Source organism: Diadema setosum, chromosome 22 (genome assembly GCF_964275005.1).
Source record: "Diadema setosum chromosome 22, eeDiaSeto1, whole genome shotgun sequence".
Lineage (NCBI taxonomy): Eukaryota > Metazoa > Echinodermata > Echinoidea > Diadematoida > Diadematidae > Diadema > Diadema setosum.
The window spans coordinates 12,860,444-13,004,622 of NC_092706.1; the positions used below are offsets into that span (position 1 = coordinate 12,860,444).

The 144,179-nt window shown below is 38.3% G+C and overlaps 3 protein-coding genes across 3 annotated transcripts; 1 reads left to right on the forward strand and 2 right to left on the reverse strand.

Moving 5' to 3' along the window:
- Positions 1–2,755: 2,755 nt before the first annotated feature.
- Positions 2,756–29,583, forward strand: LOC140245468 (endoplasmic reticulum resident protein 44-like). Its single transcript, XM_072325042.1, has 10 exons — positions 2,756–2,854; positions 6,719–6,834; positions 16,089–16,204; positions 17,893–18,077; positions 20,449–20,564; positions 21,250–21,307; positions 23,665–23,781; positions 25,232–25,343; positions 26,015–26,156; positions 26,668–29,583. The coding sequence occupies exons 1-10, from the start codon at positions 2,804–2,806 to the stop codon at positions 26,879–26,881; spliced, it is 1,227 nt and encodes a 408-aa protein (XP_072181143.1). The 5' UTR covers positions 2,756–2,803; the 3' UTR covers positions 26,882–29,583.
- Positions 29,584–33,652: 4,069 nt separating this feature from the next.
- Positions 33,653–76,102, reverse strand: LOC140245146 (band 3 anion transport protein-like). Its single transcript, XM_072324745.1, has 24 exons — positions 75,987–76,102; positions 65,328–65,437; positions 64,227–64,362; positions 60,866–61,077; positions 56,679–56,785; positions 54,956–55,158; positions 54,331–54,491; positions 53,636–53,816; positions 53,039–53,174; positions 49,970–50,053; positions 48,666–48,753; positions 47,823–48,230; positions 46,452–46,677; positions 45,761–45,967; positions 44,922–45,070; positions 44,231–44,425; positions 43,521–43,665; positions 42,646–42,785; positions 42,056–42,145; positions 41,282–41,448; positions 40,724–40,977; positions 39,981–40,150; positions 39,416–39,586; positions 33,653–37,444 (listed from the first exon to the last, which is right to left on the reverse strand). The coding sequence occupies exons 2-24, from the start codon at positions 65,352–65,354 to the stop codon at positions 37,373–37,375; spliced, it is 3,729 nt and encodes a 1,242-aa protein (XP_072180846.1). The 5' UTR covers positions 65,355–65,437; positions 75,987–76,102; the 3' UTR covers positions 33,653–37,372.
- Positions 76,103–91,499: 15,397 nt separating this feature from the next.
- LOC140245147 (band 3 anion transport protein-like) lies at positions 91,500–116,055 on the reverse strand. Its single transcript, XM_072324746.1, has 17 exons — positions 116,010–116,055; positions 113,232–113,314; positions 107,663–107,861; positions 106,843–106,981; positions 104,958–105,135; positions 103,879–104,231; positions 100,969–101,261; positions 100,316–100,528; positions 99,699–99,847; positions 98,869–99,063; positions 97,998–98,441; positions 96,855–96,944; positions 96,156–96,322; positions 95,034–95,287; positions 94,303–94,472; positions 93,332–93,502; positions 91,500–92,624 (listed from the first exon to the last, which is right to left on the reverse strand). Exons 1-17 carry the CDS (start codon positions 116,053–116,055, stop codon positions 92,544–92,546), a joined length of 3,225 nt encoding a protein of 1,074 aa, XP_072180847.1. The 3' UTR covers positions 91,500–92,543.
- Positions 116,056–144,179: the final 28,124 nt, after the last annotated feature.

Genomic DNA, 144,179 nt, shown 5'->3' on the forward strand with positions numbered 1-144,179 from the left:
TTCATTGCAATTGTTGTATGGCAAAATACCAAATAGCAAAAGACTTGGAGAACGTTTTTTCAATGCACTGTACTTATACAATAACATCAAGTTTATTTGATAAGATCGATGATATAGCAATTAAGATAGGAAATAGCAAAATATACCACCAATGATTTGAATGTGCATGCGATTATGACATTGCAATGGGAAGACAACGAAGAGCTTTATACCTGATGTTATTAGCATTAAAACTAATGTAATTACACAGTCCAATGGGAATGATAATGATGTCATTACATCCATATCCCGCTTGATGTGCATAATAAACCACATCTTTACTGAGCCTTCTTGTATGTTAATGATTATCATCATACTTTAATGAAAGCTGCTATAATGCGTTAATAATGATTATCGATTTTCCGATGTGGCTTAAAGTCTAAAGAATTATGATTGGTTGCACTTAATGTCAAGCCGGTGCATCAAAGACGTCGCTGTCAATTTCGACGACAAATCTTTTCTTTTTGAAGAGAGTGTTCAGAAAACAGTGTTTTTCAACTGATCTGTTAATTTTCTTCAACGTATGATATTAATAATCAACTGATATCAATGTTTCAGCCTCGGGTGGTTAGTGAATCACATGGATGGTCTTATAAAAACATATACACAATCTTGACCCGGAATCTCGATTGTTTAGGTTTGTGCAGGCGATGGGGAAATATACGCTTTGATTATCGTGCATCAATAGTTGGATACGTATTAGAAACTGTTCTTTGCGAATATGGCTCTTTGACATTATTACACAGGGAGAGCATAATGAAATAAAATAAACAAAGTAACAACAAAAAAAGAAGGAGAATGATGAAACGAAATGAAATGTAAACGATCGATAACAGTGAAGAAATGAAAGGAACAGAATGAAACAGAATGACAAAGGAAAGGAATCAATTAGAGTCTGATGAAAGAAAAAAAAATGGAGAAATGGATGACAAAAAAGTAAAGAAATAGTTACGAAGACATGACTCACAAAACAGAGAGAAGCATAATTATACCGCTATGTGTTGCTGTTTCTCTGTAGTGACGGTAACCTGGCAGTCGTCTATAGATGGCGCTGTTTCAACTCTTCACTGCAAAATAGTTAGGTCAAGCCGTTACTAGTCATACTATACTGCAGTAGTTCATGAAGAGTTTGTATTTACATTCGTGCGGGATTGTGCCAAAGCCTTACGACTCTTACGGCGATTTCAAACTGAAATTCGTGTTCATGTTCAGAATTTGGTGTTACCCCGAGCCCCCTTCCCCTCGCAAAAAAAGGGAACAGAAACATTATGTGAAATGTCGAAATAAGAAGATTGCAAAATCTTTCTATTTTTGCGATTGAGTTGAATGAAACTCACTATTTTGTTTATTATATTTTGATTTCATTAGAGTGTATAACTTAAACTGTCAGTGTTCTTTTTCTTTGTCCTTTTTAGCACTATTGCAGTAAAAAAAAAAAATCAAAAGGAAACTTGAGAGGACATTCATATGGCAAACAGATGAATAATGACCTGCTGTCAGAATGACCGATATGGCCTTCAAGTTGTTTTGATTTAGTATCAACAATAACGAAAGCAAAATTTGTCATGTGAAAAAGGTATATCATCATCATCTAATGAACACAGGAACTGTTATTCCTATCAAGGCATTGTTAAAAACGATATGAGCTTCATAGGATAGTCCCTTTGCCTAATAACAATTATTTTCACCGTTTTTAAAAGCTCCTCAACGTTGTCCCGTTTCGATTTCCTGAAAACAGGTTTGGGATAATTTTAAAATGAGCATTAACTGAGAATCTTTTTCATTTATGAGTGGGGCTTTAAATTAGATTCTCCATGGGAACAAGCCATCACTAGAAACAGTAGGAAAATGCAGCACTAAAAAGTCCATGTAGTAACTGAGTGTTTTATCCTGAAGTGAACATTGCCAATCATTAATGAGGCACTACGTCTTGTTTGCATTTTCAAACTTTGTATAATTGATAATTATTCTAAAATATTGAAGCTAAGCTGACTTTGAGTTCGAGTTTGATTCATAATCAATAACACAAGATGTCGGGCCAAAATAGTGCTTTCAGCATGAAATAACACTGCAGAAATGGTAAGTTGGCTTCGAGAATAAGTTCTACTCTCAAACAGTTTTACCAATAATAACAAACAAGGAGGGGGGGGGGGGGTCAGAGCAGTGCCTGGAATTAATTAATGTATGTAAATTTTCATGAATAATTATTCATTTTCATTAGGCATGTTAAGTGGCCCGTCTGATCATGGAAGTTTGCTTTTTGTGACATTTCCCTCAATAAGTTTTCTTTTTTTAATCTCTTTTGATTACAAAAGAAAGTACAGTTATATTCAACAATGTCGTGATAAATTATATTAAACGATGTGTATTTGTTTTGGCAAGATGTGCTGAAATAATGAAGTACTAAAGAACTGATAAGAATACTTTGCATTTATGTATTTGAATTTATCATTGTATACTTTGTTAATGTTTTATGCACTCATTACATGTATTTTGCTCTCTATGACTACTGTGATGTACACTTGTTTTATTTTAACTTATTGTATCATGAAAAAGATGCAGAAATAAATGAACCAAACTGAAAAAGAGCTAACAACTAGACAGTAAGGGACATAGAAAATGCGTGATATGAGTAGAATCGATCAAATTCAATTGATCGATAGGTGAAGTAGTGATATCGATATTAATGATAACCTTTGAACTTCAGCATCAACTAACGTGGCCGTCGTTGGTTTGCCGCTCAGGTCGGACCTCAGTGACGAGTATGTCAGGGCTGAAAATGAACCAATATTTCCTTTCTTCGGTCGTACTTTTGGTAAGTATCATTGTATTCCGAAATATTGGTTGTAGAGTGACAAGATGACATTGATTGATTTGTGTGATGCTGGTATTTAGGTTCGGTATTCGTATGTGAAATTGAGCCTACGTTGTTTGCTTCAAGACGGTAGCGGTATAGCAGAGTGGAGTGGAAATCCTCCCCGTTGCTGTGGGGCACAGGGTAGCTCGAGTACGGCGTCGTCTGTGCATGATGCGTGAAGAACCAGTGGCAAAAGGGAACCGGGCCGAGCGAGCTGTGATAGAGATTGCGTGTACAGGACTTGTACCACTGCCAGTGCAGTGTATGCCTACTAAAATACCATCATGACTATGATAGTGTTAAGTTTAGGAGGAGCGTGTGTTGATTGATGTGTAATCGGCAATCAATCTTATGCAAATACCATTTCCCTAGTGACAGCGTCTAAACTGTAGTAGTGTGAGCACTGTGACTGTAGTGTAAGGTTGTGTGACATTGGTCTCACATTCAAAAAGACCATGCCCCATGGCATGACTGCCAGTGCAAGTTGAACAACTCAGTTCGGGAAACCCACTCACAAGGGGGGCCCCTCCTTGTAAGTAACCCGTCCCCCTTATAAGTAACCCCGTCCCCCTTATAAGTAACCCCCGGGGCACCCCTTATAAGGAGTCTCCACGCTTTTTTGCAATGCAACGCGAAAATGAAAGGACTGCGGCAATTCGCTTGATTATGTCCATAAAGCTTCACAAGTTTCCTAGTTACGAAATTTGAGCAAAATCGGTTTGAGGCATCATATCTAAAATCATGGATTTAAATGCGATGTCAAACGACCCATGCGAATGCTGAAATGCGAGCGATTACTGGCGCGAGTGTCGCCAGGCGCGGCGGCGCGGCAATGCTTGAGTGCAGACGTGGCGACTGAGTACGGAGGTCAGTCGCCACGTCTGCACTCAAACATTGCCGCGCCGCCGCGCCTGGCGACACTCAAGCCAGTAATCGCTCGCATTTCAGCATTCGCATGGGTCGTTTGACATCGCATTTAAATCCATGATTTTAGATATGATGCCTCAAACCGATTTTGCTCAAATTTCGTGAGTAACTAGGAAACTTGTGAAGCTTTATGGACATAATCAAGCGAATTGTCGCAGTCCTTTCATTTTCGCGTTGCATTGCAAAAAAGCGTGGAGACTCCTTATAAGGGGTGCCCCGGGGGTTACTTATAAGGGGGACGGGGTTACTTATAAGGGGGACGGGTTACTTATTAGGAGGGGCCCCCCTTGTGAGTGGGTTTCCCGAACTGAACTTCTCCTCAAAGTCAAGGAGTTATGAATGATGATACAACCCCTTGGCCTCATCTCACTGACAATGTCTTCTAACGTTAACCGCACTTCCCTGTCAAAGATGAAAGATCTAGTAGTAGTACTATCATCTATGATCTAGATCTAGGTCCTACCATTAGTTATTGCATTAACGCAAGCCATTACTATACACTGATAGGGCCTACTAAAAAAGTCTGTCTTCGAGTTTTGTGTTGTTGCTTTTCACATATAATACATGAGCTAGGTTTTATCATTGACAGTGGTTGGATCATGCCAACAAAATTATAACACAGACTAACGTTAGAGACTAATATTAAGGGAGGGAGTTGTTGGCCACTTAGTGCTTTTTTTTTTAAATTGTGGTAAGAAATAGATAATGGAACCAAAGTGACAAAAATACAAATTGTGGGAGTATTTGATACTTTAACATTGATAAACTGATGATACCAAGGTATCATCAAGCTACAATAGACACATTCAAATTTGCAACTTTCCCAAGGTCAATTCGACTATGGAATAATTTACCAGGATCTGTGGTACTTACTCCAAACCCAGCCATGTTCAGAGAGGCTGCACTGCCCGTCATCAACAAGATGCAACCTCCTGCTGGGTCCCACATGCTGTAGAAAGGGACCAATGTTTTTACTTGCACAGACACTCTCACTTTTATTGTACATAAGAGAGACACACACAACCTTGTCACTTTGGCACCTCCATTGGCACATGACACGATTTGCATCCCGGTATAGCTTCCTTGGAGCTGTGAATGGGATTACTGCAACAAGTAAAAAGACATTACCATGGCAACAGGAATAAATGCAACAAGTTCCCTTAGAGGCCCCTTAGGGCTTTGTGTGTGTATTTAAAAAATACAAAGCGCTTATAAATGATGCAATAAAGATTGCATACTGATATTGTTGGTATTTACACATTTTGTGTGCTCATGCATTTTGTTAAAATACACACACACACACACAAAATAGGCTATTTTGCAATTGTATAGATGCACTGCACATACTGCACTATTGACGGTGGAGGGAAATTGATCTCACACACTGCCACTTGACCGGTAAGCCGAAACCTAGAACAGAGTGAGCTTGACCTGATCAACTGAACTGAGCTCATAGACTCTTTCATGGACTCCTACTATAGTATGGAGAAGACGTGGCGCAGATGATCAGAATGATTGAAAAGTGCCAATAAACACCACCAACAACAACAGAGGGAGTTTTTGGGCACTCAGTATGGGTAGCATTGCCTCATATTGACCGATTCTGTGACGCGCTATGTGTATTTTTGGCATGGGCAGCGCCATTACGCGGTGTCTCAGCCGACCCCCCCTTCCCACTCCCCACCCCTCTCCCTACATTAGCATGCGCGCAGAATGAAAAACTGATGCATGGTTGCTTTAGCCAATGGGCGTCTCGTACTGAGTGCGCGAATGCTTGCTTAATGCGCGAACCTTTGTTACAAGTGCGCGATAAACGTGTTGCCCTGGGGGTGGGGGAGAGCAGGGGGGGTCGGCTGAGACACCGCAATTTGAGCTCATGGCTGCGCCCAGTGCCATAAAATGTCTGCTGCCCTCAACGAACCCGAATCGGTCAATAGTCATGTGACCATGGTATGGCCATGTTTTTCTCTCAATTTGTTATAAAAGGTTACCGTATATTAATAATCAATCAATGATCCTCTCTTCCTATTAATTCATCAAAGAATTTCAAATTCTTTTTTTTAATCAAAATCTTTCGTTGAATTTTTTTTTTCAATCTTCTCTTTTTTTCTTCTAACATCTAGTCTAATGCAACATGTATTTTTACAGTGGTAGTCACTTTATTTTTAGCCTTTCTTTCTAACATTCTTCTTTGGCAATCATTTTTAATCAACTGTCATCCTATTCTTAAAATATAAGATGGGTTGATAGATAATTGAAAATTAAGCCAATTATGGTTAGTGATGCATAATCCTTATACTGGGACATGATTATTTAGAAAGAAGACAAAATGTCAAAATATTGTACAGCTCTAGGCATTTGGAACTCCCCTGCACTGAGCACTCACCATCATAGATATGGGTACGGTATGAGGGTTTTCACAACAAGGAATGAGTACCGCCTTTTGTAGTATAGGCCTAGTCTGTGTCTTTATATAGCACGCCACTTTTATCTGCCCTACAAGCGTAACTGATTATTTGTCAGATGCACTTTACGCACTTGAATCTGAAATGTTTTGGTTTTGCCTCTTGAGTCTTTATTTCTAACAACTGTTCTCTATTCTCCAATTTGTAAAACTAACTGGGATGTATCCTTTTGTATCTGGAATAGAAATTGATACATCTTCTTACAATGTCAGAAAGAATGAAAAAAGTATGGCACTTCGAGAAGAAAGTGTATTAAAAAAATCACACATGGTTTTGAATGATTAATTATACTGTGGGATAAACAAAGGTAGAGCTTTGAGAACTTGTTAGAAACGAAACAAGAAGGGGAGTATGCAAAGATAGAATTACTCCTATTCGAGGCTTCTATTTATGTATGAATTTTTTTTCCCTTTCTTCATGGTATGTGCAGCTTTCCTGTGTTGGCTGTTATACCAACCAGTCAGCAACTGTGGAGCTGGAAGAGTCAAATATCGATGCCATCCTCCAGCACAATGAAGTCGTGTTGGTCAACTTCTATGCAAATTGGTGAGTGTGCTGTCTCTATATTTCATCCCATGGTGAAGGAAGATTTGATTTAGTGCAATAAATGTTGAAGTGTATGATCTTTGATTTGAATGAATGAAATACAAGATCTCAAACATCTTCTTCTGGTTTTCTGCATACTTCAGTTTTAGAATAGTTAAACATACAATGGTGCTGTGATGTACATGGTGCAGTATGATGGCATTATGATTTTTTTTTTTGTTTTTTTTTTTATTTCCTAAGTACCATGGACTGGTTGTACATATAATGTACAACTGTATATACACGTACAATTGTAAGTGGTCTTTTCCAAGGACAGTAGTACACACATTATTTTTTTTTCTTTCTTCTTCTTCTTCTTCTTCTTCTTCTTCTGGGACTTTGCCCTTGAGTCACAAAATAGACTGCAAATACAGTACATACGTTATGGCTCTTCACATATTGTCAGTCGTCACAATATTTGAAAAGAAGCTACAGCATCAAGGAAAATTATCAAGGATTTGAAAATTTGATATAGAAATACTAGCCCTTAGTACAAACCAGAATTTAGCATCATGCTTTGATGCTTTCAACCTCAGAATGAATATTTGTAGAATGTATGCTTTCATCATGGTCTCTTCCTTCACATCAGTGAAGGATGTACCGATATAATTTGATTTTCCTGTTGGCTTTCTAGTATGAGTTGCTTCCTCATACAATATAATCCTTTGATCTCTGTATTTTTGCAAACTATGGACTGTTCGTGTTTTTCCAACTAATTTGCATTGAAGATTCTTTCTACAGTATGTATGCTGAATTTAAAATTGAAATCACAAGCTAGTATTAAAGCAATATTTTGTGCCAGACTTTCATAAAAAGTTCTGAAATACAATGTGAAAATTATAATGCTTAAGTTTTGCATTGGGATATTTTATATAAGCTGTGCCGAAAAGTGACATGAAGAAGTAATATTAAGGGAATTGCAGTATGAAAATTTAATCAAGTGATAAATATGATTACGATCAAATGTTGTTTTTTTAATCATGACTTTATTCAAGTTCAAGACAATGTGACTAGAACATAACAAAAACCAGGTCCACCATTTCATGCAAACGAATGGCAGGTTAAAACATGTACATGAGTTACAAACTAAGCGAGAGTTACCTTACTACAACACATAATACACAAAAGTCATATCATACAGACAAACTTTCAGATATTTCTGTATAATATGACTGCAATACAGTATAGCAACAAAATATTCCTCTTGCATATTATCACAGTAATAATTTGTGATATGAATAAGAAATGGAAAAATGAAAGTGTTTAAAAGCAGACTCATCCAAGAGGGATAAGTTTTTACTGGAAATACTGTGAAAGGAAGAAGGCAGATTCAGCTAAAATTTGAGCAGCTTCGACAAATGGTGAGAAACCTCCCAATAACTTGGATTGCAGAGTGATAAAAGTCACCTAAGATGGCTTTTACCTTGAAAGAGCCTGTGCTCATAGTTGTATGGCTATACATGCCTTCTGTCTTAAATTCTACTGTGAAGTTTTATAATTTTTGTGAAAACATCATTGATTTGTACAATCTACAAGATCTGTGTACAAGAAAGGTGCACTTTGTACACAAATTGTACCCAAGAAAGTCCAGCAACAAGTATGCAAATTCTGTATCCTTCCAACATGAGGAAGTCGATGTCACTCTTTCAAATTCCTGGAATTTCAGGCCATGTAATCATGTGGTTGTGTGTGATACAGGGACACATGTGACATGGTGTGTGATGACTGCCATACTGTAATCTTCTTGAAAGCATCTTCTTTCAAGTGCAGCAGATTCTGCTTTAAATGTTGTCACTCTGTGAATTAAAGCCACTGCCTTCCAGATATTACACCTCCCCATGGAGTTTGCACGTGGCGTGTCCAGTTCCCATGAGCAGTGGGTTAACTCTGATTGCAGCATGCTTAAAACCCACTTTACTGGCTTTGCCTGGGGCTACTGGGATTCCCTGTTGGGCTAATAAAGTAAATGGGCACTTGCCCTCTAAAAGCATAGGGCTCTTGCCTGGATACTGATTTTCACAAGTGGAAGAAACAGCGGTTTGTGATGGCGTAGATTCTGCAGATTTCATCCTGCACAAGCTCTCTCCCTTGAAGTATAATTCCTCCTGCATATCGAAGAAGCATAGAGGTATAGGAAAGTAATTTCTTCATTTTTGTCCTATACCCCCTCTCCATGATGATGCTATTAGATAATAGCTCCTCTCTTGTAAATATAATACAACATTTGTTATGACGATGAGATGTTTCATGCAATGATGGGTAATAATAAAGTATTTAAAATCTTGATAGAAGAAGGCTGCTGTTCCCATGCGCACAGAATGGCAGAAATTTGCAGCGATGGCAATAACATGCTTGAGTGCACTCAGATGCCAGTTAGCCGTAACGGTGGCTACAATCATCGTACAGCTCTATGACATTCATATTACAAAACCTGTGTATTGGATTCGCACTAGAGCATGAGGTTTCAACTTTCACCATGTAGATAACAGTAGGGGGTAGGTACAGCAGTAATTACAGGTTAAACCCCCCCCCCCCCCAAAAAAAAAAAAAAAGAAAAAAGAAAAAAAAAAGAAAAAAAAAAAGAAATCATAGCATTTGATCAATCACATTCAGTGTGTTTTCAAAATGATACCTTGCTTGTTCATACAGTGTACAGTGTACATGACATCCCTATCACCTTTTGAATAAATACATAGGTCTGTATGGCGTTAGAATATTTCATGTATACAATTAAAAACAAACATGTTACTGTCAGAAAATATTATACTACTTCCTGTTAAAGGTAGGGAATCCCATTTGCATGCCTTAAATGAAGAGTTGTATAAATACAGTGGTATGTTGAAGAGAGTATCGTTTTAGAAACTCCCATAAAGTATTGAAAGTGGAAGGTAACATTTAGTACATTTTTATTGACCATTAGATTTTGAATTGAAATTTTTTTCGGGGCTCACCGTAAATTCCAGTACATTGCTAGGCTACCTTTGCAGACCCATGCACTGCATGTGTGTCCATCATGTATATTTTGTGAAGAAAGTTCATCAAAACTTACATACATTTCTATATACATTCTTGCCACACCCTCTTTTATGCTATTACATTAGCTCTTATCCTTTTAGATTTGTGTTTATAGATAAAAAAAAATACAGAAGACTGCAACAAAAAGGCTTAAGTGTGGCTGACACACAGAACTACTGAGTAGTTGAGTTTTGTGCATACATTCAAATTGTAGATAACTGCTGACTTCCAAATTTCTCACCAGTGGCCTAAACAAGTCCCCTGAGGTTCATATTTAATGTTTTGCTGCATTTTGGGAGGTCTGTAAAAGGTATCCCCTACCTTTAAGACCCAAGCATTTAATTGCTATTTTGATTTTTGCTTCTCCAGAAAGTTGTACTTCTTTATTTGTTTAATTTCAGTTTAGGTCTTAATGATGAAATACAGGCTGTATTGTCATAGTGCATTATCTGTGTGCATACAGAGTAATTCCATGATTGAAGACTTAATATTTTCCCTCTCTGTATAGATGTTGAATCAATGGAATTAGATACTGTAATGCATGGTAATGCCATCTGTATTGTTATTTTTTTTTTTATTGTTTGTTCAAGTATTTACCTTGTAGCATTGAGCTACGACACTATAGTGCAACACTTTCCAGATTTTGAGTGCCCTCAATAAACATGTTTTTGTGGACTACCTGTTCCCCGGGGTTTGCCCAACATAGCAACAACTAATACATGCAAACTGGATTCAAAGTACTGAAATTCATTGATAGTATACAGGTAGATGGCACTATGTGCTACAGGGTCCTTTAGGAAAACTATCGATAGATATTCAGAATACATTTGTAAATAATTCAGCTACCTATTGTCCACGATGACAAAGCCATTTCTGTGTGGACTTACAACTGAACCAGCTGTTACCATGCCACCTCATTGTCCTTTCATCACCCCATTGCAGTGGTACAACTGTACAAATGTAGGCACTTTAGAGTGACAGCATGATGTCCTATACTCAGCTAAGACCTTTCTTATGCTATTCCAACCCCTCTTCAATAGCACATGCTATTAAACATTGTTTTTCCAAAAATAAAAAATGTATTTGTAGTAGTATTGATATCAAAGTTACATCATTTTGTATCACAGCACATTTCCATTTCCTTGTTCCCTTCTATAACATGGTAGTTCTTCTGGTATCCATACTGTAGTACCAGGAGACACAGGGGAATTGCATTTGTGAAGTGTTTGTTATAATGACTAATAAACAGAGATTACCGTTTCATATTACAGTTAACCAAACCAATTCTCACCTGGGACTTGCATTTTGCTGTGTAACTTTGATATGAAGTACTTACAGACTTTGATACCCAGTGACAATAACGACAATAAAGAGTATGCGCGGCATGAAAGGGGCATTTGATCAATCGTGTCTGTAGTGATGCCGTATACTGTGAGTAATTACAGAGAAAGAGACATAATATGTAGTGTGACAATGTATTTGATTGCTAATTAGATAAACAAAGGAAGGAGGAACATTTGGATATGTGTGCCATTCCAGATGAACAATATCAAATTATGTGTGTCCCATTTGTGTCAAAGGTTCATTGATGATTTATTCATTTTTATTTATTTTTTATGGTCCACAATCCATCAAACCGCAAAGTAAATGCACAATAGTTAACCATGTCAGTGGACATTGTACTGTAGGACAGTGTCTATCACTGTGCAACTTGCAGCGACTTGTTATTACACTTTATCTGGAAATATAATGTACAGGGGCCGCGGAAGCGGGGGGGGGGGGGGGGGGGCTGGGGGGGCTGCAGCCCCCCCCACACTTTTGGCTCTTAAAAAAATTTAAAAAAAAGAAATAAAAAAAAAAAAATCGTAAAAAAAAATCACAACACCCATGAATTTCAATTTCCAAAGATTCCGCCTTAAGATTCTTCTCAGCGGGGGGTCTTGACCTTGACACCCCCCTCCCCCCGGTCTCACAGCCCCCCCAAACTGAAAAACGTTCCGCGGCCCCTGATGTACACTTGTAATGTTTGCACGGCATGAAAATAAAAAGTGGATATTGCACTGTCGTCAATGACAATTGTAGTCAATGCTGATGGTCGTTTGAGCTTTTTCCTAATTAAATGTATTAAAAGCACAGAATACTAAACCGAGGTCCTTGTACAAAAAAAGAAGCAGCTGGCACCATGTGCATTAGTTGATTAATGGGAGAGACTGCAACAGAGCATGCAGTTTTCACGGCCAGATGTAAGGCTCACAGGCATGTGTTTGATTTAGGATGGGAACAAACAAAAAGTCTTGGAAAAGGCATGAAAGATACAATATGTTTCAGGTTTACTTTTCAAAAACTCAACTTGTTTTTCTTCAATCATGTCAGTTTTTTTTCTTCTGATCATACTCGGAAAATAAGATCTACCCAGTCTCCCTGTCTCTCAAAAGTATACATACTGTAGATTTGCCAGATCATTAAGCAGGTGATTATGCCTGCATTGATCAGGCAGAACTATGTATCTTTTAAACAACTGTAAAGTATCTCTAAATATGTAATAACAAATTTGTATTTTGAGTTTCATAACACTGAATGATAAAATATCAGCATTTAACTTTAAACATGAATATCTCAAAATATGAGGGACATAGTTTTGCCAGATCACGACTGTTCTGCCGAAGGCTCCATGAAAACTTATATGCAGAATACAATATCTCTCCATGCATCCACAAGAGTGTATTATAGAATCCTCCCTGGTTTGGGTAACTTATTTTTGCCCATTTTTAGGTGCATGCAACATTCAGGTATCTCCCTGACTGCTCATTTGGGGCCTGCCTGGTGGTTGTTGACATTTACTCTGTACATAATTATATTGAAATGTTGGCAGCCTTGGAACAAGGATCCATTTCCATATGAAACAAAAGCCCAACTTTAGTGCTTCAGAATAGTTCTAAAATGTGAATTAGGGATAGTAACAACTAATGTAAAAATTTGAATCAGTATAGTTGATGTTATTGTTTGATATAATGCAAAATATGAACAATAGTTACAATAAACATGTTTATGGACTAGATTGTCTGCAGTTATGGTTTTTTGAGAAAAATAGTGATATCTCCTTATATTTTAGGCTTTAAGAAAATTTTAGAAAATATTTTTAAAAAATCAACAAAAATTCACTTTTCTAGCATTAAGAAAGATCACTTGACTAACCGCTTTCAGAAAGCAGGGGGAATAATTGCTGCCTTTAACACATGTCAGTATCAAGTTGATGGAATTTGTAATTTTCATGAAAAATGAATTTTTTTGGAATTTTCTTTATATTTTCTTTATATTGTTGTCCACTCATACACCCTGTAGTACGTCATAACCTCTAGTAGTCTCCTCATCCAGCTGTTCCAACACCAAAATGTTACAAATTCATAACTTTTGTATCGATGTCCAATTTTCTTCAAACTTTCACTGATGTGTTCTACTAATGATGCTGCTTTCACGCAATCCACATTGCTCTTTGGGTTTGCCTTCCCTTTAAAGGTATTAGCCCACATTTGTAAACCTGCAGCAATTGGTCTCATAGTTAGCATGGAGTTTGGGTATGATTGCAGCAACACCTGTGCAAGATTTCGTTCCAATTAGTCCATTACTTTCATAAAAATAAATGAAAATGCACCGTATGCATGCGTATAACGCTCGCTAGCTCCGGTCCACGTACGTACTATACATGCATGCGATACATGTGTAAGTTACATGTACGTAGCTAGCCCGCGCTCGTAATTCGATTTTGGGTCGGGTTGACCCGGTTTGAAAATTGATTTTAAAACAATGATTTTCTCTCTTTTATCGAATGGTATAGACAAAGAGCAACAGGTGAGGTATGTTACTGTTATAACTTGTACTTGAAGTCATATTGGACCTGTTTTATGCAGTTTTGATTTTCATGGGTTTGCAAATGTGGGCTAGTACCTTTAAAGTACATGACTTTTCCTGTGAGAAGACATTTGTTGTTAACAAAACAAAACACTGACATGTTTTTGTGTCTTTGATATTTAGATTCTGGTGAGGTCTAATAATTTACAAGACATAAGACACACATTGAAATGTGTACATTTGTACATGTACAGCTATAAGGTGAATATGGTCAGTGTAGTGGTGAATATGGTCAGTGGAGTGGTAAAGATGACTGTTGGGCAGTGATCCTCTACTAGACCTTTGTAATATTGTATCAATAACTTTGTGTCAGAAAAGTTGTCTGTATGAAAGTCATGATGTGATAGCTTTATTAAAAAAAAAAAAAAAAAAAAAAAAATCAGCGAAACCTGCTTCGCTGTCACGTAGGTGCTGAAAGCAGGGGGCTTTTCTTCTGAAAGAAATGATCCCCAGAGTTTGGAAAGAGGAGTTGTAAGGTCATGAAAGAGACCTTTTTTTATTTGGGAAAAATATAGGAAAAGTACATTGTATGTGAGAACGATTTCTGACTCACATACCTTGTGATTCTCCAGACTAGAGAACATGAAGCGTATTACTTTAATATTGGGAATTAAACTTCAGTGTCAAGTATTTCGGCGCATCCCATAGTAATCTTATGGGGTTTTTTTTTCAATGTTGGGGGAAATGCAGTCTGGGTGGAATTGAGAAAGTAATGTCTGACTTTGTTATCGAGGGCTTTCAGTACAAAGGGCTTTACAGTATAAAGCCAGTGTGTTGGGCTCTTGAAGAGATTGAGGGCTTGAGTGAATCTGGCTGAATGTTGAAGGTTAGCAATAAACCTTCTGCTTTGAATTCTTATCCTACAAGTATCGTACATTTGTAGGTGTTCAAAGGCATTACCCCCCCCCCCCCACACATCCAAAAAAAGTTCAAGGTCATTTCTCTCCCCTCCCCTCTTCATCCTCTTTTTGTATTTCTACTGCTTTTTTTTCTCTCTCTGTCTCCCTTGCTTGTGTGTCTGTTAAACTTAGTCATAATCTCAGATTCATTCCTCATTCTGTTTTCTATGTTTTCTTGATGCTATAAACTGTGCCACACTATGCATATCCTTCGAGTGGGATGATTTTGCCCTTTTGTAGATTTAGTTTACTTTTGATATGATCTAGAGACATTCTCCAAACACTCAGCTATTCCTCTGTCTATCCTCCATCTATGCCTTTCTGTGTGTGTTTGTGTGTGTGTGTGTGTCTATCATGCACGTTCTCTCTATGTTTCTGAGTGTCTTTCTGTCTGTCTGTTGATTGCTTTCTAGATCCACTGACTCTTGTTTTCTTTGTTCTCTGTACAATTGTACAAAAGTCTTATCTGGGTCATGTCTGTAAAAGGAAATTTTGAAAATGTAGGTTACACACAGTGCAGTTGGAAATATATCTCATCCTCTCTATATCTGTATGATACAGTGCACATACAGCTGTATGTATAAATGTGTGTACAAGTATGTTTTATATGTTATATATATATATATATATATATATATATATATATATATATATATATATATATATATATATATATATGTATACATGGATATGAGTCACAGAAAGGATAACAGGAAATCCTTGCAAAAGAGTAACACATGATCACATGACAAGTTTTGCCCACTTAAGTATGAAGTATTAGACTCTGAAGCAAGTCCATTAAATTTGTATAGTGTCTAGTGATTAAAACTGCTTCAAAGCAGAATGAGATTTTTGTTCTTTGTTTAGAAAGTATCACTTTCAAATACATTGAAATTAAAATGGCAGAAAATCTGAAACAGCACTCGCAGTGAACTACTTACAGTTGTACATGTATGAGAGGAGGCTAGGGCCAAGTGGCTGAATATTTAATTGAGCAAAGGCTGTATAAGCTGGAAGATGTGACTGTAAGGTATTTGTGTTGGGAATTCTCTCTCACATGGACTACCTTGAAACATTTTCAAAAAAGTGAGATATCTTCCTTTGAAATGATTACACTTATAATTGGGGATCAAATTAAGCTGAATTACGGGTATTGAATTGACACGTACATACATGATGGGAATAAAATCCTGACAGCATTTTCAAGATTATGGAACAGAATGAAATGTTTAGATATATAATGTTTCTTTGTCTAGTTCATGTAATTACGTTGCCAGAGCAAAGAAGATTTTCCAGTGTGAAAGTTATGTGCGAGTGAAACCGTTTGTAATGAGTGAAGATAATGTTGTCACGTGTGATATTCAATCTTTCCCTCATTGATAAACTGTACAGGTGTAGATTCAGTCAGATGCTGAAGCCGATATTCGAGGATGCAGCCAAGGCGGCCAAGGTGGAGTTCCCGCAGCAAGGCAAGGTCGTCTTCGCCGCCCTTGACTGCGACAAGAACCGTAAGAGATCCTCAAAGATTCATTTAATTTAGCCCACTTTTGTCACATCCTTGTACTGGTGCTTGAATGTGATTGTTTTTTTTTTTTTTACACTGTCCAAGCAAGACCTGGGATAGTGAATTATAGACAGAAAGAGTTAATAAAAACATAGGCTTTCATCAGATGTTGAAAAAAAAAATCAAACTTAGAGTTTAACTCCTTCATTTACACTGCTTCCAGTTGATACCAATACCATGCCATTGATATTGTCAGCTTGTGGTTTTGAGTGGTATCTTGCAATACCCATTTTATGCATGAAAAGAAGAGCAAGGGAAATATTTAATAAAAGGAATAAAATGTTACATCAGACTGTGTTTTACATTCTGCACCAACTTAAAAGGTACAATAAGAGGAAATTAAAGGGATGCATAAAAATAATTTCGATATTGGTCATATTTGTACCCTCTGAATCCTGAACTTATCAGTGGGTAAATACATTGTACATGTATGCACAGGGCAGCATATTGTCAAATTTGTGTGTGGTGTAAGTCAGACTGTGGCGTAACATCGGTTTTGTCTATCTGGCAGACCTTTGTCGACAAACAGATTTTTTTTTGGCAGCTGCTCTGATCTGCAATTTTTCTGTGCCAAGAGATGAAATAATAAGCATTTTTAAAGGAGCTTGTCACCCCTATATTTGCTCTCTCATGCTCTGTAAGCCTAACTGTTGCTTTAGATAATGCACATGTGGGACGAGAGCCCCTTTAATACTGACTTGAAAGTAAAAGTTGTCGTTCTCGACTCTGCATCTGAATCCCAGGTACAGAAATTATTTGTGTTCATCCTGTTATACTTTTGCGGAATTGCAGTGTGAAAATCTACATGTATCTTTCTTCCTATGATGTGTGTCAATAATTGTTTCTGAGTAGTGCTACAAGATGAACTTCGATTACAACTTGCAATGTGGGTCTTACATTTTCACTCAAATGTCAATTTGAATGGCAATGAACTAATGTTCTTGACTGTATACATTGTATATCAGATACTTCAAGAGTATATCTGTAAACAATAGATAAGTGTTTCTCAGTAACTGATGGTTTCTTTGGCCACAATTTAATGTTAGCCACAATTTGATGATTTCATTAAAATTTTGACTTTTTCAGAAAGCAAGTAAGGCATTTCTCAGCAGAGACAGTGTCTAGAAAATCTTTTTAAGTCCTCATTAGCAAAGTTTTATGGGGGAAGGGCTTTTCTCATGTAGTACCAATACTCTGAAATTCTCTACTAGACCCAGTGAGAAGTTGAATGCTTATGGACAATTTCAAACAGAAACTCAAAACTGAACATGATGGCATATATGTTCACTAAATTTGAACTCATCTATATAAATAAGTCAGATATGTTGACAACTTTTAACTGTTCCTTGTATGCAAGTAAAATATTTATATTTTATTGTGATTTTAATCTATATTTTGTGTTATGGTGCAATTTATTTTGTAAAGTACTTGAAGTTCTTTTTAAGTCTGAAATGCACTCTATCAAAACTTACTATAATCATTTTCATCATTATTAGCAAAAGGCCTCCCTTTAGAACTGACTTGATACTCGATTTTTTATAAATATTTTAAGCCATGGATGAAAACTAAATTATTTCATACAGACAATGATTTGATTATTTTACGTCTTTGCTCTATAAATCTGTCATGCAGCTACTCTTGCCAAGCGGTACCACATATCCAAGTATCCGACGCTAAAGCTCTTTCGGGGCGGCCGCCTCGCCAAGCGCGAGTACCGCTCCCAGCGACAGAAGGACGCTTTCCTCACCTTCGTCCGCGAGCAGCTGAAGGACCCCATTGTGAGGTTGGGGAAGCCGGAGGAAGTCTCCGGACTGGACGTGAGTGGCGGGGGGCGGGACCTCATGCTGTCATGGTGTGGGGCAGTGCCGAGGGTCATCTTTGTTTGTCACAGAGATGGATGTCGTGGATTAGACTGTTGGTCCTTACAAGGAATAAACTTTATTAAAAGTTGAGGAAAGCTTGGTCCAGAAACATGGCTCTGGAATATCAACTGGTACAGTTGTAGTAAAATGTTGTACTCTAAAAGTTGAAATTTTCACATTAGTAATTTTTTTTCACTCAGTTGGGTGAAATGAATTTTGCATGTTTTTAATTTCATGGAATCAAAAAGATAACATGTTATTACAAATTACACTCAAAACATGCATCTGCTTTTATTTTCATGCTAGTTTCATTTTGTGCAAAATGCACAACAATTTAGACACTTCAATTTGTGCAGTATTAATCTGAATCCCTAGAAATCACATCATTGGTTTGAGTAGCGTACAAACCACATATGATACTAGATAAAAATAATGAGTTTTCACACTCATTTCATGAAGTACCATCTCAATGCTGCCTTTACATATTGCTAAATTTTGAGAACAAACTTTTTGTCTTCCTGCTAAATTGATAATTTCTGACCAGTCACACAACAACATAATATACCATGTAGTTGCTGAATACTAGATTTTATGATTTTGTTAGATTGGATTGGTTTAGATATAAACTACCTCTGTGAATTTGGTCCTGTAGGTTAACTGCAACCAACAAAATCATACGCTCTATAAGAATAAAAAAAAGAAGAAGAAAGATTGAGAGTTGTTGTTCATGATGTCATTTTGCTTTGAAAGTAAATGTAAAGGTAGTTCAGATACAATGTCAAATGTATCACACTTTTGATTATTGGATAACTTTGAAAAATGTCTCCTTTTTTTTTTCATCCAAATCATCTTTATTTTTCAGTGTTCTTGGTGGTAATGTGTCTGAGTTTATTGGGGTAGCACGGCAATGATTCAAGTTCTGAGACACTTTTTACCACTTGTATAGAGACATACATCAAATTTCATTTATTTCATTTCCTCCATTGAAAGTGCAATTACATTGTAACATTTAAGAAAAAAAAAAGAAAATAAAGGAAATACATCTCCCTTGGTTACATGCCCAAACCGCTACTACTTTGCTTGTCTTTGTTCTGCCATGGACCTACTAACAAATGGACTTTCAATGAAACCTACCACTTTGAAGTACGAGATCCGCCGCCACCTGACTATGTGCATCTCAATGAGTATATACAGGTGTCTCAAAAATGATGATTGCATAATCATGCATCGTCACTGACAAAAGAATTGTTTCCCTAATTCTGGTATTTTTTGGCTGATGCGCCTTTTCAGACTGAAACGTCTTTGAATAAACAACAGTGATGAGAAGCAGCAAACCTCAGAACATGGCTGATCTCGTTTCATTGGATTGAAAATTACCGATTCGCTCGTTCGCGCTCACATATATGACTTTGCCTGATAGTAAGACAGATATATCCTCTTCCCTTGTTATCTGTTTTTACTCTGGAAAAATGTGCGGAAAAGGTGGAAAATGAGATAACAAATCATGATCAATTAGCTAAAACTTGGCTATCTCTTCAAAAGTACCTGCATTTAGCTAATAAAAATGTCTGAAGGGTGATATACCAATACATACCACAACTGCACATGCATTTTCCTTGATTTAAGTCAGTTGTTATCTTCTGCGCATTTAGTTTATAGATTTTTTTCAAAGCTGCGTTGTGTTTTGCCCCGGCTTGTCGGCGGCGGAGTTGATGAATGTCCATGTGTAGTAGGTCCATGGTTCTGCTCCCATCGATAGAGTCCCATGTCTGCTCTTAGCCTCCTTTTGTCTCCCAGTCTTACCTCTTATAAGTCGTATCCCTTTTGCAAACGACACAAAATTTTGCATGGTTGAAGAAGCATAACTCCCAACATTGTGTATCTAATCTTATGGTAATACATCTCAGAGTTTTTTTTTTTAATGTTTTTTTTAAAGAAGCTAAAAACTAACCCTATGTCACTCAAGAGTACATTCCCCTTTTTTATCCAGAGTAATGATTGGAATTTATCAGGTCTGAATAAATTCACAGGAAATCTATGGTATTGTTTCCCCTTCCATCATAAAGAATTTTCCAGTTTTATCATTCCGAGGACAGGTCTCAATTACCTGCCTTTACAATAATATACTCTGCCAGCTTATGAAAGGAATCTTATTTTCAGGGTGGCAAAAGGTAGACATAAACTTTAAGAACATTGATCCACTCATTCTAATGTTTGCCACTCCACCTTTGACTTGTGCCAAAATATTGTGATAATTCGGTGTCTAATTATAATTTTTGCATCCTTTGCTTTCTCGCTCGCTCGCTCACTCTCTCTACCTTTGCAGGAAACCAAGAGAAAACTTATTGGGTACTTCAGGACTGATGATGCAGGGGAATATGACACCTTCAGGAGAGTGGCCAGTGTACTGCGCGACGATTGCTCCTTCTTCGCCGGCGTAGGGTAGGTTTTGGCTCTCCCATCTAAAATCCTTGTTTAGACAAGTTTGAGCTATGTTTGTGCAAGATTTTTAGATTTCCGACATGTCTATCAACAGGACATTGTTAGACGTGCAGGTCATGCTGCCAACAATAGAAACCTATTATGACTCTTCATAAATTGATTTTGGCATAAAACCTTATTGATATGGAAATGAAACACCAGGAAGATAAATATGGAACAACCCCCCTCATGACATCATACTGAGATTTCTCAATTTGAAAAGAGAAGAAACCTAGATAGCTACATGTATCTATTTGTATTTGTAAGATCTGTATTTGAAAGATCTGAGCAGGATGTATATGCATTTCTAGACTATGATTTTGTATTTTTCTAATATTTCTCGAGTGCAGTTTCCGTACTCCATAGGGAAATCCTGGATAGTTTCCATGTTGCCTCATTTACTACATGATAAAACAAAAGAATATACCTTTATTTCTCATCTTAACCCGTTGAGGATGGTTTGATTTTGCTACAACACACATTACCCATAGACACCTGCCCAAGTATACTTTGGACTCGTCCTCTATGGGTTAAAATCATCACCCCCCCCCCCCCATATGCATAAGATAGGAAAGATGAAAAAGTTTTAATGCTTTTTCTCTACTTTCAGTGCAAAATAAGTTTTAATTGTTCTTTCATTACACAGTGATGCCTTCAGTAAAGAGCTGGCTCCGGGCCCCAGCATTATGTACCGCCCTCCAAGGGTAAGTAGATCATCTGTTGCGCCTCTTTCCATTCTGCGCCCATATTTGGTAGGAGAAAAGGAGAATGTGAATGGGGGAGAAGTAGGATGACATTGAGGCACAGAAGAAGAAGAAGAAGGTGGGGAAGGAGGAGGAGACATGATGATGATGAAGATGATGATGAAGATGATGATGATGATGATGACGGTGATGACGATGGTGATGATGACAATGATGACGATGATGACGATGGTGATGATGATGATGACGGTGGTGATGATGATGATGTTGATGATGATGATGATAATGATATGATGATGATGATGAAGGGAGGAAGGGAGGAGGAAGAGGAGAAGCAGCAGAAAAAAGGAGAAGGAGAGGGGTATTAGAAGAAGGAGGAAAAGAAGAATAGGAAGAAGACTTAGAAGGAGATTGAGGAGAAGAAAGAGAAGGAGGAAGAAACACAAGAAGAAGAAGGTGGAGAAATAGAAAACGAAGATTAAGAGGAAGACGAGAAAGAAGAAGAATTGAATAGCTCTCATTTTGTTCTTGTTTCTTGTATTCCTGTACGATAAAAAAAAAAATGTGAAGTCAAGCTATGATTGCTGTTGCATTCCTGTTACCTCTACTAATCAGAGTCAGAGGATGAGAAGTAGAAGGAAAAGAAGATATAATTTTGTTTTTATAGCCCTTGCAGTGGGGTGGGGAGGCCTGTATTCTTTTATGAAGAATTCATGTTAAGTTGTAAGGATATCTTATAATCATCATCATGATTTTTTTTTTTAATGCCTCCGCCATGAAGTGGTGCCGGAGGCATTATGTTTTCGGGTTGTCCGTCCGTCCGTCCGTCCGTCCGTCGTAGCGTCCGTACGTCCGTCCATCCGTACGTCCGTACGCTTTTGTTTACGCGATAATTTGAGTAATATTTACTGGAATTTTACCAAACTTGGTCCAAGTATGAAGTATGATGGGGCAATTATTTGATTAGATTTTGGGTGAAATCGGCCAAAGGTCAAGGTCAAATCATGAAATTGTATCCGTTTACGCGATAATTCAAGACTGGATGGAGCAAATTTCACCAAACTTTTTTGGAGGATGATGTATGATGGGACAATTACTTGATTAGTTTTTCAGTGAAATCGGACAGAGGTCAAAGGTCAAATCCTAAAATTTATCTGTTTACGTGATAATGCAAAACTGGATGAAGCAGCTTTCACCAAACTTGGTCCAAGGATGATGTATGATGGGACAATTAGTTGAGTAGATTTTAGTGACATTGGCAAGAGGTCAAAGGTCAAAAGGTCAAGGTCAAATGCTACAAATGTTGCAATTTCCCCCATATCTATGCAATGCCGGAAGGTATTTCTTGAAACTTGGTGTGGACATGTACTATTGCGTAAAGATTCTCCAGAGAGAGTTTCATGTCATAAGGTCAAAGGTCAAAAGGTCAAGGGTTAGGTGAAAATGTTGCAATATCACTTTTCTCGCAAATGGTTCAATGTATCTTCGTGGAACTTGGTACATACCCATGTACTGTCTGGCAGGGATTATCTAGGGAATTTAGGGGTCATGGGTCAATAGTCAAGGGTCAAAGTTCAAGGTCAACTCCTCAAAATTTTACTATTTCCCTCATATACTAGTATATCGTCGCTGGGGTGACAAAACCTCGTATCTCAAAATTGTCAAATGTTCAGGAGAGCGAAAAAACAGGGCGGCCAAAGCACTATAGTGAATGGGAAAGCCTTCTCTTTGACATGTCATGGTGGCTTCATTTTTGGAGTAAGACAGTTAGGATTTGGCCAAGACATCACTTGACCCATTATTTGACCATTAAGCTAAAAAAAAATTTTTTTGACATTTTTGAGATACGAGGTCTTGTCACCCCAGCGACGATATGTAATGCTTGCATTATTAGTTTCAAAACTTAATACATGCATTACCTAATGGAGATTCTCCAGGAAATTTCCAGCCAGAAGGTCAAAGGTTAAGGGTCAAAGGCCAGGTTTCAATGCCCCCCCCCAAGGAAAAAAAAAAAATCTATTTTGTACCAATACACTCTTTCTTCATACCTTGGAAATTACTCAATGCATAAACTTCCACAAAATTCCCCAAATATGTGTACCTGCACTCTTAGAAAATTAAGCAAACCCAGTTCAAGACATTTCTGACAAACCTGTCATTTCAATATTTTGCCAGTAATGTGAAGCTGTCATGGATCACACATTGTGAAGACATTGTACTATACGCCTATTGGGAGAATCATGCATTATGGCGGAGGCATCAGTCGCCATAGCGACATTTCTAGTTAAGTCCTGTACATTGTATGCCAAAAATTGCATTTGTTTTAATTTATCCTATCTACTTACTTTTTTCTGAAGTCTCGGGATCAAGATATGCTGTACCTAGGATCGCTCACAAACCCAGAGTTGCTACAGGCCTGGTCAAATGACAAGTGTGTTCCCCTTGTTCGAGAAATCACTTTTGAAAATGGAGAGGTGAGTTTCATCCGGATTTCTATTCTCTCTCTCTCTCTCTCTCTTATTTCCTTCGCTTTTGCTTTTTCTTCCCTTTTTTTTTTTTGATACAGAGAGACATTCCTTTGTGTTGTCTTATACGTCAACAAACGTTCTTTTTGTTTTCATTTAGGAGGTACATCAGGAATTATACAAAAGTTTATGTTTTTAGCTCACCTGAGCCAAAGGCTCAAGTGAGCTATTGCGATCGCCCTTCGTCCGGCGTCCATCGTGCGTCGTGCGTCGTCCGTCGTGCGCAAACTTTTTACATTTTCATCTTCTTCTTGAAAACCCCAAGACCGATTTTCATCAAACTTGGCAGGTAGCATCCCTAGGGGGTTAGGAGCTCAATTTGTTAAAATGGGCACCATGCCCCACCCAGGGGGCCCCCAGGGGGGCCCAAACCCCCCAAAATGAAGGAATCTGTAAAAATCTTCTTCTCTAGAACCAGAAGTGATAGAGCTAAGTTAATACTGTGAGTCAGTACATTGATGACTGTAGTTTCAAGTTTGTTCATGGCAGAATCAGAGGTGCCCCCCTTGGGACCCAGGGGAGGGGAGTGGGGAGGGGTCCTAATCGGGCCTAAATTGTACATTTTCATCTTCTTCTTGAGAACCCCATGACCCATTTTCACCAAACTTGGCAGGTAGCATCCTTAGGGGGTTAGGATCTCAATTTGTAAAAATGGGCACCATGCCCCACCCAGGGGGCCCCTGGGGGGGGGGGGGGCCAAACCCCCCAAAATGAAGGAATCTTTAAAAATCTTCTCTAGAATCAGAAGTTATAGAGCTAAGATAATACTATGAGTGAGTACATTAATGACTGTAGTTTCAAGTTTGTTCATAGCAGATCCAGGGGTGCCCCTCGGGGGGGGGGGGGGGGGGGGGGTGGGGGTGGGAAGGTCCAAATGGGGGCCTGAATTATACATTTTCATCTTCCTGAAAACATCATGATGGATTTTCGTCAAACTTGGCAGGTAGCATCCTTAGGGGGTCAGGATCTCAATTTATCAAAATGGGCACCATGCCCCACCCAGAGGGCCCCAGGGGGCCCCATACCCCCAAATTAAGGAATCTTCAAAAATTTGGGGCCCTTATTGTACATTTTCATCTTCTACTTGAGAATGCCTGGTCAAATTTTAGTAGAGCTGTGACTAATTTAGATTAGTGACTGCGTGAAAGGTGAACTTGCGATACTCAGGTGAGCACTAGACCCGCGGGTCTCTTGTTGTTCTTGTACTTTCCCACTATTCCCTCTCACCACATTTTCATTGAATGCTGATCTGTATCATTTTTCTGCAAATATGTTTGACTGCCTGCAGTGTTCTCATTTTGTATGTTTCTTCTTCTTTCATACAGCACTATCTCACTGTGAAGTGTTATCATAAAGTATGTGCTGCTGTTATTATTTTATTTTTCATATCTGTCAACAGGAATTAACAGAGGAGGGTCTGCCGTTTTTAATCCTCTTCCACAAGCCGGACGACACGGGAATAGTTCAGAAGTATACTGAGGTCATAATGAGGGAGTTGATTTCAGAAAGAGGTGAGTTGCTTCCTTTTTACCCTCATTCTGCCATAATGTGCCCACATGTGTGCTGCTTTGTTGATATTTTGTGTTACTGGTGTTGTGGTCATTGTTGCAGGTGAGCCGTGAAATCCTCAAATATATGTTGAATAACCTGAAAATTGCATTTTCATTCAACAATCTTACAACTGATTGACAAATTGCCCTTCATAGATGTAAATAAGCACCAATTGCTCAGTGTTTCAGTAGTAGCCATGACCAAAAAAAAATGAAAAAAAAAAATGGAAAAAACATGAAAAAAAACATGGAAAAAAAATCATGGGCATACATACTCGGGTTGGATTTGAGTATAATGAATTCAAGTATAATGGATTTGAGTATAATATTCTTCGTAGATTGGACGTGAGGACAATACATGTACTATCATCAATCTGTTAAAGAGTTTTCAAATTTGGCATACAAATGGTTGTAGAAATGAAGGTGTAATATAGCCATGTCTGATGTACACTTGTGTGGCAAATAGAAACTGCAAAGGGATTCCGATGTTCGCTCTTTTTATACCCTCTAGGGAACTTGACACTTTAACCCCACTTTACAAAGATTACGTGCATGCACACATATTTATAGGCAAGCTTTGCTCTCCCCAAACTGCACTTTAATACTGACATTCCTTTTGTGTCTTGCTGCAGGAAATGTGAACTTTCTGACTGCCGATGGAACGAAGTTCACTCATCCGTTACATCATTTGGGGAAAACCCCTGCCGACCTGCCTGTTATATCGATAGACAGCTTTAGACATATGTACCTCTTCCCCAATATTAATGAACTGACGTAAGTATCTTCAGTTTTTCGAGACGAATTACTTATGGTGTATTGCCACAAAAGAGAACTAGAAGTTGAAGGAAAAATGCTTTTTTTTTTTTTTTTAGTAGTGTTTGGTTAGGCACATCAGATGTGTTTTAGCCTGAAGTGCACATGTTGAATACTCAGTCTAAAGATTCAGAAATCAGATTGAAATTTCTCAGATATCAAGATCATGTACAAAGTTTTACTTGAGTGTATTGCTCTTTCAATTTTTAGTTAAGGGTATACCAGAGTATGTATAAAACCAAGAATAATAACCATGTTTACATCTTAAATGTAGTATATGCAGTTACTTTGCCAAATTTCAATGGATGAAATGTGATTTATAAGGACGCAAAATTTGTAAGAATTTGTAGTTTAGTTGCTTCATATGATCTTTTCATATATTATACTTTCTTTTCTTTTCTGCTTATCAAGATGAAACATTTCATTTAAATATTACTTGTTTCCCCTCCATTTCTTTCAAATCTTCCTTCAGCGTTCCCGGTAGATTGAGGCAGTTTGTTGCAGACCTCCATTCGGGCAAGCTGCATCGCGAGTTCCACCACGGGCCCGACCCCGTGCAGACCAACGCGGCCCCAGGCTCGCCCAAGTCCCAGCCCCAAGGGGGCAAGACGGACCCCCCGGAGAGCCAGTTTGTCAAACTGAAGCCCAGCGAAAACAGATACACGTTACTAAGGGATGAGCTTTGAGGAAAAGCCTTCCTCCCCTTTCCCCCCAAACAAAATCTAAGAAAAAAGAGAAATACCTGCCCTGATTTTTAACACTGGACCTCCTTTTTACTACGTCTTTGCATGAGATGAAAGAATGATTCAGTGAAAACGATGCTCGAGAACTTCATCCGTCTCTTTCGTTCAGAATGTCTCTTCCTCTGCTTCGTGCATACTGTCCACGTCTCTTCTCGTCTCTTCCTGTTCATTTGTGTCTCCTCCTGTCACATTGTCTCACAGCAAATGCTCATCGCTAGTCAGACTTTGTAGTGATTAGTCCTGCTGCGGGAAGTGAAACTGAATATGCTTCCAAGCGGAAACCGATTATCACCTCGTTTTATTTTTTCAGCTCGTCGACAATGTGTTATAACTATGCTTTCTCAACATTCGTTTTCACAATATTGTGCAGTTTGAAGCAAAAATGATGGAAGGTATAGAGTCATTGAATTATATTTCAAGAATGGAAGAGAGAATAATGATAACATTGCTCAAGCTCCCTTTTCTTTTAAACAGTTGATTAGGTAATTTGTAGTTGCTTTTGTCAAAGCACCTTTTTTTTTTGCCAAAGGGTAAAAAAATAAAGAAGTCGTAGTACTGCTTAGGTATCAACATACTTACAGGTACATGTTACTAATGTGTCGTGATTTTTGATACCTTACTTCTGATGCAACAAGAGTCTTTTCATCACACCCCTTAGAGTGACTGGAGATATCCTTTATGACATCTCTAGGTTTCTACCTCCCATTCAAAACATTTGGGGATCTACTTTAGACTGTTCGCACCAGCCCTACTTTTCAGGGTTCACTGAAAATGCGATTTGAGTTTTGTTTTTGTTTTATTTTCTCACTGAAGTGTGACAGCTGTTTATGCACTCTCTTATCCTACTACCCAGATATCTAAATGCTTTCGTAGTTGATTCGCCCAATGATGATTTTGCTTATGGAGTTCCTCTGAAAGTTCTTTAAAGAAATAGAAATTAAGAAGTTTGCCAGAATTATGCAGTTTCACATTTTTTGCGAGAACATGGGGTCAAAGTGAAAATCGTGTATGCAGAATTATTATTTATGCAGAGAATATTTTAGCAGCTATTGAGCTAATGTGACGACATCAATTTATTGGAAAGAAATGGTTTTATTGTATACAGAAATGATCTCATGTACTTAATAAAGCATCCATGGTTTTCTTCTGAAAGATTTCATGTCAGTCGGCAGAAGAATGTGGTAGATGAAAATCGATGATGTTATGTGATGAAGAGTAAGGATTGCTGGATAGGAAGCAACGGCCCTCAAGTTAAGAGGAGTGGTTTATGAATGATATTGATTGCTTGACCTGTGAAAGCTTAGGTTGAGATGACCTAGGTCGAGCTTGGTACCACCGACGCTGTCGATCTCGTTTGTGACACGACCATCTGAGCAGTGTCATGTTGGTTTGAGTCGCTGAAATCGCCCCATGACTGGAGTGAGGGGACCAAATTGTAAAGTATGAATGAAACGCTAGAAAGAGACAGATTTTCCTCTGCATGAAGCTGTTTGAAGTCCATATTCCATGACTTTTGATCTTTAAAAAAAAAAAGCACAATATCAGAATAATTACAAAACACAGATGCACATTCAAAATATAGTCAGCCTTGATGCACATTCAAAATATAGTCAGCCTTGCCTATTAAAGTCGAATCTATTTGGATTGAAGAAATAGCTTCCACATAGAGAAAATGTAACCTTTGTATGAGGGATGAAATCAATAGAATATAAGGAAAAGACAACTTGAAAAGACCTTCAGTTTAGGCAATTATTTGACTTTGTGCAAGGTCGACTTGAGCAATTTTGACTGTACATACAAACCTCCACATGAAACCTGTGCCCCTACATTGAAGTGTCTGCTGCATTAAATGTATCATGAATATTCATGTGCTCGACAAGAGTGTTGCTCGACAAGAGAACACTTGTTTAGATTATACTCAACATGTACAGTCAAACAAAATATGCTGCTTACTTTGTACTTTGTTTCTGAAAAAAAAAAGGAGAAGAAGAAAAGCAATCAATGCCAATGTATATCGAACTGGCACCTAAATTTTAGGATTTGAATGTTTTCTAAGCCACTGTCAGAATCGACATTTATTTGCTAAGAAATGAAGACTAATGTTGGAAAGTTAAAAAAAGAAAGAAAAACAATTCCTGAGGAAGCAAAATTTTGCAGAGCTTGAGTAAACCATCGTTTTGAGAAACAGATTGCAATTCACTCTTTTGACTTTGCAAATACATGTACTTTCAGTTATTGGACCATATGTTGGACGTTGGAAATTACTGATGCGATTTGGCTGGGAAACGACCAACATGGAGATGCTCTCGGCAATCTTGAATGGATTTCATGTTATGTCTTGTCAGAAAGCGAAAGTACTACCAGTAAATGAACAGCATAGTAGGCTCAGAATTGCTTGCACCCATCATGTTTGCTTTTTTTCCAATGTAAGATTAAAGAAAAATAAAAAAGAAATGGTGAAAGATATTCCACCCCCTTAATGTTGTTGTCCTAGTGGATTTGACTGTACTAGTGAGATATCCATTCACTTAATACTCTTTCCAAAGATTCTGACTGGGATGTGTTCAGAGGTTAAGTAAGTGTTGCTCTGATTTTGTAACAACTTTTTAAGAAAAATAACTTGCATATACATGTATAAAATAAAAAACAAGCAATGCCTAGGGGAACAGAATGGGATGGGGGAGGGTAAAGTTTTTCAGAAGCATCAAGGAAATGCTCCACTTGCTGTAGGGACAAACTTCCACCTATGTGATTTCAATGGCATTCTCGTGTGTAGGATTCAAAGTGTAATTCAACTGATTCTTAACACTGTGTGTGCTTTGAGTGTTGACTGGCACACAAGACCTGATAGTGTTGTGCACACTCTCCAAAGTCCATGACAGGGAAAGGGTTACTGTATACGCCAAATATTTCGTGAGGTTTTTATTTTCGCGAATTTTGCGAGTCAGGTGCTATTCGCGAAATTAAAGACACACAAAAATATTGGCTCTGATCCTCATGTGAATATGACGTACGCGTGTACATTTCTCCGTTCAGTACAGAACTTCACGATCGTGAATTTAACCACTCGCGAAGTCGTTGGGAATTCCCGATTCGCGAAAATCTAGACTCGCGAAATATATGCCGTATACTGTAATTGGTCAGTGCGATAGCAGGAAGTGTTCTTTATTTCATCTTTTCCTCTGTCCCTACAAATTTGAAGAAACTTGACAAGAAATTCTCCTATGCAGAATGAAGTGTTGCTGTGTTTTTCTTGGTATTTTTTTCCCCCATTTTCTTTGTTAAAGGGTCTCTTCAAAAGTCTTTCTATCTGCATGTAAAGCCCACTAATGCACTTCACTTGTCTCTCATATGAGCAATAAATGATTCTACACCATTCCCAAATGATATTGCAGTGTGATTGATGTAATCAACGCATCAGGAGTCCAGAAAGTTTTTAATGTAATATAAAGATTTTTGTAGCTCATGTGTAGGTAATATGATTATTTTGTAAATATTCGAAATTTATTTCGCTCATGCAGAGCTTGCAGAAATGGAGGTAGTACATAGTTGGTTTATATGTTTTCTTCCTTTGTAAAGGGGATATTGTCCAAGTGATGTGGGCAAACGCTTTTTGGGATATGTAGGTTGGTAAGTTCTTAGAAAGAGATGATAATGATGATGTCCTTAATCATAAGAGAATGTAACTAAGTGCATATGAAAATACAGCAAGGGCGCTGCAATAATGGCTTGTATGTTGATTCATTTTGATTCATTGTGAACGGAAATATGCAAGGACATTGTATTTGGATTTCATCCCTTAAATTAAGTGCGTTCTCTCCACAGCTAGTATTTGATGTAGCCAGGGTTGATCAGTGAGAATTTTATCACTTTCACTTTTGATAAGCCAGATATTTGAAATGTAGCAAACTGCAGTGCACTCTTCTGCTCATGACCTCTGGTACAGAAATGAGCAAGATCTGCTAGTATTGAGCAATAAGCGATCACCTAGGGCATCCAAAACCAATTGTAGGCCATCGGCTGTGTTTTATAATGGTTTTGACCAATAGGTACAGCCGCTGTGACTTTACTGAATGATGGCCACTTTATGGTGCGGTGTTCTCTCCACAGCTAGTATTTGATGTAGCCAGGGTTGATCAGTGAGAATTTTATCACTTTCACTTTTGATAAGCCAGATATTTGAAATGTAGCAAACTGCAGTGCTCTCTTCTGCTCATGACCTCTGGTACAGAAATGAGCAAGATCTGCTAGTATTGAGCAATTAACGATCACCTAGGGCATCCAAAATCAATTGTAGGCCATCGGCTGTGTTTTATAATGGTTTTGACCAGTAGGTACAGCCGCTGTGACTTTACTGAATGATGGCCACTTTATGGTGCAGTGGAACCTTGTTATAAAGGGATCGGATATAACAAAACTCTGCCATGAAAAGGTGATTTTGCAAGTCCCAACTCCTTATGTAGTGAAGGACCAGATAAAACAAGGTAACTGTCATGATTCTTAGATCCTTGCTATGAGGAGGTTCCCTGTATGTTATTCTAGTTTTGTGAGGTTCAAACATGCCATGACCTGAAATCACAATTAGCCTCTATCTTGTGATTTGCCAAGTGCATTTCTCTTTACTTTGCGTGATTGTTGAACTTGCAAATTGTTGGAATGTTATAATCGCATCAATATTTTGTATTTTTTTCAAAATCTTGCACTGCAGACAATTAAGTGCAGTGTCCTCTGTAGCTCCTTTGTCCCTGAAAGATGATTTCTGTAGGTGTGAGAACGGGGCTCTGTCCACCAATAGCTGCAGTGACCATTAGCTGCAGGAGTGTTCAGATAAGCATATTTATTGGTTTCTGTAAATGTAGTATTGTGCCAATTGAAGAAGTTTAGTTAAGAAATGATTAAAAGTTAAGGGAATACTGTATATGTCTGACACTTTGCAAGCATAATGTTTTGCAAATCGTGACACATACAAATTTTTGCAAGTGATCAGGCTACTCGCAATTCAAGAACCAGAGCGGTGAGATATATTGAGGGTTTCCAACATCGAAGGCGACACTGGTTACAAAGTCCTGCAGGATATGCCATCACGCGAAACAGAAACTTTCCACTTTTTATTTTTTGTGATGATGTCTCTGCTGATGATGATGGCTAATTTTAGGTGGAGACATGGCAAATGGTGTCTTGAAGAATTGCTCACGGCTTTAATAGTGAAACAATCATTAGTTTCTGTTATTGTTTGTGTGAGAAGCTTCTTGATTGGATCTCAATTTTATTTTGTTCTCTCCTTGATTTGCTGAAATTAAATCTTGACTCATGAATCAAACTCCTGTTTGTGTTTATCAATTTTTGTTCGTTTTGAGTATGCTGCTGCTATTAAGTGTTGTAATTTAGTGTGCAACTCTCCCTGTACTTTCACATCTACGTTGGTATGTTGTGCTTTTCTCAAACCTGCCATTGTCAAATTTTGGGAGCAGAAACTGCTTGGAAACAACCATTCAATTTTGACAAAATAGGAAAGGAGTTTAAAAACAAGTTTTCTTTTCTGCAGTTTAAAGCACCATGGAATACAGGTCTAGGTCAGTCAAGCTATCAAGATCAGTGGCCTGTTGCATAAAAGTTACTATTATGGTAACTTTGCCATCCAGTGGTAACTTCCATGGAATTCTTGATTTTGATTGGCTGTTGAGTATTGTTACCATGGTAGTTACCATTGGATGGCAAAGTTAACATAATTGTAACTTTTATGCAACGGGCCCCAGATCAATTTTTCTTCAGTTTTCTGATTTATTTGTAATTTTGTGAAAATGAGACAAGGAATGTGTGAAATATTGTTTTGCATTTTTCAGTGTAGTCTGCTACCACAAAACTTTGTCTGTGTACATTGGTCTTTGCCCCGGACAGGAATACTTAATTCAGACAACACCTGTACACATTGAAAGACCCTTCAGTTGCAGCCTAGTGTCAAATCTTTGTGAATGCAGCAATTAACAGGCTTTTCATCTGTTATATAGGATATAGGTTTGGTTGAGATGGGGGATTCAGTCCTTAACTTTTTGAGAGATAACTAGAAACCACTCATGAAAGAGTACACAATTCTAAAAGGAATTCAAAGTTTGATGAAAATCGGTTTTGAAATGGCCGAGATATCCAAAAACAAAGTAAAACAAAGTGGTCCTGATAAAAGATGGGTCTCAACTTTTATTAGGACCCGTTTGTCGTTGCATATCTCGACCATTTCAAAACCAATTTTCATCAAAAGTACATGCACAATGTACTTTGAATTTCTGTCAGAATGGTATGCTCTTTAATGCCATAAGAGGTTTCTCTTTATCTCGCAACAGAGTTAGAAACCTGAAGCCCTATCTTAATCAAAACTATAACATTACTTTACCTCATGAGCTAGGCCAAACTGTCCGATGCAGTCTATGGCAGTGCCTGATGTGTGTAACTGGCTAGCGCGCAACTGTAATCGACCTGAAGTACCATTAGAATTTCACTTAATTTTAAACATACAGATTGCTTTTATTGGGGCATTGTCGATATTGCCCCTCAGAATCTGGACTCCATGCTACGACCCTAGGAGCATGCTCTTTGGGCCACAGCTACATGTATGAAATTATACCAACCGGAAAAGCAGTCCACATCTGGATATCATTCATTCTTTACAAACTGCAGTACAAAAACAACATTGTGACAAGTCAACTAATTTTGCAGTCAGTTTTATTTTGTTGTAAGCAATTCGAAATTAAATCAAACAGAATGACAATGACAATTCATGATGAATGTAGTAAAACAGTCAAAAAACATTTCAATTCAGCAATATCTTTCTTCTTTTCAATGAAACAAATATAATTTAATACACAGCACAGATATAACTATACCTAACAGTTCCATACAAAAATACTTTATACTTTGATTCACAAAATATATTCACAAATACATAGACATATACTTCTAATAGAAAGTTGAACACTCTATAGAGAAAACATTACAAATTTTAAAAAGAGGCGACGAGCTGCAAAGTGATCATATAATAATCAATACAACATTAGAGGGCGCTATTTGCTGTCGTCCAAAAGGGTTGTAAGCCCCAAGAACTAAACATTCTGCACCCGCTTTCACTACACAGCTCGAAATACTGATTTGGATAATTGCGTTTAAAAAGGGCTCAAAGAAACAACAGAGTACAAGCGTCATATTCCAAAAACACAGATTTCTTTTTTCTTCTGTTCAGTACTTCTCTTTAAATCCTGTTGTTCACAATCTAAGGCTCCTCAAATGCAGCTTAAATTTGCATCAACTTTGAAAGGAAAGGCAAATTCTAATACTGGAGTTACCAAAAATTCTACTTCCATCAACATCAAACTTTAGATTTCAGTGTTTTCCCTCACACACCCAAGAGCTTACAAGTAAATGATACTGTCCAACAGGTCCAACAGCGTGGAGTAGCGATTTTGCTGATAAATCGTATGATGTCAGCAATAAAATATACAAACTATGTAGTTAAAAGAAAAAATACAATGTACATGGAGAAAACATAGTTACAAACAAGGCATACATATCTGTGAGTAATAACAGTGAGATGCAATCATTCACAACGTATGGAAGTAAATGCTTCCAAAGGGCATTACTGTAGAAAGACGGTGGTGCCAATCGTATTCTCAAAATGGCAGTCATTCTCATGCATAGTCACATTCCACTGCACACACAGCCATCAAAATGTTTCAAACTTTGTTCAGTCTTACCCCACAACCCATACAGCTGCTCATGCGATGGTGGTATAGAATACATATGGTCGTGTGCATCAACTTCTGACCATATTGTCTCTACATGACAAGTATTTTCAACTAGCTTAACATATTTGTAAGTGTCCTGTCCTGTATTTAAAAAAAAATAGTAACAGCGATTACAGAGAGCTTATCAGCAAATCCCATTTTACACAATCACTCCCCCATCCAAAAAAGAAAAAAAGGACTAATTTTCTAACAAACGGTCTTGAAACCTTGAGGGGGAGAGGATAACATATCAGGTGTTTTTATTGTACCCCAATTCCCTCTCTGCTAAATTTCAATAGACCTTTCAAGAACTGTTCCTACGGTGTCTGAATTAACTCCTCAAAGCCTCTGAAAACCTATCAGGTCCTCTTCCTAATGTACCCCAATTTGCTCCCTTGAGCTCCAGTACCCGTTTTCAGGGCCTGTTCCTAGCGTTCCCAAATTTACTCCTCAAAGCTCTAGTAAACCAATCGGGACCTGTTCTTACTATACCCTAATTCACTCCCTACGACCACAGTACTCCTTTCAACACCTGTTCTTACTGTACCCCTATTCACTCCCCAAAGCAAATTAGGGGCTTACACTTCCCAGGTCAACTAACTTGAAATGAGACCGATATCCTGTATGAACAAGTTACAAATGGTAATAATAGAGAAAATATATCATAGTCCAGGACTGTCCATTCCTGCAGAGAGTGGTTTCAATACGCACACTTTCATTCAATTTGAGTGTAATACTGTATTCCATCCTTTGAAAGCCTCACTATTGTGATGGGTCCATCACTTGAAACTGGTTACCTCGCATCGCAAAGAAGAAAAGAAACACTTAGTCAAATCATGTTCTCAGAACACAGCACCACAACAAGACACTGCCAAGCATCAAAATTTTCCTTTTTCTTACATTACAAAGTTTGTTTTTTAAAGAGCCCGGCAAATATTTCAAGGCAATATACGACATCGGCATGATAACGAGGCAAAGCAATCATATCTTACACAATTGTAGAGATCAAAAAGGATCGAGATGATATAATATATTGTACAGGCACCGAGTACATATAATCGTGCGAACCATCATTTCTAACATTAGCACTGTGGCAAATACAGTACAGTCCGGTACGCACCTTTTGAGCAGTAAATAGGCAAATTGTCTCAACATTTTCCTTCCTTCAATCAGATTTGGCACATCAATTGTGTTAAAATTGCGTAATGGCTTATATAAAATTCTGTCACTACCAGAGGACTTGGCAAAGTTTAAAAGCACCCTTTGAAATATTTCATTAAAAAACAACCCAACTCCTCCACATCTCCCAACAATTCTTTCTAATCTACTTTGTTTAATGACAAGCAACACATCCTACTTCAGCCGACTTCTGTGAATCATAGTTTTCATGTTTTTCTTGCTTCTTCAAAGTGAGGTGTCCAAGTGATTATCTCAGCAAAAAACAGTACTCTAGACGAGGAAGAGGTACAGATACAATACATTCAAATTTTTCGTTCATAAAATTCACTAACACTTAATAAAAGTTCATCTTATCCACATGCATTAGTTTTGGTCTTGCTACAAGTTACTGTGAGGGAGTACTTTCATGTTGAGGATCATTGGAAAAGCCATTCAAATAGTGATATGATACAATAATTTTTTTGTGCAATACGGTGGAAGAAAAGTAGAAAAGAGGATATCATTTTTTGAGTTCAAAGTCTCCCTGATAAACAAATAAATATCAAAAGGGATTTCTACCTTCAATAGCTGTTACAAAAAGAAAAATCCTGCTACAATGCAACCAATCAATTTATGAACAGAAAACAATGACCTTTTAGAATGATGCCATCTAAGAAAATTTTTTTTTTTTTTGGGGGGGGGGGGTGAGGTACAATTCTAAATGCAAGAAAGGTGATAAGTGCAAGGGTAAAATGGTAAAAATCTCAGAAAAGAAACCCCACTGTTTGTTTTTTCTTTCTTTGGACTCCTTGCATGAAAAAAAATAACAATGTTTGAATGCACACCGTATAAGTTCAGAGTTTGCACCTTGTTGAAAGTACTGAAAGGATAGCAGAATGCAAGAAGGAAAAGTACTTTTGTCAATAGGAATGGCTTTGTGGTGATTCTATGTCCCTTGCCTCCAACAGAATTATATTTCTTAAAGAGAAAGATTCCTATGTTGTCTCATTCTAAACTCATATTAAAGTAAGTTGCAGATTTACAGACTGGACAAGCATAGAGTGCTAAGAGCTGAAATTGATTCCTTAAGAAGTAGTTTGAGTTGAACATCCTTGGTATGAGATTCTTTGGTTCGAAATATTTCAGTAGAGTCGACAAAAGTTCCACGGTGGGAAGCACCTTGCAGGATGGCCTAAATGCCACCAATCCTTTCCATTAGTACCTTTACCCTTTCACGGAAATATCCAACAGGTAACACTGCACACAGTTCTACAAAACACAAGCTGACATCAACGCTCTGAATTAGTTGGCCAGCCTCTTGTTCTTTCAGTGTTTATAATGCACTCAAGTTCTCTCCATCCCTTTCCTTCTCAAAGTGGACATTAGTGGTCCATGACAGATGTTTGAGACAAGAGCCTTGCTTCACCAAAATGTTACATTCCTCTCTCTGACCATCCAACTGACCGATGACCTGTCCACCTGTCCGTCCATTAGTCCGTTTGTTCTACTGAGGCATGTGAACGGTCTGGTACTCATCGTCTTCATCCTCGCCTGCATCAACTTCATCACAGTCCAGCTGTTTGGAAAGAAAAAATAACAGAGCATATTAACTGATAATAGATTTGACTTGTTTCAGATGTTAATGATGTTCAAACAACTCTTCAATGATCATGCAAACAAATAGAACGCTTTCCTCTCAACACTGCAAATGTCTGAATCTCTTATTTCTGTCCTTCACTCTTGGTGCATTACAAGTTTTATTGAAACAAGTTTTGTGCAACATGGAGCAACTGCTCCATTCAGTGAATGGAGAAAGGATATCGAAACACTGTGAAAGTTAATGAAAAGTCCGACAATCCATTTGCAAAGTTATGAACTTGTGAAGTTTTGTTTAATTAAATGGGCTGTCCTCTCTGTAGATGCAAGGGCAGGGGGAACTGTGGCAAAGTGGATAAGACTCTTGACCTTTTGATTGGATGTTCCAAGTTCGAATCCAATCAAGTACCTATGTCCTTAGACAAGAGGTTTTAATTTACCATGTACCTCTCAACCCACGTGTACACATGGATACGTGGCAATGCTGGGTAATGATAATGGCAGGGCCCTCTGGTAGAACAGTGTTATAGCAGCACTGGATAAAGAAGACCAATCATCATCACCATCAACATTGCATCATACTCATCATCATCATCATCACATCACAATCATCATTACCAGGCGCGGTGGAGCACCCCAATTATCTCGCAGAAATCCATCGGCAGCCGAGCCTCATTTGCATAAAGTAAACAACATGTACTCGCGTAGTTGAGAAAAAGTAAACAACTTCTCAAGTTAATAACAATTTAAGGAAACCTATTTTCGGATTAAAATTGAGTTAGTTTGAATTTGAAAACATGTCCGAATATGCACATATAACATATTAAAGGATTTGACAATGATAAAATGTGAAATTTTAGCGAAAACCTGGCGAGCAAAATTACCAAAAATATGCCTCGAAAATCATCCTAAAATTCTCGAAGTGTGATTGTGGAACCAAAGCGCCATTCGAACAAAGTACACCGAAATTTATTTATCTGCTTGCATTTTAAATGTCATACCGTAATATTTCCGGCCATGGTTGTGTCGCAAAAAACCAGAAGGTGATGTCAAAAATGACACGAACGCAAAGCGTACAGGTCGGTCCCATGTATATATAATCGCGTGACTGTAGCGTTGCATGTCACAGCACACACAACGCTTCGCTGCATGCAGCGTGCGCGGCAGCAGCTCAGCAGTCACCGCCGCGCGACACTCAGCAAAATTGACTGCGTCACATGCAAACCAACAATGAGCACGAAATCCTGAGTCTCACGTACCACGCATGCCCAATATCACGGGAAAAGAAATCACGTCATTTTCAATTGTTTCGCTTACTACAATTTTCTATTCCAAACCCTGTAGAAACATGTTGATTTGTCAAAAAGTACAGGTGGAACCAAGCGAAAACTTTCACCATATATGGATTGAGGCCTGATAAACTTATTTTGCCAATTTCTGACACATTGGAGCCCGGCCATAGTCCAGTCGGAAAAAAACAGAGAGCATGTTTTGCGAGAGGTGATTTTCAAAACGCTTTAATATCTCAAGGTCTAGTGCAGCAAATTTCATAATTTTTTCATCAAAAGGAAGGTTTTTAAAAACTTAGATAGTGTGGGAAGTTTGAGTTTACTAGCAGCTCGCAAAGCGGCACAAGGAGAAGGTAAAGATTTGACTTTTTCATGCACACAGTTTCGGGCAGCCGTAGATGCCCGTTGGAAATTCAAATAGAACGGGGCGATAATGAGATGCAAATTGGGGTGCTCCACCGCGCCTGATTACCATCATCGCATCATCACCATCATCATCATCATCATCATCATCATCATCGTCATCATCATCATCATCGTCGTCATCATCGCATCATAACCATAATCATCATCATCATATCATCATCAAGATCACTATCATCAATATCAACACCATCATCATCAGATCATCATCATCATCATCATCATCATAGCAAACTCACCGCCTCCAGTTCCTGCTTGGTGAAGATGCGCTTGAGCTGCTGGCGGATTGGGACGAGGAGGATGAGGAAGAAGGAGAAGCATAGGGCAGCCGGCGTCAGCTTGATGATCCAGAGCACCCCGAGGCAGAGCAGCTGGATGACGGTGAAGACGTGCATCCTCCACGTACGCACCTATGGAATGAGCAAGTGGGTGGGGTCAGGCGGGGTTGACAGGGGAGGGGCGGAAGAACAGGACTCATTAACCAAGAAAATCCTGGTGATTAACTTTCTGTGTTATGGTGCTGCATCTTTTCATTATGATTAATATCATTCACTGGTAGAGGTTCATACAACAGAGTAAAAATTCTCTCTTCTCACTGACTCCTTTTGTTATTCATATAAAATTGTTAAGTTGCATGATTTTAAAAAGTTTACTTAATATCTTTAAATTTGGCAGCACATTAATGAAGACTAAGTTCTTGTTTTTTCCTCTCAAACTGGCAAACATAAATGGGACTTGCCTGCTAGCTACAGGCTGATAATTACAGGAATAAAGTGACAGGAGATGAATGGCCTTCGAATTTACCTCTCTGACGTAGCGGGAATCCGGGTGATGCTTGACTGGCATGAAAAGAAGACTGGTCCTCTCCACCATCTGGATTCCATTCAGCGAGCTGACCCCCATGTAGAGGAAGACTCCGAAGAGGACAGCTAGGGGGACTTGTCGGAGGAGGGGCGCCATGGCGATAGATGCACCTGTTTGGAAGGGGATGGGGGTGGGGGAGTGGGGTGTGCACAAGAGAAAAGAGATATTGGAGGGTTGACTTAGAAAATTGATAAGTGAATAGCCTTTGGCTCACTGCACAATTTGGCCCACTGCATTCACTACATTCAGATATAAACACACATAAATACACACTCATAGATAACGGTGCCTTCTTATTCAAGGCTTTGATCAGACAATTGGGATGCCGACTAATATATACTGCAACAGAAGACCTCAAGAGTAAATCAGCGTTAAATCTAAAGCCCTGCATCTCCTTTAGAACATTGTATGATCCCTGTAAGGAGACACAGACAAGCTTATGAGATGTATGAACACATATATTTAAACAAAAAATACCAGTTCAAAGGAGAACAATGACCCTCAAAGGCAGCTTGAAATGCTGGCGAAATACAAGACTTGAGAGATTTGGGCTTTGCTTATGAAGTATCCCTAATTCAACTCACACTTTGCCACCATACAAACACAAATACATTATGGTACGAGGACCATGCATCCTGTTGCCATGGAGATATTGCACCACCACTCTCATTGGTGTCACTTACCGATGACAATATGGATGAAGAGGCCAGTCAGTCTCTGCTCCAGGATCTTGATGAGGCGTGGCTTCTCTCCCGGGGCGTGGCTCTTGCTGAAGACCGACAGGGCCCCGATGTGGGTCACTGAGCGGACGGTGGCCGCCCAGACCAGCGGCAGTCCCATCAGACCGTTGAACACCGCCATGATGCCGAGGAGGAACATGTCCAGATGGTAGCCGGACCCCTTCTTGAGACGGTTATCCTTCTTGTTGATGATGAGGCTGCAGAATGACAGATAATTTGATAATTTGATTACTTCATAAACTTATAGCAAATAGGACGTTACTCTGTGGTAACATCAGCTATGATTTACACCCAACTTGTCAAATACTTTTTGTAAAATTTCAGTGATGAACAAAAACAAAAACCATAGAAACCATTGACAATTCACTGAAGACAATAATTTATCGGAGGCTGTTAACATTCACTGATTGCAGGATCCTCCTTGTTTGTGGAGGCTGTTCATTTCTTCTTCTTTTTTTCATATATATATATATTTTTTTTTAAATGTGGCCAAACACTCACCCTGTAATCAGAGTCTCCATGTACATCAGGATGAAGGCCAAAAGTGCCGGGATGGCAGCGGCAAACATCAGCCCAATGTGCAGTGGCTTCTCAATGCCAAGCGGGTTGACGAACCAGCCCCTCTTGCAGGCGTCCGAAGGCTTCAAGCCATCAGGCACGTCCAGTTTCTATAGCAACCGCATCATCGTGAAAGGACACATTAAGGCATCTCGACGAATAGAGGAGGGATGCTTTAAATCTCCACGTGTGGTACCCAACTGAAAACATACTATCTTTGTGATAATACATTACTTCTTTAATGAAAATTAGCTTTATATCTTGATGGTGTAGTATCTTTATAGCAAACAAAAAGTCTCCACGTATGTCTTTCTGATATCATCATGCCCTATAAACTGAATGAAATCCATTGAATCCCACAATTGTACACATCATGTGCTGCAATAAACACATACAAAATCAATTCTATTTCTTAATTTTCTTTAACGCACTTCTTTTGAAACTCTTCTCTACAATCATTTAACCACATATACTTTTCTGGATACAATAACCATTATATGCTTAGCACCAAAGCAGGCTGTAAAAACTAAGCCACTGGCCTAAGTAAAAATTCATGGAAAATTGCACTTTCAGCTCTCACAGTTTTCCACTACTGGCCTGCTTCATCCAAGATATCTTTGCAGTTACCCATTTATTGAGTAACATTCAAGAAAGGGCTAAACAAGATGGGGAAGAATGGACATAGGGGACCACCCCTTGTGAGAGAAAAAAACTCACCTGAGTGTAAACCGCTTTAATCAGGAAGTCCACGATCACAAAGACGAAGATGGAGATGGGGATTCCAAAGTCTCCGATCATCTTCCTTGCCTGAATGAATGATAAAACAGATAATGGTCAAATACAGTCTTGTGTGGCCATGACATCACTACTACCTCATCTCATTTGCATATTTTGATGCTGATAATATCACTGTTTCATACACACACTTGAATTCTGTATTTCCATAACTTTTCTTATCTTGGATCCAATTTTGGAGAAATATCTTCCATGCTGACTGTTTTATGTTAGTGGATTGAGCGTTAAAGGCCAATGAAAACAAAATATTGTACTTTTCTCCAGCAGTGGCGGCACCTAAACTTCAAAAGTTCAAAACGGATTGTCCGATTTTCCTCAAACTTTCACTGCCGTGTTCTACTAATATTGCTGCATTCAGTCAATCCATGTATAATATTTAGGTTTAATTCTCCTATAGCTCATAGAACCCAACAATCATGAATCAATGGGGCATACGGGGGGTATGTGTACATAGGGCAGACACAACAGTGCATAATAAGCAGACACCCCACGGAAGGGGGCGGGTCACTCACGCTCTTCCCGAGAAAGCGGCCCTGGCGGAACTTGCGGAGGAAGTAGGCGAGGAAGAACGTGCCGAGTGTCAGGATGGTGGACAGGAGGGCAGTGTTCGGCTGTCTCTCGACCATGACTTTTGCAGACGCGCAGACTCCCCCTGGAGGTCAAACCAAAGGGTGAGGCAAATTGTAAGATCTGTCGCAAAATTTGCAACTCGCCAAATGCTTACAAAAATGATCTAAAAACAAACTGGAAAAATCAGTATAATCCTTATAATTACACCAAAGACATTTGTGACAATTTTTTTTTCACCTGCATGTCTCTTCATATACATTTTCCTTTTTTTCACTTAAAAACATTCACAACATGCCTTCATAACTGTATCATTGTATTCATGACTGTAAACGAGTGCATCCAGAATCTTTTGTATTTCCGTATTCAAGATTGCCGTAATTTCCAGGAATTCTTCCAACAATTCCTCTACCAATACTTTAAAATAGAAAAAAAAAGCCATAATTCCTCCTTGGTTTTCAAGACTACACATTTCCAGGATTTAGCAGGATATGAAACAACTGTCCCTTGAAGGAAGAAGTCACTCAGGCACAGATACTGATTAGTACAGACACTCACTTTCTCTCTTCTTCCTTTTTTATTGTTTATGGAGAGGAGTTATGCTTTCTTTCACACACTTATTGGTTTTTTTAAGAGACAAGGAAACATTTGCATATCCATTTCAATAAAACTACTTCCTTGTAAATGGCTACTTAAGTTATTATTTTTGTTTGAAGTTTTTTATTTATTTTTCCTGCTTTTAGGGGATATCTGAAATAATGACAAGGTCTTCTCACACAGTATCACATCTTCAGTGAACACACACAAATGCTCCACATACCATCACTGCCATTCACTCCCAGGACCGTCATGAAGCTCGTTGAATTTTCCTCGTACGTCTCGGTCCACATGTCGGTGTAATTGCCCATGCTGTCGGTCATTGATATGGGGCAGTAGTCGGGGAGGAGGGGGTGCACCCTGAAGATCTGTTTGAATTGACCATAAAAATATGAATGAACGAATGAATATGTCAAATGGACAAATACATAAGTTACGTTCAGCGCCAAGTATCGCATGGTTGGTTTCGTAATGAAATCGACTGTGTGACACTTGGCGCCCCATAGAGCTTATCCTCGAGATTAAGGATCACCACCTGAACATAACTGATTTAAGATAGATGAATACATTCATAAATGAATAAGTTATCAATAAGTCATGACATACATCGCATGTTTGTATAACCAATGTGGATGCATTTCTTTAAACTGCTAAAGCTCAACTAGGCAACAATCCCCCTCCGCCCCCCCCCCCCCCCAAAAAGGGATCAATTTAATACATTTTACAGATGTTTCTTTTCATACAGTCTAGTCATGAAGTATTTCATTTACCTGCTCCCTCCTACCAAGTTCCATAGGCAGAAATTCACTGAGTTGTTGCTATGTAGGGCAAGCCTCCAGCAAACTTTGTGGTTGTTTAGGGCAACTTTTGTTTACAAAACATGAATAATATCTGAATACATTACAGAACTGGTCTATTAGATAGTTCACTCACCCTGTAGAGTTTGTTGAAGACTTCGTAGATGAAGATGAGACCAATGAGAAAGGCGAAGATCTCTTCGGTGAATCGCGTGAAGTACTGGACCAGGACACTGCCCTCAAATGCTACCATGACGACGATGATGACGAAGAGCCACATCCCGACCCAAACGCGGAATGGCAGATACTCGATGCCCTGCGCTACACAGAACTGAAATTGCAACGCACAAAAATATGTCTCAACAGTACATAACATATAATGGCATGATCTTTTATTCTCTAATGTCTGCACATGTATATTTTTGCCATACACAGGTGTAATGCTTTCATGTTTTGGTATTTCAATATTCCTCATTTCAGCTACTTTTCATATCCATGGTGCACTATTCTTACATTCATGTCTTGCATGATCTCTGTATATCTGTCTTACGTAATGTGTAATAATAGTCTGCAAAGCACATTGAAACTCTTCATAAACTAACAAGTGTGAAATGCGCTATAAAAAAAATAACTATCATTATTTGTATCCAGATGTGTCCTGGGTTACTACAACATGTTGAACTCATTCCTAATTTCTTTGTTGCCCTTTACACTTTGAATGTGCTGAAAATTCATGAAAGGTTGTACGAAGCAACAATTGTAAAACCCTCATTTGCAGTTGCGCCCCTGTCAGCAACTAGAAATTCCCAAGGCATGCTCTAGCTTACCGAGTAGAGATTCTCTTCGAAGACCAGAATGGGACCGGTCACTCCTATAATCGTCAGGGGCTGTCCAGAGAAGATGGCGAAGAAACAGCCGCAGATCGCCGTGGCGACGATGGTCTCGGACACGCCTATCCAGTTCTCTGTCTTGTCAGCTTTGGGGGGGGGGGGGAGAAGAATAGATAATGAATGTCATCTTTAGTCACTGTGGGGTCAAAATGAAATACGCAACATCTGAAAAGCAGCAGAAGACTTTGAGTTTGGCAAGAAAAACACAATGGAGATCAGACTTGTTACAATCGCTGTACTAGCTTACTTTAACAGAAATACTACATCATGCCCAATCTTTCACCTTCATTTCATTATCCTGGAGTCACTATCATACGTCCATTTATCGCCATGACGTTGAATGCTTACATCTTTTCTTACATCGTTCTTCAATTCTCTACATGATCTAGATCACAAACAATATGCAATTTCAATGGCGCAATATCTTCTCAGAAGTCATTAAATACAAACTCATGTCTTCTACATTCAAATGTCAGTCATGCTTTCATATTGATACTGTTGATTGCTCTTCAGACTTCCTCACTGAACTACATATTTGATATGCCGCAGATCTGTGGAGTTATATTTAATCTAACTTGGCTATATCTCAACGATGTTATACATTGAATTGTGAGATGACGAAGTCGCGCACAAGCTTGTGTTGTAACTAACAACAGACCTACATCTTTAACAAATTGCAATAACTCCCCCTATTAACATTTAACAACCCCCATCCATGACAATAACCCACCTACCCCCACCCCCACCCAACATCTCTACAGCTGTAGTGGTCTTACCCATGAGACCACCGAACGTGATGGCAGGTGAGAGGGCGGCAAAGTAGATGAAGAAGAAGGCAGCAATGCACTGGAAGTTCAGCCCGTCCTTGATGTCCGACCAGTAGTGGGGGTAGCGGCGGCAGATGTCGTTGATCAGACCGCCAAAGATCTTGCCCGTTCGCTTGAGAGGGTCGGGGTATCGCTTTGGCGGTCTCTTCTTCGAGGCTGGATTGAAAAAAAAAAAAAAATGTGCAAAAATTGGACGACTCATATATTGATTTACTGCAATCACTGATATAGAACGAACAAATAATGGCAGCAAACAGAGCAAACACAAACAAATTGGGCTGAGGAAACTGTTCATCACTACTGGTTCCAAAATCAAACATCAGTCAGGCATTTCAGTGACATCTTCCACCTTCAAATCCTGACGATGCAGTTGTCCATTTGAAACCACGGAAACATCTGCTAGTACTTACAACTTTACAATAGGTTTGGCTGACAAAGACCAAGGAAAAATCTGCTGGTACTTACAACTTTACAATAGGTTTGGCTGACAAAGACTGAAAAAACTAATCCGAAACCTAAATTTCCTAGAAATTCTGAAAGGAAAAAAAAAAAATTAAACTTGTATCTTTTAAATGATCCCTTGCATCTCCTTCAGATGGGGGATGGGGGCATCACCTCTTTTATCTTTTCCAAAACTTACTGGGATCGATGATCCTCAGATCGCCATCCATCTCCTCGGCTTCTTCCAGCAGCTGCTGCTCCGCTCGCATTTTCTTCATCTTCTCGTTCTGCATGCGCAGGACGGGCAGGAGCAGTTCGCGGTCCCAGTCGCCGGGCGGCAGCACGATGGTGTGGTCGATGAAGGTGTTCATGGCCGTCAGCAGGTCCCGCATCGTCTCCGCCGTGTACGCCGCTTGATGGAAGTGCTGCAGCGATAAATTCAAAGGAAAAAAAATCAAGAATGGACATGCAGAAAATATGATGATGCAGAGATGCCAACTTCTTGACACAGAAAAACAGATGGAATATCAAAAAAAAAAAAAAAATCATCAGATTTTTGAGAGGAAAATCAGATTTTCATGAAATCTTGACACCATCACTAGCCCGTTGGCTCTGGGCAAGTGAAATATAAGAAAAAAAAAGTTTCCCCAGTAAGGAGAGGCATGTAAAAATGTTGCCACTTCATCAACATTGATGAAAAAATTGTAAAGCATCCGTGCATTTCCCGCCCATTTAGGCTCATCATTCAACACTTTATAGGGGTTGCAGATACTTATAGTATATCTTTCTATATGATAACGCTGTCTTTGGCAGTTTTCTGTGGTAGATATAGGCTTCATTTTAAATTTTGCTTAAAAGATGAAAGTCATACTTTCAGGAGGCAATATCGTATTAACATAGTTCACACTGTTTATCACACTAAATTCTATAAAATTGTATTGGCTCGCATCTCTGGATGATGTCTTGGTAACTTCCAACAGTTCCTGGGTTCATGCACGAGGTTCTCAAAGGATATACAGTAAGTGTTGGAGTAATTGTACATTCACACCATGTTCCCAATGGCCACAACAGTCCCGCTTCAGGCCACCATGGACAAAATGGGATGGACGTGAAACAATTTGTGGGATGGGATGGGCAAACATACAGGCCCTGATTGCCGTGGATGCTGTGTCAGACTTTTAAACTGTCAAAAAAATTTGCCACGGCAGTCATGGTGCTGAGAAACCTAGTAGGCCACAACAAAACTTGGAGGTGGTCTGTAATGGGACACTGTATGTGTAGTCTAGCCTGACCAGACACCATGAGAACGACATCTGTTAACTACATGCTTACTGGAGGAAGGACTGGAATGTGCAAGACTAGAATGCGGAGGGATGGCTGAGGAGAATATCCCATCTACCCATGGCAAACTACGTTTCGGACAAACGAGGCTGCCATGGCTGCCAGAAACACAGATAAAATGTAGCATTAGCAGCCATTCATCTTTGGCGTTTTGAAGCTCAGAGATATATTTCTGAAAAAAGTACTGGGGAAAATCATCTAATGCCCCTTAGTGAGCAAAACTACTCACGTCGTTTGACATAAGGGTGGAGAAGGAGCGCCCGAGCTCGTGGTAGTTGATGTGCGATGATGTTGGCACCAGCATGACGAAGAGGAAGCGGACGGGGATGGGCACCTCGGAAAAGTTGTCCAGCACGGCCCCCTCAGCAAGACGCACGAAGGAGACGGCGGGGGTGTCCAGGAAGTCCACCTCGCCGACCAGGGCCGAGGTGACCTCGGCGTCGTCGGGGATCTTGCGCATGATGCCCTCGATGCGCTGGTGGTCCAGGCGGCGGGCCAGGCGGGTCAGCGACGACGAGGAGGGTGTGGACTTGAAGCCGGACGGCGTCGAGCCCTTGGTGTCGGTGGTGTTGGTGTTGCCGTTGGCTGGAGTTGAACCGTCGGTCACCAGCATCGGCAGTGTGACGTCAGACCCCTGCTGCTGTTTTAGCATGCAAACAAGAAATCATGGAATGAGAGGTGTGCTTAGAGTGTACAACAAAAGTTTTTAAAGCAAGTGGGAAGAAAAAAACAACATGAAAAAGATGCACAACTTACAGACTATGAGTAACCGACAGTTCTTTGGTTACGCAAAAAATTGCATATTTTGCGATGCTCAATCAAATTTGCAGAAAAAAAAAATTATTTAAACAAGCATTTTCTATTATTTTTCATAATGGAAAAACATAATTTATGTTGTAACAAAAAATGTAATAAAAAAAAAAATCTAGTTGCCAACTCTACCTCGTATTTGCACAGGAACACATGTAGATGTGACTCGTTAAGTACATATTGTGTGTGTTTTGTTATCAAATGGTGCTGGTTTGAGCCCAGCTGAGGAATGCTCTGTTAGAGTGTCATAATGACTGCTGACCTTTTGATGACTGTGGCCATGCCCTGTGAGGCTGATGGAGGACAAATTCTTCAGAATACCAGAGGGGTGATGATGGTGCTTCTCGTGCCTGTGAAGCGATGAAAGCATACAACAGTTTAATGGAAGAACTGGGAGAAAAAAAAAGAACTGATCATTTATCACTCTGCCCAATAAAAGCATCTGTTCATGCTATCATGCCCAGTCATGTAGATGAAACAAGTAGTATGTGATGTAATCTCAAATGTCACAACATGAGAGTAAAATACATCATAGGTTTGATATAACACCATGAACATTGTTGCTACAAAACAGGCTGTACAACTATTCATCAGCCATGTAACACATGACCCATGGATTTGATACAATACTAGGTAAGGCAAGATGATGTATATAACACAGCTGTATGACCACAGAAAAAATATTTTTGGTGAATTTTGAGAATATACACCATCGAGCAACAAAAACTGGGTTTTGTTATGATCACAAGCCAATCTCTGTGCCCAACATAAACGCTAGATGATCCACAAAAGTATTTTACATGCAAGAGGCATTGGCGCTCTTTTTTTTTTTTCAGGATTACATGAGCATGGTGGTGATGTAAAACAGGAAGGATATACGATGATAAAAACAAACTATGCCTACTGCAATATTCTGCACAATGTTTGTCTCAAATGCACTGTCCCGCTGGGATTTCATTTCAAATTTTAAATTTGAGAGTGAAAAGTGACTTCTGTTCTGACATAGTCACGCTGCCCTTTTCATTAAAAATTGTAATGAATCATTCGCATATGGGTTTTGATAGGTCTCATGCAAACAGAGAAAAAAAAAAACAATCACAAAATGAAGTTTCAGCTTACAATTTTCATTGATGAGCTGGGCTCCAAAAGAAATTGATAAAGAATTTGAATCATTAAAATGATGCCAATAACGGAATTAAGTGATGTTTTCATGTTCTTGTATCTTTCATTTTTTTTTCTTCTCAACTTTGATTCAGTAACCTTGCACAGGACAGGTGCTATCAATGACAAAATGTAACACTTAGACCCGTCAACACAGCACACACATATAATATGCAAGTGAATGAGGGTTAGTGCAGGGTTTGAGAAACGCATGGACATCCATTCACTCAGAAGGGGTGTTTGGGCTCTATGTCTCGTTTGTGCAGGAGTGCATCTTTGGAGGTAACCTTATTGTCACTCGTGGCAGAGGGGCATAAAATACAAGAGTGCAGGTGCCACGCCCTGGTTGCAAATGTTGTTAATATTAGTGTCATCCCTGGTAGTCGTTCCCATGGAAACGTGTACCTGTCTCCCTTCTTGTCGTCCACGGATCCGAGCGAGATGGTGGAGAAGTTGCGCAAAATGCCTCCAGAGTGTTCATTCACGTGTCTACATTCGGGGGGTGGGAGGTGGGGTGATGATAGCGTTACAAACTCTTCTTTTGCTTTTGTTTGCTACTGTGGATGACTTACGGAAAAGACACATGTTGATATGCCAGCAAAATGGACATTACTTCACTATTTTCTTTTTTAACAACACAAACTGCATCACACATAGCCACACATGAAAAGTATATAAATCCAGCTTTTGCACATTAAAGATATTTTTTTTTGCTGGGTACAAATACTGCACACAAGCTTACACTACAGCAGTTGAGATGGATGTGCACAAATGAGCGAAAACTTTTGACACTGCCATTCTTGGGAAGAAGAAAAACAAGAGACCCGCGGGTCTAGCGCTCACCTGAGTATCGCAAGTTCACCTTTCACGCAGTCACTAATCTAAATTATTCACAGCTCTACTAAAATTTGACCAGGCTTCTCAAGTAGAAGATGAAAATGTACAATAAGGGCCGAAATTTTTAAAGATTCCTTCATTTGGGGGGATTGGGGGCCCCCTGGGGCCCTCTGGGTGGGGCATGGTGCCCATTTTGATAAATTGAGATCCTGACCCCCTAGGGATGCTACCTGCCAAGTTTGACGAAAATCCATCATGAGGTTTTCAGGAAGAAGATGAAAATGTACAATTCAGGCCCCCATTTGGACCTTCCCAACCCCCCCCCCCCTGCCCCCAAGAGGGGCACCCCTGGATTTGCTATGAACAAACTTGAAACTACAGTCATTAATGTACTCACTCATAGTATTATCTTAGCTCTATCACTTCTGATTCTAGAGAAGATTTTTAAAGATTCCTTCATTTTGGGGGGTTTGGCCCCGCTGGGGCCCCTGGGTGGGGCATGGTGCCCATTTTAACAAATTGAGATCCTAACCCCCTAGGGATACTACCTGCCAAGTTTGGTGAAAATTGGTCACGGGGTTCTCAAGAAGAAGATGAAAATGTATAATTTAGGCCCCATTAGGACCCCTCCCCACCCCCCTCCCCTGGGTCCCAAGGGGGGCACCCCTGATTCTGCCATGAACAAACTTGAAACTACAGTCATCAATGTACTAACTCATAGTATTAACTTAGCTCTATCACTTCTGGTTCTAGAGAAGAAGATTTTTACAGATTCCTTAATTTTGGGGGGTTTGGGCCCCCCTGGGGGCCCCCTGGGTGGGGCATGGTGCCCATTTTAACAAATTGAGTTCCTAACCCCCTAGGGATGCTACCTGCCAAGTTTGATGAAAATCGGTCTTGGGGTTTTCAAGAAGAAGATAAAAATGTAAAAGTTTACGCACGACGGACGACGCACGACGGACGACGGACGACGCACGACGGACGACGCACGACGCACGACGGACGCCGGACGAAGGGCGATCGCAATAGCTCACTTGAGCCTTTGGCTCAGGTGAGCTAAAAATAGGTGTGTGCATATTTAAGCTGATCATTTCAATACTCAAGCAATGCATCACACATTTGCAAATATTCGCACATGATATATTCAGAGGTTCCCTTTATCATAATTTCTATGTTGTGAACTGTGACGAGGTAACATGGATGAAAAAAAAAAAAAAATTGCCACACTAATAGCAAGCGAAAAGGAGAATTGGCACTCTATATGAATAAGCTCAATTTGAATGACAAGCATCTGAGGTGCCTATGCTAAATAGAAAATTGGGGTGCCCGCTGCTTTTGTTTCCAGGGCAGTTTGCAGCTTCAATGCTCTAATATGAAGCTTTATCGTATTGTGCACATAAGCGGCATTTCAAAAGATCAAGGGTCTATTCTCTGGGACAAAGTGTGATTATGTAAAGTGGCAAGGGCACTCACATTATGATAATACATTCATGAGCTAATTTGCAAGAACAAAAATGACATGAACCTTTAATTTGCATGGGATGAATTTTCTTCGGGCCCATGTGCAACATGTCAAAAAGTTTAGTTCAAATTTATCTCACACCAGCACAATCATACAAGCCTGAATATGTGGAATGTACTTTTCATATAAACATAGATAAAAAAAAAAAAAAAAAATCTTTACATTTTGTCCTGTCTTTTATGATCCTAATGATGACTTAATCATCTTGTCATCCTAGAATGGTCAATGCTTTTAGAGTTTACAGTACTGTGAAGGATAAATAAGATATACACCACAAACACATTAAATATTTGAAGAGTTTGTTCGCAAAAACCGATAAGTCCATTTTTGAAGATTTTGAAGTACGGTCTCTGTCATAAAGTACAAAATAATACCTTTTAAATCATATATTGGTCACTACATATAAAGGTACATTTTTGAAGTTATGGTCAAAAGAAGCAAACATTTTCTTATTATTCTCTTTATTTTTCTTGACCTTTAATCACAAATATCTCCATTTGGCAAATATGGACTTATTGGTTTTTGCAAACAAACTCTTCATTTGTTCAATAACTCCTTCACGTATATATATGAATGCTGCAGAATAAAATGACTTGATTATGGATATAATATGCTCTTTGTGCACTGCACTTCACTCAGCTTTATTGTGAATATGTTGGTTCATGTGACTACAAAGTATCATGAATATACAATGCAGGTGAGATTTACTCATAATTTGCCTAAATGCAGATCCCAGGAATTGTACACACCCGTGAACATTTCACAGTGACATGCACAACGCAATCTAGTACATACAAAAATATGACATGAAATGTATTTTGTGAATTTGGCCACTCTTGAAAGTCTACATGACTGAATGTTTTACCTGGTTGAAACAGAATAAATAAATGTGATTTTCTGCAGGACATGACAGAGAGTCACTTCAAGCAATTCATTTGAGCAAGTCATTATGAATGTGCCACTACATAGTAATTCCAGGCAAGCACTATTTGATTTCCATTTGTCATCAATTTCCACACTTCCCAACATTATTTTGCACATGTGGGATTAAGGCGTACAGCCCTCCCACCCCACTATCCTCACACATGCATTCACTGCATGGGTCAATGTCTTACTTGTGCTTGAGGAGAAGTGCCCTCATGATGTCACCGCGGTGCTCCTCCCGAATCTGGTCAGCGATGATCATGTTGTCGACGACGCGGTGGAAAATGTTCGAAAGGTTTGACTCCTCCAAGTCAAAGATGGCAGTAGCTGAGGATCAGAAGTGAAAACTTTTAGAACACCGGCCAGCAAAGCAAATATAGAAGACTTTGCTGTTTATAGTCTCTTTGCTGATGTTCTGTGACAGACATCAATATCATCGGCCAGAACAATCAAGAATACAATCATCATCGTCATTATCACCACCACCATCATTATCACCACCACCACCATCAAGAACTTCACTATACTGGGAGTTCACTGTATTATCATCACAATCAAAATCATCATCATCATTATCATCATTATCACTATCATCATCATCACCACCATTGTCATCATCAGCTCTGTCAACATGCACCATGGTATCATCATCACCACCACCACCGCCGCCCTCACCACATCATCACCATTACCACCATCATCATCACCCTCATCATCCTCACCATCACCACCATCATCATCATCACTATCACAATCACCATCATCATCATCATATCTTTTCTCCTCACCATGCTCCAGGTACTGTCTGAGTTCCACCAGGCTGTGGAAGGAGAGGGAGGCGATGTGGGGCTTGCCCCACCTCTGGGCCCCCTCCTCGACGTCCTCCTCGTACTTGATCCAGCGAGCTTTCTCCTTCCATTCCATCTCATGTCCCTCCTCCTTGTACAACTCGTCCAGCTCCACAAAGACCTGCAGTCACATCCAGTATTCGAGCAAAAGTTTTTGAGCACTTTTCAAGCAAACATCCATGAAAAACGAAGCAAAGTTAAAGCCCAATTTTCATCTCCATCAATACTATATCATCCCTTTAAAGAAAAAAAAAAGTGGATTTGAGATAAAGTGTCAGACTTTACCGAGTGTATTTGCCAACTCTTTGTCTTTATTTTGTGTGTTTGTTGGCTGGTTTGTTTTGCGAGAGGGTCATTATATAGTTACTGTATACGCCATATATTTCGCGAGTCTAAATTTTTGCGAATCGGGAATTCCCGACAATTTCGCGAGTGGTTAAATTCGCGATCGTGGAGTCCTGAACTAAACTGAGAAGAGTACACGCGTACGTCACGGTCACATTGGGATCACAGTCTATATTTTCGTGTGTCTTTAATTTCGCGAATAGCACCAGACTCGCGAAATTTGCGAAAATAAAAACCTCACGAAATATTCGGCGTATACAGTATCTGGTTCAATTGGGAAGGCAGCTCACCTCATGGGGGCGATGGTCGTATTCCTTCTTATTTTTCTTCTTCTCCATCTGGCCAGCCGAGGAGCTGCCCCGCCCCCTTACGTGGACAAAGGAGCTCACACTGTGCCTGTGTGATGAGTGGTGGTGGCGCCCTCCGCCCGACATGTCTCCTAGGCGATGGACTGTCAATGGAAGCAAAACGACACATTTTCTTCAAATGCGGGGTATAGTTTGGAACATGTGCGTGACTACCAGCTGAAAATCATAGGAACATGTTGAATGTTTGATATTGGTTGCTTTGAATATGAATACGCAAGTTGGGTTGGGATGTGCTGATTTTTCAACTCCGTTGACCCCCTGTCAGCGTATTGAGAGTGCAGACAAAATTGCAGTCATATGCAGCGTTAGCATACAACGTAAAATGAGATAAATATCTCTACTGTATATGTCATATATTTCATGAGGTTTCATTGTCGTGAATTTTGCAAGTCAGGTGCTGTTCACAAATTTAGCAGCATGCAAAAAACATTAACTGACATAAACGCAACATGCACAGATTCATTTATCTATCTATCCATCAATCTATCTATCTATCTATCTATCTATCTATCTATCTATCTATCTATCAATCTCTCCTCTTCCTCACCTGCCATGGTCTCACGGATGGCAGGATTCATCTCCTCCTCCTCATCCGAGTCGCCTCCGATGCGGATAGAGATGTCCTGCATCTTGAGGTTGACATCGCTGCCCTGCCGGAGCCGCTCGGTGGGGTCAGAGGTCATCGAGCGCTTGTTCTTACTGTGGTGGTGGTGATGGTGGTGGTGGTGGCGGTGTTTATGGGATCCAGACCTGGGGGGGGGGGGGGGTGGCAGAAGTTTAAAAACAAATATGATAAATCAAAAGATACAAAAATAGTAACATTTAAAGTCATAACTCTGCAGTTTATCTAAGATGGTGGTGGTCGGGGTGTTTATGGGATTCAGACCTGGGGTGGGGATAGGTAGGGGAAGGGGCAGAAGTTAAAACAAATATGATTTGTCATAGATACAAAAATAGTAACATTTGAAGTCCTACGTATAACTCTGCAGTTATCTAAGATGGTGGTGGTGGGGGTGTTCATGGGATTCAGACCAGGGGTGGGGATAGGTAGGGGAAGGGGCAGAACTTAAAACAGATATGATTAGTCATAGATACAAAAATAGTAACATTTGAAGTCATAACTCTGCAGTTTATCTAAGATGGTGGTGGTGGGGGTGTTCATGGGATTCAGACCAGGGGAAGGGGCGGAAGTTAAAACAAATATGATTAATCAGTAGATACAAAAATAGTAACATTATAAGTCATTACTTTTTAGTGTATCTGATAAAAGACCATGTCGCTGACATGTTAAGCAAAAGCAACTTAATACATTTGTAAGATGGGACATTCAAACATACACAGTGCAATATCATACACGTACATCTGTACAAATTCATTAAACCCCCCTTTATTTACATTACTACAGTAACACAGCATTCAAAACCTTTCTTCTTTAAGGTAGGATTTGTTTATACATAAAAACTCATATATTGTTTATGCTCTTCCAGGATTTCAATACAGTTACAGACATTGTTGGTTCCAAAGGTGGAGCATGGATCTACATAGTAAAAATCATATCGCTAAATATGACTTGCAGTTAAATTTGGCAACAATCAAGCAGCAATTTTCATTGCTGCTCCCCAATGTTAACAAACTGTTGGCCAAAGTCGAGAAGGTGGTGTTAAAAAGCACCCTGCATGTTATATGTAACACCCCATCAAATGTGGGCCAATGTAATGCACAAACATTGCTCTGCTATGAATAGCTCAGCTTGCATTAAAAAAAAAAAATGGCCAAGCCCAGCAAATCTAAGAGACATGGTATCAAATTTGATGGTCTTAACATCTGAAGAACACAAATAACTGCTCAAAATGTTGATCAGTACATGGAGAGACTCAAAGCTCAAGGATGAATTTGAAGGCCCTACCAGCATTTTCTTAGAACCGGAAGAACCTAAGATCTGCACATTTTCCAAAGCCATTTAGTTTTCTGATGCCGTTTTCAATTCAGGTGATTAAATACTGGTATCGTAGAATTTGACCAATGGCTAAAATGCTACTGACATACGCAGTGTACAACAATGAAAAGTGCTGCATGCAAACACTCACACACACACACAAAATCCACACAAAAGTCAAATTAATTCAGAATTTTGTCTGAAGACCTTGAAAGAAATATACAAGGTCTAGGCACTATCCTTCAGTTTTTGTTTTCTGCTACTGTTTATAATGACAATTGGGCACGACTATTGCTCACTGATAAAAGCTGGTGCCATGGTAGTGACCCCTTACCTGTCTTTGGTCTTTGACCCTGCTTCGACGTCTCCGCCCTTGTCTTCCAGGATGCTGTCGGATCGGTTGGCACTGGTTTCCCCACCTTCCTCCTCCCCGATGGTGAACTACAGAGAGACGCGAGAGCGACAAAATTTAGTGAGCAGGTCAACGGAGCGTCCTTCCAGTCAGACACTTAAGTGAAAAGACACCATTGGTGTCTGTCCATGGGCCAGGAGACTGTCTTACAGAGCTCTAAGGTGGTGTTGAAGAAGAAGAAACAAGAACCTCTCCCTTGTACAGAGTACCCATGCAACATGCTGGAGAAATGTTATGCGCTCCATCACAGGTGTTGATAAATTGCTCAAACAAAAGACAGCACTTAGTAGCGCTCGCATAAATTTGCACAAATTGCACGGAGATTCCACTCCTTCTCTTAACTCCTCCCGCTGCTTTTACATTCCAGGCTTGTTACATAAGCAAATTTAAAGGGGTATTCCAGACAATTTTCATAATTTCACATCATGTAGTACATAAAATCGACAGCTCCATGTATAGATTCATGGAATTTATCGTGGTCCTTGAGCAGAGAAACCAATAAACTGGAAATCTTAAACAAATTACACTGAACAGTGTTGATGACATCAGAGCCTCACATATTTCAGAAATGTAGCAGTGTAATTCCATTACAATACCGCTTGCTCAACAAGTTCACCTGTGAAGAATCTATGCATGCTTTCTTTTGTTCTGCTTCCTTGAGCCTCAACTCATGCATTTTTATGGTGAGGCTGCCATGTCATCATCCTTGTTCATTGCAATTTGTTATATATTTTGAAAACATTCTCACTCACCATCCCAATCACTATACATTCTGAAATTCTGTACTTAGTTTAACTAATTTATAGTTGTTCAAATATAAAAGTCTGAAAATCATCTGGAGGTCCCATTTAAGTCACTTGAAATTCAAATTTACAAGCTCTACCCCCTTCCCTCTTTATTTGAATCATGGCCAGAACTACAGCACACCACCTGCTTAAACAAAAAAACTAAATGCCTCAACTGAAATGGGCTATGGAAAGAATGCTGCTGCCTATTCTAGAAACATTCTGACACTCCCTGTCTGATGGTAATGACTCTATTAATTTATTCTCCTTTTCTCAGTCACATCTCTCTGCATGATGCACAGCAAACTGCTTTAGTTGTGTTCAATGCATCCAATTCAGTCAAGGTGGTGTATCCATGCAACCAACTTTTACTTCATCATGGAAGAGAATTCTTATCTCTTTCATTACGTCATCACACTTTGGTTGCATAGAAGAAAACAACTTTTCACAAGCACATGCGGCACATAAATCAATCTGCATTCAAGTACAGTGATATTGTAACTTAACCCGTTGAGGACGGGCTGAGTTTGCTACAACACTCATTTCTCATAAACACTTGCCCGAGTATACTCGGGGGCTCGTCCTCAACAGCTTAATGGTACTTTAACTCTGTTTGTAGAATATTGACTTGATGTTCACAAACCTCCTTCATCTTCAAAAATCATGTTCAGCTTACACTGACAACTATGTGTATGTCTTACAGGTGGGATCGTTGGGAAGTAATTCAAATATTTAGTATTTTGCTAATTTCAAAACAGTATCTACATAAAAAAATTCAAGTAGCCTTTGCTTCTAGCCCTCAAAATATTTCTTTGAGGATAAATATTGGCAATCTAAAAAAGAAAAGGGGAATGTAGCGGAAAATGCATCATGCAGCAAATCCAATTTCAATCATGCTGTAAACATAGAATTTATCATAGTGGCTTTAATAGTCCCATGCCTTCATAAACTCGTGCCCTTAAAATCCCATGGGCACACACACTCACAGTACACAAGATATGGAAAACATGTAAGTATTATTTATGATCTTGATGTAGGCTGATCCTGAAGATAGAAACGTATGTTATTGCTATTTACTTTCCATGCCCACCACACATTTTTTTCCTGTCAATGCAACTGTATACAATTTATTACCAGCACAATTGCGATTGCTTACATACATGTGCAGCTTCTGAGTAACGAATGTCTTGTGACATCACTGTTAATTTTCAAGAAATCGTTCATTTAACTTCAATGATATAGAATTGAATCTCGAATTATTTTCCATGTTTTTTTTTATACTCTCCAAAATTCAATGAAAAAATATAAATGGTTTGTCTGATAGCATTATCCCATTTTTTTCTACTATTTAATGAACAAATTTTTATGGGCATAAACTTGGTAAACATATGATGCAGTATACCACATTATGGATAGATGTCTTTCAATTACTGAATTTGGTTTAAAATTTGACATTCACATAAAATATCACTAAACAAAAAACAAAAGCTACAAGTTCATTCAAACATGCAATCAAATGTGCAGAGAATATCTTAATAATAGTGCAATACAGCCTTGCATTTATCTCAAATTGGCAAAACAAAACTAGGATCCTTCTCCCAAATTGGCAACTCCCTGTCTCAGTGACACTCCAATGCATTTACGGTAGTGTACGCCTAATGCTGTGCTCTGTGCAAGTATGAAAACTTGAACCATGCAAAATTCTTTTCTTCTGCCCAAAATGGCAGAACTTAACCATCAATGTTTCATGAAATTGTGAGAAAACAACAGATCGTAGAAGGTCATGCATCATTTGAACATTCCAAACATGGCCCATGCTTCCACAGTATACAGTACCATCCGTGCATATCGTCTGCCCTGCCTAATGAGACGCCGCGATCTCTTTGAAAACCGAGAAGTGAATCATTCAAAAATCTCATTTAAGTTTGAAAACACACACACACAAACAGTTAACACATACACAAACACACTGAAAACAACCAAAACAAAAACAAAACAACCAAAACAAATTGATATGGAAATATGAACACATGAAAATATCTATCATCTGAATTATGGCTTGCTATACAAAGTCAAAGAATGGAAAACATCAGAACATTGTGCAATTAGCGTCATAAATTTCAAGAAACATAGCCACAAGATAATATCTGCAATACAGGTTTTTACTCTCTGTGAGAAAAACCAACATGGCAACCCATCAGGGCAACAACCCATGGTAACCATGGCAACCAAGAGGGATTATCAGAGAGAGTTGAGATGCACAGTGGATTTTATCTCCAACCATGTCTTTCCTTGGACTCCAATGTCACATCCCACATCCAAACCAAACTGAAGAATTCACAAAGGCAAAAATGTATCTAGGTGCACACATATATTTTCTGTTTTCTCTCAACTTCACATAATTCATTTGATTTACCCGAAACTCTCAGCTAACAGTCTTATCTCCTCCTTCTTGGAACACTTGTAGCAATTCTTTCTTTTTTTTTTTCTTACTACATCCAAATTGACTCTCATAATTTTCGTATTTCAATTTGGCTAGCATCTCAAAGTCTTTGTGACGTCTTTATCATAAAAACTCTGAAGCCAATACTATTCTATGCTAATGTCCAACCACAATTTTCATGAGTACATCCATCACCAAAAAATACAGAGCTACTAGTAATCTAATTTCAGTCCAGCACGACACCCTTTCCCATCCATGGCGCCTCTATTTCTCGGGCAACGACTGCAAACCTAACCACAATGTAACGTTATGATTCTCAAAAGAGTCCTTTACCACATAATTCATTCAAGCTGTAGCCCAACCTTTCACAGTTCAATGAACTGCACAACTGAACCCAGCATGGACCGTAGTATAAAAATACAATGACAATCACTTATATTAGCATGTTGAATATATAATTCCTTTTGTTGTATGAGCACATATGACAGAGTCCGAGCGAATATATGGATAACCTCTCTCATTGCAACTTGAGATGTAAAAAGGTCGCAACTGACATAAAATGGCTCAAGATTAGCAGTGGCCTGGTGGTCCAGTGCCACCAAAAATTGATGCCCAGCCACAAAACTTCCCAAAAGATTTTCTTTTGGTGGCCTGATCAAGCAATTATGATTCAGAATTGATTGATTGTAATCTTTCCTTTTAATTTGAGCCCCAACATTTTGTTTTTGGGGACGAAATCTTAGATTTTAAGATTTTACTGGCTTTAACTGTCCACCACAGAAAAAGAAAAGTAAGTGTCAAGTCCTGCACAGCCTGTAAACATGAAATTCCCTACAGTCCCGTGCTTTTATATTTGTGCAGTTTGTTGGGTCAATGCTCACCTTTGGCACACTCCTCTCTTTACCGTCCACTGCATCCGCTGCGCTCTCTTCTGCGATGCTCGTAATTAGCTCCTCCGTGGCCTCGGCGAAGCTCTTGTTGGAGTGCGACGTGCGGATCGTCTGCGGCTGTTCGAGGAGTTTCCCATGGCTCTTTGACTTTGGCGGAAGGGGCTCCAGCTGGTGCTGAACCTTGAACTCTGCGCTCCGATGACCTAGATTTTGGAGGAAAAACTCAGGTTCATTTCATATCCACTTCTTACTTTTCTAAACATTAAAGGTACCATTACCATTGGGGGCAGTGATTTAAAAACTTTTCAAGATATCACATTTGATACTATGTGTATGTCAGTTGTATCACAAAACATCGTACCATGTGAAAATTTCGCAATAAAGCCTAGAATTGAAAGGAGATGTCATTATTTTTCTCATTAGACTGTACCTGTAGACGGTTTAGTCTAGAAACATTTTTACTATAACTATTGTTCACATTTTTTATATAACTATATTTAACAATACTTAATATTGATTATACTTATTCAAATTTTTAAATTGGTTATTTCTATCCCTATACTCACATTTTAGAACCTTTTTGAAGCACTAAATCAGGGTTTCTGTTTCATCTGCAAATGGTAAATAATGCCTTTAACCCACTGAGACTACATTGTAGTTCCCCAGTACACTCGGACAGGTGTTCATGTAAAATGTGTTGATATAGCAAAATTTGCTTGCCCTCATTAGGTTAACATTATCAAGACTTCATGCTATATAATCTTTACCGTGATCCTGGACATAAATTGAGGTATCGGTATAAAAAAATTAAAAAAAATCTTCCGTAAGAGTATCCAGACCCCAACACTCACTAATGATGATGTTTTTGTCTATCCCCACCCAACATTGTTTGAATTGTTTATCTCTGAAGCTCCATGACACTCAGTTGACTACAAGTTCACTTAATGTTTATCTCAGACATGTGTGCCACTCAATATCCAGGATTACTTTGTTTTCCTCTATTAGCTCTGCGGAATCTTATCGCCAAGTACATGTCGCATGCGAACCTTGGCCAAGGCAAAACTTCTAGATTCAAATGCTGCTCCTACATGGATTGGGTTGACCACACACAGATAAAGGCAAAGTCTTGTTTTCTTTTACGATTAAAATGCTAAGTATGTGTGTGGGTATCAGGTTAGGTATGTAGGTTTCAAGGCTTCAAGAGAAGCCATTATAGAAAACTGCACTCGGGTGATAACAGTTACGTTCAGACGGGAGCCCTTAACCTCGAAGTTAGGAAACTTTGAGGTTAGAGCTTGTAGTTAGGGACCGTGAAGACGCACTCATAGTTAGCAAACCTCGAGGTTTGCTCGATGTTTCGAGCCACGAGAAATCTTATGGTTAGCGCTCTAACCACGAGCCGCGGGGGGTCCCCACTCGTAGTTAAGCACCGTGTGGACACAAAAAACAACAAACTCAAAGTTAAGAGTGACCTTGCCGTAAACTCCATCCCCCACAATTTCCCTCTGCTTCCGGGTCAACCTCCCAAACGTACACCACAAATACACTACACGTGAAAAACCTATGACGCATGACACAACAACATCATCTTTTCTTCCCATGCGCTTGATCTCTGAAACTGAACACGTCGAACTCGCTACTGTATTCTATATTCTTCTCCGACGCTAAAAAAATGTTTTCGACGAATATCTTCATAAAGGCATAAAGTCATCAGTGCAGTGCTATCTCTGCATACCATGACAGAGAAAAAGAGTACCTGTAAGCGAGTCCGACAGGGTTGGACTAAAGAATAAATAGACGCCTTGTTAGCAGTGTGGGTTTTGTGGTTTTAACATCGAGTGGGACCCACTCGTAGTTATGGGGGGCAGAGGCTTAACCTCGAGGTTTCGTAATGTCGAGGTTAAGTTTCGTCGTGTGGACACACGTCGTAGTTAGGGGGCAAGAGCTAAACCTCGAGGTTTCCTAACCTCGAGGTTAGGGCCTGCCATCTGAACGTAACTATTGTTAGGTTTTTTAAACGGGAAATCAAAACACAAAATGTTTTCTTCATGAGTCAGATGAGATGTATTGATTCTACAGAAATCTGCAAGGGGGAAAAAAGCAACAAAAGTATGGGGTACAAAGACTAATCACTCATCAGCTTGTCAATGAAATCTACATGTGAACAAAGTATGAAAGACATTAGGCTCTTGACAAGTGTTCTTGAATAGGTGCTGACATCAATTAAGCTAGTTGATTCTGTGATAACTTATCAGTGTTACTGAGCGCTGCACTGTAATTTCATATCCACGGTCAAAGTATTTCCTCTGCTACACACAGAACCACCAGCAACATCTTTAGAATATTTCTCTATCACACAAAATCAGCAGAAACCTCACAACATCCCGATACTGTATACATTTGTAAATTCAGTAGTAAGTGAATTTTGGGAAAATAACTTCAAAAGTTGACGCAGTGCCCACAGGATTACTGCATTTATTACACGTTACACAAAAATGAAAATTTTGTGGCAAAATATAAGCCAATGTGGGTTATCGTTAGTCTATAATAGACATTTGAACTTGAACAACTTTGAGCAGATGAACAAAATAAACTGAGATCGAATAGGGCTGAAATATCCCTTGGCTTTAATGATGCATGCTTTTAATTCAACAGATGGTCACAGCATCTGAGAAAATACTTCAAACAGCAAACTAATTTCATGGCAGCTGGGGGTTTTATACACCATGTACTTCCACAAAAGGTTGAAACTGGTCTGCATTATGATGGCACATTCACTCAATGCTACAGGAGTAGTGAAAGAGAAGAACATTACAAACACAGCATTTATACCTCTACAATATACATACCTTGGAATCAACTATTATATTTACTAATGTTACATTCAATGAGCATAAAATCTGCACACTTATTTTTGTGTTAGCTTCATGTTTCACAAATATTTCCACTTTTACAGTACTCTCTATAAAAGCTAAAGTGCAATTGGAGAGGCATTGAAATGTCATGATTCATACTATGACAATTAGGAGACTACTATAAAAGCGGATATTTTCACAGTCTGAGTAATTTTTTGTGCTCTGCCGGGTAAGATGAATTCACATTTTTTACTCTTTATAATCAAAACATTAAACAGTTTAACCATAAAACAAGCAAAACCATTCGCGTGCTTTTATCGAAGTGCTAGCTTCTCGTCATGCGGAAGGTGCAAAGATTTCCATACAACAAATTTTCCACTTTTGCAGTACTCTCTGAAGCGGAAGTGCACTCGAGCACTGAAACGTCACAATTCATTATAATGTGACGTTTACGTGACTATAAAAACGAAAACTGAGCAGGAGGATGAGGAGCTTACTTTGGTAGTCCTTCTCCCCGAAGTGGGGGAGGTGAGTCTCTGGCTCTCCATCCACGGGGCTGGAAGTCAGGGGGAGCTTTTCGGGAGGCTTGAGCAACTCCTCCACCTGAGACTCCAGGCTGGCGTCGCTCTTCTCCTGGTCAAACAAAGAGACAACAACAACAATGCACAAACACTGATTTACTTTTTTTTTTTTTTTGGTACAACACCTTGTTGGAGCTTCATTTCAATCCATTATTAGCATCACAAATTAGCACTATGCATTTGGTAAATTTTCATATTATTCATGGTCAATTTCACCTCTTTCATAAATATTTTCTTCGGCTTTGATTCCTCTGCATCCATTTGATTCCAGAATGTATTTATGGAAATTACTATGCACTGAAATATGTTGGTGTTTCTTTCTTTCAAAAACATTTTCCTTTTCATGTTGAACATCACAATGCAGATGGACAGACACTCTAATATTCAAACAGCGAGCAAGAATTCAAATCATCATCAACAGGACTGCTGTTCATTTGTTGTTTTGGTACTAGCATCCACTTTCCAGTGAGCTACAAACGATCAAATCTTTTACAAATAAATTGATCTTTCTTCTTCTTTTTTTTTACACTCTTGCATCTCAATTCAATTTCATTCATTATTGGCCACCTTATTCTGAAATCTGTTATCAACACCTTAGAGTGGAGACTTCACTGTAAACTTAATTCTTATAAAAGAAAACCAATTATATGATCATACGGGGGTAAAGAAAATTGATTTTGTCAATATGTAAGACAGATAGATGTTTCCTAGTTGGAAAAAATATCAAGTGTTAATATGATTGATTGCCTGCATGTTGACACACGGTCTCACACATGTGCAGAACGAGCCAACACATCAGAAATTGTCCAAACACAAAAGTGCACTCTTCGGGATGAAACAGCTCAAATTTGTAAATTGTATCATTTGTACTTGACATCCGATCAAAACTGATACAAGGGACAAAACATTTGTCTCTCAGTGTCATGGGATACCATAGAGAGCCGTAATGACAGTAAGGTATGCACAAACAGTGTGATATGTTTAATATCATGATTAAATATAACTACCGAGTTTTACCTTTGAATGGAGTTTGTTGCTGGACATTTTGACTCTTGTCCTTAAAACGTGCTCTGAAATCGCCTTCCTATATCAGGTTGTAACTCCCATGAATCAGATTAGCACGCGATCTGTGAACAGAAAGAATTACAAAGGAGGAAAAGAATGAATAGGAGATGGTCAAAGAATCAAAAATGTCAAAGAAACCGAAGTTATTTTAGTCTCATGACAAACTCATCAAATACGTTCCGAAAGTGATAGAAAGAGGATGAGAATAATAAGTGAAAAATGACAGATCCACAACCACGTTGCACAAGAATATTTAATATGAAATCAGTAGTGGGAACAAAAACATATTCTTGTTGGACATCTTTCATCGAGAACATTGCTGAAGATTGTGATTAAATCATAGAGTTATTATTCTTTTGCAAAATCTCCTTTATAACCCTAAGTTTAAAAAAAAAATACATGCATATTTAGGAAATGTGTACGTCATCACATATTCATCAGCAAACTAATTCTTCAGACTGAAAAAGACTTCTTCAAGGGTACAAATTCCATTAAGATCACGGTTGAAAAGTCTTTCGGACACTGACTGGTAATATTTGCAATGTAAATATCTTTTTATCACAAGCATACAGCCTGTATGAACAAATTTACATTGATATAATTTTTTTTTCTCTTTCACCCCTAACAGTTAACAGAAAATAAAAACATAAAAAATATAGCCAACTTTGTAGCTGGCTTTTTAGAGAAGAAAAGACTCCAGTTTCATGTGAGGAGATGAAACGACACACTTGAATAGTTTCAGTACTTGTCAATGAGCACAAAATTAAGTTTTTATGGCTGCAGTTTTATGGCATTGAGATAAGATTGCAGCATAACATGACCACTGAAGATAAAAGTCACAATTCTGCACTTATATTTTCCTCTCACACTTCACATGTGAAAGGGTGTACAGTATGTGCATATAGCATTTTTTTTTTTAAATTCATGCATGTACATGCAGCTACTGACCACAAGTTATTAGCAATATTTGAGGATGGTGGAACCTACCCACATTTACTGGCAAACATTTGAACAAGTAATAGATTTAATGAAACAAATATTTCTCAAGTAAAGAGTAGAATGTCATATGATAATGCAAATTTTGTTGAATAGTCCAATGTAATCAAACTGAAAAAAAAAACAAAAAAAAAACATTCAATTCCAACACCACCTGTCACAGAAGTAGTCTTAGATACGTACGCTTTGCACACTTGCACACTGCAGATAGCTTCTGCCAGATGTCAATATCCACCGACTCCAGAAAACTCAAACTCATACATACTCTTCAAAATAGTTAAGTGACCGACACTTCAAAGATCTACACATTATCTTTTTTCGTTGTATCTCTCTCTCTCTATATTTATCTATCTTTGTCAGAAAGTCAACTCTAAACTGGCTGCAACGGAAGCGTTGGCTTTCTATCATTCTGATTGACCTCTCTATATTGTGCAGTTTGCGTTAGTCAGTTACGATGTCATCTCATATCCTATTTACCTGGTCATGATCTTACTCACACAAGGACGAAGGCTACATGGTCTATATATATTTCCATATAATGTATGACTGTCATAAACATTTGTCAGAAATCAGGATTTTGTAGTTTTTTATCTTTCTCAGGCATTAAAATGTAGACTCAAAAGCAGAAATAGACTGATTTTCAACATCATTTCATAACAGCCAAAACGTTTCCATTTCCACAATCAGCAAATCCACCATTTTACAAGTCTCCAAGACAGCAACTGTAAGGCATGGGCTCAATGAGGAGACCCTTGAGGCTGCCTCACGGTCATCTACAGACTTTCTGAGGAAGCATGATTCAAATAAGACTCACAGTATTAGGAAGGCTTGTGACATCCTCGTTCAAAAAATTTCTTCTTCTTTTCTTCAGAATATAGGACACATGAAATCAAGAGCCATCATCATGTAATAGTCATTGACATGTAAATTTGAAAAAGTAAGGAAACATCAGCATAACTTTTGTTGTATTTTCACATCTCATGGCAAAAAGACAAAAAGATAGTGACAAGGTCTTGCATACAATTATACATTCTTACCTGATGCCATCCTGTTCAACTTAAATGCCAAATTAGAAGAAAAAAAAAAACCCTAAGAGACTTGGCATAAAGTTAGCACTTTGAGCTATTGCACAACTGACACTGGAAAGCGTGACAGCTTGACATTACTCATAACATTCTTAGCCAACTTGTCCTTTATAGGCAGACAAAAGACAAAATCTTTCTGCCTTTTTTTCCAAAGTCTTGATCGAACTGCATAGAAGTTCAAGGTCCGTCTTGTGACTACAACAAAGACGACACCCCAAAACAGTTCAAAGATAAAATCCTTGCATAAAACTCTTCCCTCACTTTCACTTCCGTAAAAATAAAACAAACAAAAACAAAGTTTAATTTCACTAAGTGTTGAGCCACTTCTTGGTATGGAACTATCGGAGAAACTACTGTACATTTCTCCTGATTTGATTCCAACAATAATCCTTTCGCTGTTCAGTCTCTCTGGATCGCACTTGTTAATATCGCGGCATTCCGTCCACATTTGGCAAAGAAAGCTTCCATGATATAACCCAGCACTGCCAGGACCTACTGCAGCTCATTTCCTTCACAGACTAAATACTTTAATAGTAATAAACATTTGTCATGCAGCACAGACAAATTCAAGCAGGCCATAAACTACAGATATATTCACATACTGGCACAATATGAGCAACATCGAATGAGTCTGGCATAAGTCCACAGGTCCCTAAAAAACCTCTAGTATCTAAATCACAACTTTTATGTACTGCAATGCATTGTTATAAAAGGACATTCCCATTAAAATGCCTGAACACATACATGTACATGTACACATGTACTAGCAAATACTGTGTATCTCTATCTGTGACTATATCACCCACATCACTAATTGACTGACATACAGGTAAATCTCTGGCACATTTATTTGCTTTAAAACAAACAAACAAAAAAATAAATGAAAAATGAATAAAACTTTACAAAACACACTAAAATCTCATACTTACCAGTATCAATTCCTTCGTGGTGGTTAAAAGTCCCAAGAGTAGGTTTATAGAATTTATCAGGCTGCTACAGAAAACAGGTGCAACAAGATGGGCAAATGTCTTCAAAGTGCCAACTTCCACCACCTCATGTCCAAACACTAATGTTTTAATGAGACGGGGAATGCTTGCCAATCTCTTATTTACGCGTGTAAACAGCAAATCCTTGTTGACGGGCAATGACATCATTACTTTCACCAGAAATCCCCCGCAAAGCCACCAACTCACCAACGACAGGGGACGAAGCACATCCACTGGCAAATATGGGCGGGGGACTTCCTAATATGGCATGCTGCATGAATGAAGCTCATGCATTATGCATGATTATTTTACCACCTGCAGATTCGCACCTCTTGCCAAAAATGCGGCCATCAGAAGGCAGTGTGGGAAAAAAAAAAATTGGTTTGGCGCAACGCCACACAACAGGAAGTGGCATTTCCTAATAAGGAAAGAAAATGACCATACAGGTCATGCATGCAGCGGTTAATGGCCTACAGATCGAGTGATGAACACGGAGAAAAAGAGATAAAAAGCGGTAGATAGGAATTACGATACATTTCCTTTGGAGCGAAACGCAAACGGTTCAGTTTTCTAAAGGGGTAGCAATTAGTCATCCAGCTGTCCAGATCTCGCAGGGCATGACTTCTGCCTGCTTTCTGTTTCGCAAGCGATGAATACAAGTTTGTTGTTGCACATCTACAAGTGTATGAGTAGACATGAGTAATAGCATCACACTCATGGTTTTTAACAGGACATAGAGAACAAACACGACATGTCTGTTGAACATGCGGTTGACATGAATATACTTTATTTTTTTAAATAGTGTTTGAGAATGAGACCAATGTGGTTCAGTTTCCTGAGTGATGAGTTGCAAGAAAAATTGGGTGACAATACCAATTAAATAATGTGTTGAAAAGTTGAAATATGAGTGGCATACAAACATGCATAATTCTCCTCTGATACAGCATACATTAAACATACACACACACACACACACACACACACACACACACACACACTTATCTGATCAGTAATGCATGATGCAGCAAAAGTACTGTAACTTCATGCACACACTTTAAAACTACTTCTGATACTGGCATTTAATCTAAATAACAATCAAGTCTGATTGCTTGATTCTTGACCATTTGTCTCTAAAATCTAAAAGTATGATACACAAATTTTACTCTGAAGTCATTAATATGTCACACACAGCTATACACCGCAAAACTGTAAATTCACCTTCATAGCATTCATACTTAAAAGAGAACTACTGTGAATGTAAAAGGTGTTAAGATTTGGACTCTAGGCACAAATTGTGACACACCCACTAGAATGCCTTCACTTCTTAGAAGAATCGGCATCTTCTTGTCAGTATTAAGTTGGGATGTTCAAACTCTCTCCAGAGTGCCTAGAATGTGGACCCCTCGGCCTGCTAACAAAGTCCTTCCATGAAACAGGCAATCCAATTATGGTACATTACCAGGGAGGAAACAATTAACATATATGCTACCAAGACTGTTACAAACATCTCTATTAGTCCCCACTTGCACGGCTGACTCACCGATATGGACTAACTTCTATGATAGACTATTGTGACCTTAACTCTTCAACTACATGTACCATGGAAACCTCTTTTGAGCATAACGCTGGTGGTAACTTAAGTTGGTGGGGCTGAAAGACTTAACCAGCTGAAACTGTGCTACTTACAGTCCGAAGGAATGCTATACAGTGAACTAAAGAACAAGAAGTTAGTCCAGGGGTGTGAAGTGTCATGTCTTTCCTTCCTTTGCCTACATGACATTCCTGTTTACCTCACCTGCCTTGCCCACATTAGACTACACGTACATACATGTACATAATGTATGTGCATATTTTGTACATGCAATGTGCAAAAGATAGACAATGCCATCAGACAAGCCAACAAACCACATTCTTCCGTATCATCCATAAGTTAAAATTCCCTCCATGGAGTTAAAGAAAAGTTATGCGATGTTCACTACAGTTTGCATAATAATGTCAGATAGAAGAGATCCACAATAATTCATCATGTTTGCAAATACGGCATGTAAAATTTAAATCATTGAGTAATTGAAAACTGTTGCAACTTTCAAGGCCATTTTCTGATGACACACGCAGTACGGAGAAACTTTTTTTTTTTTTTTATATACAATGTAACTTGAATTCAAAGAAAACAAAAATCATTCGACTTGCTCAAAACAAAGTCAGATAAATGAATTTAACAAACCAAGTTCAGCCTGGAATACTTTGCAGGAGAGAATTAAAACCACTTAACAAATACAAGTACAGTTGAACCTCTCGTATCCGGACAAGTCGGGACCGGGGCTCGTCCGGATAAGGGATTTGGCCGGATACGGGAGACTCGATGCTTTATACATGTAGAGTCTACATAATTATACATACATATGTACTGATGTAGCCCATTGTAGTACCACATGTAGTAATGTGTATACTGCAACCTTTTCATTGTTACACGCAGTAACAGACCCCAAAATAGAGGTTCGTGTTTGCAAGAATGAAATCATTTTTTTTTATAAATTCTTGGGATGATTTACCTAAATAATTATTAAGAAATGTATTTGTTGGGAATCCCCCTTTCCTCCCTTAATTATTAAAAAAAGATTCAAAACATCACGGCGAGATTGCGTCCGGATAATAGAGAGATCCGGATAAAGGGAGGCCGGATAATAGAGGTTCAACTGTATTTCAAAGAAATCCTGAAGGATACACCACAATACTTGAATTTTCAATATTTTATGTAGCTATGGTGCACAATCTTTTTTTGTGACTAAACAAACTGAAATGGCCTCTTGAAATTTCACATGCAGATGGTTTGGAGAACTTTCAGTTCTACTGTGGTGCTTATTTGGTTCAGAATTGACCACAAGGGATTTAGAGCTTACATGTAGATCACTACTGGAGTGGTAATTGTGGGTTCATTTTCCTGAAACTTTGATATATCCGCCAACTCCACAATTGATCTCTACGAGTCAAACCTGCACCCTTTTAAGCATCTACACGGATTCTGGCTCAATACCACACTTTAAAGCAAAAACGCAAACAAACCACAGTAACAACAGTGCTGTTTTCTTTTTGTTTTCTTTTGTTTCATCATACTAACAGAGAAAGCTGTCTTATCAAATCTTGACTGCCATACTTTTGAGCAAGACAGTCCATGAATTCAATCTATAGTACACATGCCATACAAATTTGTATTTTTGACATTCCCTCTCATTCTGCCAACCAATGAAAATGATAGAATGTATCAAACACAATCTTGAGAAAATTCTCATGGTTAGTTCGGTGACCACAGACCAGGCATGAGCAGAAAACACTTATATCTCCTGAGATGTGATGCCAGCCAAATCTTTCTGACTCTGACACAACCTCAATTTGATTTCATTTTTCAAACAATTTTTGCATTTTCTCACCAAAGTTTCAGGCAGACTCGTAGAAATGGCAGAATTCTTTTTCAGGATCAGCACATCAAGTTTAGAGGTGAACAAAAAGAAACAGTGCTCATGACATAGATTCAACTCATAAGTATTGCCAAGAATCTTGAGCTGTGATCTTTAAACCGATTATCAGCAGAAAGGATCATCAAAAGAAGTTCAGTTATGGAAAGCAACTGACATGCTGCAGGTATAATAACCGATTTGGCAAAAGGTCTCGGATCCAATTTGATAATGATAACCCCCTGAACTATAGGACATACTGTACGTTCTGGGAAGCAAAATGTTTCCTGTGGTTCCTGTTTACAAATAACTGCTGGTTGATCTTTTCTCTATTCATCATCATGTTGTTTCCTGTCATTTTCAAATCAACCATCCACTTCACCCCCTAGATCCTAGGATCTCTGTTTAAGATTTTTTTTTTTTTTTTTTTTTTTTTTTCGTGTGATATCTGTGAAATTCCAAGAATCAACGAGACATGAAACTCGTCACACTGACGAGTTAGGTGATACGCCTGGGGTCATCAGATGTCGGTCATCTGTGATCGACAAAGAAAAGAATGTGATATAGGCACCTTGAAGTTATATTGAGCGTGCATGCAAAACGGTTTCTCTAACCACTCGGCCACGGGACATCCACGGAAACGGTAAGGCCGAAAAAAAATGTATAGATATTACAGGGGGAAAAAGTCAATGCCCACTCAACAATTGTGGCCGCGTGAACATGTATTGCATTGCTAGAAGGAAATGCGGCCTTGTAACGACTGAGGTCGCTGTGCCATTTCTGGCAATTTCGGAAAAATACGTCCCGCAGACATAAAACCTATAATCGGCTGATTTTGATACCTTGCCTTTAATCACAATTTTCAGTGTGATGACGTCATCAAAGTACAAAACAATGACATGGACTTGAAAGACAATTGCTCAAAGTACAACACCTCCGTTGTCGTCATTACATACTATTTGACAGAGTCAGGATGCAACATTCTGCAGCAGTCGAAGCAATGTGGTCTCCAACACAAAACAGAGGGATATTGTGTGTGTGTGTGTGTGTGTGTGTGTGTGTATAGGTGCGTTTATATACGAACGTACACCATTGAAGAAAAAAAAAGTAAAATAGCTAGGTATTTTGTTTCGTGATCTTGTGGGGTTCGAACCTGCACGAGTGCAACCTCACGTCTCTGAGACGGCGCCTTTAACCACTCGGCCATACGTCTCGACAAGAAAATATGAGGAACGTAAACTTATGTATGTGAAAGATGAATCAGGAATCGATTCGTCCACATTCCATTCTCATTTTCAGTTTTAAACTGCAAAACTGTCAACCTCATGAGAAGATTTCAAAGAACAAAATGCATGATAACTGCAGCTTATTGTCTCAGCTACAACATACTTAAATTTCAGAGGAAATGAAGCAAAATCAGCTGAGATAAAGTTGCTTAAACGTTGTCAAGTCAATGGATGGTTTAAAAAAAAATCACTTCCCATAGACATAACACGTAAACTTGTCCGATTTTACATCTTTACCTTTAATCACAATTTAAAGTATGATAACGTCATCAAATTTCAAAACCATGACATGGACTTGAAAGGCAAATGTTAAAAGTACAACATATGTGAATTTGGGATAATATTGAGCTTAAACAACAGAGATACGAGCAAATGAATGTCAGAAACAGTACCTCAAAAAAATTAATTCCACTTTTTTTATTTCAGATGATGATATGATGACGTCATAATGTATTTCGGGAAATATTGATACTTGAAACGTTATTTCCAATTCATATGCTTTTGTAATATGCAATAAAAACATAGGGTCAACGGACTTTTTAAAGAGCTATTGCGAAATAAACAAAGACATGTTTTTCGCTATATTTCCACATAGACGCGCACACGAAATTTCAACTTTGACGCCAGCGCATTCCTTTGTTATAGGTCAACATCGATCGGAAATCAGTGGATATTGTTACTCAAAGTATCAGGAATCCAAATCAGTCAAAAAAATTGCATTTTCATGTTGGTTATGCCCTCTGCGCGCGAAATTGCGCGGACGGACGCGCACGCGAGAAAATGTTTGAAACGCTTAAAATTGTCTGAAACTTCGAGATTTCCCATTGGGAAGTCGTTTTGAGCCTTTTAAAATTTTGACGCGCTCTTACGCGCGCGTAATGAAGACCTGGGTAACTAGCGTTAAAAAGTAAGATAGAGCGTGACCTGAACTTTATGTCCACCGAAAATGACGCAGAAATTACATCTAGTTATGAAGTTATGATCGATCATGTGACAAGGTCCGAAAATCACAAAATGGCGCCTAAATGACGTCATAGATATGTTACTGTCATGAAAACCTTATTGTGGCTAGATATTGTTATGAGACATGTTGACTGAAAATTTCATGTCATTCCGTAATGTCATTGTTGAGATATTGACGACACAAAATTGTCCAGAAAGAAAGAAGAATAAAAAAAAATAAAGAGAGATTTTGACAATCACAATAGGTGATACGCTGATAGCGTATCACCTAATTATGCCAGGTGAAGTCATGCTCATATCAATTTGTTGCTATGGCAAAATGGGTTGTGTTGCATCTAATTCTTAATAATTCTTGGATTTTCAGAAACCCAATTCTTTCATGTCAAATATTACTACGGTTCAGCTGAGATACATATAATATGCACGATCTGTAATACTTTCAAAATTTGTCCTTTTTTCCCAATGGTTGCAAATTACAAACATACCCAAAAGTGGGCTTATTACACTCTAAGTGAACTACATGGCAAAGTTACCAGTGCCTGTAAATATCTAGATATTTTGTACTTTATTTTTGTAAAAAGTGAAACTGAAGCAATACGTATGAATAACACAATAATACTGTGGGGTGAATTTTCTATGACTGCAGGAAAAATTAGATTAACTTGATAGAGAAATCTCAAATGCCTCTTTCCAGTTTTATTGAATATTAAAGAAGATAATAACCAACACAAAACTACCCAGAAACTACATTCCTGTAGTTTGGTACTGTATCTTTCACATAACTTTGACTACTGGCACTTCAGAGTGTTGATTACAACATTCTTTTTATTTGAACCATTGCTATTCATTATAATTCTTTGTTTCTATTTTATTTGTAAAATGAAAAAAAAATCCTCTTTATTGCAGGAAATAATTCTTCTGGTATAGCATTGCAATTTGCTATAGGGCCTATATGCATTTCTTCATGTTATAGATGGCTGAACTCTTGCATGTACCATTTTGCCCTATTCTCGCCCAAGGGCCAAAGGCACTGAAACTAATAAAGAGTCCGCTCTCTGAAATTGAGCCTTCATGTTTTTAGCAGAACCACCACAACATAAAGTAAGCTCTACACACACTGTCTGCCACTGAACATATTTTTCAGCCAGCAGTGCCAGCCTGCTCTGATACACACACACCCACACAAACACACTAGTCTATGTCATCAGAGTTCACCCGAGACATGATGCTATTTTTGACACCAGTTCACGACGCCACAAATTCTTCACAAATTATCGGTACCAGCGCTTGAGATGCTCACGCTAATAAAGTTAATGACATTGCCATGAAATGATGGATGTCCGCATCCAAACCAAGGCGCCGCAGTGTTGGATGGCGTGCAATACAGCACTGTGATAGTGGATTAACATGACACAGCCAGTTTGGCGCAGAACACCATCAGTCATGTATAATTTAGTCGTTTTCCGTTACACTGGGATTTACGGAAAGCATGCACGGAACATAAGCGTAACCTCTGGAAGCCTACCAGTAACAGTGAATCCATAATGCGTTTTACGACTGATTCAAAGCAAGCTATAATATGGTAGAGTCTACGTCAAGTAGGTGTAAAAAGCTAGCTAGCTAGCGAGACTCCAGCCAGCCCCAGTGGGCGGCTCTCATTACCATGAAACGGAAACCTGGCGCACATAGAACGCGGGAGCGTCCCGTTCGCAAGCTCTCGGTAGAGTGGTGGTGGCAGAGTCAATCTGCCAGTTGGAATGTGCGATAAAAACGCAACTGTCGGCGATAGGAAGACGACTCGCACTGTTGTTTGTAAAGGAGTGTGAAGAAATATCATAATTACCTTTGTTTCCCAGACATGGGCGCTATATGACAGGATGAACGGTATCTGGCGCTTCCTAGAAAATTGTACAACTTGTACGTCAGATTGGTAGCTCTGTGGGAGAGCTGTCGAAGAATAGCTTGTTGACAGACTTGTGTATTGTACCGCGCGCGTATGAAAGGTACGTAATTTCATTCTCCCCGCGCGTGAATACTTACAGTATTGCCTGCAGTAGTTACACATACCCACCATGTCTGACGCGCACGCAATGTCCTTGGACGGACGTACGTATCCGATAGCATTATGCATAAAAATGTACGAAGGAAACATGAAAGTAAACACTGCAAACAACAAAAGTCACGTGCACGAGATACCACTCAAGAGAGGGCAACATTGCGTGCTTGCTGCCGATACCTTTCCAATAAAAATTTTCTTCTTCTTCTTCTTCTTCTTCTTCTTCTTCTTCTTCTTCTTCTCCTTCTTTTAATCTTCAAAAGGCTATAATATAATGCAGCCTATCACGAAGAGGAATATGACTTGTGTGCACGATAAGAGGAGGGGTGTGGGAAGGTGTGATTTTAAGGTGGGTCATTAAGAGTTCCTTGAACTGTGCAGGTGAGACTGCACAAATTATACAGAACTTGAAATGTTCTGGGATAAAAATTTGAGGTTTCCAGATAAAATTCACGTTTTGTGTCGTGTTGACATTGCTAACATTTGCCATTGAACATCCTCTTAAGAAATCCAAGTAGATATTGCGCTCCTCCCCCTCATTTCTATTTCCACGATTACTTTCCACTCAATAATGATATTCCTACTGGTTCTTATCCCTTTAGGCCTATATTTAGGCCCCAATAGTTCTTTTCTCCTGTAAATCGACACCACAGACCTGATATGAAACACTCTTGCTGTCTTCGATATCCTGAAACACACTCTTCTCTAGATCTGCATTATTTTCTGCCGCTGTAATTACCCTCTTCATGTGTAAATACGTTCAGCTCTCTCTCATCCATCAATAATAGGGACGTATAGTATACACTAAACGAAAATCTAACCATTTAGTAATAACGTCATTTCAGTACCCGCATTTTTAGCTGCTTTTCTTCAAGCTTTATGAGAGGCATCGTAATGTCTATTGCAACATTATACTCCTCATTATATTTAGAGCTGGTCCTTCTTCCTATAGGTGATTGAACCTACAAACTCAGAAGAATTACTTTGCCAACTTCTAGTTTGCTTCATTTCATAAAGCTCTGCCGATTATATCTCGGCGTTATATCTCCATTGGGTTCAATTAACATGTATTTTTGAGCAGAATAATCGTAGGCCTTCTCCACGCTGAAAAGGGAGCAACGAATTAACTACCCGTTGATTTATGAAAAAAAAACCCAACATGAACAACAATAATTATGTTTTTTTCCATAGAATCATTTACAATCTTTCCCCTATCTACAAGTAATCATTGCCATGTTTTGTGGCACATAACATAACACAATTTTTTTTGTGGATTTTTTTTTTTACATGTCCCTTCAAAACGGGAAGGGGAAGAGTATCAAACTTGTTCAAGACCAATAGGACTCTAGCTCACGAAGCATTAGATTAACTTTCAGGTGTCTGTGCTTGTTGCTAACATAGGACCTATTTAACTGCTACTTGGAAACATACAAAACCAGTACGTAAACTATTTAGGTCCAAAGTGATTGCAACACTGCATCTAAAGTCTTCTTAACAACTGTGGAGTGGAATTTCACTTCAATGAATGAGGTCTTGTGAAGAAGTCACTGACTGTTTGTCCAACGGGTTTGTTTCGTAAAAGATGTGGGCTTGACTGTGGTACTAAAGGCGTGGTCTGAATAAAAGGCCAAGAATTTTGGATTAATCCTTCTTGTATCAAAGGGGGGTTTCTTTATCTATTTTTATTGTCTGCCTGAAGCCTACAGGCCCTACCAGAGATCTACACACATATAGCAACTTGGAACAAAATGATAGAGTGACAATATTCTATAATCTTGACTCGGTGAAACAACAAAAGGAGGACTAAGCTTATTAATCAGCGTCCTCCTTGGACGCCTCCCTTGGTTTCCTTTTGTGTCGCTCTCACTATAACTAGACTCGTTTTAACTGGTCATGTTGTTTCGTACTCCTGGTCCACGCCAAGTTCAATTGAAGGTGAATGTTAAGCCGTAAGGGTGGCAATTAGCACCGAGAAAAGTGATCGTTTCTTTTCAATTTGATGTAAAAAGACTTTAAGGGACTACATCTTCTTTTGTCATAGAAATCAATGGTTTCGGAGCCCTGGGTGGAGGTAAAAAGAGAAAATAAGGGAAAACAATAACGCTCGGAGACGCAAAATGGTCAAGCGCAGAATTCTCAGAAAGTATACGGAGTCGACTGCATAGCTATAATCTTGGAGTGAGATTATAGAAAACAGAACAGAAAGATTGTGCTACAAGACTCTAGTAAAGCCCATTTGGGGAACCTGTCACGCCAGACCTGTCTGTGGACTTTCGTGTATCGAAGCAATGAGACCTAATTTACAGAGTTTGGATGCAAAGGAAATCAAAATATAGATATCCATTTTTTTTGTATCAATTCAAGATATCTGAGAATAAAGGCGTTGAAGAACAAAGAAAATGATACAAAATAAATATTTGTTGTGATTTTAACCATATAATTTATTTTCAAAGAGTATATTCCTTATTATTTAAGGAGTGCAATATCATTGAAACAATTCTACTTTCTCTCCTTGAGGATGACCTTTTAATGCTTTAAAAACTTTAAAAATGGCGCTTATCTGTTTTTTGATTATGTACTTTTTGTTTATATTATGAGAAGTGATGAGACGATTTAACTCTTGTGATAACGGGGACGCAGTTGAAATCATAATAAAGTATGCAGTATAGAGCTGTAGATGATCTACAGGCAGAGTTAATATGAACCAAGATGAAAGGGAACTAGATTTCTTTTTTTTTCACGTGGTGTTCATGATAATACAGATCGTGCATCCAATCTTATTCACAGAGATTGATAGAAAGAACAAGAGAGGGAAAACAACAACAAAAGAAAATTTGTTTAACTACACTCTTTCCCCAAATCAAAATTCCCTTAATTTTTGGGAGTTCATATTTATTTGATTTACGAGTTCTGTTACCATGACGTGTATATCGGTAAAACACGCCTGCTTCCCAAAATGAAAACTTAAATGATTTCCTGGCAACATCGTTTTGCTACGACGAAAATAACAACCATAGTGCGAGACTAGATAACCATAGATTAATAATGTCTTGTCATGTGCAAGCATTAAAAAAAAAACAAAAAAACTATGTTCTGATGAGATGTATCGTGCATGGTTATATACGTTTTCAGACTACAACGAGGATATCATTTTGGGGTTTTATGAGGTTCTAAACTATTGTGTAAATGTAGAACCAGTTACGCGACAGCCCCAAATGTTTACTCAATGATAAACGAAACACAACAGAGTCTATTTCAGGAACGATAAGTATAGTTTATATGTAGAAAGAGTCCCTTCGTACTATTGGAAAAGGGCTCACTAACCAGTATGGATACCAAAGAAATTCTATAATAGTATACAGTGATTATATATGTCACTCTTCGCTTGAGCCCACAAAACTAGTACTGTGCAAACTAATTGCGCAAATATTCTAATACGGTGTATTCTATACCATGTCCAGTTGATGCCAATCGGCATTAATGGTTTTGCAACACGGCCCTTCTTAAACCCCTACTGTCCGTTCATGGTCAGAATATCGCGATACTGTGTGATAACCGAGGACAGAAAATATGTGGGCTTTCAGGCAGTGAACGTGAACGCCTTTCATTGGTTTCGACTTATCCTTAGCTATACCAGCCACTGCAGCTATTCAAATCGTCCCCCAATGGCAGCGTTCAATGTCAGCTGAATTTAATCCACACGTTTATGGTAATTATCAACTACCCTTACGAAAGGGAATGCACCCTCGAAACGTTTTACAAAGTTTGAGACAAAAGTTTTCGCACAAAATGGTCTTCCCGATAACAACGACAATTTCTTAGAGCCACGGGGGAGAATCTCCAGGGACGTGGAAGAAAATGTCCTCCTTTGGAATGTTAAGGGATTACTAAGGGTTTAGAGTATTGTGGATGTTACAAAAATCGGAGCCAAAGGAATGTCCAGGAAGACTTATGCTTGCCAAATTTGGTAAATTGATTACACGAGACGCTGAGGAGCCAAACAGTATCAAACGCTCAGTAAAACCCACCTCAGTCACTTTTTCACATGCAGTGTTATCTAAGTAAATATTTCTTCGCGAATTTCATTAAGTATACATCTTGGACAGTTGGGTAAAAAAAAAAATAATGATAAAACGATGATTCCAGTTCCCCGCGATTGTTGGATACTGCCATAGCTACTTCTTCAGCCTACGCACTTTGCAGTAAACATAATGTATTAAAATTGATTATGCTAAATATTATGTTTCTAATATCCCTCTTTTTACAAGCGCAAGAATGACCATTGTTTACACCTTCAACAATTTCACGCTTTTCCACACACTTTTCCACACTTTGTATGACCAATATTGACAAGGTATGGAGACAAGGAAACAACATTTTGTTCTTCAGTAAAAAAGAAAAGAACATGTTAGATTATGGATTACAAAGACTTTTTCGTAAAGAATGTAAAATTAATCAAAAAGAAAAGACTGCAGAATCGAGAAAAGAGAAATAAAACAGACGAACAAGGACAAAAGAAAAAGAGTTACGGAAAATGATAGGAAGAACGATTAAAATGTGTCAATGAAGAATGAAAAAAAAAAAGAAAAACAAAGGGGAGAAAGAAAAAGGGAAAAAGAAAACGACTAACGAAGAAGAGAGGTGGCGGTATAGCATGCATAGGGATATACCGTGGAGTTGGAAGGGTGGTCCAGCTCGGATATGTTCGAGAATATTGTGTATACAGCTTTATCACTTATCTCTATGTAAGTAGAATGTACAAGCACACACAGTGTGAAGAATAAAATCTCGACTGGAGTCGACCGTTACCGATGAGCGAAAGCTTCCATGCACATTATGATTCGCTGATCGGTGCTAATCGTAGTTTTCGAATATTATCCCGGTGAGCAGCGAATGAATCGGGTCACCTATCATGAATCCCCCATGCACGCTATATAAGGGCTCACACCCATAAATATTTCCCCATAGGGATGTGTGTTAAAAATCAAATTTCAAAAAATTCTGTAAAACAGCTGGGAGAAATGAGGTGTTTCAGCTTCACTAACCTGGATAAGTTAGATATACCCTTTCATCCATCAAATTCTCAGGGTGGATAATTCAGTTCAAATTCTGTCCAGGGGTCCGCAAAGCCAGACTACGAGTTCTTATCACTCAAAAAATCACCCATTTTCCGTACACGTACCCAATGAAATATAGTCCCCTCAAATTCCACCAGAAAAGCTTTCATCTTCCAACCAAAATGTAATTTGTAGAGGAATTCATACTCAATATCTACAGCTATTCAGTTTTTTGCCAAACTACATCATTGATTTTTAATCAATTTTTTCTTCATTTATTTTGGTATCTTTGGTACGAATTTGTGAAGGGGCCTGGGGCATTCCCTTGTATTTACGGGTGTGAGCCCATAAGAGTCTTACAAGTGAGTGTGTGTGTGTGGGGGGGGGGGGTATGTGTGTGCATGTGCGCGCGCGTGTTTTTTTTTTTTTTTTTTGAGGGGGTGGTGGAAGATGGAAAAGAGAAGGAGGAGAAGTGGGATATGGATAAGGAGAGCGGAAAGAAAAATGAGAAAGAAAAGGAAAAGAGGAGAGTCTTTGACTTTGATAACAAGTAACGTCTGCTGATAATGATTATGTAGAGGTTACACGAAGTGCACCAGACACAACGCCTATTCATCCTTGTGTTAAGAAAACAAATCGTCTATAAAAAGTTCTAAATATACTCCAGCATGAATATATCGTCCTGAGTTCAACGATGACTTTTCTACGAAGTTCACAGAGGCAAAAAGTTATCGTGCTGCCTGTAGACTGTTTTAGAAATCAAAGTAAATACATACGTCGATAAAAAGAGGTCATTATAAGGTCTAAAAGCAAGTTTATGATCGTGGCGTACATTATATATTCTCTCTCAAGTTGTGCAAACAAGTCTGTTATACATTAAAAGTAGGACTTGCAGTTACGAAACACGCACACACACACACCACACTACACACGCAGTTTTCTTACTTTGTGCTATACATAGGGAAATTAATGATGTTTGCTGTGCAATAAATACATTGATCTTAAACGGTTATATTATGATCAAAGTGTACAAAGCACAAAATTTCGTATATTTCAAAAATAAATTGCGGTCATTTTACGTGAGGTGCAGGGTTGGTATATCAGCTATAATTATGATGCTGTTCGGCAACCGTTCTCTCGACGCTTGGAGAAAATCATATTTGCTACACTAACAACTTAAGGAAATTTCGCTTCATTGTGATGAACATAAAACAATTAAAAATCACCTTCAACTTCATCACATGCATATCTTACTCGGGTTGATTGCAGTCGTCCTAGTTTGTTGACCACAATAAGCAAGTTTTGAGTTAGCTCATGTACAAATCACCCCTTTTTCTCGGTTTGGTATAGGCGCTTCATCCGTTTCCAACGCTACGTATGAATGCATAAGTTTGCCGGACGGAAAAATTTATGAAATTCATGTTCAAACAAAGAATGAACTTTGTAGACCATGGTGACCAAATCAAGTGGTCCGTCAATCAGCACTTAGGGAAATATCAAAGAGCTCACGTAGTGAGAAAAATCTCATTGGGAACATTGATTTAATTCTTTGAATTGAATGCATTAAAAACGTATTTCTGTAACTTTATTGATAAAGTAACAGGCTTGTTGTCAGGTGGATGTTCTGACAAGCACCATTCGACTGACAAGCACCATTTTGTAAGGATGACACGAAAAACCATTATCAGTTTATACTCCGAAACTGGCTTATTTACAGAACAAGACGATACTTTATATTCCCTTCAAAGTATTATTCTTATGTTTAAATTCTTGTGACGACGGACAAACATGGGACGACACGAGAATCTTCAATCTTTTGGAACCAATTACGTTCTCTAAATGATCTACTATTTAACGCAACCCTAGAAAATGAATAACTTCATGATAAAAGTAAAATATCACCTATCTGAACAGGAAATCATCAAAAACATCACAACAAATTTTGCTATAATATCAAATTGATTTGATTTAGGATAAAGGTAGATGGAGCATAAACATATGTCTCCCATGCTGTAGTAACCCCACAGTGATTTCGAGGTAGAGAAAGAGGGTAGATGAATTACAATATTATATGATCAACAACGCACTTCATCATTCGGGTAAAACCAGTGCTTACAGAAAGAGATTGATGTTACTCACCTGAGTTCCTACTTGCTTGTACAGTACCAGCAGCAACCTTTGATTATTTCAGAACAAACTAACTCGGAAAAGACGTTTAGTCGAGGATGAAAGTGGTGACAGCTCCCCTCCTGTTCACGGCCTGCCCTGGCATCGGCGAAGGACACCCGACCGCAGTTGGATGGTGATAGAGAGACAGCTTAGAAGCGAACGCTGTACACAAGATTTCGGCGTGAGGAACTGGAAGCCGAACTTCGACTGCGTCTGCGCATAAAAGCGGTTCACGCATCAACCAATCACAGGCCGTCGTGACTTGCGTTTTATTCAACTTGTCGCCAATGGTCATCGCCCCGGTGCAAGTCGATTGAAAAATACCAGTGACACTGAAAGCCTTCCAGACTTTTGTTATAGCTCAAAGAATTACGTGAAGATAAGGACCCATTCCTGGTTACCTTCGCTGATGACTGAAAACACTAACCTTTGTTTGGATTAAGTACATTCACAGGACGACAATTAAACCCGAGAATGGTATCGTCTAGGAGCGGGATTAGTATTCAGTGCGACTTAGCACCCCCATCCCCCCCCCCCCCCCGACAGAAAAAAAAACCACCAACCTATAAACAAAAGCAGAGCACACTCAACAAGTAGTCAAACGACATCGAGTCAGTGCTAAAATGCACTGAACATTGTGAAACTAGTCATAAGCCAAGATAATAATATATCATCTTGTTTAGGAACATTGGGGGAAAAATAGCAGTTGATGGGAATATTGATACCACATTATCAGTCACCTATTCCGTTATGAGACATGACGAGGGTTATGTTTAAAACCATTAATGCATCAAACTGTCCATTAAGTAAGTCGAAATTAATTCACCAGTACAGGCATTTCACAGCTCTCTTCGACGAATCGCCCAGTAATCAGACTGCGAGCTCCATGATTATAGAAAAATACCAGTAGAGGTGGCGGCTCTCCCTGGTATATTACAAAGGCACAATGTTTTGCGAATATGATTGTGTAAAACGTGCCATCTATTTCCTGAATGTCCTACCTCTTCTAACCTTCCATTCTTTGGTCTGATGATTCATGGGTATTCGGGAAGACGGCCAACTGTGTTCATGGCTACATGTTATTGACTCATAAGTAATAAAACCATGCATGATACTGTTTCACAAAGAATTACAGTTAATCTTAAATCTTAAGATCAACTTAAAATAATAGTATAACATGTGCTTCTTTATTCAGTTTGATTCATTTTTTTTTTTCAGAATCAATTTCAAATTGTGATAAAAATTGACAAAATATTCCTTCGTTCCTTATTTCATTTTGTATGTTTATGGTTGCATGAAAAAGTCCGAAATATTCATTTCCATTTAGAAGTTAGAATATAATTTGACACACACACGGCGTACAGTACAACACACATCGATCTTGAAATCTAAGATCGACTTGAAATCTTTGTGAAACATCCTACAGATCAACTTGCAGATGATAAAGAACGTACAATGAGAGGAAGGGGGAGGCAGAGCCATTCCGGCATAATAAATGTCAAAAGTTCATCTTGTCAATGTCGTTGAGTGGATTCAGCTCAGTTCGCAATGCGTTGTCCTGCATGTTAGCCATCACGAGTGACCAAGTCAAACCCAGGCTTTAGTTCCCATTGTTTGCTATACCTATTACAATACCGATTGATCATGCAATCTTACTTACGGAGAGCAACGGCAAAATATCTTGTCATAATTGCACGCCCCCTCTCTCCCGGTGCACTTAGGTAATCCTCTACATGCACAAGAGTTAGGACAGTGAAAGTATAAAAAGATTGAAGCATCAAACTACAGTGAAGAATGCAGACCTGTCATCGAGCTTTTGTTCTTGAGAACCGGACTTTGACCATATACATTTTGACTCTGTCATGTTACAAGCGCTCCCAAGCAAACGCTGTGAAGGCCACGAAGAAAGGAAAATCGATGCAAATCAGCCTTGTAAAGAGTAGAATGAACGGAGACTTTGTACAATCTCTTTGTATGCCTGTCATGTTTGTGCGTAACTGAAGGGTCGAACGAGTAGTCGCTATAGCAACGGCTGGTTAAACTTGTCCGTGAATACGTGAACGTGACTGCCTCCAGAAAATCAGGGGAACGCTGCTTGCATTGAGGCGGTTGATGGTGCGATGGTGGAGGAATATCGTATTGGAATATAAGGAATAGTCTACCGAGTGATGTCAAAGTGTCAATTAAAGTGGCTTTATTGGTGCATTCATGTTTGCAATAGATATTTCATATCATGAGGTTCAGATTTCAAGACAGGAATTATTGCTGTGTCATCTTTTACTTTCCTACATGTTGCTCAATCTTTACATGATTACATATTGCATATTGATTTTAGTATAAAGTTTTGGCTGTTTGGTTGTTGTTTTGTTAATCATAAAAAAGATTAATTTGATTATTTTAAGTCATGCCATATAGTTTGCTGCACATATAAAGAAATGTGTTGTTGGTCTTACATAACAGGATTATTGTTTCCTCTTCGTCATAACTAAAAAGTCTATAATATGTGTGAAATGTATTTCGCTAGCATCGTTTTATCTTTACCCATTCAGAGATTCAATGAAGAACATACTTTGGCTAAAGTGAGTGACCCTGTCAAAATATTACATATGCATTCACAATCACTTTTCTAGATACAGAATTTCATAAAGCCACCAAATTGATAAAGCAATAAGTAATTTTTTTAGTTGGCAAAACAATCAAGAAGAGTTTCAATTCCTTTTCCTCTCTTTCTCTCCTGTTGGCAAAATGTTGTAAATTTCTTTCTGATTCTGTGTGGATTTTTCATAAATTTAACAAGGCTACCTAATTTTTCTCTGATATAAGATCTGCATTAAAAACCGTAAGTATGTATGTATATATATATATATATATATATATATATATATATATATATATATACATATTCATAATTATTATTATTATCATTATTTAGAAGGAAGTGTGTATGCGTTCATGCTTCCAACACTCGCAACTTGAAAATTTTGTAAATTTCTTCCTGATTTTTTTAAATCTAATAAATTAAGACAGTTTCATTTAATCCTCTAATTCAAAACTTGCATTGAAATTCAGAAGCATATATATTTATTCATATACCACACTTAAGAGACTATCAATCAACAATAGACAGCTACTTAAATGTTGAAGACTTTTTCAAAGTCAGCTTAAGAAGAAGCCTTTACTCTCAAGTGATCTGACTAATAATTACAAAGAGAGAAAAACACACTGAAAAATTGCCTTTCTTTGACAAAATATTTTATGATACATGTTTATTCATCATTCAATACCACATCAAATGATTCAGTATGCAATGCACATGAAAAACGCTGAAAATTCAAAACAGTAATATTTTTCTTTGTCTTTTCTTGGTACTGTGAAAGACATAGATACATTGTACATTTACAATAATTTCTTTCTGTACATATTGCTCGAACGTGTTGACAAAATGGGGACCCAGGGTTTGCACAAAATGTTGACTGGTCGACACAACTTAATCAAAATTAAAATTACAAACCAAGCGTGGCACATTTATTCACTCACACTTGTAAACCACCAGTGGTTTCCAAATGAACGCACAAATCAAACACACACCTCTTTGGCAAGTAAACTTAACAATAGCTGCATGTAAAAAGTATCAACATTCAATACAAATTCAGTCAGCAAACAAAAGCACAATATTTGTATGCCCAGGCAGCTCATCTTGATGGTAACATTGTTTCAAAAGGGAAATTAAAACAATCAAAACCAGGTATCATCAGCGGGACCAATGATCAACCAAATCATACCAAATATATGAAACGCTGATAACTCTTCTTGCCCCATTTCCTCTATTTTCAATTTTGAACACTGTAACAGTTTGTGGAGCATAATATATGCTAGAATATTTAGACCATGCCCAATGACAGCAATACTTGTATCTCAGCCATGGTGAAAACTCCAGACAACAAACCAAAAGCACTAAAAAAACAACAACACCTTTTCCCATTTGTTAGAGCACATTGAAACAAAATGAAAAATAAAAATTGAAAACTTTTTCACAGGCAGTAGTAATATACTGGTTCTATAGAATGAACTCTCAAATTGAAAAACAAAACAAAACAACAAAACACCAGTTGATTTTACTGCACAAATATGTACTGACAAACCAGCCCAAGGTTCCAAAACATTATAAGATTCAAAACTCATGAGGGTGCACTCATGATTGGCAGTAAAGGTAAATCTTTGCATAAACAGGAACATTTGTTGTTGTTGTTGTTGTTGCCAAAATCTGACAAAACATTTAAAAAACAAGAACTAGAGAACATGCAGTCAGCTAATATTCTTATTCCTGGATATAATCCTCAAAAAGTCCTGGATATATTCCTGGATATAATCCTCAAAAAGTCTGTGATATATTCCTGGATATATTCCTCAACAAGTGAACTAGTGCATTTTATTATGCATGACTCATTAAAAATCAAAAAATGGTGCACGATGACTGGTAACTCTGCATTAAGATTGACGCTTCCACTCTATAAAGTATCTACAAATTAGTAATGAATAAGTAATATTCTTGGAAAATGTCTAAAATGGACATTCTTTACAGAACATTATATAGGCATACAATTCATAGTTGTAGCCCAAGTATAGCTTTAGGTATACAACAGTTACCTAACAGAAACACTCTCGATTTAATTCTGAGTGGTACATCACGTCATACCAATGTACCGGGTTGGGGATGGTCCCTATCAGCCGATACTTAAGACTACCTGCACATATGCAGGTATGTGGGTCAAGCAATTGTGGGTGTAATCACTTTTTGTTTAAGCGAAAGTTACCTTAGTTACCAAGATGTCATTTTCACACATATGCCTTCTGCGTTATCCCTTTGAAATGATGGCAAAGCTTTTCCACATACATATACTTTTGTTTTTGTTTTGTTCTTGTCCTTTTTTTCTTCCTGGTGGTTCGAACAAGCTGAACTGAGGCTTGCACGTACACATAAATGTGCACCATAGACACTACAGCTTGCTCGTCAATATCTTAACAGGTATCTAATCTAGCTACATCTGTATAATCACTTAGCATGAGCCGAGTATTGGACAGTTAAATGTATTTCATAATTACAAATTTACTATCGACATACACAGGCTGTAAAAAAAAAGAAAAAAAAAGAGAATGCAACTTGTCAAAATAGGTACTCTTCTGCATATCATCATTTACACTGCTGAAGCGAAAACAAAAATGTCCTTGCAAGTTCAAACTAAAAAGTCTAGAGACTCTCAAAACCATCTATCAATCAAGTGTTAATGCATTATGCATGGATCTGCCTGCTAAAAGGTATGTTGCATTCAAGATGAATCAGTATTTCAAGCAAAAAAAATAAAAAAAATAATGCTGGTTTGTTTTCATAAATACTATCAATAACCTATAGCATACCAAATATTAATCATTATGACAAAATAAAAGATCTGCATATCAAGTAAAAGTCACAGAAAACCGACAAAGGTTACATAATCATGTCCAATACTGAAAAGTCATAAAAATTATCAGCACCCTTGAAATGTTTCCATTAAAGCATATCCCATTTACAGTATGAAACAAATGTTCTCATAACATGAAATGGACAATCATTCATCATGCACCATATTTCATATGACTGCAGAGTCTACAAATAAATAAAAAAGGTCAGTCAAAATACTTGTATGATTACATTCTTATATTCTCATGGTGATTAGTTGACATTGTTTGGAAGCCCTTTCTAACAACTTAAAATACACACAAAACATGCAAGTACATGACAAGTAAAATAGATCTAACATCACATGTACTGGCAATACTGAATTGACAATCATATGCTTACAATTCAACAAGACAGTACATCAGAGGAAAAATGGCAGATTTTGACAGACAAACAGAGACGCATCACAAGTACTTGTCAGCAAAAAAATTAGGAGACAAAAACACTTTGGGAAACAGATAGAATGACAAAGAGAAACACAGAAAGAAAGATGGAAAGAGAGAGAGGAGAGATGGAGAGATAAATAGAGGAAGTGACGAGGAGTGGAGGGGATGGACAGAAATAAGAAAACAACAATTTAAGCTAACATGTATCACCCAAGACGTACAAAGTTTTGAAACGACCAACAGCAACCAGAAATGTGCATCGGAAACTTGAACATCAAGTTCTGATAAACAAGTGCTCGAAAATGAAAAAAAAAAAAATAAAAAAGGGGATAAAGTTCATATCACTCTCTCAATTAATTACCCTCGTAATGTCTCATTTCATGTGGTTAACCACATCATGACTTGAGGTTCGCTTATTTGCATAGTGAAATTGCTCAATACCATGAGTATCACACATGTCGATAAGTCTGAATATTACACAAAGGCAAACACCTCATCTTACATTCTAATAAGAGGAGCAGTGCTACTTCCTCCATTTTTTTTCTTCACATTTCTACCAAATATCAAAAACATCGTACGAAGAAACCAGTTTCTTCTCTCTAAAAACTATTACTGAAATTAAAACACTATCACCAACTTCAAATGGATATATTTCAGTGGTTTGACAAAGCTGTTCCACAACACAGATCAAATCATGCCATAGCTCCATTCGGGTTAAACAAACTTTCTTCTACTTCACACATTGTTGTAGAACACCTTTAAACATATAGATTTTGAGCATCAGAGACTTTTTTTTCTGTACTACCTACAACGTAGTATACTTGTAATCCCAATAGCAGTGCACAGTTCTGACTAAATGGATATCAAAATGGTTGATCGGTTCCTTTCCTCACATTTTATTGCACTGATGTGGTATTCTACTTTTGGTTTAAAGTGCCATGAGAAGTTGAGACTCTCATTCTACTCAAAGAGGCTATATTCATTGAACTAATAATAGAAAGGGGAACAGAAAATGAAGACGAATAACCATCAACTCATCTGAGGCTGTGGTTGAAACCAGATGGACTTTAATAGCAAGAAGGGCATTAACTGCCATCAAAAAGTCAAGTAATTACTGCCCTTCTGCTTTCAAATTGCTAAAAACAAATCAACCCTTCACGTACCCACCAAATTTTCAATCATTTCCATTGCGTGAAGCCTGCAAGATTCAGCTGACAACTTTAGGCATATGCCGACTCCAGCAAAAGGTTATTACCTATAAAATGACACTGGTTACAAATTCAACATAATCTGCCATGCTTATTCAGTCACATAATTTCTTCCAGAAGAGCTGATAATATTTGTTGTTGCAACTTTCAAGCAGTGAATTAAGTAGCATGCATACAAAAGGTGAGCTCCTATCAGTCAAAAAAGCAAATACTGATAATATCAGGTGTGCTTAGATATCTTGCATATCCATCACCGAATTAGCTGTACCACTCAGTTACCTTAGCAGCCACTGACGTACAAGTGGGAATCCTGAGCACACATAAATTTTACACATCTGTATACCAGTGATTCTAAAATGGTGTATTTTTATCTGGACTCTGAGCCTTAACATTATGTAAATATTGAGCTCGGAATGGAACACCAATCATGAAATCGGAGGATGATGAACAGATCAAAACGTAAAGATTAAACCTTTTTTTTTTTTTTTCCCAGAGAATACAATATTCCTATTGGTCCCATTATCATTTATTCTAGCTTACTCATACTCCATCCAGGATGTATACTCCATGTAGTATGAGTAGTTTTTACTATGGCAAGCATCATCATAAGGTACGTGCTATGAAGCACACCAAGCATGAAGTACATGTCAAGTAAAGGAGCACAAGCAGGATGGTGAGATAGGGGTGAACTATGTCATCACACGCATCCCTGAGAGAGCGATGCTAACACAACAGACGTAAAGCACAATATACTGTAAAATTGGAAAATTTTTCTCAGTGTCGACATTTTTGTGCAACATAAAAACTAGCACAAAAAATATATGCACCAGAAGATTTTTTACTTTGTATTTTACATTTGGATTCTGCAGAAATAAAAACATGTGAAATTCATCTCACAAGTCGCAGCGTGAAAAGTTACATGCGCTTAAATTTCCACTTTGACAGTAATCTACTTGGTCGACTGAGGGAAGGTTGTGCTTGCAGCTTAATCGCACACCACTGCTCGGTGGCTGAGAATCAACTACACAGGAATTATGCAAGGCATCTCCACATCAGGAATCTAGGAATGATTCACATCATTTGCTGTTCTCTTTCTTTTATTGGTAAACACTAATCATTCACAAAATGAACGTCTACAACCAAAACTCAGAGCAAAAGACGAAATTCTGTACAACCATATATTTCTACAGTTTCTCAAAGAACACCCTTTGATATCACTCTCTGTGATATACACTATTTGAACGAACCCTATTGCTTGTTCCATTCTTTTTCCATTATCATACCCTCTCCTGCACTTGTCTTACTATCTCCCCAAAGTTCTTCAAGTAGGTGATTAGATTTTTGTAAGATTTGTGTCCTATGTTGATGCAGAAGAAGCATAAGTCACTAACTAAATGTCACTTTGTACATGTACATTCGCAATTGGCAAGCACAATGTAATTAGCTGCAAAGGTGTGAGAATTTGTCCACTGGTCAAAAGGGAGAGATCCTATTTACCAAGCACCATCAATGATGGGACTACAATGTATATTGTACAACAGCATACAATGCCCATTAAGTGTTGGATGGAAATAACTTATTGTCTTCTTGTAATGCAACACATTATAGGCCCCCATGCCAGTGGAAAGGTGCCTTCACAACGCCGACAAAATCATATCAAGTTCATTTCGTCAGCATGAGTAAATGATGTCAAATATGGCGGTCATCCACAGAAAGAGAGACAGAGGTATGACCAATACAAAAATATATATTTTTTTAATGTTACGAGGTTGACATCAAAACAAGAGAGGCTTTAAACAATGACAGGGGGGCAGAAATAAGACATTTTGGACACACACAATTATCTGTAATATATCTCTGATAAATTCTAATCCACTTGCTACATTGCACGCATTTTCAGAGAACACCAATTTTGTGCGGCAAGCGACGAAGATGCAAATTTTGCTGTTTCATTGTTATCAAGCTGTTGTTGCCAAGTCTGCATCCTGTCTCCATGGAAACCAGCACCACACCCCGCATCCTCCTCCTTAGACAGGCATGTGGGTCGCTTGGTATTCATCCCCCCTACCTCCATCCACGGACTCCTCCTCCTCCTCCTCACAGTCGAGCTGATGAAGGAAAAATAGAAATAATGCATAAAAGGAAAGTTAGTGGGCTAGTTAACCAGACAGTACCTGACGGTGATGAGCAGGTTCAATAATGTTGATAATATTATGTAGCTACAATTAGATTTTACGTATCAAAGCACTCCATGAAATAAATGGGTAAAAAAGGAAAGATTCACATTAAGATATCTATCACTCAGTCAAACGAGTAAGTTGAACAAGTAAGTTGAACCAGTAAGTTGTCTGGTAAGAAAAAAAAATCAACATATCCATCTTCATAACACATTCTCAAAATTGTTCCAAAGTTCAATCCCCACAGGCAGATGGAAATAAATGTGATACATTAAATCTAGTATCAATCTTTGGAAAAACTATAAGAGATCTGGAAGAAGATCTTTTATTACTAGCAGGAGTCCCATCTTCTGGTAAGACATGCTAATATAGCCAATTATATACAAAAATGAGACAAATTTATCAAGAATCACACATTTTCGATTAATCTAGAAAAGCATCTCATCAATTTGTACTTTTTGCCAGATTTGACTTCCCAGACTCTTATTCGACACAAAAAAAGGGCATTTTAAATCAAAAGAAATCCTACGGTCTCACATAATGTGACATCATGTTGGTGCATGACCTGACGTGGTAAATAGACTAAAATCAGATTTATATCATGATTATCTCGTGAAGTTGCCCATGTTTCAACTTACCGCATCAAGCTCCTCCTCTGTGTAGATGAATCGCATCAACCTCCGGATGGCGACAAGGAGGATGAAGAAGAACGGGAAGCAGATGGCGATGATGGAGGACTTGATGAACCAGAGCAAGGTGAGGCAGACCAGCTGGATGAAGGTGAAGAGGTGGATCTTCCAGGCTTTCACCTTAAAAGGTGGGAGAAAAACGGAGGATGGGGATGAGACAGTAGAAGAGAGGTGGATGGCATCAAGGGAAGGGAGCTGCTGTGTCAGAATCAGCATCACTTACAGAAATGTGTAATTTGCATCCAACAGAATAGTGATGCTGATGGGAAATGAACCCATTAACATGGACTTTCTTCCCTTCTCTCTGGAGAGACAGGCCTTGCCAAGTTTTTAGCAAACTACTAAGCAATGATTGCAGCCAGCTACTTTCATTCACTCACAGGCCATTGACATACGCACAAAAAAAAAAAAAAAAATCTGATAAAGAGACTGACTAAACATTCTTAAACCTTCTCCTACAAACCCACATCCATGGCAGCAATTTAGAGTGAGATATTTTACCATTATTAACACAGAGTACTGTAAAGCAAGATATTTTTGCGGCATGAAATTTTTCATGAATTGTAGCCCATGGCCTTTTTCACAGCATGAAATTGCCACTAGCATTCAGTGCATATAGTGTACACAGGAGCTTTAGTGTGCATTTTAATATCGCAAGTCTTGGCTCTCACAAAATAAAAATGCGCCCAAACTTGTCTTGTTTTACAGTATACAGACTTTGGATGTCATACATAGACTAAAGTACAGGGCAACTTACTCCACGACTAAAGTCAATCATCCAAAACAAATTTAAAAACAAGACCTCCAAAAAGAACAAAAGGAGAGAAGAAGTGAAGTTACAACTTCATGTCACCTCTTTATGATGGGGACATTTTGGAATACTGCAAACGTGTTCAGAGAATTTGGTGCAGAGCTCTTACCATTCGGATGTATCTCCTGTCTGGGTGGTGCTTGCTGGGCATGAAGAAGACCTTAATCCTCTCGATGACCTGGAGACCGCTCAGGGAGCAGAGACCAAGGTAGAGGAAGACACCAAGGAGGACGGCGATTGGAACCTCCCTTAGCAACGGGGCCATGTATAGGGACAGGCCTGAGGAAAGTGATGGAGTGGGGAAGAGAGAGATAGTTGGGGTGAAGTAGAGGGAGAGAAGGAGGAAACTTTAAATTTAAATAGCACTGAAATTCACATTTCACTCTTTGCTTGTGTTGCCCAATTATGAGGACTGAATATAATATATTGTATATGCAATATTATATACACAAAAATGTAAGCACGGATGTCACATTCTTGTCGAGATCAGAGATAATATTTTTGGGTGTTGTTAAATTCACGAATAGCAACCAACTCCCAAAATTACTATCACTAACAATACTACTGCTTTTACTAATACTACCACGACTACCATTACTACTACAATGACTATTACTACCACTACTACAACTAATACTACTACTCCTACTACTAACACTATGACTAATTTCATTACTACTCCAACTGCTGACACTTTTACTTACATTTGATGTTTGATCTTACAAGACTACTACAGATCCTAAAAACAGCAATCATATGACAATATCCATGTATATCATGTCACATCTGTCAGAAATAAGAATAAAGTTGACAGCGGTGGAGAAAACAAGAGAGACCTACCGATGGCCAGGCTGACAAAGAAGTTGGTCATGCGCTGGTCCTTGATGTGGTCTAGCCGGGGCTTCACACCGGGGGCGTCAGTCCGCGTCATCACGCTCAGACTGGCCACGTGGGAGACAGTCCGAACAGTGGCCGCGCACATCCAGGGCAGGCCCAGCAGGCCCGCCATCATTGTCAGAACGCCCATGATGAAGAGGTCGAGGTGGAAGCCGGTGCCCTTCTTGAGCTTGTTCTCCCGCTTGCCGACGATGACACTAAAAAATACAGAAAGTAACAACAGATGGGGCTGAAATGAGTTTATCATTATGAGGAAAAGGTACAGAATTGAGCAAATTGTGTGATAATTGAAATATGTCTTCTCTAGAATCTTTACATCTGATTGATTGATAATAGGATCATCTTTTGACTACTGTAAAAGTGGAAATTTTTGTGGTGTTGAAATTTTCGAGCATTTTGCTCAACCCGAAACTAGCGTGAAAGTTAAAGCACACAAATATTTTTGTTTGCCATATGTTCCAGCAGTTGGTGACTTATTCCGTGGACTTAAAAGCACGCGAAACTCTTCTTACCCCGCCGAGTGTGAAAAATGAGTCGCGCAAAAATATCCACTTTTACAGTATGTTTACACACAAAAAAAATTGTACTATGACCAGAGTGTAGTTTGATAAGATACATTCAGCCAGGGTATAGTTAGCACACTTGGTAGATATTTCGAGACAGTCTTTCTCCGTTCTGTGTAAATTCTTGGCCTTTTTATAGACACATTGTACAACAAGAAATTTTTATGTACATGACACTTTCGGAAATTTCGAGAGGAGCCAAGATTTGTGAAAGTAAAATGCATGTGAATTTTTTTTTTGTCTACACAATGCATTGAATGCCAGTATAGTGCTGTACACTAACATGGTTGACAATTTACAAAGTTTCATGCTGCGAAAAGGGCCATCGGCTCCGATTTGCGAATGCTTCGTGCCGCCAATGTTTCTGGTCTTACAGTATGCCATACACTTATCATGGATTCCGCTCATCAGTAGGCCTATCAAATCACCAACCCTCACTCGCCAAATGCTACACTCTCAAGCAGGCGTCGTGAGTTGGGTCCAAAGTGAAGTGGTAACTCACCCAGTGAGGAGCGTCTCCATGTAGAGCAGGATGAAGACAAGGAAGGCGGGCACACACGCCCCCATGATGGCGATGAGGGGCATGCTCTTGGAGAGACCCATGGGGTTAATAAACCAGCCCCGCTGGCTGGGATCCGTGGGCACAAAGCCATCGCCGATGCTCAGTTTCTGCAGAAAGCGAGATGGGAGAGCCCTCAAAGTTGTTGAAACTCGTCTATGGACGTATCAGCCACTTTCAAAAGCTATATCAAGCTGAAAAGTTCTTCAAATTTGCTTCCTTTATATCTCATTATTGGAATTCATTTAATATGCAAGTACCTGCATATGCACAATATATAATGTTACTGTCTATGCTTGATTAGAACCATATGTTAAGAATGGTAGAAGGCTTAACATTGCACCACATATTCTTTCTTGGGTATGTACATGCATGTGGTCCAGAAAAGCACAGTATGTAAATGTTACTGTCAGTGCTTGATTAGAAACATATGCACAGTATGTTATATTACTGTTTGTGCTTGTTTGTATCAAAGGGATACATGTAATTGCGATAGATACTGACTTCTTCTTACATAGGCCTACACACAGTGGTGCAATGTCGGATGGAACGTGAACCCTTAACCTTTAACACTAATCCCACACATTTCATTTATTCATTCCATCTCTTAATACGATCTAACACATAAGAGCAGAAACTCACCTGGAGGTAAACATTCTTGGTTACGTACGACACTGTAACCATGACAGTTATTGCTATGGCAATGCCGATGTCACCGAATGCTCTTCTTGACTGCAAAGGAAAGAAAATATCAAAATGTATTTACTGTACCACACAGGCAACTTGAGTATGTTGTATTAGAGAGCTGTGCAGAGAGACTCCTATCCATATTTGTTTTGAAATATTTGAACACGGACAGCTGCTATTGCATTGTCCAAGTTTCGACACTAGCTGGCAGCAAACAATAATCTCTTGAGCCCTAGCTCAAACAGCAAATCTTTCACAACCACATAAACTGTCCCTGATACTTAATAGCAAAAAGAGCAAACATGAAATAAAGCAAAGCAGTCTGTTCATTAGTGGATAAATACTGACCACCAGCTCTTAATAAGTTGTGATTATACACTCCAGATCCTCAAATAATTTTGGGTGCACCGGCGCACTTAAGTATTTTCCGCGCAAAATTTGACACTAAACAAAACTTAGTGGAAAATTGTAATGGGCTTCCGAAATTCAAACAGCCCATATAGATTATACATTGACTGCTGCAAGGACAACATTGATTGCACTTTTTTTCTTTCATATCAACATGAAATTATATCTAATATTTGTTCCATATCTTGCAAGCTTCAAAGTGCAGTCCTTTCTTCATCGTCATAGATTAACCCTAAAAATAAGCAAATCTGATGTTTTGAAATGTGCAATAGATTAACCCCCAAAATGTGCAAGATCAAAAATGTGCAAATCTGTTCGAAATTCAGAGTCCTAGTAAGTTGACAATAACAATACTTAATTTGATGACTTCTTTTATGTTTCATGTTTATTTACTCAAGTATCAATATATTCAAATTTATTCATTTTGATTTATTGATTGATTTTTATTTATTTTTTATTTATTTCATTTTATTCACTTATTTATTTATTTAATTATTTAATTATTTATTTATTTATTTATTTATTTATTTATTTATTTATTTATTTATTTCATTTCATTTATTCATTTATTTATTTATTCATTTTTTTTTTTTTGGGGGGGGGGGGGAATGTTGAGGTGTTAAAGAAGGTTTCATGAATGTAAATCAACCTAACTGTAACTGAGAGGCACCTCTTGATCAATGATCTTACCGTTCTTCCCAAGAAGCGACTGTTCCTAAATTGGCGGATGAAGAACGCGATGAAGAAGGTGCCGAACGTCAGGATTATCGACATGAGCGTCGTGTTCGGCCTTGGGTTCCATCCATACGGGACGTAGCACTTCTTCTTTCCCCCCTTGTTGTACTTGTCCTCGCCGTAGTAATTTGTGCCGTTTGTCACGTTGTTCACGACGTTGAAGAATGTCGTGAGATCGCTGCCGAACGGCGTAGGTGACGGAGAGGTGATTGTGGCCGGACTCTGGCTGGGAAACAAATTGTCCAGGTCCACTTCTGGGGTGAACATTGGCTCTGTGGGCGACACATAGATGTTGGCGGGGTTCGTTGAGTTGTAGTACATATTCAGAGGAGTGGAGACATAGCTGTCATTGAGATTGGCTGGACAGTAATTCTCCTGGAAGGGATTCTGGCAAGCAACCTATTCAAAACAACAGAAAAAGAAAGAGAGCGATACAAAGACAGTAATAGATAATGGGAACTGCAGGTCAAAGTAATGAACCCACCATCCGCATCACTGCAGCATAAATGCAAACTCAAAAGGCATGACTGTGTTTCACCAATTACGGTAGAATCATAAAAGTATAGATCTAATATTTTTTGTCTAACAATGGTCTCTACATAAGAGAAACACAGCATATGATAAAATAGCATAATCATGAACACATGCAAACTCACTACACATAGTAGAAATCTACTAACAAAGATCACGTGAAAATAACGTAGAAGCAAATTCCCACCTGACATCAGAGGAGGTAAAAAAAGAAATGACAACAAATGGAATGACACATCTACAATGATAACTTGGGTAGCAATTCCAGCAGAACTTCATTGAAAACAAATCTTACATATTTGAGGCCGGTGGCTGTCTCGTAGATGAAGATGATGGAGATGAGGAGGGCAAAGATCTCCTCCGTGAATCTCGTGAAATGTCGGACCAGAACGCTGCCCTCGACGGCAACGCAGATGGTTGCTATTATTGCCGTCCATATGCCAATCCACGCCCTGAATGGTAGCAGCTCTATTTCCATGCCTTTACAAAACTATAAGAAAAAACAATTTCGGAATGATTAGACTCAATTGCATTCAATTGTAGTTTACCAATTGCAGTTCTCCAAAGCAATTATGTAATATCCAACAGTGTCAAAGTATACCTGTTGTGTGTCAAATATGGTAGAATTATGAATTGTCTGATTTGAATCCTTCCTGATTTTTGCTTAGTCTTGAAGGTAAGCATTCCTGTGCTTGTCACATTGGCTTGAATTTTTATAATTTCCGTTGTAAATCTGAGAAGTCAAAATTAAGTTGTTGACTGATACTCATAAGCTTTCACATGTAGCAAGTCAGAGAATCAGTTGGTGCCTCATATTTCAAACAGAAATAGGGTTCATGCTGTTTCTTAAAAGTTCAGCAAAAGAAATCATATTACACTAATCTCTAACAATCGATATCATTTTCTTATCTGTTTTTAACATGAGGATATACATTTTTATCTTTCTACACACAAAAAAAAACAAACAAACAAACAATACTAACAAAAGTAGGTAAAAAGCCCTAGGTGCAGCCAAACCTGAACAAAAGTCAAAACTGAACATCAACAACTGATCTAAATTAAAATGAAGCAGCCTCAAAAGCTTAATTATTTCAGAGTAAAAGGATTAACCACTTCACAGTTTACCTTCAGTAGATGCTCTTCAAAGACTAACACCGGTCCCGTAGGACCAATGATGATGAGAGGTTGGCCCGAGAGAAGAGAGAAGATGATACCATTGAGAGATGTTGAGACAATCATTTCGGACACACCCATCAGACCCTCGGTCATTTGGCCTGTTACGCAAAAAAGAACAGCACAGGATGAATGGTGACAGTTTCTGAGCAACAGTAAAGACAGTAGGGTCTATACCAATAGGTCTATGGAAGATTATGACTTTTAAGGGCTGCTCTTTGCATTTGCCTATGTCTGCACTATCACTTTACTTGTGGCTGAAATAGAAAAGCTCACGTCTGCTTGGTATCAATACAGACCTCTACAAGAAAGATTCACATCCATCTACTAAACACGAACTGAGAGATCTACCAAAAAGATGTGATCCAAAACTAATCAGTAAATTTGTCCTTGTATTCAAAATACATTAATCTTTCTCTCACTAAAGGACAACAACATTACGCATACACTTTGCATGTTTATTTGCAGTCTTGTCTGAACATAATATCTTGCAATGATGATATTCAATGGTCAACTTTTCTCATTAACTGAAAAGCGACATAAAATTTCAAAATTGTTCTCCTCCTCACCCAAGATACCACCGAACGTGATGGCAGGTGAAAGACAAGCGAAGTAGAGAAAGACAAAGGCAGCCAGGCTGGTGATGTTGAAGGAGTCGTAGATGTCGGAGAGGTAGTGAGGGTATCTCCTCCGGATGTCCTTGTAGAGACCACCAAACAGGTACCCCGTCCGCCGGAGCGCATCACCATGAATCTGCTCCTCTTTCAGCATCTGCTTCAGCGCTACAAAGACGAAAGAGTATATATGACAGGGGTAAAATTAACCCTCAGGTCATATTTTTTTCCCTGCTTGTGTTCAACAATATTCACTGAAAAAAGTGAACATCAAAACACTGTTTTTCACATCAAATTTACACCTCATAGTACATCACTCTCATCATCATCCAAATTATAGTACATCACTCTCATCATCATCATCATCATCAACATCACCATCATTTCCTCTGCCACCACGTTTATCAATTGTCGCATTTGCCAGTCAACGTAATTACCGCCAAAATTGACACTTTCACTTAATACAAATGCCATCAAGATGAACATCAATTGATCACCAGGACCAATGTCATACCTTTTCAAAGATCATCAACTTCCCGACTATGAAGCCTGTCGTCATGGCAACATTCTCTCTCTCTCTCTCTCTCTCTAGATGTCTCTGTGCTTACCTATGGTATCTGCCTCCACCAGTTTCAGGGTCTTCCGCCTCCGCATCACCTTCTCCTGCTCTTTCCTCTGGAGACGGGTGATCGGGAGCAGCAAGTCTCTGTCCCACTCTCCTGGTGGCAGGACCATGGTGTCGTTCAGGAACTCGTTGATGCCGACCAGGATGTCGTGCCTCTCGAGCGCCGAGTAGGCGATGTTGCGGAACACCTCGTCTGAGAAGAGGGTGGCAAGGGCGCGGGCAACCTCGTGGTACTCCAGCGTCGGAAGGGGAGGCCCAGTGACCAGGAAAATGTATCTACGTGTATAGAATTGGGTATGAAGCATTCACAAATTAATTCTGATAAGCCTCATTTTGCTCTTTTTGAAGTTCAGGCCACCTCTTCAAGAGAAGTGCCCTTACAGTACATAAGAGTAATGAAGATACAATATTGTGAACATAATCAATTATTACTGCAACAAATATGAAACATAAATTACAAATAAATGGAAACCTTGACAAACACAATCCCTTCTCAGTATCAAATATCATCAACGTCTGTGAAAAATCTTTTACAGTCTAACAATCAATACTGAGAGAAACTAAATTCAGTATGCTCGTACACATTCAAACAATCAAATTCTCTTCTCGTTTCAGCCCCAGGACTACACATTTGAAAATAAACACGAACAACTTCTAGCAGATCAGGCATGCTGCAAAATGTACCATTGTATCTTATGAGAAAAGTGCAATGATTGTTTACGAAAGAAAATATTCTGGGAGTAATCAGGTGGTCAAAACTTGGCCCTAATGCATTATTCTTTGGTATGGTTGTAGGAAAAAATAATTTAGCTGTTTTTAATCATTTTCAAAGGTTTTCAGCAACTACATATCACTGGCAGAAAATGCTCAAAACTTGCAGTAACTGTCAAGAATACCACACAAGCATATTTTTCTCCCATATCACAGTAAATCAATTGTAACATTACAGGATATTTCTTTGTTTATTTAATATAATATTCCCTGATGTCACAATCAAACAAAGTCATAAATCATTCTGTGGCATGTTGTATTGTATATTGTTGTACAAGTTCTCTCCTTTGATTCTCTCAGATTTCATCATAAAGCTTAGACTGAGTCAAATGTAAACTGGTTTGATATGAACACCTCTTATGCTGAAGTCGAACAATCCTATTATCTATCAAAATATAACCATGCCCTTATTTCCAGCAGTGCCGGAAGGCATATGCACATGTTGCATCTTTGTATATATGTACCTGTCTTGATACTTTCGTGTGTGAACACAGGAACCCCCCTATAAACTCCTACAGATGTATCTGTACTCTTTTTGCCTTTCTACAAGTAGTTGCAAATTTCTGGTTGCTTGATTCTGATTGACAGATTGAATGCTTCAAGTATGTCTTTGTGCCTTGTTCAACATAGATAGGAGCTTCATGTCATTACAGATTAGAATATACATATGTGCAAAGCACTTGACTTATTCCCTCTTACTGTAATTGCATAGAAACTGCCTTGATACGGACATCATGTACATCTCTAATTATCACTGATAGGAGATATTCCGACAAGTCAGCAACCTACAGATGTACATTGTGTATTCTGTTTAGTCAATTATCAAGAGGAAACGAAAGTCCATTTCCACTGGAAAGAGGATCATATCCTTGATGAATAAAGTGTTGGCAACACTTCAACTGGTTCACCCCAATGCACTTTTCAAGGGGATGCTACGGTTGACATCGCTTTTGATCAGTTTCCATCTCCATACAAAATGAACGATGAAATTACATATATGCAGGATCCAACTAACAAAACCAAAACTAAACATTGATGTGCCAGAAGATCTGGAATGTTATACATAACGATAGTGTCATACTGCCCACATACTTCCAATATCATTCAAATTACAAATGTTACAATTGTCTTCAAAGTTAACTCGTTATTCTGATATCATCTTTAGGTGCAAATTAAATAAGAAAATGGAAACATTATTGTATTACTGTATACAAAAAACTACAATTTTTGTAAAGTATTCAATGTCCACTTCCAAGACATGACTGAGATCTTAAATCTTACGATCTTGTAAAATGTTATCTTCTGACCTCAGGCAAACCAAATCAAATATGCGCAGACAAAGAAGATATTCAGAAGTACCAGCTTTGTGAGACCTTCTTCAATACATATTGCAGGCCTATATCACAGCACAGTATCCCATATCACAATCCTTTGCTCATCTAAGTGTGATGTTTCCGTCAACTTCATTCCAATTGTGCAGCAGAGGAATCGTGGAAATCTTAAAACAAACGCTTTTCATGTCTGTCTTGGAAACGAGGCATTTTGGCAAGCTTCAAACATTTTCAAGACTTATTTAAACATAATGACATATCAAACAGCTTCAAGGATTGTCAGTGGTATATGTAGCAGAGGAATCATGGAAATCTTAAAACAAACGCTTTTCATGTCTGTCTTGGAAACGAGGCATTTCGGCAAGCTTCAAACATTCTCAAGACTTATTCAAACATGGTGGCATATCAAACAGCTTCAAGGATTGTCAGTGGTATATGTAGCATCATCCCAGCTACCCTTTTCATGATTTGTGCTCAGAATTCTTAATTCTCCCCATTAGAATTGTTAATTTCTGTAAAAAAAAAAAGAATATATAAACAGGAATGAGAATGAACTTTTATAGTGACTTAGAAGCATGTACTCTAAATGCGGAAAAACTTCATGGTGTGAAAAGTTTTACATGACTGAACGTGCAAAAATGATATCATGCAAGTATTTTTTGAGATGTGAGATATTGTACGAAAATAATCCCTTCCCCAAATTCATGAATAAGCAATGTTTAATGGAATTGGGTGGGTGTAGAAAAATTAATTACAAAAATGTTTCGATGTTCAGAAAGGAAAATCGGTACCTGAGAGGAAGGGGAACCTCCAGAAAGTTTTCAAAGTGGATAGCCTCGTCCAGCCTGACCAGGGCCATGTAGGGGGCGTCCAGGTTCTCTTCCTTCGCAACCATCACGAGTGCGCCCTCCGCGTCCGGCGGGATCTTGCGCATGATGCCGTCGGTGGAGCGCGGCTGCTGGTGTGAGGTGATCGTCGCCGCTGAGGGGCTGCGGTTGATGCCCGGCGCGGCGATGCCGTCCACGGTCTTCTTGCGCTGCTTCAGGGACGGCTGGCTGACGGGCTCTTCAACTGTGATGCCGCCATCTGTTTTGTCGAGCTTGTCTGCCTCCAGCATGGACATTTTGGACTCTAAATCAGCATGCTGTGCAAGAAAAAAGAAAAATCGCCTCTTGTCAGGACATGCATACTACTTCAGGTCTGGAGTTCCAAACTGTAAGGGCACAGTTTTAGAATACAATGTATCCTTTTAGACACATCATGAAACAAGAAGCTCATCTTGCCTACAATCATGCAAATTTGAAATCATATTCATTCAAAGTCATTCCATACAGTTGGAGTGACATTAATACAACTTTCCTGTATAATACAACTCAATGTAAAGAGAAATTACAATAAAAAATACTGACAAACACAATAAGTGGCTGTAAACGCACCAGTGTAAAGTAAAAAGCATTTTGTTGTTGTTGTGAAAAGGAGCAATGAAACAAATAGGGAATAGCCAGCAGTTTTGAGAACATCTTTACACTAAGAAGCAAACAAATACCAAACAGGAGTATCAATCTTTTTCAGAGTTGTAAAGGTACAGTGCACTCACGTCACAACATACACGGTTTTAATGAAATTCTCACTACAGTGAAGTAAATATTCAGGTTCCTAACTTATCAGCAATATATCTTCATATACTTTACTGTTTGGCTATAATGAAATTTCATTATAATGAAAGAAAATTGCCAGTTCTGAGGGCTTTGCTATGACGGGAGTCACCTGTATGGCATAAGTTGGATATAAAATGAAGCTAAACAAGATGCTGATCTTCCTTTGATAATGCCCATCCCTCCTCCATCTGCCGGTACCTCCCAATACTCACCCCGTTCCCGTTGGGGAAAGTGGTGCCTTCCATGGCGCTCATCGACCGGCTGACCTGCATGCCCACCGAGTTGTGCTGGTTCTGGTGCGACGTCCGGTGGTGGTGGCCAAAGTCGGCGATGGTCGACAGCCGCCTGATGGACGCCCGAACGATGTTGCTTGGCTCCTCATAATGGTGGCTTTAAGTGTATAATAATAAATGAGAAATTTGAGAGAGGAGAAAAAGGGCAATTACTTTGGGGGAAGTGAAAACATAGTTCTCATATGCCTGCGGGACTACTGACTTTTGCTCTAAAATGTGCACATGTGCATAAGAAATTAGTAAAATAATGACGTAATGAAAGTTTCAGCTGGGTAATGACAAAAATGGAAAATATTAGCCAAAAAGGTTTGCCAGAAGTACTACAGTCATAGAAAATACCTGATTGTGACTGCTATAAATTCTTTTTAAATAATTGATCATTGAAATTTGACAAATTGGACCACATCAGTATCCGGCAATCTCCTGGGCTTGAGTGAATCACATGCAGTTACACTGACTGTATTTTGAAAATAAACTGCTAGGGCACCCTCGATCATACATTATGTTTTACCCAGCAATGACTGCATGAGGAGGACGCTTCAGGAATATAAGCCGTGTACTACAATTGAAATTATTTTACAACTGTGATCTCAAAATACTCCAAAACAAATCAAAATATCTGTGATTTATAGAAAAGTCACCTAGTATATGAAATGATGATTGTAAATAGGACAACATTTGTTATTTTCTCAATTAACTTGCATCCAAATGGGAAGTACTGTACGAGTCATAACCCGGAAAAAAGTTGATCAACATGTGGTACTCTAGAGACTCGTCACACAAAGTGTAGCAGTCATAAAACTTTAGATTTCAATGACCTTCAAAAAACCCAAAACAAAACAACATCGGATCAACAATCAACTACACAGGAAGGAGTTAGTACAATATTATGTAACCAGCACTGACTTAGTGATTACTATTTGTATTTACTGCCATGGGAATCAAGCTACCAGTACCTTATCTTAAACTGAAACTTGTCGTGTTTCCCATACCTAACGTCACGGCCGCTGATTAACAGGCAGATTGGATGTGAACAGAAACCACAAACAATGCAATAATCTCACAGACAGCTGATGACTAACGATGCACAGACCCCCCACAATGACGTAAAATTGGTGGTGTAATGGAACAAAGTGACACAGCTGTATTACGCTTTAGTCACTGCAATATCTGCCCTTAAATTGACACTGATCAGAGTAACTTCATGATCGTGCCCCCCTGCTTGAAGATACTACACAATGCAAACTAACAATAACACACAATGTCATCATGTAAGATGTAGGTGCTTCAGCAAGTGATATGATTAAGCATATTGTTTTGGTTGTGTAGAGCACAGACATACAAGCATACACCACACGACCTTAACAAAAATTTTTATTTGTTGCTTCACTTGCTACTTTGAAAATCACATTAAAATCTATTAAAAGGTCAAACATATCCTTTGTTCAAACTAAGAAAATACTTTGCATAAAGCAGGATTGATACACTACAAACAACAACAGTAGCGAAAACAGCAGCAACAACCCCCTCCCCCTTATCCAGCAATGGTGGCACCAAAACTGTGAAAATTCATCAGTTTTAAACAGATTGTCTGATTTTCCTAAAAAATTCACTGTTGTGTTCTACTAATATTGCTGATTTCACTCAATCCACATTTATATTTGGGCTTTAATTTTTTTTATATTCTCCTTAAGTTACATGAAGAGATTTTTTTAAAAAAAAAGTTTTTGGGGTAGCCCCCAAAAGAATCAGGGAGAATTGGCAGCTCTACTGAATGCTTCAGAGCCAGTAGAAAGTCTCTCACCTTCCCAAACTCGCTCGGAGCATCTTGGAGATGACGAGGCGGTCGTTGTGACTCATGTCGTGCTCCCTCTCGAGGCCGTCGATGATGGCGTCGAAGATCCCCGGCAGGGTCGTCTTCTGGCAGTCAAGGAGCATAAGGCCTGAACAGACAAGTTGCACCAAACCAAAGATTGCAAATTGATAGTTTAAATTGCCGTCACAAGCAGCTATAAAATGCAGCGTCGTATGCTAAGCTAAATTTTACTCCAATAAACTCAAGTTACTCGTCCAAGTATGAATGTACTACTCTGGTTTGCTCTAAAGAAGGATTAAAAACTAGCAGAGATACAATGTACACCAGATGGCTGTCTTCTAACAGTCTGAGCATCAGGCCTATATGGACAAGTTGCACCAAAGCTTTGATTCCAAAGTGATTGTTATAACTGCCCTCACGACTGCAATTCAGCTAAAATTTTAGTTTAATGCATTATTAGCATTTTTTATAAGTTATTGTATTCCCAACATGGAGATGATAAACTAAGAACATTCATGTTATGAATGACATTATTTTGTGGAGTTCTGAATGCTACGAATACCAGTAAACTTGTGAAATTTGTGGAAGTGAACCTAAGCATGAAATATGGTGTATACAGTACAGTTTCATGATCAGCAGAGGATGAGATTGTTGTAGTGATTAGATTTGATTTAAAAAATTGTTGTAAACACATAACTCTGAGACGTAAGGAATTGCATCACAATGAAAAAGTAAGTATGATTGTCTAGAGTTTGGGTATGGTGGAGGGGATGGTAGGAGTAACCATGGCGATGAGAAGGCATCTTACCATTCTCCAGGCCCTTGCGTAGCTGTGGGAGGCTGTTGAAGGTCAGGGAGGCGACGTGGGGCTTCCCCCACCTCTCAGAGCCATCCTCCCAGTCTTCCTCAAACTTGATCCACCTCGCCCTCTCCTTCCAGATCTTCTCTTGGAAGCCCTCCTCAGAGCTGTTGTGGTCGTACTGCCATGCATCCAACTGCACAAAGAGCTGATAGTGGCAACCAGAGAGAGAGAGAGAGAGAGAGAGAGAGAGAGAAATAGATAGATAGACATAGAAAGATAGACAGACAGAGAGATAGATAGATAAATAGATAGATAGATAGATAGACAGAAGATAGACAGATAGATAGATAGATATAGACAGATAGATAGACAGATAAATAGACATAGATAGATAGAGAGATAGACAGACAGATAGACAGATAGAAAGATAGACAGATAGACAGAAAGATAGATAGGTATATAGACAGATAGATACATAAACAGATAGGGAGAGAAAGAATGCGAGAAAGATAGATAAGATAGACAGAGAGAGAGAGAGAGAGAGATGATGCATTAATATGCAATTAAATTTTTTACTTAGGAAATATTCTACATTTAAGTCCATCTGCAAATGCATTTTTCTATCTGCAAGGGCACTACCCAACATTCCAAATACAGTTAGATACAGTGTATACTGAATAAACTGACAAACAAATCAGAATCCTTCAGTGCATTCAAAAAGTAACCAAGCCCCGACGAAGTGACTTCCATGCCACCGTGCAGCAACTGACCTGTTTTCCAAACCTCCTTTGCTGGCGACGGCTACTATGGTTGGCTCTCATGATGTTCGATTTCATCTTTGAAATTCACTCCCGCATAAAACACACTTCCAAAATGTCACTTTGAATGATCGTCGTGTGATGCCTCTCTCTACAATCCAGTACGTAAAAATTCTCTTTGAGACACAGAGAGGCGCTAGACTTGAGGAAGACGGATCAAGTCCACATGATTCTTGACGGAGTGTGTGATCGGCGAACTATAAGAATGCTACCAGCTTGTGCATCTGAACCGTGGAAATAGTTTTGCTGATGTGCTCACGACTGTCGCTGAGCAGGTTTTAGCAAATTCACTCACTGGCAGCACATTTAAGAGACAGCTTTGAAAACAACAGGCAAACCCAACACATCGCTTTGTAGGAAATGACAGACTGAGATAACGGGGTTGAGATCTGACTTGTTTCTCTGCTGGTATAAATTGTTCCTGTGATGTCAAGAATTGTGCATGACACATAACAGGTCACCCTAACTGAGTAACAGATAATGGGGACACAGTAAGAGAAGCAAACTGAACAAATTTAATGGAAAGTAAATTCTCATAGCTCTTCAAAATATTAACTTTTAAACAAATTTTGCCCTAGTTCAGCACAGCTAGAAATTCATGAAAATGTCCATGCCGCAGGACACTCCATGTGAATGCAGGATTCTACAGAAGAACAAAAAGAAGATGAAACCTATGCTGTAGATTCTTTGTACGACTGGGTCTCGTATGCCCTACAGATTGGGGCTTCAATCTTCCGCTCTCCTCCAGCAATGATTCATTCTCCGGGTCTCAATCTGAGAGAGCAAAGATCGGAGGATGCTGGATTCCAGATGGCATCTGGCGAGATATTCCCAGCAGTGTGAACGTGTGAAGAGTGTGGAGTGGAGGCTTACATCACTGCTTGATGCTCCAGAGATGCTCCAGAGGGAGGAAAACAAAGATACTGGACAAGGACGAGGATGGGAACAGATCACGTAATACCGTACACACAGCTAACCCACGATCTTTACTTTAGTTCCTCAAGTATGTTCTAAGAAGATATACAGTATCCTTCAGTCTTTGACTCAAGCAGAACATTTGGTCAGCAAAACAGCCATAAAATTTGTCGTTATTTCCAGAATATTCAAACCTCCATCCTTCCAGAAATGTTTGAATCTCTCCATGGATGCAACTGTGACCAGCCAGCGAGACCGCAATGCGCAAAATGTCATCGTATTTGGAAGAACCTCAAAACACCATCAACGGCAAACATGAAACAAGCCAACTCAGGAGAAATTATACTGAACTAGAAATGTCGCTATGGCGACTGGTATGCCTCCGCCATAATGCATGATTCTCCTAATAGGTCTATAGTACATGTGGACAATGTGTGATTACATTTTCACAAAATTGGCAAAATATTAAAATGACATGTTTGTCACAAATGTATTGAATGTTTACCTTCCTTGACCTATGTTTATTGGATGAATAGGAGAGCATGTATTTGGGGATTTAAGAACTTTAACTTGACTTTAACCATTTCATAAGTTTATGCACTGAGTAATTTTCAAGGTATGGAGAAAAAGCGCAATTTCTGTATTGAACAGTAAATTGTTATCATTTTCATCTGGCCTTTGATTTATACGAGAATCACTGTCAGGCAGAACATACATAAATTCAGCATGTTCTAAGTTTCAAGATAACTTGAGCCACTTCCGAGATATGGAGAAAGAATTAAATTCAGCACTTTCACTTGATCTTTGACCTTTTGACCTTCGACCTTCTTGGCAAAAAAAAAAAAAATCCCAGAGAATCTCTATTGGGTTATACATGCATACGTCAAGTTAAAAAAAAAAAAAAAGTCCTGCTGGCATTGCATAAATATAAGGAAAATAGTAAAATTTTGAAGTATTGCCCTTGACCTTTGACCCCTGACCTTTGACCCGATGAACCCTAAATTCCCTAGATAACCACTGCCAGTCAGTAGATGCATATACATACTATGTTCCATGAAGATATCTTGAACAATTTCCAAGATACAGAGAAAAAAGTGAAAATTTAACATTTTACTTGACCTTTTGACCTTTGACCTTTTGACCTCATGACCCCAAACTTTCACCAGAGAATCTTAATTGGGTAGTACATGTATACACTAAGTTTCCAGAAAATATCTTCAGGCATTGCATAGATATGGGGGGAAATAGTAAAATTTTAAGCATTTGACCTTGACCTTTTGACCTTTGACCTTGAGCATGTGCACCCAAAAGTTGATAGGCACAACTTCACCCCCTAATACACATACATGCCAAGTTTCATTAGGATACCTCAAAAGGTTTTGGTAGTTACCCTGTCCACAAAATTCATTACGGACGGACGGAAGGACGGACGGACGGACGGAAGGACGGACGGACGGAAAGACGGACGGACGGACGGACGGACGGACAACCCGAAAACATAATGCCTCCGGCACCACTTCGTGGCGGAGGCATAAAAACAGACCATTGAGGTGACATGTTATGACGTATGACTCAAATCTCAAGCAGAGGGAATCTTTTCTGTGTACAAAAACAGCAAAGAGAAGATGGGATGACCAGTGCCATGTAGCGGTCAACACAACAACAGGAAAGACAGTAAATAGAACACTTTATCCTTGAAACCTGTTATTCATGTCACCCATCAATCGTCGATCTTGCTCTTTTTAAGCTCGAAGGACACAATAGTAAATAGATTTATATATAGAATACACACACACACATATATATATATATATATATATATATATATATATATATATATATATATATATATATATATATATACATATATATATACACATATATATATATATATATATGACTTAGATTTATCAAACATTCCCTGTGCACTAATATGTAAAAGAGAGTCTCCTGAAAATACAAGGTGAATGATTTCTGCTGCAAGTGATACACAAATTGGCTTTCATCAACCTAAACACACAAGCACTGATTGTTAATTTGCTTATCACCAATATGTTAATCAGTTGCAATAAAAACACCTCGATGTAAGAATTCATTAATTTGAACTAAAGTATGATTTTTTTTTCCCTTCAGTTCTGTCTGAACTAAGAACATATAACAGACTGATGCATTAAACCAGAGCTACAATGTATCACTGGTCTGCTATCATGTGTACAAAAATTGGAGGATTAATGTGTTGAGTCAAAGACTGAGATACTAGCTGTGGAAAACAAGAGGATGCTCCTGCCTGAAAGAACACCAGCAAACCCCTCCCATAAAAAAAGAAAGAAAAAAAAACAACACACACTTACACACAAACCAAAAACAAAAAAGAGAAACACAAAGAAAAGGTAGAAAAGACGCAAAGATTTGCGCATCACACATCCACATATTTACAGAGCAGTGTATAAACTTCCAAGACCAGTGCCAGCACTAAATTCAAATACAACAGATAAACTCCTCATTCAAGTTCAAAGGACATACCACCAGTAATCCCTACAAAAAGAGCCACTATGCAATGACCCCATTTACCAACACCTCTTTTGTTTACTCTGTGTAGTATGACCCTGAGGGAAGGGGGGGGGGGAAAACTTGGCAGTCATGTGACAATCACATGACAGCTACTGGGACAAAGAAGGTCATTACCCCTCCAAGGTGTTAATTAGGCATCAAAGAAGCTAGTAGCCTGAAGGATAATGGCCTTTGTCAACTGTAAGCCACAGAATGGGAACTACCCTATTCCATTCATCCAACCTTCAGTTTGAATGTCCTTAATTCACCTCTCCATACGGAAACCAATGTCAACAACACATGTTCATGCCTTGGCTGAAAATGTTCACTGTAAAAATGGAGTAGGAAATTCATCCTTGATGACAGTACATTGTAAACTGTGAAATATGAACAATCACCCCCAGCATTCCCACTGATTCCCACTGATTAGTTACTAGCCATCCCCTTTAAATGGGCAGTTTCCCCACATGCGGATATTAGTAGTACATTGACAGAATATAAGTAGAACACATCGGTGAAGTTTGAGAAAATTGGACAATCTGTTCAAAACTAAAGAGTTTTGATTGTCCAATTTAACTCAAACTTCACTAATGTGTTTTACTAATATTCCTACATCTACTGAATCCATATATTAATTCATTTGGATGTCATACCCCTTTGATATGATAGAGTGCCTCAAACTTTGTCGGCAAAGGAAAGAAAACAAGATGAGCACACTAATAGAAGGGAGGAAAAAAAAAGAGGGAAAACAACTAACCGATTCAGGAAGTGTATGACTTCGTGTATGAGAGAGGACCTGGTTTACACTAGTTTGGACCAGAACAACATCGACAATACTTTCACTGAAGGTGGGCAGAAATCAACCTCTCTTTCTCAAAAAAAAAACATACACACAAAAAAAACATGTTTCAAAATAGATCACAGCTAGATAGCTGCTGTTGTGCAAGAGTTTGTGGACTGGACGACCTTCTGTCACTGACTGAGCTGGTTAATCTTGATTGAAAACAGAAAAGACCAATGTTGTCGGACACTCCTAGAACACTGTGATGTGCTCCATTTGGTCATTTCTAAATGAAAGCAATCACGCAATCAATATCCCTTCGTCGTTTCTTACTTCCAAAAAGGACAACCAGAATTAATTCCGGGATCTGAGACTGTCAACAAAATGCTAGAGCAAACTGAAGACGCTGTTGTCGAAAGATATGTTGAGCCCTATCATCACACACCCTGATAATGTTGAACATATTGAAAGAAATAAATTGTCCCCAGGATCATCTTTACAACATACATACCTCGTGAGGTTCATGGGCCCTCTTGGTGCTAATTGGGAAGCGCTCTTGAGGGGTGAAATGTCTGCGATCCCTTCCCCTGGAATCTAGTGAAAGAAGAATGAATGGGGACATCATACATCATGATATTCATATGACATACAAGAGTTAGACAAGATAATTTACTGTGTACACGTACTGTGAAAGATATACAACTGTAACTGCACCATATTCACAAAATACAGTTTGAGGGACAGTCTTAAAATTCTGATCATTGTAACAACGTGGCAGCATTAAATTCCAGGTCACAATGAAAGACATTGTAGGTATGTGAGATACAGACTGTGCTTCCCATTCTACACTCTAAAGCCACTTGTAAATGTCTTGAGCACTCAAAATAGGCAAAAGAATTGAATGAAATTGAAATCTTTACAGTTCTTTACCATTCTTATCACTGAGCTGGTTCCAGTAATACACATTTGACTGTGGATGCATCCCTTCCTAATAACAGCTGAATGAAATAAAAAATATGCAAGCTTCACTCCTAACTGGGAGAGATGTACAATGTACAGTGTACAATACCTGCTACTGTCCAGAATGAGTGAAATGCTTCCAAAGTTTAAAATAGTTAAAAAAAACAACAACTATACACAGTGTTTTACATTTCACTTCATTCATTCATTCTTTGTCATTTCTAACAAGAATATAAATGTAGGCTACAACTGTACAAAACAAACCATGCTAACCCCTCCCTACAATATACATGTACATATTTTACATGATATATCAAAATATAGTAGAATCGAATGATATAGGCCTACATGTAAAAGGTTGTGAAGCAAAGATGCATGATATTTACTAAATAATGTTGAAAGTGGAGGGGAAGCCAAAAAGCAGGGCTTGCATTATTGCAATATGCATTCCCCTCAAAGCCATTATTGATAAGGTACAGAAAAATGTTGGCTACAGGGAAACATACTCTAGGAAAAACATGTCTCATCTATCAACATGCAATGTTGCTTATAATGTATGTACATTGTACATAGCAAAAAAAGAAGAAAAAAAAAAAAACCTGAAAAGGAACATGCCTGGGAGATGTTGCCATGACAACTTGCCATGAAAGCAGTGTTCCTGTTTATCTGTGTCCAGAATCAACAGTGCCAGCTGCATAAAAAACTTGAAATATGCAAACTGACTCCACCCCCCCCATCTGAGAGCTACATTATGTACAGTACAGTAGGTTTGTATGATTATGCTGCGCTCTGACCTTTTGTGACAATCAAATTTGTGTGTGGTTGTAAAAGTGTTGCAAAATGAAGATTTTTCCGCAGCCATCACTGCATCTTCTGCCACAAATGAAATCCAATAAATGATATCATTATTGTATGCGGAGTGATTTGTAAACCTGCAGTGACCGAAAACCATTGGTGCATTACTGGCGTAATGGTGACATCTACTGTATAAGTAGTAGACTCTGCCCCTACCACAAACACTTTTGTTCAATGTAAACACAAATCAAACTACAAACATACACTGATGAGTTATGCTGTCCTCATTTTGTCTCCTACTGTTTGACCACAAATGTACAAATGAGGACTCAATGACTATTTCATTTGATAAAGATATCATATGATAATCTCAATTTCACAGCGATACAAGCGTAGAATAGAGAGGGGTATACTTGTGTACAATGACCCTCGTTAGATGAACTTTTTGATTATCTGTTGAATACTGGCTGACCACAACCTATTTAACTCTGATATTGCTCATCAAAATCAAGCGGACAAAAAAAAAAAAATACATGTGTTTTATGCCCAGCCAAAATAACTTAAACAGATAATGATATCAAATATATGTTACAGGCATGCATCTTCTTCTTTTTTTCTCATAAAACCACACATTTTCATCTGTTAGAATGGTGTTTAGATTTTCCTCAGAACACCCACCTACCCTCCGACAGCAGATTTCATCAGGATTTGCTTTTTCTGGCAATGAGCAACCGAGTAAATCGAGTTTCTACTGGTGCAACCTTCTGTGAACCCAACTTGAAAATTGTCTGCATGAATGGTTGATGAGTAAGACATGGACCTTGAAACTAGGACCCAAAATCCTGACAGGAACCCAATTGCCTTTCCGTGGGATTACAATAACTCAAAAAAAGGAAAGTTGCCTAAGATTTGAGTGAAACAAAACAGCATCTTCTTCCAGAAGCAAAAAATAAAAAATAAAAAATAATAAAAACAAAACAAAAATGAGTGAATAAAAAGTAAAAATACATTTTTACCTTGTCCCTGAACATGAATTCATTATCAGCATATCTTTAAGAATGCTATAAACATGAGGAACTATAAATAGAAACCAATTTCTCCTCATATTCTTGCTGCCAAGTTAATAGCTTTGAAAAAAAACCAAACAAACAAGTCAAGCAATTACAGAAAAACACACAAAAAAGAAACATGATAATCTTGGTATCATACACTTACACAAGTACATGTAGGACTTGGACAAGGAAATGGCTGAAATTTTTAGCGTAAAACATCTACTTCGAAAAGAATCTTAAAGCTTCATAATCAGCACATTCTGGATATGCTGTATCATGTCCTTACATTTATGTGAGTCACAATGCAGACTACAAGGTTTTGTAGAGATCCTTTAAAACAAAAAATCTGAAAATTTTCCTCATCTAAATCAATTTTATTTAAAAAAATAGATTAAAAAAGACAAACTAACAAAGCAAAGGCTGTAATTATTTTGTTTCTTTCATTTCATTTTACAACACGCCAAGGCAAATGGAACACTTACTCTTTTTAGTTACCAGTCCATCAGCATTTCGGTCACTACCAGCCATCACACCTGTTTTGAACCCTTTTGATGTTTAAAAAGCTATTTGCTCCATAAAGACTTGTGCTTGTAATTTGATCCTCTTGAATCTTTCCTGTGCAAATCATTCTTGAGGTGTGAACATGCTGCTAAAAGAGTCTAGGACAAAACCCTCACTTCTCTTCTCTTTCACAAGGCTTTCAGACCTACCCAATTGTCTCAGAGGATTAGTCAGGCATAATCTGTTAATCCACTGATAAAACACTGCCTCAGATGTAGGTTGTTGTTGTTGTTGGGCTTTCTGCTCCTGTAGTCTTTATCAAGACCTAGGTATTTTCACACCATCCTGTCACTGTTGTACCGGTAATCAGTAATCTTTGTGTCAGATTCAGTTTGATAGAATACTGCTGATGTCGGACTAATCACTTGCCCAGTCTTGGAGTACCCCCTTTTTTCTTCCTTTCTTTAGGTTTTTTTTTTTTTTTTTAACTTTTTTTTTTTAACTTTTTTTTTCTTACATTTGTACCTTTGTCTCATCTGTCTGGTTGAGACAATGCATTTGAGACATCTATGTTTCATGAGCTGAAAACACATCTACTGTCTGAGGAAAATGTAATCCTGAAGAATGAAGCCTATTGACACGACTGATTTATTTCTTCACTGTATGTTCCTCCTGTACTAGGATATTGGGCGTAAGGTAATCTCATAATGTAACTGGAAACCACTTAAAACACATCAAGGTTAACATAGACATTGCACTGTGCACCAACAGCAAACCAAGCTACAATTTACCCTTTAAAGTTGAAATGTGCCGATGATAATGATTATTCTTACATGTGAACACACACTTTTAGTTGAAATTTATTTTTGCCCCAATGTAGATGAAATATTGACATACAGTCATACTTTGTTAAAACATATAGGAAAAATGGGCACACATATTGGCATTTCATATTCCAGTTGTTTGTAAAGTCATGTGTAACTTTACAAACAGCCTTCTGAAACAGGGCCCTAGTTGGTTCGAGTATCTATCCGTATATATATACAATAGGTATTCAAACAGTGGATGTACTGCATTCATCTTTTCATGAAGAATTTTGCCTCATAGAGAGAGTTGAGTATTTTGACTGAATGGGTGAAATTTAAGTAAAACACCTGTTTTAATTATATCTAATGCCAACTGAGTTACAAGGTCTTATCACCTCCAAGGACATTATATGCACACCAGCACAAAATCAGCCGAGATGCTCCAGCAGCCAAAGGAGTCAAGTCTGTCTTTGCCATTGGCAAGGTAAGTGGATACTCTGTCAATGTGATTCTCCCCATGTTCAGACGCAAGCCAGTTTATACCAAAACTCAATAAACAAATGACGTATAAAGAATCATCGTATAGCCGACATACTGTTCAGACACTAATCTCGACCATTCTGGCAAACGTCGCATAGATGTGCAGTTTCTCACTGTGCATGCCGTTATTGTCATGAGTGACAGGTATAGGGTCACCTTACGTGTGCGCTCCCATTAAGCCCCGCGCTGTTATACCGTTTTATGGTCGCCATACTTTGAGATGCACAATGGACAAGATGGAATGCTGATTCGTTATCAAGTTCTAGTTCGAAACGATGCTCTGACCATCGTTTTGTTAGTCAGCATTCAGACATATAAATTCATTGTATAGCTACACCTGTATACCATTTTGGTATAGCTATACCATTCTAGTATAAATTGTTTGCGTCTGAACATGCTGTAAATGATCATGGCCTCGAGATGGTTAATTCCCCACTTGCTAATTTCCTTACTAACCGTCTTCGTAGTTGTCGTCGGTGTCGTTCTTCTCTCCGCCGTCCACGGCGTCATTCTCGGACTCATCATCTCCCCCGATCTTGAGCTGCACCTGCGGTCTCCCATCCTCCCGCTTCTTGTACCTCCGCATAGAGGGTGGTGTCGTCGTTGCCGCGGACTCCTCCTTCACACTGTCCAGGGCCAGCTGAACCCTGCGGTTGGGGTCATGTGCCCGCGACTTCTTGCGCAAGCTGTCGAGAAGAAATCGGGAGAGCAACAATAGTCATAAGTACGGAGAAGCCACAATCAAACTGGACCCGGAATGGATAGAAAGAAGCTTTTTTATAAGAATCATGTGAAGACCTGAGTGTATTGATATTACAACTAGGTTTCACTAGCTAACCCGCATGAACAAGTTTGTAGCTCTTGGATTGCTTTCTGCATGCACCATCACCTTGTTGTGTGTGCTTAGTATTGGGTAATATACTGGAGAAAAAGCCCAAGGATGCTGGGATAAGGAGACCAGATGTCAAAGAAACAGCAGTGACACAAAGAGAAGTAAACGAGAATGAGAGATTAAGATATAGACAGATAGATAGAGAGATAGATAGATAGATAGATAGATAGAGAAATACACATAGATAGATAAATACAAAATAGATAGATAGATAGAGAGAGAGAAAGATAAAGAAAAAGAGAGAGGAGATAATTTCAGAATATATGAAAAGCCAGATCAACTGCACAGGCAGTCAAAGAGAAAGTTAAAATTGTAACTGATCAATGAGTCCTGAAGTTAATGCAAATTCAGATTAGAATACATATGATTGAATCAACAACTTCTTCATCCAGGAAATGCTATATGTACAAACTTTCATTTCTACAAGCTTTTTACTTAACTTTGAGCACAAGTACACGGAGCTGTCATTCACGTTGTATGCATACAACACGCAAGCATTCATTTTCACATAGCACTTTTCCATCACTTTGCGGCAGTAAAAAGTACTGAACGACATTTGCCTGTCGCCAGGATGTTAACATGGTATTGAATTTGTTTGTCTGCTTGGCTGTTACTTTATATCACATGAGTGAAGTACGACTGTACATATCATATCCTCAAATTCTGAAATTGATATCAATTCAATTGAATCGATTACCAACTAGTACTGCCTGCCAGTATAATACTTGATTGCTTTTTTTTTTTATCCTGCATCATTCTTTCCTTAAATTATCAATTCTATGATCTATGCCTGGGAATAGAGAACAAATAGAAACACATTGCATATTAAAAGGGTTGACCAAATTCTACTGACACGAATCCTCTCATGTATGGACAGGTCTGAACTACTTGCATCCAGGAACCTTTTGACAGGAATGAAAATGTCTCTAATATAAATCTCTTCTCTTTTTTTGCACATTTCTGTAGTTGCAAAATTATGATAGGAAAAGACATAAAACAGCAACAACCAAGAAATAGGGACCATCCAAAAAGTCAACTAAGGAAATCTGACAAATTTCTGGTCATTTCACCTCTTTATAAACTCAACGTTGGAACCAAGAAGTGTCTAACACTTGAAGTAACTAAATGGATAACAACAGTTTCCTTGTGGCTCAATGCTGGAGTGAGTGGGAGCAGACAAAAGTTGAAATTGGGGAGAGGGACATCTCAAAAGTTATTTAGGAGGACAAGGAGAAGAAGGCTAGGCTTGGAGGAGACTGGACGTAAATTGCATGGTTGTAAGAACAAAAGTAGGAAGAAAGAAGGGAGAATGGAGAATGGAGTAAGGGATGAAGGTTAAGAAGAAGATGGAAAACAGAAATGCGTAGATTTTCCTGCTCAAGTATAATCCACTGCTTAATGGATACCATGGCGAACAACAACTTCCAAGAATCAAAGGGTATGACGGTATGACAATGAAGCCCTTGACGAAGCCTCGTAAATAATCACAAGCCTGGGTTATAAAGAACAAACAAACATTGTAACAATGTGGTGATTACCACATAAGGAGTGAAATAGTAAGACTACATCACATGGACATAAACTATTGAAAAACATGGATTTTTGTTCCGGATGGTGAAAAATGTTGCCTTCTCATAAATAAGCCTCTGTATATTTGTTTATTAAGAAACACAGTGTTTAAATGAGGAATTAGCATTAGGCCTATCCCTTTTCAGGATAAAATTTGGTGATTTCCCATCATATTGACAATGTAAATTTGAGTTTATGAAAGTTATGAATTTTCCCTGAGTTGTTGATCTTGTGAATATCGACCGACTCGCAAAATTTACAAAAATACATCCCAGTCATATTAGTTAGTAAAAGCCTGTTGGCACAACCATGACAAACTGCTCGTGCAAACAACATCAAGGGGACCCATAAAAAAAGCATTAATCTGACTGGATTACTAGATCTTGTCGAGACTAATGCATCAGCCAATCTCAGCACCGCAGCAAGACAGCACAATATACATAACCCCATCTTAGCACCACAGGGCACTAGCACAAAACACTTCACCATTAAACAAAGACTTCTATGGCAAAGTGCTCCAAGGCCCCACACCATAAAACAGACAAGTACGTGCTTAAAACTTTCGAATCAATGCCTCAGTCTCAGGCGGTAAACAAACAAGTTGCCACAGCGATGAAATGACACCATTTGCTAATTTCAAAGAGTGGACTCCCCCCCCCCCCCCCGTGATTTTTCCTGTAACACATTCCCCATTAAAAACATCTACAATTTCAAAAGCTTTTCCTAGCAATAAATAAGATTTCTGTGAGCAATTAGTTAAAGCAACAAATGGGGAAACATACCAAAAAGTTGAATTCAACCAAAAACAGCCGAGCATTGATGCATCAGATTATATTGTACCTATGAACCATTACAAAACATTCTCCCTTCTTTTTCTAAGGTTGGGGCAAGTGGGAATGTTCCCTATGGCTAATAACATTAATCCACGTTGGAAACATACCGTGGCCAACTGTGGCGACGACATTTTCACCGTACCGTGGCATATCGCAATTTATCGATCAGTTTGTGCGTGGTTGTGCGATTGAGCAAAATATGTGAAGTTGGCAAGCGGTCAGCTGAGTCAGGGGGTGTGAACGTGGTAAGCAAAGAGTTAAGAAGTAGCTCCAATAGACATCAGTGGTATTTCTGTCGGAGTAAGGGGTCAACATACAGTCAGAATACAGTATGTAATGTGGGTGGATGACCAACAGGGTATATACAGTCTACCAGCCACTTTCCAAACAGTAAATAATGTTGGTTTTGTTCTTAGTCCCGTTTAATCTGGAGCGTTTCCTGTCGACCCTGGCATCTGGCCGCGTCACATCGAGCCCTTCTCACGCTATAGGAAGGGTTACAGCCCAGACAACTTGACATATAGGCCTATTAAGTACTATTTACCACATACACCGTAATACTTCTGGAGAAAATAGATTACACTTCATACTTGGCCTTTGTGGAATTTGGTTTTAATTGGTATCACCACGGAAGTTCAGTAAAACAATGCGGTTTACTATCTAGATTTGTGTGGGTGTGGGTGTGCGTAAGACAGGGTTCCGCAAAAAGGGTCAGCGGCCTTATACTACATCATGTAACGATACTTTCCACGCTTCAGTGCCATTTTCGTCATTGACGGCAGTAATGACAGGGTGGATGGGGGAGTTGAATGGGATACATGTAGCTCTAGAAAAACAATTAACAGGTTTTTTTGCCTTGATCAAATCTGTATTATGGTGATGACCATTAACCTCTTAGGAATCATGTCCGCCCGTGATAACTGGCTGCTGTAAACTTATTATCCTTGATGAGCTGTTCCGATATAGTAAATTATTCATGCGCATCCTATTATCAGCCCTAGATACCAATGGGGGTGGAGGGTGGGCAGAACGATATCTGAAAGCAGAAAAAAAGGGAAAAAGATGAACAATGACTCAGTTCATCATGGTACTGACACATCAACCATCGCGCATATATATCAGCTCTAATCACATGTATATACATTCCCCCAATAACATTTTGTGCCCCTTTTCTGTTACGCTGGACTGCACTTCAATCATTATTTTAATCATGAAATTATGCATACACTGGTAGAATGTCACTTCTTCAAATATATGTATATCGATGTCTTATTTCAAAATTACATGAAATGTACTCATGGAAAACTGAAAAACACAATATACCACCTAAGATAACATTCACAAAAAAAAAGATGTCTTTTCAAGTAATTCCAATGATGTTACAACTTGTTTGATAAACGACCACTTGTTGTCGGATTAAATTGCCAGCTGGCAGATGCTGGTAATTTTCATTCAGGACCATGGATTATGCAAATTATCAGTGTGTAAATGTGCAGGACTTACTGCTTACGCTGACTGACAGACATCCAATAGTGAACATGTGCTAACACTAGCATGTGCAAAATACGTTTATTTCTTGCTTGTTGTAGTTTACAGATAAAAATCAAAGCAATGGGTTTGCTTCAAGCTACTTTAGTGTACTGTATAAGCTGTTATTTTCGTGAGGGTTCAATTTTTGAAAATTTTGTGAATCACAATTGGATTGCAAATTAAACAACACATGAAAATGTCTCAATGCGCTTTGTTAATGGAGCATTAACGTAAATGTCAGTGCATCGATTTGCGAAAACAACATCTCATGAAAATGTCTATGACCTTGTCATTTGCGAAAATATCTATACACGAAAATAACAGCATATACACGTACAGTATTTGTATTATATATCCCATCGTATGCACATTTCAAATTGTTTTTCATAATATTTTGTCATCAGTGACATTCTACATCGCAAATGGTCTAGCAATGAAAAATTCAGATGCTGTAGCCATGTCACTACAATGATGATAAATTGCAATTAAGGCCAATGCCATGGCCACAAGTAGAAATCCTACAAGCTGCCAGTCTCTTGCCTTATCATCCAAACTACTAGGACAGTACGAAATTTGGGTTTTGGTCCTGATTTTTTTATTTTTTTTTTCAGGGTTCTTCTTTTTTTTCAAAGATTTCTGCAGGTAGCTTTTATTTTGAGAAATCTGAACATGAAACTTTCGCTTAAGATGTGCTGCCATACATTGTAGATTGATGCTTGCCAGACTTGACCTACATGTACTACTGGATTTCTTCCATTGTGAATGATAACTTGTCAATAATTTTGCTGTCAAACTCTGTCAGAATACAGCTAAAATGAAGAGGATGATGATGATTGATGATGACGATGATGATAATGATGATGATGATGATGATGATGATGATGATGATGATAATAATAATAATGATAATGATGATGATGATAATGATAATAATAACAGTGATAATAATAATGATAATGATAATAATGATAATAATGACAATGAAATCAGAGTAAAAAGGATTATTTTGATACTGGCAATAAAACAGTATTGGCAATATAATGACCTCTTTCATATAGCACACAATTCTGTCATATTGTACTATCTCCTTGTGCTGATAATAATAGTAACATATGAGAAGAAAGAGGGGGATGACGGACAATATACACTTAGCAGTTATTCTGCACAAAAGCAGTCACGACAATGGAAAGTTTTACACTGGTCAATAACATGTCCAAAATTGGCAGCGCAGAAATCTTTGCAAATGTTGAGAAATCCAACTTCTGGCAAGTGACTCTGAAAAGGCTTACGCAAAGTACATTGTACATACGTCAATGGAGAGCTTGTGATTGTGTTGTTTGTTGCCACTTGTAATTGAAAGAATGAAATGACAACTTTTGAGGGAGATATTAAAGCAGTGATATGTGAACTTCTCATGTCTCAATTTCCCAAAGTACGGGAAAAGCATTAACAACTACAACATGTGCATATATCAATTCTACGTTTTGATAGCGCACATCTTTGCAACAAATCAAACAAATAAATAAACTTAGCAGAGGCCCTCCTGGAAAATGAATCGAAATGTCCTGCTGGAAATAAAGACACAAGTCTGTTGAATATGGGATGATGGAAAAAGCAATCAAGTGAACTACATCATTTAATGATAATCAAAGACATCTGATTTACAAGTACACCGGATAACCTACTGTATAATGGCGTCCATTCTGGGTCTGGTTCCAGTGACACAGAGGAAATTTTTGTCAGAAGTTCGGCAGCTATCTGTTTGTTGTTTTTTTTCTCTTTGTCCCTGTTTGTAAACAACAGTACAAATGTAACTACACACACGTACAAAAGCAAAGACGGTACTGTGGATATTAGTCTGCAAGCTGAAACAAGGGTAGTAAATTGTTTTCAAAGATCTCTCACAGGACTTGGAAGAGACTTTGCAAATCTGCACAGTTACGGATCCTTGTCATTCTTCATGTTGTTGACAATTTCCATGCAAATTCTTCTCGCAACAAAGCCCCAAATCCTCTTTTAAGCATGGCCAAGCACTAAGACACAAACACTCCTCATGATGAATAAAACAATTCTCTTTGCTGATCTGGTCCTTTCAGAGTGGCGTCCACTTAACTTATGACACATGCAGCAACAAACAACAACCAACTTATGGAAGAACCGTAGATGGAAGAATTGTAGCTATATACAGTGAGTTCACACTGAATATGAAGTTGAGTGAGAGCCGGCGTATCGTGTTGACCACGGATGATGTGTTCAAAACACCTCCACCACACCAGTATACATCATGTGGGGAGAGGTACAGACTGCGAAGTTGCGGAACCAAACAAGCTACACCTGTTTCTCCACTTTATACCACATACGCACGCTGCTAATGTTTGGCACAGTCGGTATCAGTGAACTGCAGGCTCAAAGGGGGCATAATTGAATCCTCCTCTTCGTTCAAGGCACAAAAGTATAACTTCCAAATATGGGAGACATTACAAATGTTGCAGCGGTCAGTCTGTGCTTACGCTGTGGCCTAAACATGCAAAGGCCAGTCACAGTTGACCTTCTACATGTATATTCATGCCCCATGTCTGCAATTCTGGGAAGGTGGGTGGTACAAGCCAGTGAGTAATAGGTACTCCCCCTTTCTCATGGGGAAACTGTTTACACCCCCACTGAACTACCAGCCAACCACAGGGAGAGCGGGCACTAAAGTGGCTGGTAGGTGGTGCACGTGAAGAGCAGTAGCATGTGTAGCAACATAGAGAGTCATCTGATTTCTCGCGGTAGATCTTTCAAAGCCTGCTGTGTATTGATTATGATGCAGCTTACGGTGCGTGATATGCTCTTTCCGGGCAGGCACTTTTTATGCACAAAGACACACACTGCCAGCACAATTTCCCCACACTTGCATATCATACTATACCACTGTATGTATTATACCAACAAGTGTGCATAGATGTATGTCTTTGTGTGTGTGTATGTGTGTTTCTGTGTGTTTTTGTGTGTCACTGTGTGTTTGTGTGCATGTGCCTTGAGCGGGAAGTTGTTGTGCAGTATTAAAATTGTTGTGTAGTGTGTGCACTCAAGCATGACACAAGTCCGTGCAAGTTGAGGTTATTCTATTTCTATGCCATGCTATTATGAGGTAGAATTTGAAGGCAAAACAGAAAACCTTGAAGACATGTACCGGGTATAATAAGAGCATCAATGAAAACCTAGAGCTGGCTTAATCGATGTGCCCATGTGTTTAACAGCTGCTATATTAATGTCTTGAACAAATCTCCAACTGATTAAGGGACATTAATAGGTTTAACATAAAATCATGATTTTGGCTGATATACTAGCAATTACACTACAACCCCTTCCACCTAGAGTGCATCCATATTGAAACACAACAAAAATTTGATTTGTTTCCTTATCAACTTTATGAAAAACAAAACAAAACGAAACTTTAGTACAAGATTTTGTGTAACACATGTGAGACCATGACATAATCATGTCACAAAATATTAATCCTTTTGTTTTTCTAGCATAATGGAAAAACAAACAAAACACCTGACTTACCTACATGTAATTCTGAAAACAGGGAGAGTTACTTGTATATTACGTTTCGTATCAAGAGGGAATGTGTACTTTTTGTAAATATGAAATTATTTGTAAATTCACATTATGAATTTTCTTTATATTATCGTCCATGCATGACATCATGAACTGTTGGAATTTTCTAATCCAGTGATGGCTGCATGGAAACTGTAAAATTTCCTAAATTTCCATCTTTCTTCAAACATCGCCGATGTGTTCTACTAATATTGCTGCATTCATCCAATGCACATACACATTTTTTTTTTTTTAAATACCTATAACTTTTTTGTTTGGGTGTGATTACTTTGAAACTTGAACAATTCTACTATATATAATTATCCGATGTTTTCTACTATGATTCATATGTATTGCTGCATAATCCACATAAATATTGGTATTATATTCCCCATTAAAGGAGACCTCCGGATGATTTTCAGATTTTTACATTTAAACAACTATAAATTTGTTATACTGAGGACAGAGTTTCAGAATTTAAAATAATCCAGATGAAAAATAGGAATATTTTCAAAATTTAGAACAAATTGCAATGAACAAAGATGATGACATGGCAGAGTCACCATAAGAATGCATGAGTTGGGGCTCAAGGAAGTAGAACAAAAGAAGAAGGCATGCATAGATTATACACAGGTGAACTCGCAAGCAAGCGGTATTGTAATGACAATTACACTGCTACATTTCTGAAATATGTGAGCCTCCTATGTCATCATCCTTGTTCAGTGTAATTTGTTTAAGGTTTTTCAAAGTATTTTTTCTCTGCTCAAGAACCACAATAAATTCAACAAATCTATACGTGGAGTTGTTGCTTTATGTACTACATGATGTGAAATTATGAAAATCGTCTGGAATGTCCCTTTAAACTTCCATAACTGTTTTGTTTATAGGTGAGGTTACTTTGAAACTTCTATGCTTCTATTCTTTACTCTCTTCATTAAAGTCAACTTGAAATTGTACTTTACAGCTTTTGTAAGACAAACTACATCCTTGTGGTCAAAACAGAAACTTGCTTAAACAAACCATGACCAAAAAATCACTGTCAGCCATGTAATATGCCCGGACATGTAGTCTGCTGAAATTGCAGGGACTTCCTGATTGTCCATTGGGGCAAGAGAGCTCATTCCCTTTCCAACTTCCCGTTTGTTATAGTAGCTTGATATCATGAATGCCTACAATGTTCAGTTCGCATACAGTGTCACGGAATGACTTCTGAGACTACCGTTATTTATTTGAATTTGGGTTAATTTCACAGCTGCATGCTCTCTGTTTCACCACGTCAGAAGATGAAAATATAGTCACATTTTGGTTCTGTATTTCTATAGTTTTACTTCAACATTTTAGCACAAATACATAGCTAAATGTGGAGGCTAAAGCCAAACTTTAAGAACGTAATATTACACAGATCATGTATTCCTCCTGCACAAAAACAGCTGTATATTGGAAACCCAATGAATAATGGCAAACTCTTGAAGGTTGACATTAAACATGAGTGACATTTAGTTAGCATATGATATCTAAAAGAAACAAAATGATATACACAGAAAGGAATGAATAAGTTAACATTGACTATGTACAAACTCAAGCCAAATACTGACAGATAACAAACTGTTTGGTACCAGTTCTGCTCATAGACTGTGTGGCTTTGCCCTGTAGATGGCGCTATTGCCATTTGGAAATTGTCCTGATTGGCCTCTGACAGAACTTAGCCAGGGGGGGGGGGGGGGGGGAATCACTATGTGTAGGGCCAACTTTCCTGGTTCACCCAGGGTTCTCTTTCTACCTCCCTGGTTCACCAATGCATAGAATTGGTTTGGAATGAGGAAAAAAATCAAATAAAACTAACTGGTGGATGGAACATATACTAATCTCAAGGTAAGTAGTCATCAAAACATGAAGATGATGACAATGACAGAGGTGATGATAATGTTGAAAGAAATGATGATGACATGATACTGGTAATGAGGAAAAGGATGATGTTGATGGTGGTGGTGGTAGTGGTGATAATGGTGATGATGATGAAAAAGTTGATGGTGAGATAAGACAGGTGGTAACACTGATGACAATAAAATGTTTGTAATGATGCTGTTGATAATAATGATGATTGTGATGATTATGATGTCGACAATGATGGTATAATCGAAGTGATGATGATAGATATGTTGATGGTGATAAAACAGAGATTGTGGTGATGATGATGATGACAATGATGATGGCAATAACATGATGAAGACCATCAATGATGACAAAATGATGGCCATATTATTTATGGTGGAGATGATGACATTGATGATGGTGATGCTATTGATGATGATTATAAAAATGTTGGTGATCACAGTCAAAATGTTGGTGATTACAGTGATTGTGGTGATGATGGTGACAATGATGATGTAATAAAAATGACAATAACGATGACAGTAACATGATAAAGATCATCAATGATGACAATAAAATGACGACCATGATCATGGTAATGGTGATGATGACGATGACATTGAAGATGATGGTAATGGTAGTGATGATGATGATGATAAAAATGTGTGTGATGAAAGTGATTGTGGTGATCATGGTGACAACGATGATGTAATAAAAATGATAATTATGGCAATAACATAATGACCATTCCAATGCTGGTGGTGATGAATATGAATATGATGATGATGATGATAATGATTATGATGATGATGCCTTTAGATATAATGGTGATGATGAAGTTTGATGGCAAGATGATTGATGCAATAATGATGGCAATAAAATGACAATGACCATGGTGATGCCACTGCTGATGATGGTGATGATAATGATGTTGATGATGGCAATGGTGGTAATGATAGCACTGATGAGAATGATGTTGTTTACAGTGGAAGATATGAGTAATCATCATAATCATGATGCTACACGTATGTATCTAAATACCATGTACAGTGTATTACATATACAGAATCCCATAATGATAGCAGAAAGAAAAGAGTAATAACATGTAAAAATTAAAGAATGAAATGCTAATACAATGGAAATACCATACTAAGACCAATCCTCTTCATTGATGGTACGAAAATTATGAGCATGATGCCAATATCTGCAATTCTAAAAGCAAACTGATGAACAATAAAACAAAACTAAAACCAAACATCCCCCCCCAAAACCCAAATCCTTAAAAAGAAACAATAACAAGTAGTTTATAATTTAAAAAAAATCATATTTTGGTGAAAAATTGATAAATTGTTAATGTATATGAAGCATGTAGTACCACTTTAAAAGTAAAGCAGTTATATCAAATATCATATAAAGATACTGGTTGGCAACTCTGTAATAGCATGAAGCAGTGTTAGTACAACTAAATCCCAACATTTGTGTAAAAAAGAAGAAGATATATCCCTACCATTATACATGTATACCTTTTGCACATGTGCTTTTACATTTTTTTTCAATTAAAAAAAAGCAAAGTTATTTCAAATAAAATGACACTTTATAAAGATCTGAAGGTTAAAAAAATTAAGTTTAAACTGTTATCTTAATGTGACAGCATTTACATCGTATCCAAATTTCAATTTCATAACATATATATTACTATTTCTTCTTGGAGGGAATAATTCCATGTTACCTCTGGAACATGCATCAGTGACATGTTTTTTAACTTTCAAGAAAAAGGTATTGACGCCTTCACAAATATTATTCATTAGTCACATCTTTGTTTCCTTGATAAACCAAGTGTACAATAGCCCAAAAGTATAGATGTATTGTGATGAAATCCTAAACATTTTATTAGCTTTTATGCTACTAAACACATATCACTGATGCTACTTTCCGCACTGATTTGAGCATGTTAATTTTTTTTCAACCAAACTACTTCCAAGGCAACCAATGCAAGGTTTGTTTCATGCACTATGCCAGGTTGATAAGCAAGAACATTTGTATATCTTTTACTGATTATTGCCAATTGACGAAAGCTTATAGCAAGGAGGCCTTATGGCTGGCTTTGGTAAACATTGGTTAGGCAGTTATGCAAAAAAAAAAAGAAAAAAAAAACGAGAAAAATAAAACCCTTTCTGAACAAAGATTTATACATAAAAACCATATACACAACTATGTATATGTATCATAAGCAATTAGTAGGGAATAAACAAGTATAAATGCGCCGTAGAATGAGGTCAAATCACCTTATTGTTAGTAGGAATAATCACCGGGGGCGCTAGAAGCCCAATGATATTTGATATCGTTTGAGCAGAGCTGATTATTTTGAATAAAAGCAGGGAAATCAAACCTCCATTCAGTAAGAACTCTGGATCATTTTTTTCCTCTTCATTTGCACAACACAGAGTTTTATAGTGTCCATGTTCTCAGGAGTTGGCTTTAATTTCACTGCTTTTATTCAATGTATCTACAAGCTCTAGGCCAAGTTCTCCCTTTAAAGATGTGAACCATACATACACATTCGAGCTACTGAGATGGTCACCTAAAGACAAGGATTTCCTGTTGAGAGATAACAGTGAGAGGGGTGGAGTTTGAAACAAATGCAAAATAAGCTCCAGCAATATGAAACAGGTGAACTTGATTAACTTGATAGCTTTGGCGATTTTGTCTTTACACACAGACAGACAGACAGACACACACACACAGACACACAGACAGACAGATACACACACACACACACACACACCATTGAATTGTTAAATCAGGAGGCAAGGACACAAATAGCTTTCTGAAAATATTGCGATAAATTCTTAAACTAATGATAATTCTTTAACCCACTGAGGACGAGTCCCGAGTATATTCGGGCTAATGTCTATGGGAAATGCATGTTGTAGCAAAATCAGCCCATCCTCAACAGGTTAACAATCTCTTGATATCTCGTTTGAGTACTATGGTATAAAGGATAAGATTATGGATTTGAAACAGTGAGTGTGGGGTTCAAATCCAAACCAGTGTAATCAGCCTTAATAATAATAATAATACCTGGTGTTTATATAGCGCACTTCACACACTTCAGGGTTTCAATGCGCTTTACAGACTATTATTACCCCGGTCACTGGATACATTATTTCCAACCAGCACTAACAGTGCTCATTCTCCACTCCCTGGGGAGCATTCCAGCCAGTCGCAGCCATTTTTACAGGCGTGCACATGCTTATCAACCAACATAAGCTTTCTCATCCTACCGGGTACCCATTTATACTCCTGGGTGGAGAGCAGCAATGTGGATAAAGTGCCTTGCTGAAGGGCAAACGTGTCGGGCTTGGCATGGGCTCGAACCCACGAACCATACCACGCTCATGTCGTTCACAGACGAGCGCTCTTATCCACTCAGCCACGACACCTCCACAGCCTTGGACAAGCCATTTATTCCTCTTGACCAAGGTGTAACAGTGTAGGTCTACATAAATCGGTACTTAGCAGTCCTGGAGTACAAATGGCAGGCCTTCTTGTTAGGCAGAAAGTAAATAAGACCCTAATAAATAAATATCATATCCCTTAATAATGGAAATGTAAATACCATGGTTCTGCCTCAACGCTGGACTTGAGATCAAAGGTTGACCATTTGAGCAATTAGTGTCCCATTTTCATCATCATCATCATCATTTTTGTGCACCTCCCCTTCCATTATGGGGGCACTGACTTCTGTTAATAATACCTCAGTCTTTTTCAACAGTGTTCCCATGACTGTCTCAGTCCAACATGCAAGCATGGTAAAGATTACTAAATAAACCTGTCTAATCATAAGTGCCCCAAGTGCAAATATATTCTGTTTATCAACATTACACTAACAAATCATTTCACTTGGAGCATTACTGGTTTATAGAAATGACATGAAGTGTTATTCTACATCAACTTTTTTTTTTCTTTCATCAAAGGACATGTCAAAATTCAATATCCTCCTATCTTTCTTACTTTGGCTGGAATATAAGATTGAGGAGAGGCAAGCCTCAGATCTTGCGAAATTCTGCTCACATTTCTCCGGCTAAACCACTAACATGGAGCTGCGTGTGTCTATTACCCCCCCCCCCCAAAAAAAAAAAAAAAAAGAAATAATAATAATAATAAAATAAAATGAAAATAAAAATAATAATGAATAAATAAAAATAAAAAATAAATAAATAAAAATAATGTGAGTTTGGCAAACGTCCTTAAATCTGGAGATGCAATCTCACTTCTACACTGCTTTTCTACAAACCACCCCTCGTTCAGTTATGAAAATTTCTTAAATGACATGAAGAGTCATTCAATATCAACTTTTTTTTTCTTACATCAAAGAATAGTCTGTCAAAATCCAATATCCTCCTATCTTTTTTTTTTTTTTTTTTTTTTTTTGCTGGAATATAAGATTGAGGACTGGCAAGCCTCAGATCTAGTGAAATTCTGCTCACATTTCTCCGGCTAAACCATTATTATGGTTCTGTGTGTGTCTATTTACCACCATCCCCCCCCCAAAAAAAAAATAAAATAAAATGTGAGTTTGGCAAACGTCCATAAATCTGGAGATGCAATCTCACTTCTACACTGCTTTTCTACAAACCACCCCTCGTTCAGTTATGAAAATTTCTTAAATGACATGAAGAGTCATTCAATATCAACTTTTTTTTTTCTTACATCAAAGAATAGTCTGTCAAAATTCAATATCCTCCTATCTTTTTTTTTTTTTTTTTTGGCTGGAATATAAGATTGAAGACTGGCAAGCCTCAGAGCTAGTGAAATTCTGCTCACATTTCTCCGGCTAAATGACTAACATGGTGCTGTATGTGTCTATTTATCCCCTCCCCAAAAAAAAAAAAAAAAAAAAAAAATTGGCAAACATCCATAAGTCTGGAGATGCAATCTCACCACTGTTCTGCTTTTCTACAAACCACCCCTCATTCAGTTTTGAAAACTTCCTTCTTTTCTCCTTTTCATAAAGGGACTGACCAAAAGATGATATTCTGAAATAATACCTTTGGGGCTGAAAAACAAAATTTCACTGCATGCATCCTGGTCTACTGCTGACCTTGGATACATTTATCACTCTAGCTGAAAATCATCTGTACGAATCATGCCATATACAGTCAGATATGTAAGTCTGCAATAACTCTATACATACGTGTCCTACTACCATGAGATTCAGACTAAATCCGCCAAAATCAAAGTAATTCATCATGAGAGTACATATAACTATGTTAAATATGAAAATAAAAAGCTGAGCTCCAGATATTGGGTGCAGTCTTCCATCCTTTTTTTTTTTCGTCCTTCACTGAAGAAACCAATTTTCAGATGGATGTTATCGTCCTTGCTTGTTATTTCCGGCTCATAGAATTTTACAATAGAATGGAGGATTCTAATAAAACAAAAATATTGTAGTGCCTAATATTCTGTCTCTGCAATGTGATATCGTATATACTGGTATTGAGTAGCTGATGAACAAATTGAAAATATATTCTGCAATACCAGAATACGAATGCTTCACTGCTGCTTGAATGTCCCTATTTCATGACATACATTGTATGACCCCTCATATTATACGGGACTAAATCTTCCACATTAGCAAATAACTCTGCCAGGCATATTTACAGTCGTGTTTCTCCTCAGCAATTTGCCAAATTTTGGCATAATCATTTATCCGCCTCTCTGTATTAAAGTGCTCCTGAAGTACTTCTACTGTTGTGTCTCTCTTTTCTGTTGGTTTTCTTTGAGCTGAAATTGGGGGATAACCTCAATCAAGGCATCTTTTGCTTCTGTTTGCTCCATCAGCAATTTATTTGTGATGTTCTCTGGCAGAACACAATATGAAATTTATCTATTCATCCATTACAAAACTCTATTGTCTGATGTGATAAAGTAATTGTAAGCACAATCTAGTTTTGGAATATACCTGATCTGAACTCTGAACTCTGATGCAGGGACATTTCAGTTGAAACTAGTACTTTCTACACATGAGAACTGCAGCCCTGCCTTAAAGGGATGGCATAGTATTGGTTGAGGTGAGGATTCAGCATCTTAACTTTTTGCAAGATATTTAGAAACCACTTTATGAAATGTTAAAGAGCATACAATTCTATGAGGAATTCAAACTTCATTTGATGAAAATAGGCTTTGAAATGACATGGGCTGCGTTTATCAACTTTCCTCTGTTTAAACGGCTTTTAAAAGCCGTTTCCAAAGCCCTTTAGAAACGGCTTCCAAAATAGTTGCGTTTATCAACTCTTCGCAAACATGATAACTAGCTTGTCACTGCACAGCTGCATTGCGCAATTCGCCCCGAGGAGAAGAGGTCATAATAGCGTGCATGGTTCGTAACTGCAGTACAAAGCCGTTTCAAAACAGCTTTGCGTTTATCTCGCTTCAAAAGGCTCCTAGAAACAGGTTTCTGAAAACCTGTTTAGGAAACCTGGTTCGGAAAGCACAAATTTGCGGCTTTTGAAAAGCTCTCCGAAAGGGCTTTCAAAACAGCTTTGCATTTATCAACTCGTAAAAATTCCTTGAAAGCTGTTTGGAAAACCTGTTTCTGCCGAGAAAAAGAGTTGATAAATGCACCCTACGATATCCAAAAACAAAGTAAAACAAAGCGATTGTGATAAAAGGTGGGTCTGACCTTTTATTAGGATCACTTTGTTTGGATATCTCAACCATTTCAAAACCAATTTTACCAAATAAACTTTGAATTCCTTTTAGAATTATATGCTCTTTCATATTTCTGAAGAGGTTTTGTGAAAAAAAATCTCAAAAAATCATAAAAAAAAGTTGGAAACCTGACAGCCATCTCAATCGACACTGTATGATCCCTTTAATCATCTCTAGCCAAGAGGGAATTCACAAGGAGTGTGGTTATCATGGCCAAAAAGAAAAAAGAAAAACAAGGACAAAAATATGTGTCTCTTGCACATCTTAACATCATATGAACCAAAAAAAAAAAAAACACAAAAAAACACAACAACAACAAACCCCAAAACAGAACAAAACATATTTGTCAAATTAATTGAAAAAACTTTGGCAGTAATTTGCCCAATTTTTTGTTCTCTCTCTGAAGTAATGCCACTGTCATGGTAACAGCTTATCATACATATACTAAAAAGAATATCCTTGACCTAAACATCCAAAGATCACTGCATGTGTCATATGCATTCTTTACAAAAACAATTGAAGGTCATTGCATGTGTCAATTAGTTCTATTACAATTTCTCAAAAACCGTGGGAGCAGTTTAAACCACATCATTAAAAAAGATGTTTACCATGGCAATACTTATGATGACACACACTATGCTATGTCTTGCACAGCTGTACCATGAGGTCATAGCATATACAAAAAAATAAAAGAATAATCCCCTGAAAATTGCAGAAGCCAGGAACCTCAATGTGCTTTGAAAACACAGGGAGAGAGAGCGATCACCATTTCACATGGTTGACTCCTACACGCCCCCTTTGAAGTTTGTTTGGCATTATTTGGAGTAGAAATGCTCTGTTATTGTTTTAGATTGCTATGGATTCAGTGATCCAAAGTAAACTTGTTGGCTTTCTAGTCACCTTTGGCATTTCACATCATCCGTCTCATTAATAAGTGGTCTGGCCTTTAAGACGAAACCCTCTGTCAGGCCTTCATCATAAATTTTGGTTTTCCTGTTTCCTCTCTAAATTATCCAAAATAGATCATGTTCACATTTGCCAAAGTATGACTAAGACTAGCCCATCATAAGAAGCCTGTGTGCTACATGAAGACCTAGGTAAGTTGAGAAGTTGAATTTTTAAGACCCCCCCCCCCCAAAAAAAAAGAGAAAAATATATATATATATATATATAATTAAAAACAACATAAATGAACAAAGAAAAAACATTTACCAATCACGGACAATTCTCTTTCTTAATCATAAAAAAAAGATTCATAACAAAAAGCACAAGTACCAGTAAGGTGCACATATGAAACAGACTGCTTTATGATGTAAATTACTGCAACTGTCCCCAAGTGTCCATGAGCTTAGTTCTCACTGATCATTTTCATGTTAAAGTTGGTGGTCCATCTACTGTAGCTGAAGAGACAATAAATGGGACTATGAACTTTTAATTATTTAGTATTGATCATTGATATTTTTTTGCCATACTATTGTATTCTCCTCTCAAGTGAATTCATATTGCAGATCCTTGATCGATCCTTGATCAGGTCTTTTTGTGGCCGAATGGAAACACAAACGATTCACTCCCTTTTGACCAGAAAGTGTGCTACTCATGCCTGTATTTGTAAATTTTAGGAAAAGGTAATTTAGGGCATTCTAGCAAAGATGAAGTACTGCTCTAACAGCCAACATGAAGCTTACAAATCTGTGTAGAAATCTACCAAAACCTCAATACTTGGGGTCTGTTTTTGTTTCTCAGCACTTAAATGCACACTGTTGTATTTTCATACAGACTATGGGTTCCAGAGGTCATAAGTTTCTCAATTTTGTTTGTTTGATTTAGCTGTTTTTCTCTCACAGACATAATTTGATTTATAATCTTAATATCATACTTGTCAAAAATCATGCCACAAATATCTAATCAAAGACATCTCCTTTCTTGAAATTTCTCTGCTTACTCTCATGGAATATAATATGTAAAAGAAATGCTGGGTATGTAATAATCATAGCTTATTAATGTAAAAGTGGTTTTACAACTCCTTTAACAGTTATTCACCTCCCCCACCATCACTAGACAGAGCTGCAAAATTGATTAATGTCAATGCCAAAGGTAACTCTGAGGATTTCACAGTGGATCCTATCACTGATGAACAATGTATTATTTACTCAGATGATGACATGATCAACTAACAGCTGCTCTAAATTCTAGATTTAAAGAGGAAATCCAGTCCAAATATAAGTTAGTCTGATAAGAAAGAGTAAAATATTATGAGTTGAATGGTAAAATTTTGATTGAAATCAGGTGAAAAATAAGGAAGTTATGAAATTTTGAAGTTTCACTAATTTTTTCAGGAAACAGTTCTTGAACGGTCAATATGAATATGCAAATGGCAAAGTGAGCATGTCATCCCCTCACAACTTGTCATATAGTTTGTACATAAAATTTTGAAATTTCCAGTTTTCCATTCAAATGCAATTATATGCCTCAGGTTCAAATCCTATCTAACTGATCACTATTCGAAGCTATTCAACAAGAAATTATATCATGTTTTAGACTTCAATGACAGAAACATTGAATTTTCATCATTTTTTTTTTTTGTACTCGCTCAATGGAAATTTGTGAGGTTATGACATGGTTAGCTCGACACTCATTTGCCTATTCATATCAACTATACAAGAACTGTTTTGCAGAATTTAGCAAAACTTCAAAATGTCATAACTTCCTTATTTTTCATACGATTTCACTCAATTTATTTTTACCAATGAACTCAAAAGATTTTACTTTTTTATTAGACTAACTTTTATTTGGACTGGATTTCCCCTTTAGTGTATGAACTCCCCCTGCCTCTGATGGCTAGAGCTGCCTATTATGAAACCAATTGGCTGTAATTGACAAAACATCACATCCTGGCAGTTTTCGTCATTTAAGGTTTCCACAGCGATTAGCTGTAGCTGATGAGGGAAGGGGGTGTTGCAGTATGTATTAAGCAGTTTTCCATTCATGGTCCACATTGATAAATTACTCTGCAAATCATTCAATGAAGTACTTAACCATCAACTCCAGCCATGGTAGAAACACCCTGTAAAAACTGACTGCATATCCAGGTGAAACTAGATGAAACAGAATATGTTTGACTTCCAAACCATGTTGTATGCCACAAGTTCTCATTAATTTTTTTTTCTTCTTTTTTTTTACCTTTTAAAGGTCCTGTTTACCTTTGGGAACAGTGATTTAACAAAATGTTCAAGACATCACATTTGATGCATATGTGTAGGTCTGTTGTGTCACACAACATCCTACCATATAAATTTTCGCAATAAAGCCTAAAATATAAGGAGATATCAGTGTTTTTCTCAATAAACTGTAACTGTAGACGGTTTAGTCTGGAAACATTCTTATTATAACTATTGTTCACATTTTGTGTTAACAACACTAAACATCGATTATACGGATTCAAATTTTTACAGTAGGCGTGTCTTCATCAGCCCGAAGTTTCAAGATAGCGCGCTATCTTGCGGTTACCAAACTAGTCCGATGTCAAAATAGCGCGCTATCTGTGTAGTGAAGACGCAGATAGCGCGCTATTTGATCGGGAAAATTTCCCCCAAAATCTTGGTCTAGTTCGTCAACTAGAGCGCTAATTCGTGAAATAGCGCGCTATCTTGGGTGCGTCTCCATCAGCCCGACATTTTCTCGATCCCTCCACGCTTCTGGTTCGCCAGCTGGCAATGGAAAGCGCATGTACAAGCAGCTAGTGATTGTGTATAGTACATTACACGCACGGTGTATTCAAGGATCACATGTGTGTACTATAGGCCTACTGTTGTTGTCATCTTTAAAACCAGGGAGGTTATTTCTCTCACCTCCCTATTAAAACTCAGTGCCTTGCATGCTAGCTGTTTCTTTTTTTCTTTTTTTTTCTTTTTTTTTTGGTAAACTTCTTCTTCTGGTCCACTCTATTCATACCTTAGCTGAAGATTCTTACAGATTGTGTGTATTTTGGATTTGTTTAAACATTGCAATTCGTTAATTTCATATAAAATGCCTCACTGGACAGAAGAAAGAGTAGCGTTATTAATATCCCTTTGGGGAGAATTTGCTGTACTGCTCACCTCCCTGGTTGTAGAATCGTACATACGGTGATATAGGAGATTTTGAGCGGGGAAATCCACTTTCGAACCGCGAGCCAGGCAGAGTAATATTGCAAAGTGCGCATGCGTCAATTTTCGGACTAATTTCCCGAAGCAGGCTGTTCGAGCTGATGAAGACGCACATTCGCTGTATCGGGCTATTTTCTAAGACCGCAAAATGTCCCGCTAGTTTGAACTTCGGGCTGATGAAGACACGCCTATTGGTTGTTTCTATCCCTAACTCACATTTTAGAAATATTTTAAAGCACTAATGCTGGGGTTTTTTCATCTGCTAATGGTAAATTATGCCTTTAAATGGTAAAAGTGTGGAAGCTGTCACTTTTTCAAACCACAAGTGACTTACCACACCACAGAGAGTTGTTATAAAACTCACAACACTATTCGTAAGAAAATTTGCACTTCCTTTCATACTATTATATGTATGGGAGTGGTTTGGAGAGACAAACCCCGCGTTCACATTGGTCCCCGCGACGCGGGGACAGCCACGAGAGATCTTATCTTTTTTACGACTGACCGTTCACATTGGTATCTCATCTGTCCCCGAGCTGTGGGGGCAATTTGGGGCTTGGAGCGAGCTCTGCCACTTGAATCCAGGCATAGCGCATGCGCACATTTGATGACCACAGCTGGACGCTATCAATTGCGCCCCAAGGTCACTCTCCCCTCCAAATCTTGTCCCCGTACCCGACTTGCTTCGCGGGGACGAGGGGACAAGTCCCAGCGAGCGTTCACATTATGGTTTTGGAGGAGAAAGTCCCACAGCTCGGGACTTTCCCCGCGTTGCGGGGACCAATGTGAACGCGGGGAATGGGGGGGGGGGGAGGAGAGAGAAATGCTTGAATTGACAAAATTAAAGCAACAGGTCACTGTTTTGGTTTTAGCTCCAGCAGAGCTTATCTAATTACATCATCATGATTCAATCATTTGCACTAACCCTGTGCAGTTCTTCATTTAACCCTCTGGCACATGAAGTATATGCAGCTGCTCCTCTAAGAAATCACCAAACTGGCCACGCCTACACACCCTGGTGTGTATGGTTTGCTATTTGTGAAAATGGGTGTGTTTCTGTGTCGCACAAATCTGTAATTACATCCTTAAAAAACTTTGAAGTTCAATATTTTTTTTATGTCAGGTCTGATTTTGATGAAAATTCTATGATTCTATGCTTATCCTTTATGGAGACAATATGAGCTCCCTCGTGGAGAATTTATGAGCTCCTTTGTGGAGACAATATGAGCTCCCTCGTGGAGACGATATGAGCTCCCTCGAGGAGACTTGGTATGCATTTAATATTCTTGTTTATATCTCTAAGATCTATAATGTTTGTTTTATGTTATAAGTGCTGTCTGGGGCAAATTATTTGTATAGGGCCCCATTTCTCTCTCTCTCTCTTCTTTCGATCTTTAAAATAACAACAACTATGCTTATCTGATTCTATTCTATTCATTACAGCCAACTTTCAATTTGAATTTTTCAATTTCAATTTATATCATACTTCTCGTATTCAATATTAAATTAAAAGATAGCAGCACAAGTTCTTTTACCTTGTCAACAATAAAAAAAAAAATACATACATGATAATTATCTTCAAAAGGTAATGCTCAAATGCACTTTAACCTAAATAAACACACAATCAATCTGGCCAAAACCATGCCAAATCACATGGAATTTTTTGCCCCCTTTGGCCTCAGTGACATTCCCAGAAACTTAGGTTATGAAAAGGCAAACAAACCTTTGCATAGCACAAAGCAATATTTCCTCATGGAATTTTACAATCAGCATGATCGTGATAAACATGTGAAGACAAATTACATGATTGCATTGGCATGAAGAATTCAAAACCCATGCGACACCTGCGAACATCATCACAGATGTACCGACGCTCTGTCGCGTGCCTGACTTGTGAGGTACTCGAACGGATCTTCTTGCTATTTCGCAATAATGTGATAGAAGGATCGTGACTGGAATCTGAATTATGTTCACAGCATCTTCGCATGACTGGGAAGGAAGTCTGAATGATATTGACACAGTTTTTCTTTCTTTATTTACACATCTATTTTTTTTTTTTTGGGGGGGGGGGGGAGGGTGTGAATCAATTGATACAAAATCCACTACAATCAAGCATGTGCATGTGACTCCATTGTTGGATGTGGAGGAAGAAGGTGCAAGTTGGATGCTCACATTCTTGTGGCATCGAGACTGTCTCGTTAAAGCTGGAAGTATGAGCATCGTAGCGCTGCGAGACAGCTTGCATGGAAAACGTATCAGAACGTTCCATCTGGAGATGAGCCTAAGATACTTTACGAGGTATTAATGGGATTTTCTTATTGCATTACGAGGGCTGATTAAAGTTAGTGGGGGGGGGGGGGAGAAAGCTCATCACATGAACTATTGTGAACCATCTTTGACAGGATCAAAATCAAACTGTCATAGCAAGGCAACGGAAAGATCAAACAAAGTATATTCATAATGATATAAAAAAAATCCCCAGAAAGGATTTCACAGATTTGTATTTTTCCTTATGCCAAATTACCTACCTTGTGAAAATTGGGTGATACTGACAGGTCTTGAAAATACAAAGTTCCATTTTTTTTCAAGAAAACAATGCCTGATTTAGGAACAGCTACAGAGAACATAAAAATGAGAAGGATCGACAGATAGGGAGTGATAGATATGGATAGAAAAGATAGAAAGAGAGGAAAAGAGAGATAAAGAAATGGAGACTGATAGACAAAAATAGATGTTGGATAGAGAGAGACATAAATGAGATGACAGGAAAGAAACGGAGACAGAGACCAAGAGAGAGATGGAGAGGAAGAAAAAATGTCAGAGAAGAGAGGGGGAGATGAAGAAGATGAGAGATAGATAGATAGATAGATAGGAATATAGATTAAATAGATGAAGATGAGAGATACATAGATAGATAGATAGGAATATAGATTAGATAGATAGATAGATAGATCAGATAGATAGATAGATAGATAGATAGATAGATAGATAGATAGATAGATAAATAGATTAGATAGATATATGGATAGATTAGATAGATAGATTAGATAAATTAGATAGATAGATAGATAAATAGATTAGATAGATATATGGATAGATTAGATAGATAGATAGATAGATAGATTAATAGATAGATAGATAGATAGTTAGATAGAGAGAAAGAGAGAGGAAGAGAGAGAACTGAAAGCAATCCTTTCTTTCTCAGTAAACTGTGATCTCAAGTTTAATTATCCCAAAGTTATTCCCAGTGCTTTCGACCTCTTCTACAGGGAAATTCAATCAAAAGTGGAGGCATCCATACGAAAAAAAGTTTATGAATCTAGACACCTGACTTGCACGCGAGAAATGGCATGCTTCACTGATTTCTGAATTACTGAGAATGATGATCATCCCCAGGAAATTCTAAAATCTATCATGGATGACAAATTGGTACTACCCCAAAAGCTCTCCCAATGTCCAGCTTTCCTGCTATGGAGTATGCAGAGAATATTGGATCTGTTGCCTTGGTCTTGCGTGTCACCACCCTGAAATATCAATCAGTGTTCATTGGCAGAAATTGTGAGATGATAATATATTTTTCTCTTTTCTTTTTTTCTAGCAGTATGCCCCTCTATTTTGTTTATTATGAATGACTACTGTGACAGTACACAGTGGAGGAATTGACTCTACAATGGCGGTGATGATGATAATGATAATGGTAATGATGATGATGATGACGACGATGATGATGATGAAGATGTTGGCAATGATGGTGAGATGATGACAATGATAATAATGATGATGATGACGACGACGACGACGATGATAATGTGCACATTGTCGCTGATAATGGGTTCTTCCTTCTCAAACCCAGGATGACTCCTGAGAATATTTTTCGAAATTTCGCTTGAAAAGGTGGAGTGTAGCTACACCAAATGTACAGTGTACCTAAAATATGCTACGCTGCCATGTTCTTGCACATAGCTAACCCTGAGACAATCTTCAGTAGATGGAAACTGATCCTATCATCTTGTGTTCTTTCCACAAGGTTCTAACATCCTATAATGGCAAAGTATCTCAAATAAGTCACCCCCTAAGGACAATCCACTCCCTTCACTGCCCACACATCCCCTCTCCTCTTCCTCCTAACATACTTTCACAATACATTTACTATGACTTTCTTTGCCTGGTTATTAGCCCCAAAGGGTGAACATTCCCCCAGGGAGGCAGTTGATAGGGAGCCAACTTTTTCTGCCCAAGAATCTTGTAAGGAACAAGTTTTAACTGGGAAAAAAACACAAAAAAACCTTGACACCAAAGGTGACCAGGATGGATATTTTCTCTTGGGATGGAGATTGGAGATAGGTGGAGGCGGTTGCTAGGAGACCCACATCAGTTTAACCTAAATGAAAGCCTCTTGAGAATAGCAACCAAACTCTGTAAACACAGAGCTTGGCAAAATGTGATGTCTTTCTGACAGCGATCCCAAAAAAACAACTATAAGACTCTAGATACCAATCCATCTTGAAGTTTGCAGTTTAGGGATTGTCAATATTGGTAAGCTTTTCCCTATACCATTACAGAACATGACAATTCAATTTTTAGGGATATCTTTTCTTCTTTTTATTTCATTTCATTTTTTGTTGGTAATAATAATAATAATAATAGTGGCCTCTTATAAAGCGCTAAAGTCCATCAAGAATGATGCTCGTGGCGCTCTTACGTAACCAGCATGAACAGTACATGATACAACCAGTTAGGGTTAGGGGAAGGATTATGATATCATTCTCGTTGAAATCATGGTTAATAAGTTACAAAATCACTTGTTATTCAACATGATAGGACTTACGATTAATGATATATTAATATGTTTGTGAGTGTGCATGCATTTGAGAGAGAAAGAGAGAGAGAGAGAGAGGGGGAGAGATATTAAGGCTCACCATAAACTGAGTTTGTAACTGTGTTTGTACAGTGCGGACTCTGAGCAATCATAAACATCGGCTTGCCTCGCTGTGGCGTCCCAAAAGTCGAGAGCAGACAATTTGGTGTAATTTACTGGTTATTTTACAGTCTAGACTCTATCAATCAGCAAGTAATCATGTATAAGACTGCCTTTCATGTCACAGTTTGTGATTTATGAACAATGATATTCCCACAGAAGAAAACGATCAATGTTCATCATTTGCAACCTAAAATTTATGGCAGAAGTTCTATGTGAGCCATAAACTTGTACACGAAACAAAATTTACAGGTTATCTCCATTACTTGGCCCTATTTTGTTTGTCTTTATATAGGGCTGTACGAACCTTATCATACATGTTGATGAATATAAAGATATACAGTAGATATTTACATACTTGTATGTACACGAAGAATGTTTTCTACATACATACACAAACACACACACACACACACACACACAGACATATTACCTTGTATGAAGCAGACAAAAAAAGAAAAAATCTCAACAACTAAGGTGCTAAAACTGCAATGTAGGTGTATAGAGTTCATAATTATATAAAACTTTGTTATGAAAATGTCCTCTCTTGCACATGGAACACACATGTTTATCTTATACATCACTGCAAAGCCTGTCCTGCTGTAAAAATAAGAGACAAGCCCTCTCTGTGCCAGAGACTATGGACAGAGTACTGTATATGCCATATATTTCATGAGTCTAAATTTT

What these genes read in the sequence shown, in the direction of transcription:
- LOC140245468 (XM_072325042.1), top strand. Translation starts at nt 2,804, where the DNA reads ATGTCAGGGCTGAAAATGAACCAATATTTCCTTTCTTCGGTCGTACTT. An exon ending in GTCAACTTCTATGCAAATTG is followed by an intron (nt 6,835 to 16,088) that starts GTGAGTGTGCTG and finishes TAAACTGTACAG; the next exon opens with GTGTAGATTCAGTCAGATGC. An exon ending in AGGAAGTCTCCGGACTGGAC is followed by an intron (nt 18,078 to 20,448) that starts GTGAGTGGCGGG and finishes CTACCTTTGCAG; the next exon opens with GAAACCAAGAGAAAACTTAT.
- LOC140245146 (XM_072324745.1), bottom strand. Translation starts at nt 65,354, where the DNA reads ATGTCCAGCAACAAACTCCATTCAAAG. An exon ending in CCACCCTTATGTCAAACGAC is followed by an intron (nt 46,678 to 47,822) that starts GTGAGTAGTTTT and finishes TTATCGCTGCAG; the next exon opens with CACTTCCATCAAGCGGCGTA. An exon ending in TCGAAGAGAATCTCTACTCG is followed by an intron (nt 44,426 to 44,921) that starts GTAAGCTAGAGC and finishes TTGCAATTTCAG; the next exon opens with TTCTGTGTAGCGCAGGGCAT.
- LOC140245147 (XM_072324746.1), bottom strand. Translation starts at nt 116,055, where the DNA reads ATGGCTGGTAGTGACCGAAATGCTGATGGACTGGTAACTAAAAAGA. An exon ending in TTGAAGAGCATCTACTGAAG is followed by an intron (nt 99,064 to 99,698) that starts GTAAACTGTGAA and finishes TTTTTCTTATAG; the next exon opens with TTTTGTAAAGGCATGGAAAT. An exon ending in CTTTGTCAGCCTGGCCATCG is followed by an intron (nt 94,473 to 95,033) that starts GTAGGTCTCTCT and finishes CACTTTCCTCAG; the next exon opens with GCCTGTCCCTATACATGGCC.